The 113,787-nt window shown below is 50.5% G+C and overlaps 3 protein-coding genes across 3 annotated transcripts; 2 read left to right on the top strand and 1 right to left on the bottom strand.

Annotated features, from left to right (window-relative positions):
- The first annotated feature begins 20,971 nt into the window (after positions 1-20,971).
- On the top strand, positions 20,972-92,243 carry LTBP2 (latent transforming growth factor beta binding protein 2). The gene is made up of 35 exons (XM_036384801.1): positions 20,972-21,631; positions 29,579-29,649; positions 35,298-35,544; positions 53,427-53,608; positions 54,933-55,103; positions 56,670-56,870; positions 57,206-57,474; positions 59,013-59,115; positions 67,667-67,741; positions 70,683-70,805; positions 71,266-71,430; positions 72,230-72,460; positions 73,018-73,040; positions 74,717-74,756; positions 75,173-75,259; positions 76,285-76,410; positions 76,593-76,721; positions 77,656-77,775; positions 78,726-78,845; positions 79,051-79,173; positions 79,373-79,498; positions 81,859-81,981; positions 82,285-82,410; positions 82,507-82,629; positions 82,772-82,903; positions 83,864-83,989; positions 84,711-84,854; positions 85,124-85,315; positions 85,438-85,518; positions 86,120-86,248; positions 86,483-86,623; positions 86,868-87,035; positions 87,523-87,786; positions 88,024-88,173; positions 91,370-92,243. Exons 1-35 carry the CDS (start codon positions 21,177-21,179, stop codon positions 91,534-91,536), a joined length of 5,253 nt encoding a protein of 1,750 aa, XP_036240694.1. The 5' UTR covers positions 20,972-21,176; the 3' UTR covers positions 91,537-92,243.
- A 616-nt stretch (positions 92,244-92,859) lies between these two features.
- NPC2 (NPC intracellular cholesterol transporter 2) lies at positions 92,860-94,947 on the bottom strand. The gene is made up of 4 exons (XM_036385135.2): positions 94,822-94,947; positions 94,634-94,741; positions 94,282-94,454; positions 92,860-93,650 (listed from the first exon to the last, which is right to left on the bottom strand). The coding sequence occupies exons 1-4, from the start codon at positions 94,904-94,906 to the stop codon at positions 93,564-93,566; spliced, it is 453 nt and encodes a 150-aa protein (XP_036241028.1). The 5' UTR covers positions 94,907-94,947; the 3' UTR covers positions 92,860-93,563.
- Positions 94,948-99,155: 4,208 nt separating this feature from the next.
- On the top strand, positions 99,156-100,662 carry ISCA2 (iron-sulfur cluster assembly 2). Its single transcript, XM_036384878.2, has 4 exons — positions 99,156-99,345; positions 99,507-99,675; positions 99,816-99,931; positions 100,120-100,662. The coding sequence occupies exons 1-4, from the start codon at positions 99,260-99,262 to the stop codon at positions 100,292-100,294; spliced, it is 546 nt and encodes a 181-aa protein (XP_036240771.1). The 5' UTR covers positions 99,156-99,259; the 3' UTR covers positions 100,295-100,662.
- Positions 100,663-113,787: the final 13,125 nt, after the last annotated feature.

The raw sequence follows: 113,787 nt of genomic DNA, 5'->3' as shown, positions 1-113,787 counted from the left end.
TATGTAAATTAATAGTGCAGTTGGTGCAATCAGTTTTTTTTCTTATTGTATATTACCTGGCTCTTTGAGCTTCAGGTACTTGAAGAGCTTGTGCTTCACAGTACTGGTCAAGATTAGGTGAAGCCAGCAGAAGAGGGGCTTTGAGTCCTTTACACCTTAAGGATTAAAATCATAACTTTACAACTTGAGATGATTCTGCAAGATGATTCTGTGTCTATTAGGATTTCTGCCTGTGAAATGATGAAACACTATTTCCTGGGCTGTACACAATTTAGCCTGTCCTCAGCCAGCAGAGCAGTGGCTGGCTGTGTGTGTTCCACCACGTAATTAGGTGGATGTTCTCACATGTGAAACCAGCATCTAGTGCTGATTCTGGCTTTCAGGCCACAAGCACTGGCTAAAGAAGAGAGAGTGGTGCATGCAATTCTTAGGGATTGCCTCTAACACTGTGTTGGGTCATGGTATTACTTAAAAGCTCCTGTGGCAACAGAATTGTCTAATGCTGCACTCAGATGAGGGAGGTTTCATAAAACAGTGCTGACATTACAAATACAGAAACCGAAGTTCCAGTGTGCCCTGAAAATTGCAGAGGTTTTGAGTAGAGCTGCTGGAGTTGGGGCCAGGGTATTAAGAGGTGGGTGACTTTGCCAGCAAACTGATGTACAGCGAGCCATGTGGACATGCCTTTACATGCCATGACCAGTGCAATTCATAAGAAGGCGGCCAAGTTGAGCCTGGAGTTTTCAGGAACTGTCTGTTTGGGTGTGAGGGAGAGAGCTCAGCATGCTGGATTACTTCAGCATGAAGTAAGTTCTAAAGTTTCAGCTTCTCTTTACAGGATGCATGATATCATCTGGCTGCTCACATTGTTCATCCTGATCTCCAGTTTCTTGTGATTTCTTGGACTGGTGACAGTGCCCTGTTGCTGACTCCACAGCCTCCATTTATCCTGGCACTTGGCACGGAGTTGGGGCTCTGAGAGAAATCATGCCCATGCACTTTGTGCTGGAATCCTACATGCCCCAGCTTGTATATTCAGCAATAGCAAAGAGTTGATGTCTTTGGATCCTTGATTCCATACAAATCCACTTGCCCTGAGGTGTATCATGATGTGCTGCTTGGAAAAATGCATTTTTGTACATTCAGTTCCTCTGATCAACTTTCTTTGCTTTAGTTGTGGAACTACAAAAAATGAATTTCTGCAGATACCTAAATAAGAAATGGGGGAAATGATGCTTGATTTGGGTAAGACCTGTTCTTACTTTCATAGTGTAATGGCTGAGTTGGTCAGTTGAACCAAGCGGTAATTCCTGGTTCCCATAGTGAATTACTACATTTTGTATGGTTTGAGCTGTTCTGCTACCATCTTGTGTCTGACTGACCTGGCACGTGAGCACAGAAAGAGTTTGAATGTTTGATTAGAGGACCTCTAAAAGGGAAACACTTATGGAAAACAGCTAAGCTGATCAGAACCTCAGCTTGTCTTGGCATCAGCTGTACTGTGCAGAATCTAAGATTTAGAATCTTCCTCTTAAACTCTTTGGTTTTCTCATTTAATGTGTGAGAGACACTAATCTCTGCTTTCCAGAGCATGAAACTTGATTGTAGGAGAGGAGGTGTTACTGCATGAACGTGTTCATTTTTAGACATATTTTGCTGTAACAACTTTGAAGTAAAACAAAACAGCTGGAGCTGAAGTTCACCCAAAATTCCCGATGAGCTGTTTCCAGCTACCCTTCTGCAGGAATGGAGTGCTACAAAGTGTGTTGAGGTGTGGGCAGTTGCACACAGGGTTGGAAGTGGGGAGTGAGGCTGAGAGCCAAGCCTCTCCACCTTGGTACAAAGCTGCAATGAATACAGGCAAAGGAAGTGGAGCTCTTGCAATGTATGAAGAAACTGGAATTGGCCTAAGATTGTTCCAGGGTTTTCTCTGAGGCACATGAAGGCCAGAGTGAGTTTAGGTGGTTTTGCGAGGAGTGACTCTGCATGGCCAAAACCAAATTCTTCTCACCCTCTTGAGGCAATTTTCTGCTAAGCTGTGAGTATGTTGGCCCATACCAGCCCCTTATTTTGGAGATTTGTGATAACATGATACTGAAGGCCTGTAAACCCATGCAATTTTCTGAGTAATTTTAGAAATCTCATCTCTTACCAGAAGGAGCAGCTGTTTGGGGCTTTCTTGTGCTCTAGTAGCTGAAGTGTGAGGCTGCCTTGAGATAAGATAGCGCTGCTTTCACAGCAGTGGGTGAAGAAATGCAAGGATATAAAATTCCCTGCAGTCCTCTTGGAGGAGGATGAAAGTAGCTGTGGGGGTTTCAGGTTTGTCTGAAGAAGTGGCTTGCTGCATAGAAGCTAGCTCAGAGTTGCAGAGGACTTTCTTGGTGGAGTGGAAAAGACTCAGACCACCACTTAAGGAAAATTGGCAGCCTCTTCTTGTCTGTGACTAGAGGAGTCAGCAGGGATATTCAGCCTTCTCCTAGGCCCTTTTATATGGGGAACAACATTCAATACACTGGTAGCAATTGTCTACGTTGTCGAAACTGAAAATTACAGGCAAAAAATGTTGCCCTGGTATCTTCTAGTAAGACATTGAATAGTTGCCTTTGTGCTCACCCATTGAGAGCATATCTCTGACTGCTGTTGACCACTGCTGTCCTATTTCCTTCTGCTCACTCATTTCTTGTCAAGTTCTGTTCTTTCTCTCCATCTTATTCCCCATCCTCAAGAGCCTATGGACTCTCTGTGTCCAGATGTTGCATAGCTCCATGCACAATGGGGCCCTGTTTCAAGATGGGAGCTCCTGGTGCTACACAGTATTGCTATTAAAAACCGAGGGCTTAGTTACAGACAGGGCTGTCAGGGTGGAGGGACTGGGCAGCTCCTGGCTGTTCTTCCAGTGAATCTTTTCGGGTTATAAAAACTCCCATGACACGCTGGTGTGCCGCGCTCCCTGCCTCAGCTCCGTGCTCTGGAGCCTTGCTGCCCGCAGCTTTCGTGGCCGAGCCAAGCTGCCCCGGCCCTGGGATGCTCGGGTGCCCCCCTCGGTGCGGGGACAGTCGCCCTGCGGCAGCTCTGGTGTCCCGGCAGAGCCCGACTGCGGCTGATGGCCACCAGAGGGGGACCGGCAGCTCCTTTAACAGTGGCCAACTTCAGCTCTCTTGAAACCGTGCAGTTTGACTCGCAGTTGTCTGGGTTTGTTGTTTTGGTTTGTTTATCTTTTTTTGTTGTTGTTGTTTGTTTGTTCAGCAGACCTCTTAATCTAGCAAACAAGTTGGCTGGTAGAGTCTCTTGCTGTGCTTCTACTCCCCAAACTGGGGTGTGTGAGAAGTGAGCATCTAGAAAGCATCTGCACATGTCCGTGTTGCACCATCCCCCTTGGCCTTTTGTTTTCCAACAGGCAACACATTAAAAATGCATGAAAGGAAGCTGGATTTACATATGTATTATTAAGCTGCAGCATTCTCTCAGGAGACTCAGTACAAATAGCTTAGTAAGAGTAATGTGCTTAATATGAATAAACAACAGCAGTAACACTAACCAGATTAGATGTGCTCCCTAAGGCTTTGAGACAGGTTAGTCATCAGTATGTGAGGAGAGAGGGAGTTTTAATGTGTGGACCAGGAAAGCAGAATTGAGCTGGTGCACAGAAAGAGTGGATATTCTCTTTTTAGGACTCATTATAGCATAATGGACTTTTTAAAATTAACTGCAGGCACCTCTAGCCTTTCCAGAGAACCTGGGACAGTGGAAGCTGACGTGAGTTTGGATGAGTTGCAGCAAGTGACTGGAACAGTGCAGTAGCTCCAGGGACAGGAGGGAAAAAGGACCCTGCTACCACCCTCGGGGGGCAACTGCCCTGAAGTGGCTCCTGCACAGGCCAATGCCTTCCTTGAATACTCTTTGCATCAGGTTGTTTTTGAGTAGAGGTGTCTTGGGCCAGCTAACCTTACACTCAGCAGTCAGTGGTGTCAGTAGCCTGTTGGCAATGCCTTTGGAAAGTGCTCTAAGAATGCCTTTCTAAGAGGTGGCTCTGCTGTGCTCATCCCCTGTGGTTCCTCCTCCTGGGCAGGTGTGAGCTTCATTTCAGGTTTGAAGGGGCAGAGTGTCAGAGGAGCTGTGTAACAAAGACATTACTGAGGTGTAATGCACTTGATGCTGTGGAGCCAATTCAGGTCTGAAGCTCTGCCTTGGACAGGGCTGCTCCCCAGCAGTGCAAGGAGAAGAGGAAAAGGCACCAGGTCAACAACAGCAGAGGGCTGGAAGGTGGTAAAGAGTCATGGGACTGGTGATGCTGGACTCAAGAGGCATCTTTGGATTCTAGTGCAGAAATGCTTCTGGGCCAGAAGGTACCTGGACCTTCTAACTGCATTTCTCAGCAGGATCCCTGATTCTTAGGTGCTCAATTTAGTGCTGGAGGTTTAGGATTGCATGAGCAGGTAGCCCATGGAGATGGAGAGAGGAACAGAGTTTGATATGAGGTTGTGGTGTTGAAGTTTATAAGAGACTAAAGGAAACACACCACTTCTCATGCCTTTGTCTTGTTGAACAAGGTCAAAGTGACGGCCAGCAGGGATTGAAAGGCAAAAGCATGTGGCTAATCAAAACTGTCTGCTCCACATATGGACTGAGGAAAGCATGAGTTTTCCTGCCTATCTCCTAAGGGCAGATAAAAGAGTGTGACATGCATGTGGATAATGAAAACATTCATGTCTAAATAAGATTTAAAGCAAATAAACATTCCTGCTTCAGGGCCAAAGCCTGTCTCTGACAGACAGAAGTCAGAAAGGAGGGTTATTTCTGCTTTTCTTAAAGCTGTCCACTGTCCTGTGCTGGATGCTGATCAGGAGGAGTGTTTGGTAGCTGGTGGCCCTAGGCAGGAAGAAGAAGGTAGAATCTGCTTTAATCCTGTCATATATATTGTGCTAATTAGGCTTGAGTCAATTTAATACAGGAGTAAGGAGCAGGCATATCCTTCACAAAACTGGGTGTTAATGTCTTTCCAGAAAACCCCCTCCCATCTAGGGGAGAGCTACCCTCAGCATCCTGCTGTGTCTCTAAGAGGGACTACATGGAGAACTGGCTCTTCCTCCTGCCCTGTGGCCCCAGTGCAGCACTACCATGCTCCTAGTGGGTGTATCACCAAATATGGTGAGAAGTCTTTGACATGTTTCAGAGTGTCTAGGAGTCTGCTGTTAGTCAAATTTTAGTATTGTTTCTCTGTTTGCTGGATAGCTTATTTCCTTTTCACTCTCTGAATTGTTGTATGGGTGTGGGGTGATGACAGAGCCTGAGCCTGGAAGAGAGCTGTGTTGTGGCACTGCATCAGGGAGCCCCACACCTGTGCTCTTACATGTCCTGGAGCTGGCAGATTCATGGCAAGGCGTGTGCACTGCTCCATGAGGCCAGCACCTGCCCCGTGCCCTTCTTGAGCTGTGAAGCCTGCTTGCAGATAAAAGAGTACCTTTGGTCCTCTGTGCCCTCAGCCTAGCACAGGTTGGAGGAGAAGGAGGGTTGTCTCCTGAAGCTCATCCTTGGTGAGCCCCATGGAGATGTGGATGCAGCTGTAGTTCTTCTCTGCCTCCTCACTTTCATGCCTCTCCCTGCATCTCATCCTCTGCCTTTTTCTCTTCCACTATTGCTCCTTCCACTCTGTTTGCCAATATGGCAGTGGAGAAGACAAAGTACCCTGATGAACTCTGGCTTGGCCTTCTCCTGTCTGCCCAGGGAGAGCATTCTCCCCAGTCTTCTCTGCCTTTTGCCTTTCTAATCAGTCATGGTCATTTACCCTGGCACTGTTTGGCAGGGGCTGTACCTTGGCATCATGAGCAGCCAGGGTCAGCTGTCAGCCTCTGAGCCATGAGTCTAATGCAACAGAACAGATGTAGGTATTTTTTCCAAGTTTTCCTGGGCAGCAAGATTAAAGTCTCTGTTCTCAGCTGGGGTCCCCGGTGTAGTCACTTCCCTCTGTGTTACACAACACCCTATTAAGAAGAACAGCACAAACATGTTCATTGGGATCCCTTCCCCCAACCCTACAGGGCCAAGGAACAAAGGCAAGGGAGGTTTCCAAAGGCTGAGGAGCTGTCTGGTCCAGGAGCCCTGGGATAATCTTGCCCAGCTATCCACCTGTGAAAGGGCCCTCCCTCTCTCTGCTGTTCTCCATCCTTGTGATGCCAGGGGTAAGAGGGAACATGGAGGGTGGTGGTGGTGGTAAAAGAGCAGTGGGTCATGTTCTTACATGCATCTGGCTGTAGGCAAACTTGAGTGAGTACCAATGCAGGGAGAAACTATTGTGGCAGCAGCGTCCCTGCCAGGCCTGGTGTCTGCCCATTCCACTGAACTGGAGGCTTCTGAGAGTGTGTGTGTGCATGAGCACCAAGCAAACAACAGCACATGATGAGAAACTCCAAGGGGCTTCTTGGTGCTAGCAAGGCAGAAGGGGAAGGTGCAGTCCATGGTCTAGACTTGCTTGAGTTCAAAGGTGTCATGTCCTGAGACAATCTGTGTCTTCTGATTGTAAAGGCACTGAGAGAACTTGCTGGAAATGGAGGCAGCGTGCTCTCCATAGATGATCCAGAAGTGTCTGGCCACAGAGAGGGGCTGCAGGCACCCTTGGTGAGCAGGAGAGGGCTTCCCCAGCAGACCAAAGGGAGCAGTCAAGTCCATGTGAGCACACGAGGATCTGCCTCTTGTGTGCACCAATTACTTGCTTTAGTGACAAAAGACCATAAATGAACAAGAGAGTTAATTAGGTCTGCAGCAGGCGAGGTCTGGAAGCCTGCAGAGCTGAGAAATTTGGAAAGGGTTCAAAGGCTCAGGGGGAGGAGAAGGCCCTGGAGCTCTGGGTAGCAAAGGTTCTGCTGGTTTTTCCCCTCAGAGAGCACCAAGAAAAAACATCTCTGACCTGAAGGATGGTCCCCAGGAGGGGGAGAGACCAGCTCCTGGCAGCATCTGTTTCTTCAGGCCTCCACTGAAGGCCTTAAACAGCTTGTTAATTCACTGCTTTGTACAGCTGCAGACCCTTCATCATTGCAAGCAAGCCTCCAGGCCGCGTGTGCAGTTGTGAGCCAGCTCCTTCACTGTGGTACTCTGTGCACTGGGGGATCCAGTGAGCTGTCAGCAGGGCTGGGGGGCACACTGCAGCTGTCTGGCCCATGTCTAGTAAAATACTCACAGCAGATCCTTTCCATCTGCTTTGGCCCAAGAGTGACCCTTGCAAACCTCCTCTCCCTTGCAGCCGCCTCAGCAGATGGTGGGAAGGCAGATGGAAAGAGAAATCTCTGAAGCTTTAGCAATAGAAAAGCCTGACCTTGTGATACCTCTCACCCCACCACCCACAGGTGCTGGGTTCTTGCAGTGCCACCTTAACCCCCTGAGCCATGGTCTCTGTGTCCCTTCTCCCACCCCCTTGGAGCACCTCCTGCTCCCTTCTCTGGACCTCAGTGGAGGCTCTGGATGGCATCCAGTTGGAAGAAAGCCTGCCCTAGCTCTGCAAGCAGAGTGGGAAGGGGCAGCCATGTTATGAGGGAAGCTCACAGCATGAGGAGATCTGATGTGCTCTAGGTGATGTCTTCTTGGGGTCTCAGGGTTTATAACTTGGGGCTGAGGGTGTTCAGCTATGGTGAATCACTGCAAACCACGTTGAGCAGCTGGTCTTGACTACCCATTCTTGTACCCTGAAAGCATAAAATCTCCTTTGGGAGTGGGGCAGAGGGTCCTTTCTCTATCTGCAATTGTGGGGACTGCAGGAGTTCAAGGAGGTGAAATGGGATACTTGGCCTGTGGGAACAGTAGAGGAAGTTCCAGCTCAGCAAGGGTGTTGGGGACAGCTGAGTCAAGTATTGCCTGCCAGACTGCACCAGCTGCTCTGGAGCCAGGACTCAAACCTAAGCTTGGTCACTGTTCCAGACTTTTCCTTCACCTCATTTGTTAGTGCTTCAGATGCAAATTCAGTGGCCAGGTATGTGGAGGCTTGGTTGGTTTGCAGGGCTCCTGTCCAGCTGCCCTCATTCAATCTGCCTCCCTGGTGGGCCTGGCTGGATGTGAGCACTGCAAAGGTCTTGGAGGGAATGTGTGGGGCATCCAGGCTATAGCACTGTCACCCTTCTCTCTGTGTGATGGCAGTGGCTGGCTTGGACAGAGGACAGGCCCTTCCCAAAACACCAGCAGTGTCAATCCAAGTACAACACAGAGGTGGAAGGTTTGCTCTGCAGAGGCTCTTCACCCCACCTCACATCAGTACACACAGACAGCTCATGAGAGATGACCCTTCTTCCTGTAAAATAGCTTGTGCAGGCAGTGTGGACAAGGAGCAAGAAACAGACTAAAAAGAAATAGCAGGATAATGGAGAAAAGCTTGGAAAGGTCTCCAGGCCTGCAAGTACAAAGATGTCCAGGGGCCGTGTAGAGGGGCTCCACTGTAGGGTTTGGTACCATGCCCAGCCTGAAGCTCTAGCACCATTTAGCAGGCTGGACCAGCCTTGGCCTCAGTCTTGTTTGGCTGGATGAAGCAGTTGTCATCATGTCCCAAGTACAGTATCATCATTGCTTTTTAATTCCTCCAATGAGGTGTTGCAAACAGATATACATGTGCTGTAGCTGTAGTTTGGAATTAGACTTGTCTCTGGGGGCAGGCAGTGATAAGAGCTGTTTGGTTCCCAAACTCTCGTGTTTCTGAACTGGTTTCTAACAAGAGCAGAAGGCACAAAGCTGGGAAGAGGCTGTGCTCCCCACCAGCACAGCCCTATGGTCTGGGAAGGGATGCTAAGCTGGTGATGCCCCCCCAGCAGCTGGGGTTAATAACCACTCTAAGGTATTGGAAGTGTTACCTGACAGCTGCTAATTGGGTTTGCCCTTGTTCAGTGCCTGCCCCTGGGGTTTCCTTGGCAGCTGCATGAGCAGGTCTGGGTCTGTGGACATGGGACCCCTGTGGGAGGAGGCTGCTGTGATAAATGACCATTGGTGAATAAGAGGACAAAGGGTAGGAGGAGAAAGTTGCCAAAGCTGTAACTCCAGTGATGCAGAGGTTCAGCCTGGTTCAGACCTGCTGGCAGGCAGGGAAGGGTCCTTGGCCAGCCAGGGTGTTAACAAGCCGGAGGTGAGCTTGGGTGAACAGGACATCAGGACATGTTGCATAAGTCAGACTTAAAGTTCCAGAGAAAGCCTCCAGGGAGATAAATTGTCTTAAGTGTCATCAGCTCTGCAGAGATAATGAGAACCAGAAAACAGCAGGAGGTGAAATGGCACAGACCTGTGAAACCAGGCTTGTGGGCCTGGGATCATCATGGGTCTGTGCTGGCTGCAAGGGCTGGAAGGGAGAGTGGCCGTGGGGTAGTCTGGTACTTATGGAGGGGCTGAAGAGTTAATTCTCCTAAATCTTAGAGGCAATCAACTCTGAAAGAGGAAAGTCTTCTTCCCAAGTGATGTCCCCTGCTCCTCACCCCTGCTTCTTCAGTTGTCTTGAACAGAAAGCAAGAAACCAGGGAAACAGCAAGGGCTGGATCTGCTGTCACTGTGTTTGCATGGTCAGGGAGAATGAGGCTCCAGGCTCAGCCTCTTGGCCAGCCTGAGGGTTGAGGGAGCCCCTTGGGACTGGAGCCAGCAAGTGCAGCTAAAAGCATGTGTGGGTCCACAGTGTCACACCCCCAAGAGGGGCACCTCCACCTCCTGTGATGGTGACCAAACCCATTACAGCAAAGTTGGTGGATGAGTACCTGTGTTAGAGGTCAGAAAAGAGTTAAAAATGCTGGAGCAAGTTGCCCAGGGGGGCTGTGGAGCCTCCATCCTTAGAGGGGTTCAAAAACTCAATTGAATGTGACTCCAGCATCCTGGCCTGAGCAGGGGACTGGGCCCTTCTCTAGAGGTCACATCCCACCTCAGCCAGTCTGTGAGTGTGTGGGAGAGCACCAGGGAATGATCTCCACTGCCAGGGCAACCTGCTTGCTTGGCTGTGGCTGAGACGTTCACAGCTGGCTGAGGCAAGGACAGTAGGAACTTTTCTTCTCCTTACCTCCACTGTGAAACCAGAGTGATGGAGTCCTTCACCACTCCCTTACCTGTGCCAGTCCTTGCAGGGCTGTGGTGAGACCTGCAGGGCAGGAGCACTCCAGGGCACAGCAGAGTGCTTTTGGAAGCCATCTCAGCTGGGCCCCACAGTGTAAAACTGACTTGGTTCCACACCCCCCAGTGGGAGGCAGGGCTGTAAAGCAGCTGTGGAAGTTAGGCACCACCTGGCTGTCTTTGGCATTAGGCCTGAGCGGGTGAGGGCAGGCTTATTTCACAGAATAGTGATGAAGTATCTGCAGGGGGTTTGTTTTCCTAGCTGCCTCCCTCCTGGTGCCCTGAAGGCCTGTGGCAAAGGACAGATGTTTGCACTTACACGTGTACATCAAGTGTGTGTCTTCCTCTGCCCACAAAGTGTTCCCAGGCTTGAGAGAAGCTCTGTGTTGGCTGTGAGATCTCAGGGCTGGATTAAGTGGCAAAGGCAGATCCTCAGCTTTGGGAAGAGCACACTTGACCTTTGCCTCTACAGGGTTGTGCTCTCCCTTGGGAGGAAGCGTTGGCTCAGCTGCTAAACAAAGTGCTGGCTGTCATGAGCAGGACCTGCTGCCTCAGGGAGGGAGGGCCTGGGCTGGGGGTCAGATTTATAGTCCAGGGGGGAGGAGGAGACAACACACCCATTGACCTATAAGCTTAGAGGTGACCAGCTCAATTTAATGAGAAATGAGAAGTTTTGCTGCCTCCTCTCTCAGTAAAAATACACCATCTGGAATGGTCTGGGCAGATGGGCCCACTGGCACATGCAGAAGCAAAAGGGAATTTTGCTTGGTGAGATCCAAATGATATTTTGAATCCCATTCCCTTATTTTCCAACCTGTTCTCCTCTGTTATGTCTTGCAGTGCCTCTTAACCTGAATTCCTTCTAGCACTTTGTAGGTTCTCAAGTCCCATGGAAGAAGAATCCAGCAGTAGAACTGGGCCCTGGCATGGACTGCAGACAATGTTATATGTGCTCAGTGGAAGGAGCAGCTAAACATGGTGCTTCCCCCTAAGCAGTGACCTATGTACAGCTCTCACATTCATTCAGGTGTTTTCTCCTGCCCTTTCTATGCAATGTGGCTCACTCTAGCACCAGAGGGCCTAGCAAGATATATGGGCAAACACAGAGTGGGTGTGTGGGGTGGTCTCTTTTCCCTTTTCCCTCAAGTTTTAAAACAAACAAATAAAGACATAGAAACTGACTGAGTGCAAAGCACCATAGAAATGTATTTGTATCTTCATCACTAGAGGTACACTGTTTGAAGGTTTGGGGTTACTCCTGACCTTCACACCTTTTCCTATCCCCAGGCTCCTCCATTAAATCCTCTTGAATTTGGAACCACTTTGAATTAGTGAGTCTAAAGAGGTAGTTCAATATTACTGAGAGCATGTGAGTTTGGGAGGGAAGATATTCCCTGGGGTGGAGCTGATGGAAGAATCTATGTTTGCCCCAGTCTCGAAATGGCTGAATGGTCTCCAACAGTGCTCAGCCACTAATGTTGGCAGAGTGGTTTCTCTGTCAGGGTGATGGGAGCATAGAGTGGTAGTCAGCACTGCAGGACAGGAATGTTACCTTCACCTGCAGGTGGACTGTCAAATTGGAAGGAGATGAGAGGATTGTTAATCAGTCACTGATTAACATTGGCCCAGACCATCTGAAGATCTTGTGGGAAACAACCATCACGTTGCCAAAGCTCTCCTGCATGCTGGGGCTAGAGCTACCTCCTGCCCTCTCAGCTTTACAGGTTGTGTGTGTCTCTTGCCTCTAATATTGGGGTGTCACTCACACACCCCAAAGTATCAGCTGTGTTTCTGTTGGTGTGGGATGACTGGAAAGAGACCAAAATCTGTAGAGTGTGTTACTGAACACTTATGTGGGAGGTCTGTTGTTAGCACCAGTGTGAGTGCTGCACATCTGAGAAACAAATACGATGAGAGAGGCTGTGCACGTGAAACACTCAGGGCAGTGGGGCCTGTTCCTCCTTTAGATCTGCTTGGTGCTGACAAACCCATTAGTGGCAGCTTGGTGTTGCTGCTGAGCAGGACTTTGTTGAGAGAAAAAGCCCTGGAGCCTGTTGGCAGCTGAGCTTTGCACAGGACCAGGCTGGTGGAGTCAGTTACCCCCTCCCAACCCATATGGTGCAGATTCACAATCAATTTTCTGAGCACATGGAGTTTCTGGGAGACATTTGGCTGAAGTCTAGGCTTTGTGCAGCTGCGTCAGCGGGTTCTGGGGTGGGAAGGGCACTGGATTTCACTTCCCTGTTTCCTTCCTAGAGCCTTGCTGACACAGCTTCCTGGACCACTAGCGTCAGGAAGGGGCAGTTCAGTTTCTAGAGGAAGGTGGGAGAGAGAGAGGCTCAGCCCAACCTGCACGAGGCGTGAGAAGGGCACCAAACCATCCTTGTAGCCCAGCTGCTTCCTTCACTAAAGCAACCAGACGGAGTTTCTGCCATACTCAGACTGTTTGGAAACATGTTGATAAACTTCCAAATGTCTATTTTACAATCCAGATGTGCTAGTCTTGGCTGTAAACCCTCATCTGAAGAACAGGTGTGCTATAATGTTTCTAGCAGTGGCTCTAAAGCCAGCTGGAGGCTTGAACTGAGCAGGGGCCAAGGGGCTGATGCCATATAGGATATGGATACTAGGGCAGGGACAGGTGAGGCAGAGAGCTGTAGGTCAGCTGTAGTTCACATCAACTCAGTCAGACTGTGAGGGAAGAAAGGGACAAGCCAGAATATCCCTCAGCCCCCAGGCTCTGCTGAGCAGCACTGGAGCTGTCACTGAAGAGGCTGCCCTGCTTGTATGGGTAACACAGATGCATCCCTGGGGTGCATTGGTCTTGCTTGGATCTGTCCTGGTGAGGAGGCACAGGGCTAGAGCTGGCCAGCAGCCTGTGTGATTTCTTTTGACATCCCCAGGAGCTCTATGGTCTGGGAGGCACTGCAGGTCAGAGCCCCTCCCTGCTGGCATTGCCATGGGAACTGAAATAAGTGGGGCAGCTGCTTCCTTGGGCCAAACTTCGCATGCACTTTTGTCCTGAAAAGCAGGTGTTCCTTCTGGGCTGGGAAAGGTGTCTTGCTGGGCCTGGATCTGGTTTCTGAAAGCTGGGCTGAGGAGAAGCACAGTGCCAGTGGAAGGACTGGTGGCAGCAGTGGGCTGCCAAAGAGAGGCACCAGTTCTCTGGTGTGGGAAGGACAGCCAGCCCTAGGTGCAGGCTGACAGCAGGGCACAAGGTGCTGATACCAAATCACTCAGTTACACAAGGTGCCTGTGAATTCAGACACGAGGTCTGTGCTCACAGCCTATTGTTCTTCTCCCCAGGTCCCCAAACTTGTTCTCACATGGGATTTTAGCTCCCCTGTTACCTTTTGGAGATTTGTGTAGCCTAAAGCTTTTGTCAGTGATGTTCATACCCTGCATAGCTTCCACAGATCCAGCCAAACCTGCAGGGAAGCAGAGCCTGACTGACAGCAACCTGCCATAGGAGCAGCTGCCTTTGCTGAAAGTGGGCAGCAAGGCTGGGATGTCTCAAGCCAGGGGCCGTATGAGTCCCATCTCCTCGTGGAACAAGAAACCAAAGTGGCATTGAGAGGGATCTCCAGAGACAGCACTTCTCTTGCCACCCGGGGTGGCCCTGGCCATGCTCTGTGCCCAGCCAGGAGCATTCAGGATCCCAATGTCCCTTACAGTGGGCATAAGGCTGGCTAGTGCTGTTGTTTCATTTTCATCTGCTCCCAGATTGCACTCCTGGCTGGGGAAGAACTTTCCTGCCCTATAGCCCTGCCTTCCTTCCTTCCTCCTGATCCTCTGCAGCAGGAGCTGCCCACAGAGCAGCCCAGCCTTGCACTGCCTCAAAACAGGCAGTTCTGACCTGATGCTGTTGATGCAGGGATGTTCCCCAGAAATATCAGGAGCTCTTCAGCTCCTTCAGTCCTGCCACCCTCCAGGAGCTTCCCTTGGCTCAGGGGAGCAGAGGGCCTGGCTCTGGGAGGGAGGAAGGAGAGGGTCTCTCCCTCGTCAATGGTGCCAGCTGCCTTCCACAGCTGCCACCTCTGCTGTCAGGGCTTGCCAGCCTTGAGAGAAAGCAGGTGGCCCTTGGGCTCTTGGCACTGCCTAGGGCTTGAGCTGTGCAGGTCATCCTTGCCTGCTCAGATGGGCTGAAATGAGGAAAGTGAGAGGGTGGGAAGGCAGAGGCATAGCCTGAAATTGCAGGCCAGAGCTGAGCACAGAGGTAATCATCATCATCAGAGAACATTCTCCCTGCTTTTGTCTTTAGCTCCAAACTCCTCTGGGGGAGGTAGGAGAATCATGAATGCCATCCCTTTAATCATGTTATGGACTTCTGTGCCTGGCATGGCCCCTGTCTGGGTGGGAAGTGGATTCTTCCCCATCTTAAGCTCCTTGCATTTCTCAGAAGATTATGACCTGATGTGGTAAGAAAGGAGGCTTTGCTCATCTTCTCTGCAGATGATCTGCATTTATCTCTTTGTTAGTCTCCCAGTCATAATTATTCTCATTTCCTGTAAGAGTGTGGGTCCTTTCTTAAGGCTCTGTGCCACACCTACATGTAGTCACCACCTGACAGTAGTCAGCATGGCAACTAGTGAGGGAGACTCTGGAGCTGTGATGTCACCAGAGAGCTGGATTCCCAGCCAATGAAGTCATAGCTGGGAAATTGGGTTCTCGGCCTAATCCCAATAATTACCCAATGGGACTGTAAAGTGTCAATGCATTAGTCTCCTGCATGATGACTATTTAAGCTCTAACACATGCCACCTAATAATTGCCACTTTTTTCAGTTCCCTAAGATTCGCTTATTAATAAGCTATTAAACATCCCCTTGAAATCATTGCGTTGTAATGAGCTGAGATCACAGCTCACACAGTGATTGCAGTGCCCAAACTGGTCGGAAAGCACCTAAAAACCTGTGATGGGTGTGAGCCCACAATCTCAGGATGGCAGAGAAATCAAACTAATATGCAGATATAACATCACCCCCACCAATCATTCTTATTTCAGAATCTACCATCATCAGTTCTACTCTGTAATGCAAAGCTGAAGAACTTGAAGTCCAAGGTCCTCATGCCCTTGGTAGCCACAATGAGGTTCTTAAGGAAGGAACAGCAACCTGAAAGAAACTAATTGCTTTTTAGGAAGATTGCTTTGGAATCAGAAGTAGGAATGAAACCACTTTAATCACAAACACGCTGTAGAATTCGAAGTTTGATTCAGGTTTGTTTTTTTCTGATCTCTTTGTTGTTAAGAAGTTCAGCATGGGAGGAATTTCTCAGGAAGAGCTTCTTCATCATAGTCTGGGCATTGCCTGGTTTCTTCTGTTCTCACTGCTGGATCGGCTGGTTTGCATCTCTTATATTTTCTATAGGTTGTGGTTTTGTTCAGAAGTGCTGCCTGTGAAGTTGTAGCAGACACCAGGAAGGGGGACTTTTCCCTTAGGAGAGCACCTCAGGTTCCCTGCATACCCTCAAGCTGCAGTTCCTGCTTCCCTGTTCCCGTCCAGTCTGTGACAGGCTGATGTTCAATAGCTGCCACAGGAATAGCCTCCTGGCATTGAGACCCCAGTGAAAAGGGGAAAAGAAGGTTATGGTAATTCACTATCAGGCCACTTTCCACTGTTTTCAGCAGTGCCCTGACCTCCCAAGAAGAGGGTCACAGCCCATAAAAATGGCAAGATGTTCTGCTCCCTTCTTCCCTTTCCCTTTCCCTTTCCTTCCTTAGTGAGGACAGCTGACAAATGAGTGGAGCAGCTGAAGTCCCCCATCTGGCTGATGTCCTGAGCAGGCTTGTTCCACAGGGAACATGTGATGGGATGGATTTCCTGGTCAGGGCAGCCTCTGTGCTCTTAGGGCATGATCAGGCTTTCCTGATTTTCAGGCCCTGTTCACTGCCATGTGCAGTTCCAGCCACAGGTATTGAAGAAGCAGAGAGGCCAGACCAGCCTCTTGGGAAGAGGGAAGATTGCAGTCAGATCATTTCAAACAGGACTTCATTAATTATAAATGAACAGACTCCCTTGAGCTGCTGTAGCTCTGCATGAGTCACATTTGAACTGAGCATTCTTTTTTTTCTCCTGAGGAGTTGCCAAACGGGCTCTAAACAGTGTGATGGATAAATAAGGAACCAGCTGTGCTCTGCAGCCAGCCCACCCAGGGCATTTCTACAGCAGTAGCCCACAGTAATCTCCTCTCTGCCTCACTCTGCACTCCCATCCCTTGGGTTTTGCCACCTGATCATTCTCTCCAGGTTTCTTTTTCCTGGTGGCATGCCTTTGTGTTCTCTTGTAACCTCTTTCTCAGCATGTGGTCTCAGCCCTTGGCAATGCATGGACACATGCTTAGACAGCAGCATGAGCGAGATCCAGGTGTAGGACACCAGCTGCCTGGTCTGTGCCTCCATCTCAGAGATTGCCCTGGTTAAATGAAAGCAGAAGGAACAATAAAACCAGCAAGTCTTGGCTTTAGACTAGGAACTGGACAATTTCTCTTCTGTTTTCTGACAACAAACCGCTGCTTACACAGCTCTCAGCTGCCTGCTGGCGGCCTCCTCCCAGGGAGAAGCCAAGATGTCCCCAAGGCTCTGAGGGATCCACTATGAGTGCACGGAGGTGGCTGAAGGGCCAGGCCGTGTGTCTGGCTGTGGTGCCTTGTCTGTTGGGTGGGAATGTCTACTTCCCTGGGTGCCCAGAAATATGGGTGTGCTGAGCTGTGTGTATCTCATGGCAAAGGCAATGGGTGCAAATGCTATCCATGGAGGGTTTGCTGGCTGTATTTGCAAATTCAGAGGCTGCTTTTTCTGCCTCTCTGATGCCCATGGTTACAGGATCCTCTCCAGAGATCTCTCTGTATTACTGCCTTGAAACTGTTTCTCTCTCCAGCTCCCCACAGCTGCCATGTTCTCCCTCCTGGTGTGAGACTGCTCTTTTCAGAGAAGCTGTGTGTTCTACCTCTACACGGCTGGCTCCACACCCCGATTTTTAAGCCGGTGAGGCTGGCCAACCTTTCCCTGCCCTTGAGCCCAGAGCAATGGGAGCACTCCTCTTCCTCTGCGGGAGCTGCAGGCAGCTTCTGAATCCATGGAATGTGTCCCATCTGCAGTGTGTTACGGGTGTGCTCTCAGCAGAGGAAGAGGCACATGTGGGCTGTGAACCCTTCTGAAGAGGAAGAAAAGGGGCTAATTAATCGAAGGGATACAGTGCCAGGAGCCACATCTGGGGGCCAACTGTCCCTGGAAGCATGGCTCCCAGGTGTTAGCACCCCAAGGGAATTGTGCAGAGCTGGTGTGGACCCAATGGGTGGGGTAATGAAGGTGTGAGGGGGCCTAGCACAGAGGGGCCCCCATCAGCACAGTCTGGAAGAGTCCCTTCTCCCTGTCCTTTGAGAGGGCTCGAGATGATGTGACTTATGTTCGTCCCTCCAGGTCACAGCCTGCTGTGACCCCTCTGCCTCTGGCCCTGTGGCTTTGATCCTCAGCTGCCCAAGCACCCCACCAGGCCTGCCACAGACAGAGCAGGTGAGAAGTGTCATCAATGTCATCAAAGCAGGCCACACTCGCTCCTCTTCTCTGCAGGGTCTGATGAACCCCTTGCTTTCTGAACTGGCTGCCTCATTCAGCTCAGGGCCCTGGCCCTAGAAAGCATGGGCTTGTAGGGGTGCTGCAACTGTGTCTGCCCTCATACTCTCCCCTGGTGCCATTTCTGTCACCTGGAAGGTCACATGGTGAATTAAGGGAAGTGGAGGCAGCAAAAAGCACTTTGAACTGCCTGCCTGAAGGTCATGTCCCCAGAGGTGCCCTGTGCTCCCTGCTGCTGGGGGCTGGGCTGTCACACCCTGCTTGCCAGCTTATTGCCCCATCCTCACTCTGCTGCTGCTGATTTCTCTTCCCAAGTGCGGGCTTGAGCTCAGAACCAAGCAGCCCAACCATCCACACTCTGCCTGGGTGCGTTCCTGAGCAATGAGGTATTTCATGTTTGACTGCTGAGCCCCCACTGTGCTGCATGCTGAAGCTCAACCTGCACTGCACCCCCTGTCCTTCCCCTTTTCTAATGGGTTATGTTTTGGGAATGGCCAAATATCTGCACCCCCTGTCCTTCCCCTTTTCTAATGGGTTATGTTTTGGGAATGGCCAAATATCAGCCATCTGCAAATAACTCCTGTGCCCTCAGCTCCTTATGCCAGACAGCCTCAGGTGGGGGGATTGGGGGCCACTGCCCTCAGCTGGCCCCTGTTCTGCTGCAGCATTCCCGTGGGATCAAATGGCAGCAGCACATCCCTGAAAAGCTGAGGAGTGTTTGCCTGTGAGAGGCAGCAAGGAGCTCAGTGTCCAGCTCCAGGGAGTTACTGTAAACACGGAGCTAAGCTGATTTGAGGAGGGATGCCAGCTCCCTGGGCCAGGCTCCACCACAGCCAGGGGCAGCTGCAAGAGGTGCCAGGGGGCTGTTGATGGTTCTCTTTGCACATCTCATTGCTCAGCCCCATCAGGGGGCACAAGCCCCTGGAGCCCACTACCATCGGTGCCCCAAGTGCAGGCTCCTGTGCACATGTTGTCCCCTGGGGATGCTGAAGTCATCTTCTTCTCTGGGGTGATCCAACACCTCTGGGAAGGAGGAATCCACTTGTGCCCCCTGTTCTGGGGTCTCCTGTTCTGGCTTTGAGCCTACCCTGGCTCTTGGCTGCTTTGTTTATGGCTTTGTTTATGGCATTGATAATTTTCTCATGTCAGGTTTAGGCACAAGCATTCTTTCCACTGCTGCATAAGAAAGTAATTAGGTGAGGATGGAAAGGACATTCTTCTTCCTCAGAACAAAGAAACAAGCCACGGCTGTTAGTGGGCATTGCTTATGACATCCACTGCCATGCAAACCCCTGCCCAAGTGACTGTCCCTGCCCTGACAGGACAGGGAGGTAAACTGATTGCATCCCAGAGAGTGCCAAAGCACCCTCTGAAATTTCTGCCTACCCTTCAGCTGCCAGCACCAAGGTAAAGCCTGAACCCACTCTGCCCATTATTCTGGTCACACTTGCTCACCTGTGGTTGCCTCCCATCTCCCTCACTTGCCATGCCCAGCCAGAAGAAATGTGCTGAGGTCCTGCTCCACTCCAGACCCAGCATGCTTTCAGGGGGATTCACTCCCTGTGCTTTTGCTCCTTTCCCAGCTCCTCTGCATGCTGGGGGGTAGGCAGCAGTGCTCCTATCCCAAGAAGGAGATGGCTGTGGTCTGAGAGAGTGTAAAAGGCGAGGGGCAATGAGAAGAAGGGAGATGGAACCACTGGTTTCAAATAGGAGAGGCTTTAGGAGCACAACTGCTGGAGGCTGGAGAGACAGAACTAAGTGAGCTGGACAGACCCCTCTGCCACAAAGCTGTTGGAAAGCAGACAGCTTGGTGAGGACCAGGGAGGGCAGCACCTGTAGTAGGAGGCTGAAGGGAGAGGAGCATCAGTGGGATGGGGCTGTAATGGGCTGGAGGAACAGTGGGCACAGAAGAGGAGCCAGTAGTCCTATGTTGCAGTCACCCCACAGATCAAAAGGAACAAAAGAAATCAGATAAAACCATGGACTGATATGACAATTTGCCTTTTAAACCCAGTGGCTGAGCTGCAGCAGCTGGCTGAAGGAGCCCCCTACCCTGCAAGCTGCTGGAAGATGTAAAGGTGCCCCCAAAGGATCACTCTGCACACACAGAGTTCCTTGTGTTCTCCTGCAGACATCCAGCTGCTGCACTCAGGGCCACCACAAGACCCACTGCAGGCACATAATCCAGTGTATCTCCTTCCTGTGAGCATTTCCAGGGCCCTAAAATGTCTCTTTGCATGTAGAGATGCAGCAAGAGGCCTTTAGTCACCCACTAAGGTAACCAGTGCTTCTGTGGGTTGGAATGAGCCCACCCCAAATAAAGGACAGTGTCTGCACTCCAGTGGGAGGATTTGCTCCTTACCCAAGATGGCCAAGAGCAGCAGAATCTGTAGAGATGTGGCAGAGCATGAGGTTAAACTGATGTGTGTGGCTGAAAGGGGATTTGTGCCCCTGTTCTCCCTCCTCCTACTCTTCTCTCAGTCTTCCTCAGCACATATAAAGCAAAGCAGTCATTTTAAGTCCTCCCTCGACCTCTTGGTACTCAAGCAGAGGCAGACGGGGCGGGGGGAAGGACGGGCATCTACTCTAAGCTCCTGGAATATGTCTCCAGAAAGGTCTCTCAGGTTGAAGGACCTGGAGCTTCTGGGTGGGTCTTTTTCTAGCCTGAACTTATGCAAGGAAGATTATAAAACCCTGAATGGGGTTGAGAGGATCCAAGAGCTCTGGAGCCAGCGTGGGATAGCCAACAAGGCTCTTCCCATTGCCGTGCCTTTCTCCTGGTAGATGCAATCCAGAACAGCGAGAGGGCTAGCGGTGCTGATGCAGCTCCAGAAGTGCCCAGATGCTGAGGGGCACCGGTGTATTCTTCTGGCATCCGTGTCTTTTGCTCCGTGCTCTCAAAGCCGGGGTCGCTCCACCTTTCCTGAGCGCTCCCAGCTGCGGCGGGCCCGGCGGGTCGCGGCGGGCCGGGCGGCGGGGCGGGCTGCGGGGGCTGCACGCCGACTGCCGGGCCGGCGGCGGCCGGGTCTCCCTGGCCAGGCAGGGGTTAAGGCTTCTCTGTTGTAGTTTGTTTCCCTTTGCCAAAGTGGGTGTTGCTGGAATGTCTCCTCTCCTAAGAAGGGGGGCCGAGCCGTGTCCTCTGGAGAGGGGGGATGTCAGCATCAAAAAGACACAAAGGGGGAGGTTTCCAAAAATAAAACCCTCCATCCCCTCCAGGCGCTGCCAGTGCCAGAGGCAGGCGCGAAGGTGCTTGGAGCTGCCTGCGGAGCGCGGGATCTCGCTGGCAGCCCGGAGAGCGGGGCCGGCCGCCCTTCTCCTCTCCCTCCTCCTGCGGGGGCCGCCCGACAGCCCTCTCCCCGGCTCAGCACTGCTCTCTGCGCCCCCGGCCCCGGTGGGCGGCAGGTCCCGTCGGAGTCCCGGAACGGGATGGGGCGGTGAGCGGGGGCGGAGAGCCGGCGGTCCCCGCTGCCCCGCGCCCGCCGGGGATGCCAGCCGGGCTCTGAGCGCTCCGCACCGCCCGTCTCCCCTCGCCACCGGCTGACACCATGCGGGGCGCTGCCGCCAGCCTCCTCCCGCTCACCTTCGCCGTCCTCCTGGGCTTCGCCCGCTGCCGGCCGGACTCGGCGGCCAGGCTGGAGCCGGGGGCCGGGGGAGCGGCGCGGCTGCGGAGCCGCGGGGCTGTGCTGGGGGCGGCGGGCAGCGCGAACGGCCTGTCCCCAGCGTCCCGGTCCCCTCCACCGTCACGGCCCCTCCCCGCAGCCCTCCACGTGGATCGCGGCTCCGCGGCCGCCGCGGGGAGCCCGAGCGGTGCCGACGGCCGGAGGCAGCGTCCCGACCGCGGGCTGCCCGCGCCCCGGGGCCAAGCGGGAGATGCCGGGCTCGGTCCCGGCGCGGGGCAGAGAAGCAGGCAGGACTCCTCCCGCCAGCGGCAGGGCAGCGGGCTGAAGGCGCGAGTGGTGCCCCGGGCGAAGGAGCCAAGCGGCAGAGGGAGGATGGCGGGGTAAGTGCTGCGGCCGGGGGGATCCTGCCGGGGGTGCGCAGCGTGAACCCCGGTGGTCCCGGCGCTGGGGAGCCCCGGACGGAGGGGCAGGGTCCCGTCCCGAGCCCAGTGTGCATCCCCATTTCCATCCCACGGGCGCTCCCGGCGCTGCCACGTCCCCCGCGGGATGGCGGGCAGAGTTCCCCGGGACCGGGTCCGGAGCGGCGCAGTGGGACCCCGCTGGATGCTCGCTGTCCTGCGGCGCGTCTGTCCCGCACCGGCGGCCGCGCCGCTCGCAGCCACTCGTGGGTGCGTGTGTGTGTCGGTGTGCACGCAGGCGGGGTGTGCTTCCCGAGTGGGCGTGGGTCGCCGGGCCGCCGTCTGCCAGGCGTGGGGCTGCGTCCTTCAGGCGTGTTGGGATGCAGTGCCCCTGTGGCAGGTCGGGGCCCCGGCCGGCAGACAGCTGCGCGGCAGCGGGCAGTGTCCCCGCTGCCCTCCGGAGCTGCCCTGGGAGGCTGCAGGGTGGGGGACTCCCGAGGGGGATCCAGCATGATTGAGGTGTGAAGGAGCTGGAGGGGCTTGCTTGGCTCTGCGGGACGGAGTGTGTCTGCTGCCGCTCTTGCTGCAGGTACCTGGCCCTCTTGGCTCCTTCCTCCCATAATGGGCCCCTTGTAAGCACTCCACGCCGCAGCTTCCCATGGCTTGAGTTGGCTCAGCCGAAGGAGGCTTCCTATGACTTGCCTGGCAGGGCTGCTTCCAGCTCCAGCCTCTGGCTGCAGCCCTGAGGAGGTGGAGGGGATATCGTATGGCGGGGCCAGCTGCTCGATCGTGAGGGGAGCCTGCCGTCTGTGCAGGGCTGATGGACTCCTCAGCCCAGCGCCCCTTCCTCGGCAGTTCCCTCGCTGTTCCCCCGTGGCTGACGCCCCTCGAGATCAGCTCCTTTGCCCCTTGGACAGGGCTGCCAAAACCATCGCGCAGGAGTTTGACCAGCCCGTGTGGCACTTGTGTGTGTGTCTGCTCTCATGTGAGCCTTGCTAGGGGGATTGCAGGGGCAGGCTCTGGGTTTACAGCCCTCTGACATGGGCAGAAATGTCTTCTTCCAACATCTGGTGGGGAGCTTCACTGGAACACAAAAGGTCTGTCTCTGGGTTTTCTCTCTCCCATACTCATCTCCTTGTAAAGTTTGGAGACAGAAATATTTTCTGTGCCACTCTGTGTACTTTCCTTCAACACATCCACAGAAATACCAAGTTCACTCTACTTATGTTTGATACATAAAGTATCACTAGCAGCTAGGCATATGGGTTCTGACCTTACCCAGCTCATTGTCTTGGCTTGTCAGCCACCCAGAGAGGGAGTCTTGGGAAGATTCAGTCCTGCCCAGTCAGATTTGGACGTTTTTGGGCTCAGAAAGATTCTACCCTTTCTACAGTTGGAATGTTGTCAGTGTTGCTTTGGGATCATGTAGCAGTTTGGTTGAATTGGAGTCATCTGATACCCAGCATGTTTGTTTTCAGACTGCAGCTGCCTCTGGTGACAACAGCTGGCCTGTGCTGCTGTCAGGAGCGTGAGGGCAGCCCCAAGGTTCACACTGTGCTCGGAAGAGCCCTGAACCTTTTTGCAAGTAGCTTTCATCCCTTAATCCAGGATGTAAACAGGGATGGTTGGTCTAGCACTCACAGTTTACCTGTTATTATCTATATCTGAGAGTGCCACTGCCTCCAAGCTCAAAGTAAGGAAGAGCTGTGTCCTAGTGCTGTGCTTCTCATGCAGGCTCTGCTGCACTTTCTGCCTCTACTCTGCACTGGAAGATCAAGGCTGGGGATACAAAGCTTTCTGCAGTCCCCAAGAGCCTCAGTTCTGCAAAGTGTCTGTAATGGCTTTCTGTCTGTTCTGGACTCCAAAGCATCACTTTGAAGTTTCTCTATAACTTACTGTCTTCAGAGCTTAAGAGAAAGCCTAGCTGCAACAACTGCCCACGAGTAACCACATGGTGCTGCTCCTCATGGAAAGCTAGCTGCTGCTGCCTCCAGCCACTCTGGGAGCCTCTGTCCTTCCACCTCATCCATCTTCTTACACCCCTTGCTGCACCAGACACATTTTCGTCCAGGAAACTCAGGGCCCCTAAAAAACTTCAGTTTGTGATGTTTCATTTTTTTGCCAGGTGAGATATTTTCTGTTCTGCTATTTACACCGAACTCCTGCAAGTCTCTGGTATGACAACCTTCATTTTCCCTTACTCAGGTAACTTTTCAGGCACACTAAACCCCGGTACTATTTATTTATACAATTATTTTGGCTCAAAATCACAACTCCTGCATGTGTTGCCTTTCCAGATTCCCCAATGAGAGCTCTCTGCTAGTACCTTCAGGGGCCCTGCAGAGTTCTGTGGTTGAAAAATCACCTTTTATTTGCACTCGTTTTTTCTAGATAATTATTTTCTCACCTTGTCTGATAGCTGCATACCCAAGATTGAGTTTCTTTCCTGGGGACTCTTTGGATGCCATCCTGCTCAGTCTCTCTCTGACCTTTTTGCAGGTGTGACTTGTACGAACAATTTCATTAATGCATCCAACTTCAAGACTTGCAAGAGCTGGGTTTTAGTATTTTCCCCAGAAGACTCACTGTGAGGTGACTTTTGATATCCCCACAAACATCACAGAAAATTACTGACTTCTGACTCTGAGTGAACAAAACAATCCAGCCCTGAAAACATCACTGCTTTGCTCTGTTCAGCTTAACATCCCTGTTTCTCCATCTCCCCTGACTAGAAGGATTTTCCTCTTGAGTGTTGTGGGGTAGGGTAGCTGTGACTGTACTTGTCTGCTGGATGCATCCCGAATTTGGGGTGGCCAGTCCTGCTGCAAGGACACTGTGGGCATCTCCCTCTACATCCCAGTGTCCCTTGGGATGTGTCCCCCCTTGTTCTTCTGCCCCATGGCTGGGAAGGTGGGTCACAGTGATGAGGAAGGTGGGTGATGGGACAGTAATCTGGGGAAGCCTCTACTTCTGGCACCTGGCTGGACACTTTCAAGGAGCATGTGAGACATCCCAGGGAGCAGGCAGAGAGTCCCAGACTCATTCTTTCTCCCTCCATTTTCTTTTGGGGCATTCTACACCCCAGTCCACGTTTTATTGCTGTTGTAGACACCATCTGTGGCTGTGTAATCCTGCTTTACCCAGGCTTTGTGGCATATAGGTTCTTGCTGCAATGTGTTTATAGGATTGCTCAGGAGTGGAGGCAGTTAAATGATGGTGTGGACTTGGCAGAGGGTTTTCAGTGACTCATCGATGCCAACAGCCTTTTGCCAATGTTCTTCACTGGGTCTGACAGCAAATATTTCATATGCATTTGGATGAAGTTCACTTTCCTGCAGTAGAAAGGCAGACCTGATGATCTAATGGTCCCTCTGGCCTCTTGTGAGGATGCTGTACATGGTCTGAATGGAGTCAGCATATCTGGCAGCACAGAGTTCTGTGTGAAGCTGAAAGATGATGCATAGATTGCTGTTAAAATAAGTGGTGGAAAAAGGGTTCTACTGAATGCTTCAGAAACAGCATGTGATCATTGCTGTAAAAGCCATGATCTTACTACTGTTTTCTTGTTTTCCTTCCCCCTGGTGCCTGCTTTGGTTGCTTGGTCTTGTTTAAGATAACACTGCAAGATCTTGCAGGCTGTTCTCATCCTGGGTACCTCTGCATGCCTGAGTCTGATGCTGTTGGCGGCCTCTGGCTGCAGCAGCAAAGGAGGAGATGAGGGAGTGGCTTGCAGCAGCTCCTTTGCTCAAGTCCAAGGTTGTGCCAGTGCATCCAGTCAGGGCTATGAATGGTTCTTCAGGGTGCAGGGAGGCTTCATGGCACTGGCTTCAGCTCTGTGGGGAGTTTCAAGGAGCTGTCTATCCCAGAAAAGGAGCAGGTCAGTGAATAGTGCCTGGGAGCTCCTGTACACCAAGCTCAACATGCCAGGGATTATACCTGGACATGGATGGTGCACGCTAGCCACAGAATGAAGAAAAAGCTTGGTTTGCAGTTGCTGGCTGCTGCCTGTGCTCTTTGGAGACCTCAGGGTGTACCTGGTACTTGAGGCAGAGGCTGAGATGTGGATCCAGTGCCCCACTCTGCATTTTCCCAGAAAAGTACTGAGTTATGCCTTAGGGTTTTCTCTGGTACTGTGGCTATTTAGCTGTCTGAGCTATTCAGTGCTCTTTCTCTTCAAAAAGGGGGAACTGGCTACTGGAAATGGTCTCTGTCTGCTTTGGTCTGAGCTGGACTGGGAACTATTTTGGAAGGTGCTAAGTAGCCCATGAGCCCTGAAGCAGCACAGTGTTACAAGCAATCAAGTTCAGTGCCTTTGAATGTTCTCAGCAATGTTTCATTTCACAGGATATGTGCTAGTTGACCTGACCCTTGGGAAGGCAAATACATTATTAAAATCTTCCACTGGTAAGGAGACAGAGATAGGAAATACTGATCGTTTGCTGAAGGCTTGTTTTGGCATCAGTGTTAGGGCTGGGATTAGGGCATCCCATGGAATGTGGCCAATACAAGGTTCAGTGGAACTTCAGTTTGCAAGATCCACATGAGGACATGTCCTCCCTTCTGCTTTGACTGTTGAGTTTCTTTCCAGCTGGGAGAGCTGCTGACCCCTCCACATGCCCATTCATCCTCTGGTCCCCCTGCAGCCCAAGCTGCCCTGGATGAGGGTGTGAGTCATGCTCCCATTTCCTTTCTGCTCTGCTTCCTGTTCCAAGGAGTGGGTAAGCAGGAGAAAACCTGCTCAGGCAGCTGCTGAATGCTTCAAAGTTCTGATCATGGCTCTGGCTTGTGCCATTGTTAGGTCTCCAGGGGCTCGGTGTGTCACAGCACCCAGCAGCTCCTCTTGCTGGGCAGTTCTGCCCAATGCCTTGGAAGTCCTTGTTCCCTGTGCCATGAGGGGTGACCAGAGGCTGCTCAGAGTCTGCAGGTAGCTCCTCAGGAGACACCCCCATTGTGGTGACACCAGACCTGGGGGGACCCTGCCACTTGTTTGTTCTCCAGAAGCAGCCCTGGATGGAGAGGCCAAGGGCGGGACTTGCCCCACAGAAGCCTTGTGCTTGAGCCACATCTTTGCCTAAAGTGTTTGTGGTGTCATGTGCAGCAGGACAAATGGATGTGGAAGCCACCACTCTCTCTCAAGCACCATCCCACAATATTGTAAACATGCCATGTTCCTTAAATTTAATGGGATTATTCTGAATTCTTTGCAAGGCAGTACAAACCCCATGGTGTTCAAACCAGGCAAATGACAACAAAATACTTGAAGTAGAACCAGAAATGATCAGGAATGGGTCGGATGCAGCAAAGCTCCCATAGCTATTTTCTTGCAGCTGATACTCTTGCTTACCTGTACCTCATGCTCTGTGAGGTCCTGCTCACTGGACTTTCATCAGGAAATAGTTGTGGTTCTTCTCTACCCTCCAGCACTACCTACATGTTGTTCCTTCCAACTGCTCATTTCCAGTCTAGGAGGTCCTCCCTGCCTCCATCTGTTCCCATTCTCTTATCCAGGACCTTATGGTAGGAAGGAACATTTCTATCCAGGTATTCCTTCTGCCCCTGCCTCTGAGGGCACCCCTTCCTCCAGGAGCATCACCCTGGTTGGTGCTGGCATCAACACCAACCCCTTCCCCTGGGGCTGGCAGCTCATGTCTGGCAGTGACACAGAGTGGTTCTATTAAGAAGGGATTTGTGCTGAACCCAACGGGATTTCATGACTCCAGGAGTGGCCTTGTCTGCTCAGGCTTGGGCCCCTGTCCATTTGAGCCTCGGATCTTTTTTCCTATGACTGCTGGCTTGGTGTTGGCATTGAGAGCAGCTAGCAACCTGCTCACTCCAGCATGCCTGAGAGATGTAGATAAAATTTAAACATTAATTCCACAAAGAACTAATAGTACAGTTCAAGGCCAAAACAGCTTCTCTGGAGAAGGTAGCTACTTTGCCCACAAGAAACATGATTTTCTGGATAAGTTGAGGTGGGAAAGGGCAAGGCCTTTGCTCACTGAAGGGACTGAATATGACTTATGAGATGTGTTTCACCTGTGCCAAAGGAAGAACGGGAGCTGTGACAGTCTAAGCAAAGCTGCTTATGTTGCTGCTTGGAGTAGAGTCCCTCTCAGGACCTTAATTATCCAAAGACCTGCTCCAGCTCAGTAGTTTTCTTTTTACTGATCAGGACACCTTGAAAGTGTTTAAGGCCTTGTGAGCTCTTATGCAGCAAATAAAGGAAGGTTTGGTTTTTTTTTTAATGGATGTTTTCTGAGGATGTCTTAAGGAAGAGACTCATACATCTCTTTGAGCTGACAGACAAAATGCTGGAAATTGGTGCTCTTACCCAGCCAGACCAGATATGAGTGTGTGCTAGAATTACTTTGGCTTGTTCTGCTTGCAGGAAGTTGCACCAAGGGAACTTAAATGCTTTCTCCCTATGAAAATTTACCTAGATTAGTACAACATTGATCCTGAAGGACTAGGTAACACTTTTAAATGATGTGTCTTCTCAGACCACTTCCCTTTCCCACATGTAGCAATTGTACCTCTGCAGGCAGCTTCATTTGTGAACACCAGAACAATCCTTGGCATACCTGCCACCCACTGTCCTTGGCTCTCCTAAAATGTGAGCCCCACAGCTTGAGCCCTGGCACTTCTGGAGTCTCATCTCAGGCCATGTGGATGCAGGAGTCAGGAGGATGCCAGTTTAGAGCAGGACCTTCCTCTGACCCTGCTGTGTTCATGTTAAAGTCAACCCAGAAGACAAATGTGCATGTTTCTGTGGTTCCTCTAAATTCTGTCAGCAGCTCTGACTGCCTTGTCCAGCATTAGAAATAAACCATACTTTCCACTTCTTTTCCAGAGGATTTCCAGAGCTTTCTGGCTATTTCTAAGTTTCTATCTTTTGACAACTGTTCTTTCTCATCTACCTTGACATGCAAAGGTTACCTATTTCTAAAATCTTCCCTCCATGATGATTAATACTCTTGGAGAGCACCCTGGGACTTGTTATTCCTTCTCATTATAGACACTTAGATATGATGTGACCAGAGGAAGCAGCATTAGCTGCCTGCTTGGGCATTGCAGAGCACCCCTTAGATGCCCAGAACTGTCTGTGATAGTTGTATGTAGACAGTAATCCCTACCTGAAAACAGACAAGAAAGGAGAGGTGGGGAGGATGTCATTTATGTAAGGGCAGTCAAAAAGTAACTGCAGCTAAATCCTGGTTTCAACACTCATGGAAATGATTTCAGCATCTTGGAATTAGTGTAGCTCTGTGCACATCAGGTAGACACAAATTTCATAGCACCAGAGAGTCCTCAGTGCCCTGGGTCACTGCACTAGAGACAGATCACAAAGGCAGGACTGGGGTGCTTGCAAAGGGAGAGCAAGCTGGGGAGCATCCCAGAGTGTGGCTTCTGACGTGCCATCCCTGCCAGGGCAGGGCTGGGCATTGAACAGCAGCAGGCAGCAGCAGTTAGGTGGAGAATGAAGTGTTCTCCTCGGCTGGAGCAGCTCAGGACATTGGCAGGGGCAAGATACTATGACCAAAGTTGAAATCGGGCCAAATTTACACCCTAATACCATGAAGAACCATGAGATCTTTAATGATCTCTGGCTGCTGGCCTCCAATTGCTCTCAGGAGGAAAATGGTTCCTCTGAGTGCTGTGCCAGGAATCCAGCATAATGCCAGTTCAAAAGGGAGCTCCTCTCTCAGGGATTGCTCACACTGCAGCATTCACAATCCTTGGGGGTTTCTTTTCCAAACACTTAAACAACTCAGCCCTTGTCCCATTGGTTTTGATCTCAGCTGCTGGTCCATCTGGAAGGAAATATCAGATGCTGCAGGAAATAATTTTGTGGGTGACTCAGAGGTGATGGCTGCAGCAAGACCTCAGCTTCCCCCTCTCCTAACCACACTGCTTTGTCTCTCTGCTTAGGCCAAATGTCTGTGGCAGACAGTGTTGCCCAGGATGGACCACAGCTCCAGGCACAAACCGCTGCATCAAACGTGAGTATGAGAGTCTCAGCCAGTGCAAGTCTGAGGATGCACCTCTAAAAAGTGCTTGAATAGTTCTGTGACCCCACACACTACCCATGCAGGGTGCCAGGGCAGGAGATAAATCCTGGGGTCTGTGGAGGCAGTGCCAAAGCCTTGCTGTGGGACTGCCAGGCTATAGGTCAGCTCTTCCTGTCTGCCAGCAAAGTTTTAGTAGAGTAATTATGGTTTTATTTCATTATTGTTATTAGTGTCCATCCATGGCAGGATCTTGTTGGGGCAGGGCATTGCAGTGGCCAATTTGTGTGTGAGTTTTGAGCCTTGGGCTCTCACTTGTCCTGCTTGGAGCAAAGATGGGTCTGTGAGAGTCCCAGCAGCTGGGAACCAGCACACTGGGGCTGTGCTCATGTGAGTAAGCACTGCTGATGCTGAGTGGGGAATCAGGGCTGCAAATTAGATCTGGGTGCTATTAACAAAAGCAATTAATGGATTTGGCACAAGGGCTCGGATGGGTGGGGCTGGAGCGGGGTGCCTAAGATGGCAGTGAGGCGCAGGGTACTCCTGCAGTGCAAAACTGCAGTGCAGTGCCTGGCCAGGACCCTCCTGCCTACCCACAGAGGAAGCATGAAGTGTTCTGCTCACCCAGGCAGCCCTGGTACAGCCCTGTGGGCTGTGGTCATTGTGGGCTCCCTGACACAGCACTGGAAGAGAAGATGTTTGGGTAAGCACCAGTGCAATGCACACCAGAGGCAAGTGAACTGCCTCCATCCTCAATAGCTCCTCAGCTCTGGGCAACCCCTGTGTGACCCCTGTCCCTGACCAGCAGGGCTGCACCAGCAGCTCATCCGTGGCCTTTGCCGGGCCCTGCTGGCCCCATGCACCTGCCTGGTCCCAGGGAGGTGCGGGGCTGCCTGTGGCTCTCTGTTAGCTGGGGGGCAGGAGCACGGGCCGGGGGAATGCCCAGCCCAGAACAGCGACAGCATCTGCCTTTGCTGGGGCGGCAGCAGCAGCTGCCCAGATGTGAAGCAGGGAAGGAGGCCCAGCTTTGTTTGCCGCGGGATCTCACGGCGCTTTGGCCGTGCTGGGGTGATTGCATTAGCGATCCTGTTTGGGAGCAGGGGGCCAAGGGCTGACTCACCTCCCTTCTCCCTCTCCCCCATCCGGCAGAAGCCAAACGGTAGAGAGCATGCTGTGCTGCCAGACAGTGTCTGTAAACACAGCGCGGGCCAGCCATGGCAGCATCTTTCTCTCATTAGGGATTTTGGTAGGAGCAGTGGATCTGGGCTTGCAGCCACGAAGGCTGCCTGGTGATTGCTCAGGTGCTGAGCCCTTGTTCCCAAGGATTCATTAAAAAGACAGTGTCAACATGATCAGGCCTGACAGTGTCCCCCTGACCGGGGACGGTAAAGCTCAGCCAGGACTTTGGTGGAGACTGGTGATGTGTAAACATAATTTAATTCCCAGCTACCTCCTTCCCTGAGATTTTCTGCTGGAACTCAAGCTCCTGGAGACATACAGCTGTTTTTAAAGCTGCCAAGGCAAGCTGGAAGCCCATCCCCATTAAATTTCTGCACTGTAATGCTGTTTTATGTCTGTTCCCATGGTCTTTGATATGTGGCATATCAAGGAAGTCAGTGGGGTAGAAATGCAGCCAGAGAGAACCTCTTAAGAGTGATGAAAGATGTAAGAATCAGTATTCAGGTGTTGGACAGATACTTGGTTTTCAAGGATTTGAGCCTTGATGCAGCCTGGGTGCAGGAGAGAGGATATGTCAAATTGTTGCCATAATCTACTTCCTCTCACCTACCAAGGGTGGTGGTTTCTTCATTCACCCATGCTTTTGTAGGCACTTTATTCTTTCAATATCCCTGCATATGACTTAACTCCAGCCTTAGGGAAGTGTCTCTCTGTATGTTTCAGATTTGAGGACCAAAGTTGCAGTGAGGACTTGTGGAATTTTCAGACAGTCTGTGACAGGGAAGATAAAAAGAGAAAATAACTTTCCCTGGAGCAACAACATCTCCTGGGAAGGTGGAAATGAGCTAAGGGAGTTTAGGAGGAAGACCTTGCCTATTTGCAGAGATCCCTGTGACCTCTGCCCCCACGCTGCCAGGTGATCCCATTGAGCTGCATATAGGGACTGTACGCCATGAGGCTCCAGAGGTCTTCTCACAGAAGGGGCCTTTAGGGATAGTGAGGTGCATCTGAATGTAGGCCTGAAGGGTTCAACCTCCTGCCTGTTTAACTTTGTTCTGGAGTGAGACTCTGGCCATTATGTTCTTAGTTTGGTGGAGAAGAAACCTGTATACACAAGTAGCCAGATGCCCCCTTGCACTGCCCACATTTTCGGGGCTGCAGTGGCTGCAGCGTACACTTGTCAGTAATTTAGCTGCTGCTTATTAGCTCATCATGCTCAGCCTCCCCATGTTAGTTTATCAGCCTCCACTTTCATCAGCATTATTCATGATAGTTCTTTGCTGCTTCCAGAGATAGTAACCTGGGCTGGGAATGCAGCATGAGCTTTTTTCCTGACATGAATATTTTAAAGTTTAAAAGAAACATTTTTAATCAGTGTGTCAGGAAGGACTAAATAAACTAATGCACTTTCCAATCTTATACAGATGGTCTTGCAGTTAAGATGGTGAATAAAGGTGCAGGGATTCCAGGCTGAGTCTCTGGCTCTGCTGTGGCCTCACAGCGTGACTTCAGACAGTCCCATTAGCATCCCTGGGGCTTTTCCACATCTGCAAAATGACATTCACATGCCTCTTCATTTGTCTTTCTTCTGAACGGTGACTATAGGGTTTTTTGAACCCTGGCTGTTCTTGACTGAAATTCTGTTTCCTCTCTGCTGTTCCTGCATTGCTGTTGATCCACCTCCCTGTCACTCTGCACAGATCTCACTTATGGTAAACTATCCATCCCTTCTGGGTGTGCTCCCACAGTCAGAGCTATAAGTTAGAACTGAGTTTACATACATAACTTTTCCATGAGAAAGTGGACTGAATAGCCCCAGTGGTACAAGTCCTTCAGCAGCTCTGTTTTCCTATGGAGGCCCTAGTTGATGGACAGGTTCCCCTGCATTTTAAATGGAACTGCACAGGAGCTGCTTACAGTGAAGATCTACATCACTCTCCTAGATGAAGAGCATGAGCAGAGCTTCAGGGACTCAGTAATTGAATGTTACCTTGCATGTCATTGCTCAACCCTGGGCCAGGTGTGCCTGCCAAGCAAAGCAGGGCTGAACTTGGTGGCATCCCCCTCTGACAGGCCTGGCTGGGTGGTCAGAGTCATGCCACAGTCATCCCTGCTGTGTGACCTTGCTGGGAGGACTTACCTCATGCACTAAAGACTAGAATTGATCTGTGAGGGCACTGTTAGATGTTCTTGAACAAACTACATTGTCTGTTAGTGATACTTCAGCAGTGTTCCAAGTCTTATTCTTTTATTAAGAGTTTTGGGATGACTATTTTTGTTTCCCCTAATCCCCAGCTCCTGGAAGAGGTGATTACATGAGACTCCAGTGAGAAGAAATGAGTGCCTGTCATCTTAACAGAAACTGTTTATAGTACCCCGAGCTGGGGAGCAACACCTCAAAGTAACCCCTGAGGTCAGAAAACAGAAAGCAAAGAGAAAGATTTCAGATATATGTGTGTATTTTAACCATCTTGTTTCTTCAGCTAATGTTATGGTTTGGGGGGCCTGACTGGTGATTTCACACACTTGTCACTGGCAGTGCTGCCACTGACTGATCTGCTCTCCTTGTATTGCATAGCTGAACTGAGTGAAAACCAGCAAATTTTAAAGCTCTTTCAAGTTATCCCCGAGTCTGTAAAGGCAACTAAGAAGGGGCTTAATCCTAGAGCTGAAATATTTCAGCTAGGGCAGCTCCCCATTGATCCTGCTTGAAGAGATCAGAAGACTAATCCCATTCCCTTCCTCCTCTTCTCTATATAAACTGCCTTAGGGGCTTTTTAGAGTGCCTGGTCACTTATCAGCACTTTCCTGCTGAAGGGTACAGTCGAAGGTGACTCTGTTGGTGGGAGAGGTTGTGAGAACTGCTGTGGTTCCAGGTCCCAGCATCGTGGCTCTGCAGTATTTCAGCATGTGAAGTGGTTGTTTTCAATGGCAGGCTTCCTGGGCTGGTGGCCTTTGTTAAAAAACAGGCATTTATTGGGAGATAACAGTAGGGACTGGCAGCCTATTTAAATCACAGCTGAGTTTTGTATTATAAATTACATCAACTTCTGGAGTGCCAGACTTCCCAGAGACGCTTAATTCCTGCCTGACTAGGACCTTGTCCCTGTTCCAGGCACTGCAGTGTTGGCTGATTTATTTTACTGGGAGATTTCATCAAAACCTCTGGCTTTAACCTATACAGACTTACGTGACTTGGGGTCTCCTTTTCCTTGAGATCTCCCTCTCTTCCTGAGTGTTAACATGGTAATAAATGTCACATGAAGCATTCCAGCGAGCATATCCTTGATCTAGTTAGGAAAAGCTGATGGCAGGCTAGTTTTGGGATGAGGGAAGGGTTGTGGGGGCTATGCTGCTGTGAAAGGAATTCAAGTGTCTGCATAAGGACTTCTCTCATTTGATGACAGCAGGATGATGTGTGGATGGCACACAAGGAACGAGCTGTCTGTATGTTTGTTGTCCAGAAGCAGTGTTTCTCACAGGCATGCTTGTATCTCATAGTAGTAGAGAGCACAGCCAGAAGGGGAGGGACATGCTCTTGAAAGCCCTGCAGCTGTGTGTAAAGGTGGTGAGGTGCCCCTGCAGTCTCCCTGGGGCAGTCCTGGGAGAAGGGGTATCAGCAGAAGCAGTGGCTTCATGGGTTAAAACCCATTCACAAGGTCTCCATGTGGCTGGAGTTTAGTGTCCACCTTGTGTTGTCCAACAAGGCTTTATTACCCTTTGACCAGCTGGCACCTTCTGTCTTTGAAGGACAACACTGTTTTCAGTGCCTTTTCAATTACCCTTGCTCAGAACAATAAGTCCAGTCCTACTGGAGCAATCTGTGGATTCCTGGCTGCCACTGCCTGGGTCATAAACCCAATTTGGCATCTGTTGACTTGGGAAGTGTTAGGGTCCTGTGTATAATTAATAGCACTTTCCTCCCCAGGCACAAACTGAAGCTGATGTGCTGTAATTAGGAACACACAGGCTCAGAGGTTGATTTAGGCATAAGGTTAATGAACTGTAAGTCCCTGTAGCAGTGGAGGAATTTGAGTGACTCCAAAATCAGCCGTGGAAGGAAAGCTGGAAAGCACTGAAGGGGACGGGCCAGGGGCACTGTGCAAATCAGATCCCAAAACAGACTAAAGGTAACATGCAATCCCTTGCTTTGTGAATTAGGACCTATTCCTGTCCAGAGCACTCTGGGCAATGCTGGCAGCCATGTGCTCTCTGCAGGCCATGCTGCTCATTTCTGAACTTTCTGGAATAAGTATTGCTGGAGAAAAGCTCTGCAGAGACCTGTGTGGAGAATAGAGGTGACCTTGTGTTAGGGGCCCACAGCAGTTGTAACACCAAGACCGTAAAGGTCACCTGCCTGTAGAGATGAGATGGGACTGTCCCGGTTGTGCTGCCCCAGCTGGGTGTCACCACCATGGGGCTCAAGTCCTGTGTCCACTAACTGCCTTTCTGTGTCTCCTCAGCTGTCTGCGACCCGCCATGCCAGAACAAGGGCTCCTGCAGCCGCCCCCAGGTCTGTACCTGTCGCTCAGGCTTCCAGGGCTCCCGCTGTGAAGAAGTTGTTCCTGAGCAGGAGTACCACCCGCCTGGTGCCGCTGCTGCTGCCTTCCAGCCCCGCACAGGCTCCCTCCGGAGGAGGACCAGCACAATAGGGCGGGATGCCTCCCCGCACGGGGCTCAGGCGCCCATCCCACGGCACGTCCCAGCTGTGTAAGTCATACCTGAGTCCTGGCATCATGCTGTGCCCATCCCTCAGGCAGATAACACCTTGGTCAGCTGGGCCACGGCCTCTGCTTCATGAGACCAGGCAACCTGGCTCTTGATGAGCACTCCTCCATAGGCTGTGGTAGCTGATATAAGGGGGTCAGGTCCTGCTGTCCCTCCAAGGGACTCAGTTTGTTTCCAGCACTTTGTCACAGTCCCCTGGCTACACAGGAATGTGATGGGCTAATGATGATCCCATGAGGAAGGAGAACTGTGAAGGTCATCAGTTTGCCCTTGTCCTGCTGCTGAATAGCCTTCATGGTAGCAGCAGGGTGGACAGAGGAGTGGTGGGTAAATCTCTTTCCCAAGAGGATATGTTTAGAGCAATATATCCAGGTAGTACCCACAGAAGAGAACATCTAAGGTATGCTTGTAAAAGCTGGTATTAGCAAAACAATGACACTCACAGATGTCTCCTGGCAGAGTCTAGCAATTATTGAGCCGTTTGTTCTGTATTTCTGAGTAATTTTGCTTTGGTTTGGGTCATTTTGGTACTCAGGCAGATGCCTGCATATTGGGTACAGAAACAAAGGTGGAGCTGCTGGAGCTCAGAGGTCCATGCAGCGGGGAGTGTGAGGAGTGTGTTAAGCTCAGAATGACAACTGTGGCATCGTCTGGTCTTTTCAGAGAGGAAGGACCTAGTGCTTCAGTGCACCTGCCTCAGATCAGTGCTGAGATGCTCCTGTACCTGGGCTACCACTGCTTCACAAAACTTTGTGTTTTGTGACATCCTGCTGGAGCTGTAGCTGTTTTTACTGAATGAGGCAGTAAAGATGGGAGAGGTGTCTTTCCCTAATAAGCACTACTACTGTGCCAGCAGCTTTTTGGGGATGGAGTATTGAGAGTAGTGCCTGCTACAATAACCCACACATATTACTTGTTTGGGTTTTTTTAGACCACCTCCACTTCTCTATAAGAGTCCATGAATGTGGGAGCAAATTGTTAGACTGCATCACCCCTAAAGGCCCCTGTGTTTCTTGGAGCTGTTCAGTCAATTGCTGGGCCAGAAAGACTGGTTTTGTTGGTAGCCACTAAAGCAGAGAATTTTCTCATGGCTTCCAGGAGGAGCTCCTCTGTCACAATCAGGAAGACATTACAGCAAATTACAGGTGTTTAACCGGGATGTAACTTCAGTTTTTCCTTTATCTTTTCTGAACTTTTGGCTTTCTCTGTCAACATCACTTTGTGCTGCCTGAGGAGAGGGCAATTTGGCCTTTGCTTTTCTATTTTCCTGCAGGTTGTTTCCAACATGCCCATTGCCCCTACAGTAGCTACTGCCTTTCTGTCTCTTTTGAAACAGAGGCAATGCATGGGCTGGAGACAATTCTAGACCCTTGGCTGTGAACAGTATTGGAGAGGCTCAAATGACTGGCAAAGATTTTACTGGCACCAAGTAGTTTGCTGAAGATGACATATCTTGGTGCCCAAATGGAAGACTATCTAATAGAAACCAAATTGAGGAAAGGCAGAGGTGATGCTGGCAGGGAGAGGTGACCAAGCCCCTGCCATTGCTGCTCTAAGAGAGGCTTGCTGCCCAAGTGAGCACACAGCCCTCTCATGTGCCTGTAATCCTGGGCATTGCTGATGAGTTTCCCTGTGGTGATGACCTCCTCCTACCCCTCTGTGCTACCACTCTGTGAGGAGGGACTGGAGGGGAGGGACAGCAGTGTCCTTGGAGATACAGCACCTGTTGAAGGCTTTCCCTGTAAGGAACATGACCTCAGGCTCCGCACAGAGGACGGAGGGCTGTGCAGGCACTGGCAGAGCATTCTTGCCCAGTCAGTCAGACATAGCAGCTAGTGATCACTGAGCTGGGATTGCTGAATGCCCAGCTGCCCAACGTACCTTAAATCCTCTGGCACTATCCCAAGGAAACAGGACTCCATTAAGGAGTGTGCTCTGCTGTTCCTCCTTCTCTGTCCACGAAGGCCATAGGATGTCACCTTCATCCCATGCTTCAGCAAGAGACTTTGACTATTGTCCTTTGCAATGGCCACAGGTAGGACACCAGGACATGTCCACCACTGACTGCCTTCTGGAGAATCCTGAAGGATTCGCTGAGGCTGCTGTGTGTCTCTCCAAGAGGCAGTTCTCACCACCCCTCTGAGTGCTGTGCTGCCCAGGCAATGTTTACCAGCCCTGCTTTGCAGGCAGGTGGAGGGCTGCCTGCACCCTGCCACTGGTGTGCATTGAAATGCCTCTCTTCAGCCCCTGGGTGTTCTTCTATACAACTCAGTCACTTGGATTTTTTCTGTGGTCTGTGGAACTTATAACATGGTGTGGTACTGCATAACTTAAAAGCCTTGTTGCTGTTAGAAGAGTAGTTCCCCAAAAGTTTTTGAGTGTCCCTTTCAGCATGTCAACTTCTGGGCTAGCTGCAGAGCCTGTAAGAGTGAGCATCTGCAGCCAAAGGCATGGTCTTGGCCATGCCCTCCCATTGCTTCACTTGTTGGTCCCCACCTGGTCTCTGGGTGAGTTGGCTCAGTTCAGTAAACCAGCAAAAAAATGAACACAGCAAAATCAAAGATAATTTTCTACCACTTCAGTGGACTAAATTGGCTTATTGGAAGATCATGAGACCAAAAGAATTGGAGAGAACTGCATGTCTAGCAGTGAAGGGGAGGAAAGGAGGGGTGGGGAAGTCACTTCTCTAGGTTGGTTATTTGTATCATGAAACCACACTCTTAGACTCGTCTGAACTTGCAGTGACAACATCATCTCTTTCCACTGAAGTGCTTTCTGTGCTTTTGCATGAAGCTCTCTTCATACAGTTTTGTAGCAGCAAAAGCAAGAAGTTTGTCTTAAAAGAGCTAGGTAGTGGTTGTTCATGTTTGCAGTTATGAGGATTGGGTTTTAGGCACTGCAAACTCAGAGCTGCATTCACTTGAGTTCAGTTCACTGTCAAGTGTGAGAGGAACAGCTTGGGTTGTCAGGTCCATGGTCTGCTCCAGGATAGGGTGGGTTGTGCTGGTGGATGCTGACTTTTTCTATTCAGCCTGGCATGATTTCACAGGAGCTGGCTACTTGTCTGATTTGTCAATAAGGAAGAGGTAGAAGAAGTTCTTGAATGGTTCTGTGGATGGAGGACACCGGTGATTCTAGGTCAGTGTTGTGAGAAGACTCTGAGTTCCAGGACAAATACCCAGTCCCCAACCTCCCTGTACATTTGCATTGCTTACAAGCAGGAGTTGCACAAGAGTAGGAGCTTATAGACATCTAAGCCTTGTCTTGCTATTTCAAGACAGGAAATCAATCTTCACATGAGTGAATTTGCATTCTCTTTTTGTTTATTTGCATCTATATTTGCTTTATTTGTGTTTGCTTGTACAGAGCTAACTATCAGAAGCTCTGAAGCTATACACTAGAACAGTACTATATTAGATTCGCTTTAAACATGCAACAAAACCCATTAATTCACCACAGAGACCTGGTCTCTAAGAAGTAATTGGGTTGCTATTGGTTTCAATGTGTTTTGAAGTGAGTCTTCAGAGAGAGAGTGTAAGAGAGCAGCCAGCTGAATTAGTTAGGAACTGCCTGGACTAAAATATTACCCAATTACGTGAGTGATGAGACTGCTTTAAAATTATTTCTTGTCCTCATGTAGTTGGACTTGCTGCTTACCATGACTGCACCTTCATTGTGGGGACTAACTTGGTCTGGAGGTAGGAAATTTTTGGGAGTCTGTAGGAGCCCATAAAGTGTTGGTGAAGAGCATGACCAGACAGCTGCCTGTTTTCATGATTCTGCTTCTGGTATGCACATGCTTCTGGTTCTGCTTCAGAACCACAGTAGTCTTCTGTGGCTTCCCTGCCAGGAGAGCCCAGGAAGCACAGCTGGGACAGCAGAGATGTTACTGTCAGTCCTCTACTCTCAGGTACCTCCTCACCCTTGGTGAGAAGTGGCAGCTCCTTGAGCAACAGGGCTGTACCAGTCATATGCAACTGGTTGTACTGCTTGGTTGGAATTTTCACCTGCCAGATGTGAGGGCTAGTGAATGGGCCTGTGGGCATTCCCACTGTAGCTGTCATAGATCCTTTTCTGGGTGTGCTGGCAGTCTTGGAAAGATGTGGATTGAAGGTCAGCTTGAATGTTGTGCTGAGCACAGGCAACAGTGCTGCAGAGTTACTTGTAGCCCTCAGTGTTTCTGTCTGGAGAGGTACTGGGTAAGAACCACTCCATCCTGGGCTGGCCTCTATGGTGTGCATTCTCTCTTCCTCCTGGGACTAAAGAAGAAGAAGATGTATTCAGTCTTACTTGAGCTCAACCCTTGCCCAGGGAAGGACAAGGCTAGGAGAAAGGCAGCTCTGGGTCTACTTTGCTGACACCAGAGCTGGTGATGCTCCAGCTGTCATCCTGGAAATACAGGCTAAGCAATGAGTACCACTTCCCAAGTTCCTTCAGCAGTCTGTGGTTCAGTGCAGATTTGGAGTCAGGTGTCCAAGAGAGCCTGTGGAGACTTGTTAGCTGCTGCAGAAGCTGAGAGGGCCCCATTCTGTGCTGGGTGGAACAGCAAGTGCTCTGGAGAGCAAAATCCTGGGGGTGTTAGAGGCCCTCCCAGCACGGACTAACTGCAAACCCTCCCTCTTCTTGATCTCAGCCTGAATCTCTGCCTGGAGAAGCAAAGCCCTGATGGATGATTGTGCGGGTGGAGTTGCACCTCAGCCCAGAAGCTGAGCTAAATGGAAACAGCTTTGTTTTCCTAAGGCTGGATTATCAGCAGAATTCATGTTTATTTAGCAGGGAGTGGAAAGGGTTTGTTCCCTTGCCCCTTACCCTCAGGATGGCTGACCAGATGCCTTTGACTCTGGCAGTGTGTGTGGAGGGTCCTGTTGCTGCCACCTGAGAAGGTCCCTTCTGCCAGGGATATATAAATCTGTAGCCAGCCTCTGTGCAAGGGAGCTGTGCTGCCTGGATGGGAGGTGTGTGCTGGGTGATGGCTGCTTGCAAAGCAAGGCATCCTTCTCTGGGAAGAGAAGCAGAGGTGTCTGGGACCTGCAAAGCATTCCCCCAGCGATGCAGGCAAGGGAAAAGGACATAGCTGTAGTGTAAGGTGCTGAGACACTGTGCAGACAGCTTAATGCAGCTAAGCTCTTGAGGGCAGGGAGCTTCCTGCTCTGAGAGGGTTCTGTTTAGGCAAGGCAGTTGTTGGGAGTTGCCTCGTGTTTTCAGGATGGAAAAGGAAGAAGGCTGAGTTGCAACACGCCTGGCCCACTGATTTCTGATCCCAGACACTCTGCAGCACCCTGGAGGAGACATCTCCTCCCTTCCTGATGAGAAGAAGTGCTGTATGCAGCCCTTGAGGAGCTGTGGCAAGCGCTCCTGGCCTGGGAACACTGGGAACCTCATGCCAGCAGGCAGGCTCTGCCAAAATCTCTGTTCTCTCTCCTGGAAGCAAAGGATTAGAACAGCAGGGAGCAAACAGATGGGAGGATCTTGGGTGGGTGGCAGAGGTTGCTGGATGGAGAAAGTGTGTTTTCCCCCATTTGAAAATTGTTCTCTTCCATTTGAAAATCCTGTCCTGGTGCTAGTCAAATGTCAAGCATGATCCTTTGCAAAGGGGAGTGGAGCCCATGGATGGATACAAAGCTGTCTGCCCTGGGGTCACCACTTAAACCACGACATTGAGAACTGTGGCTTGGCAAAATCAGCTTGATGAGCTTGTTGTCATTGAGGACTAGCAGATAGAACAAAAAGTTCACTGCAAGGTCACTTGCTTTTTAAAGATGCTGCTCCAAACAGAGGCAGATTTGTCTTAATTGTTAAAGCAGGATCTGGAGCCTCCTGTCTTGCCAGTTTTGAACTTTCCACATTCATGAGAAAAAGGAAAACTTGCTTACTGCCTTACTTGGGCTGCTGACGAGTGTCCAGGACTGTTTATCCACCATATGTCTAGCACTAGCAGGAGGTCTGTACTAGCTACATACTTACTGAATGCATCTTTGCTCTTCTGCTCACTTATGATTGTCACTCAGTCCACATTTATGAGTGTTACAATTTATTAATATCCAAATATCAGAGAAAAAAAAAAGCCAGACCTTGATGAGAAGCATCCCCCTGTTTAAGTGCATTCCTGTGGCATAGGCTGTGGCAGCTTTCCCACTTCATTTGGTATGGGACCAGCCCAGGCGATCCATAGTACACGATGTTGAATTCCCGGGGTAGAACACCGGTGCCAGCCTTGTGCCACTACAGTGTCTATGCTTGTAACTTGAATGGCATATTTTCTCAGTGCAGATAAGCCCTAACTGCAGCTTTCTAAGGTGCTTCCCTTTGGCAGTATGGTTTTTACAAGGTGGCCAAACATTTACATTCCTTGTTCCAAAGCCAACTTTGAGTAGATATCTGAGACATTGTTAAAAAATTGAAACTAAAAAGCCAGTGCCACTCCGGGTGAGAATATGTGAAAAGGAAAATATGTCACTCAGGACAATGAGATCTCCATAAGCTCCAGATCTAGGCCCCTTTCCTGCTTTGACATAGTCAAAAGTCCTTGGCAAGCTGGATGAGAAGCCTAAAGGAAAAACTCAAGCTACTCAAGAGGAGTGTAAATGCCATTTTTCTTATATTAAAAAACCCCTCCTATTTTTAAATTACATGATATACCTTCTCTAGTCTGGCACCAGATTCAGTTTCTTTATTTTCTAGTGTTTTAAAGTTGTCAGCACCCTTCTGGTTTATATGTTTTATGTATTTACTTTCTGGGGGGTTGCATACCCTTCAGAGCAGCAGGAGAATAGCTGGCTTTCAGGCCCCTTTTCAAAACTCCAAATATGGTCTTTACATTAAACCTGGGTTTTCTGCACCTCCTTGGGAGCCATTCCTATAGCTGAATGCAGCCTTTAGGCAGTTCAAATGCACTTTTCCTTCTAACTGAGAGTGCTGCTACTGTCAGCTCAATCTGAGACTCCATGCAAGAGAGCAGGGTGCGGGGCAAATACATTGTACATGTGGTAGGTAAGGTAGTACAGAAAATCCAGTTTATAGCCTATTTTATATACTATACATATATCATTTGTGACATTTATGACAATACAATTTATGTAGCAGTTGTATAAAAAAGAAAGTTGTTAGAAGAGCACTAAGGCCACATGATCAAATGCTGGGAAGAGTTTTCCTAATGCCTGAATTTGGATTGCCATCTATCTTGCCTTCAGCTCCCTTGTGCCTGTGGATTGCTGCAGTTTCTCATACCTGACTGTGTGTTGCCTTTTTTGGTTTAAACTGGTACTTCACTAAAATCAAAGCTGCTCTCTTTAGTTGTGAATGTTTCACATAAATCACCAGTGCTAGCAGGAAACAAGGGATTAATTGAAGTTGATTTGATACAAGAAGTGGTTGAAATGAAGATCTAAAAGTCTCCATATAAAATCTACTTGTTCTCTTTTCCTTTCTTCAGAAGCATCCTGAGAAATGCTGCCCTGAGTTCTTGGTGCTTGGTGGGATTGGTACCTTGCTCTCCACACCACCTCATTTTTTTTCCACCTGTGTGAAAGCTCTCATTTAGGCAGAAACTAAACATCTAGACAGGAATTAAGAAGACATTCAGGCTGGAAAAATCTTATCTATCTATTGCTGCTGATGGAAAAATATCCTCTATGCAAGGAAGAAATCTGGAAGGAAAGGCTAAGATTTTTCAGGGTAGAAGTGAAAAGCAAATTAGTCAATGGAGGGTAATTCATGTGGTGCATACCAGAGACTGATGGTGCTTAGGACCCAAGTCAGATGAGTTTTTTTCCCTGTACACCCTGGGCTCCTGCTCTGAGTCAAGGTATTCTTTATTGCCAGAAAAATTGACAAATTGGAAAGAATTCTGAGGGAGGGAGGGAGCTGAGTGGAATGGTTAACAGACCCACATCTGCAAAACTGAGCCAAGTGTTGGCCTTGGAGGATGAGGAACATACTTGGAGGCTGAGGCTATCAGGATGGGGCAGAGTGTATTAGGTTGCCTGTAGCCTTGGCAGGGTGGCCATGGTAATATTTCAATGGTATGGCTTTCTAAAAAGCAATGTGCCAAACTATTCCAGGGATGTAATGACAGGTTGATAATGACACTGGAGCTTTGCCTTCTCCATGACTTTGGAGCTCAGTTGTTGCAGAACTGGAATCCAGGCGCTGCCAAAGCAGGTGCAGGGCTCCACATCCCTTCTCAATGAGGAGTCTGGGAAACCTGTTCCTCCCTTGTAGTCCTTGGTGTGGGTGCTGAGGGCTATGTGAGAGAGGTCTAGAGCAGACTGATGGTCATGGTACTCCTGAAGTCACTGGCTTTGCCATCAGGCATCATGCTGACATGGCCAGGAGTGTTCCTGATTCCCAGACACCCACTAGGCATTTTGCTAGTGAGCACATGGAGGGATGGAGCCGGTGCAGAACAGTACAGACTAAAAATCACCAGGATGCTCATTCCCTGATCCTCAGCTGGGATGAGGCTTCAAGAATGGATAGCTAAGGTTACATCCCAGCTCAGCTCTCATGGATTGAGTGCTGCAGGTGCAGGAATCCTGTGTGTGGCTGGGGATGGAGCAATGTGAGAAGACCTAACAACACTGAGGTAATAGATCCAAAAGCCAGGACATCCTGCTGGGTGTTTAACCATGATTTTAGCTTAAAATATGTCTTAGATCTACAGTGTTCCCAGGATGAGTGGGAGACCACCTGCTGTAGATGAAAAGCCTTCACTTCTTCAGATGAGAGCACTGCACACATCTCTTCACGTTGTTGCTCTCACGCTGTGTTGTGTGTGTTCAGCCACAAACTCCCCACCCCACTCACATGCCTGGGGTGAGAGAGGCATTTCCAGCCCTCTCTGTGTCCTGTGTAGAGCAGTGGGCAGGCAGCTGGCTCCCCCCACTCCCAGGGGTGCATGTGGGTGCAAGGATGAATAGGCTAAAGTGTTTTCTCAGGGCTTTGAAGCTGGCAGCCTCGTGAAGGGGGTGGGTGTTGCTAGTCAACAAGATGAAAATGAAACTCAAATGTGCTTGTTTTTTCACTGTGTTATGGGGGAGATGAGTGACCTCCCTGCAGCCAATGTTGAGCTTTTCTCTGGCTGATGCCTCTGCAGCAGGTTTCATTAGATGGCAGCCAGGCCCTCAGCTTGCAGCTGTTGTGTCTTGTGGAAACAGAGGGACCTTTGAGATGGAGATCCGTGCTCTGTGTGTACAAGCACAGGTTGATGTGTTGTCCTCTCCTCTTGTATGCCACTGCCCTAAGCACAGATCCTTCCCTGCCAGGTAGGACCCTGTACTGGGGAGTGTGGGGAGCAGGAGAGGGGCAGAGGAGGCGTTGCTGGGGTTGGTGGGGGGTTGAACCTCCCCACCTCGGTGGGGTGGTCACAGTGTGTGGCTGACAGCCCATTGTGTGACTGACAGACCATGGTGTGACTGACAGCCCAGCTCTGGCTGTGCCAGCAGCTTGTGCCAGGGTTTGTGGTGGAGCACAGGCTGCGGCCATGGCGTGATGGCTGCAGTGAGATGGTGGCACTGATGGAGACCTGCATGTGATGGCAGCTGTTAGGATGCTTCTGCATGAGTCTCTAATCACTAAGGTGTGAGACTGCCTGTGTGACTGCATTTGGCAGCAGTGCTGTGCCTGTTGATTGTGCTGCTCAGCACCAGCCCCCTCCATGCAGCAGGGGAGCCAACTGAGGCAGTTTTGTCACTGTTCCAGCCCAAAGGAGTGTGCAGCTGAGCACCACAGGCCATCCTGGGCAGTTCTGACAGAGAGGTGGTTCCTTGCCTGGTCTCCCTCACCACTGAAATCCCAGTTTTAGTCTATGGAGTGTTCAAGATATGGCCCAAATGTGGCATTTGTAATCAAGTAACCTGGCATGGTTCCTCTGTTGGCTCCACTTGAAGCTCAGAGCAGTTGCAGGCTGCATTTTTATTTTTGGCTTTGGCCTGCACTTCAGCTCTGGAGACAAGCAGATTGCAGACAGGTCTTTATCACATTTGGCATTTGGAAATCATTATTCTGGCCTTTTAATGGGTCAGCACTAAGGTCTGATGGATGCATGGTCTGCAGCTCCTGGTGACCACCTGATGCCATGTCCTTGAGCAGGGCATTTTTCTGCAGCCTCACTGGGCCAGGCAGGTGCTCTTCCCATGCTTGGAGAGTTGGACTTCTTCCAGGGAGTCAGTTGCTCACTGCCTAATACATGAGAGCAAAGAAGAGCATTCAACAGAGTGGCAGGTGGCATGTGTGGCACATGTGGCAAGGGAAGGGCATTTAATGTCAGCAGAGAGCTGTGTGGAGGCATGTGAGCAGCCACTTTGGCTAAGGAGAAAATTGGATCCCAAGAGACTGGTTAAAAAGGACTTGTTAGCTGTCTATGAGCTTAGAGGGGTTCAGTTACATATGTGGTGTCTGGCAACTCCTGAACAGATAAAATTAGAGTTCACAGCCCTCTGTCTCTCTGTTCTCACACAGTACATGGCAGGCTGGGAGCCAGCTAGGATGGCTCTGCAGCACTGGCACTGCTTTGGGGGCCAGAAGAAGGAGGATGCCAAGGTGGTGGTGGTGGTGAAGTCTGAGCTTGGTGGCATGAAGCAGACAGCTGGTGACTCTGCTGCCCCATGGACTTGCACATCTGCTGCTACAGTTTGTAGTGAGAGATTCAGAGAAATCTTGGCCGGCCACTGGCACATATGTCAAGTGGAGCAGGCAGCTGGAGTTACCCCTGCAACATGGCACAGGTGAGAGCCCAAAATAAGAGCCATGTGGGCTCTATGAGAGCTTCTTCGTCACTGTGGTCAAGGATAGGGCTGGCACCTGGGTGCTGGACTGACATGACTCTTGGCATGTGCCAGTGACAGAGTGTAATGTGCATCAGGGAGCCTGACACATGTTCCTGGCCCTGCAGCCCCACTTTGTGAGTACTGTTTGTGCCCTCCCACACAAAGGCAAAAGGTATCATCAGTGACACTCTGCCAACAGCAGCTCTAGAGGTCTTGGAAGGGAAGAAAGATTTGGATGACTTGCACCTTGATGTCCCTGTGATGGTCCAGGTGCCAGTGTCTCATGTCCCATCTTGCATGGCATCTGGCTGTAGGTGTCTGTGGATCTGGAACAAAGGCACTGAGCAGTCATTCTTGTGGCCTTCATGGTACATAGATTCTGCTTGGCTCTCCCAGGAAGGTCTTATTCCTGTGGAGGCTGGCTGATGCTTCTCCAGTGCAGGAGAACTTCCCTTGCTTTCCATCAAATGCTGGGGAGCATGGGCTTCAGACTTCAGGGACTCCCTCATTTCAATGGTAGGTACCAGGGCTGAAGACACCAGCAGGAGGGACAGCAGGCAGGTTTCAGTGGTATTTCTGCTGCCCCTGGAGATAATAAACTGAGCCAGGATTTATGGACCTAATGTGGGTGAAGTCAGTACCTTGTATGGTGTGGTTTTCCCCCTCCTCCCAGAGTCTTAACAGAGCTGTCTTCCTTGTCATGTTTCTGAGCTAATTGATAATAAACTGGAGTGCTCTCTAAGCAATGCCCCTCCTGTGCCTGAGCCCTGAATCCTTTCTGCCTGCTGAGGAACCTATTTGGAATCCAAGAAAGGGGAAGTTTCTGGTTTGCAGTCAATTTACTGCTTTCCAAAGCTGGCTGCTTCTCTTTCCCCCATAGACACAGATGCTGGTGTTAAGGCTGCCCATTCTTCTGTTACTCTTTAGTGGAAAATCAGCAACTGCTGAGCATTACAAAGGGGGAAGTGAATCACTGATTTTGGTCCCTGTGGCCCCAAGCAGGGAGGGCATCTTGCCAGAGGGACAGGCAGATGGACAAGACAGACACCAAGTATATTGTTCAGCATTTAAAATCCAGGGGAGAACCTGCCTGTTGCCCTGGCAGGTTATCAGGGGTTGAGCATGACTCAGTCCCTGTCCTGGCTGAGCCCACTCATGTGGAGATGCACATGCAGGCTGCAGTCTGGAGTAGCTGGGGTGCACTTACCAGTGGCTGCCCTCCATGGGACTCTGCTCCCAGCCCATGGGCAGCACGTGTCCTTTCTGGGTACCTGGAGGCAGCAACTGCATCCCAAGCAGCAAGCTGGTTATATTTGGAGAGATGGAGCTTGTTGGGCTCTGAGATGGGGTTTTCTGGACCCTGGGAAGATATTTTCTTCTCTGAGAGCTGCTTATCTTCAGATTTGTTTTGGCCAGTGCTATTGTTGCCCTTCTGAGAATTGCTCCTTAGGTCTCAATAGTCTCTGTCATCTTTCCTTGATCTTCAGCATGAACATCAGAAGATTTGTTTCCAGCTGGAAGAGTAAATTTCCAATCCTCATCTTTTCTGTCCTTTCCTTGTCTGGGGTTAGTGCCCCTCCCTGCTGACCACACTGCCCAGGACTCACTCTCTCCACAGTGCCTCAAGCCATCCACCCTGCTGTGGTCTGTCAGGCTTTGGCTGGGGAGAGGGTGAGGCAGGCTGGATGAAAAACCAGTAATACTCTTGTGGTACTTGGCTCTGCATTTCTTTTACACAAATAGAAAAAAGCCCCACCGTTTCCCAGCTCACTAGCACTCTGGCCAAAGTCAACAGCTGCATGAAGAGCAGCCGATAGAAGCTAAATCCAGGAAAGACTGAGGTGTTGCTGCTGGGGAGAGGGAAGTGCTTTGAAGAGTTTGCCACCTTTGCCTCCAGCTCCAAGGAGGATGCCTGGTGTTAGGTCACTAAGAGAACAGTTTGCCCACCTGTACTCCCTCTGGCTTTTGCTTACCCAGAGAACCGTGATCACCAGAAGTGATCTGAGATTTGCAAATAGTTTCTATATACAGTGGGTTAGGAAAATAATATTGTTTTCCAGATACCTCAGTCTCAGTGATTTAGACTTGGTTATTGTGACTCTGCATATCTAATCTTGAAATTGCAGGCTTTAAAAAAAACTCTGTGGTTGATTCAGAAAACAGAAGTCCTCCTATCCATCTGTGCAGTTTCTGGGAGTCTGCCAGCTCAGCCCTCAGTGGAGTGACAGGAAATCATTCACCTGCTCTGTTCAGAGAACAGGCACCTTGTAGGTTCATCTGGGACTGGCAGTAGAGCCATGATATCCAGAGCATACAATATTTTTGTACCTTCTCTACTCTGCTAAGACTAAAGTAAATATAGAGCAGGGTGCAAGTGGTACCAAAATTCATTGAAAATAAAATGTTTACACACAAAAATGCTGTGGTGATGTGTGGGATCTCTTGCTGAATGAAATACAAGTGTTATTTGGGTCCTGCAGGGATATGTAGCACAAGAATGTAGGGGACCAGACCTCCCTTAGTTCTCTTGACTTCTAGCATGTGTCCTCAGGCTTAGAGAGAATCCAGGTCATTGACCTGCACCTCAGAATAGAGCAGCTAAAAGCACTTGTTGGATAGTTTTGAACTGTTGCAGATGTGGGTCAATCTGCACAGCTCCCTCCCATCCCAAATCTCTTAATTTTGATAAGCACCCAATACCTATAGGTGTTTCCATGTGAAGGTGACTGAGGTCTCTCAGCTGGACCTTTCAGCTGGTAGAAATCAGTAGGAATGCTCACACCCATGCTCCTGGAAGGAGAACTCTGCTCCCTCTGCCTTCCCTCCTTGCCCCATGTTCTGTCCTGGATCATTGCCACCGTGAGCTCCAGAGGTGGGTGCTACAGGACAGGAGACTGCATGTTGATTTTGCCCTACAGGCTGTGCCTGACACAGAGAAAGTTGTCAGCAGCTCTGATGGATGAAGAGCAGGCAGTTGTCTGTAAAAGAAGAGACCACTGCCTCTTTGCAGAGATGTGTGCTGGCCACATGCCTGGCTGAAGGAGTGGAAGTGAGTGATACCATGTTGGGGGAGGCTGTAAGACTGAATGAATATGAGGCCCTTGGACTTTAAGTGACTGGAACATAGTGCTTGAAGTGTCAAACTCCTCTGCCTCTTCATTGCCTCTTCTCAAGCAGGTGAAGGCATGGAGCATGGTAACACAAGCTCCACACTCTGCTGATTTGGAGCTACCCCATCTGTTTCCCATCCTCACTCTTCCCCCTAGGACAGCCACATCACTGAGAGAACCTGTGGCAGTGCAGATCCCTGGGAACTGGCCAAGCTCTGGCCCTATGTTTATTAGGATCCATGAAGTGGATAGGGATTGCTAATGGCTTCTGATCAGATCTGTACTGCTGTGGTGAGCTCAGGTGTATTTCCTGAGACACTTCAAGTGAGCCAGTCCCTGTCTGCCCAGCATGGACTGACTCTGAAGGTTTGGAGGGAAAAACTCTGTTTTGTTTTCCCTGACCATGAGCCAGCTGCTCAGCATGACAAATTGAGATGGAAGGATGCCTTTTGCCATTGACTTCTGTAGCCCAGGCTTGAATGGTATTACTCAACTCAGTCCACAAATCCCAGTGCTCATCCGCCTAGAATAGAACCAAATAAACAAATTAATTCAAAGCAAATCTCACCCCCCCCACACACCTCCTCCCTGCTTCAACTCACACTGGAATGCTTTGCCAATGAGATCTCACTAGGATGACTTTTCCTCAAGTGTTGCAAACCATAATGTTCCTACTCTGTTTTTCCTTTGTGAAGTTGGCACTGCCCCTTGTAGTAAGGTCATATAATCCCTCTTTCTTTGGAACTGAAATGCTAATGATTATTTTATTTAATGCCCTTCACATGTTGTTGTTATGGGGTTTTGTGGGTTTTGTTACAAAATTTGGTAATCCTAGGAATGACAAGAGATGTTCCTAAAGACAAAGGGTGAAGTTCCTTCAGGCAGGCAGTGCATAGAGCCCAGCCAAGCTGTGCTACTTGCACACAGCATGCTCCCTTTTCTCAAGAGTAGACGTGATGTGAGGGTTTTCAAGCAGAAGAGCTGATATTTCCCTCTGTTATGCTACCTGTCACCTTCACCCAGTGACTCTTCAGATCCCAGGGCCGGCACTAGGACAGTCACTGTGTTTGGGGGAATGCACTTCTTTTCCTCAGGGTGTCTCCATCTCTGCAGTAAAAGACCTTGGAATCCCAGCCATGTTCACCCATAGGACTGTGCTTGGGATCTCTTACTGGAAGTCAGAGAACAAATGTGCCTGAGCTTCCAAGGTCTGGTAGCTCCTCCCTAGCCTCCCTAGAGTTCCATGTGGCTTTTCCTTTGTCACTAACAAAACTAGCAGTAGCACACCAGGTGACAAAGCAGTACATAACAGGCATCAGAAATTCCTTTTCTGGCTGCAGGGCTGAATTAGGAGCTCAGAAATGTGCGGGCAGGCCATGCCTGGCTGCCCTGGCCATCTGGGGTAGGTGGCACTCTGCAGGATCTCAGGGGAGCTTCTGAAAGGGACTGAGGCAGAACTGAAATAAGGTTCACTTCTCTTTAATTATTCTGGCTAGCCTTGCTGATTATTGAAAAACAAGCATTATTTGCTGTCCTCATCTCAGTCTAGATCTTGATTTTAGCAAGACAAGAAATATTTTTGTCAGCACACTCTCTTCTGCTGAAGGGATGTATTGGGAGTTTGGGAATCCACCACTGAGGTTTTTGCAGAAGGAAGAGATCTATACTGCTGTATGTAGGCCTGCTTTCTAGTAAGGAATCATTTGGCTTCAGTTTGCAGATGTTGTCAGCTCTTTACACCTGGTATTTTGTTCCTGTGGAGAAACCTGTGCCCTCTAATCAGAGCACCTCTTCTTTATCCTAAATTGAAGAGATTGAATATTTTATGTTTCTTACAGAAAGGCATTTTCACTAGTCCCCCAGTTATTTCCACCATGTTTTTTCCTGTATTCTCTCCATATTTTTGACACCCCTTAGAAGATGTGACATATTTTACATCACAGCTAGGGTGATATTATAGCATGTATACACCCTCCTGTGATGAGGACGTGTAGGGAGGCAAAAATACCTCCCTGTTCCTGCAGTGTTTCAATGTCCTAATGTCAGGGCATTGAACTGACAGTTCATATTTAATTGCTTGTCATTAGCCCTGAAATCTTTTCTGAATTGCTGTTTTCCAGGATCATCTCCAACTATCTGCAGCTGCTGCCTGCATTCCTTCTTCCTAGAAGTGTAATCCTGCATTTGGCTCTATTAAAATCCCATGTTGCTTGGATATATTTACCCTCCACAGAGATCCAAACTGCTCTGTGTGATTGCTCTGTTCTCATCACAATACACCACATTGCAAATTTTTGTGTCAGCAGCACACATTATCAATGTCGATTGTATGTTTATTTAGAAATAAAAATATTTATTTCCAGATGAAATTCTTGAATCATGCCAGGCCTCATACTGATCACCCTGGAACCCATCTAATTCCCTCCCCAGTGGCAACTACTTCTTGTGTTCTGTTTCACAGCCAGTTTGTTATTAATTTTGCATGTGCCTGATTGGCATCGTACTGCCTGTTTATTTTTTATGGAAATAGCATAGGCTCTCAGATGGTTGGTGTGCATGTGTCTAATTCTATCAAATTATGAAAATGGACTCCTTTGACAAGAGTGGTTCTTCACAGACCTCCTTGACTTGACATCAGTTTGTATTCCTTTTGTTTAGTTCCCAGATAATTGACCTGTGTGTCATCTTTTCCATTGTTCAGGGCTGATTTTGGGCTTGCTGGCTGACAGTTACCTTGTGTGTTGTTCTTGACCTGCTTGAATACCAGCACAGCATGAGCTCCCTTTCCATCTCCCCAGATCTTATTGTTATTCCAAGCTATCCAAGGAATGTCTGCAAGGCAGAGCTGCTGTCAGCCAATTCTCATTGAATCACCCAGTCCTGTTTGGTTTAGAAATTTGCCTTTCCTGTAGACACTGTAACACATCTCCTGTGCTGACTGTGACAGGGAAGATGGTAAAAACCACAGAATGGGACAGGCCTCTCTGGGCACTTCAGTGGGAAGTGCCACTTTTTGCCTCAGCCACTTCATCAGAGATGGAGGTGTCGGACAGGGTATGCAGAAGAGTTGTCAGTACTGAAGTTCAGTTACAGAGGCATCCAAGGCTGGGACTTTCAAAGAAACCCAAGGAGCATGTGGGCAGCCAACTTGTTTTGGCCATTGGCTGTACCAAGCCTTTTTCCTTGCAGGTAGTGCAGGTGAGAGTGAGATGCTTTTGTTGGAAAGCAGAGTACCCTCTTGGAGGCTTAGTGCTGCAGTCAGTAAAAGGAAATGGGAGCAAATGCAGTAGATCAAGGTCTTTAACACAAAGAGCTCTGCCTTGTGGCCTACATGGCTTTATAAAAGAGTGTGTATGAGATGTGACCTTGAGAGCTGGATGGCTTCTCTGTGCTTAGTCGCCTGAGAGTACCAAAAGCCATCAATGCATTTAGTGCAGAAAGTTGTAACTGCTCTTACAGACTTGAGTTCTTGGTGATTCTCTCTTGTTTGTGACTCTCAGGGGCCAAGTTTTGTGTATTTGCTTGGTCTGGCCTCTTCTCTGACTGTCTTACTGTTTTTAGTGCTTGTCTGGGGCTGGATAGGCAGGTCCTAAGAAAACTTCCACCATAAGAACACGTGTATTTGGAGCTGCTTACATTTGCTATGGTCAAGGAACAGACCTTGAGTGTGATGGGCAGTTCTTCAAGGCAGCCAAAGCATCCCTGTGGAAAGACAGCCTGATGTGATGGTACAGAGGGGGTGTCTTGGTGAATACCGTGTCCTGCCAGGCTCAGGTCATGGGGCATGGTTCCTAGAGGGGAACAGTGTGCCATGGTGATGACTGAAAGTAGGGGAGGAGTGGGATCCTGCACAGGTGGATGAATCTCTGTGTCCAGGTGGCAGCTCAGGCAGTTTGGCAGTGAAGCTTGCTGCTACATTGGTTGACAGGGACTGTGGGTTAGTGCAGTCACTCGTGAGGCATATTGGTCCATTTTTTCTCTTCCACAGGATTCAGAGCAGAATTGGCTCTCCTGTCTCCCCTCAGCACACAGGGTCCTCAAGGACTGTGCGGCGCTACCCAGCCAGCAATGGCCAGCTCACCTCTAATGCACTCCCCAACGGGAATGGACATGAGCAGAGCAGACCTGGCCCACACGCTGTTTCCCAGGAGCACACCTTGTCTGCAAAAGGTAAGGTCTGTAGGGCTGTCACTCTTTTGGGTCTTCTTGGTGGGGTCATGGGAAAGGGCAACACTTTAACTGGGGATTCCCAAGAAACCATGGATTCCCAGGACTGGTGCTGCTCAGTGGGATGAAAAGGGAAGGTCAGCATGGGCATTGCTGGTCTTGGCAAAGAAAGGGGCTCTACTGAAAGAGGACACATCAGGGAAGCAAAATGCTGATGGCTTGAGACGGGAGCCAGGGGATATGACAATTGCATCTCAGAGATGTTGAACAACACCCCAGCCCTGAAGGGGAATTGCCTCAGTCTGTAGGAATGGTGTCTCCCAGCTTACTCCTCAGTCTGAGCAGCTCTCAAGGTCAGATTGTGCAACCAGCATCTATTTCTTCCCTTTGGCTGCTGCCTTGATGCCTTCTGACATGAGCAGGGATTAGGCCAGGCTGCTGGGACATGCAGATGCTAAGCCAAATGCTTTCCCAGCTAGGACAGATGCCAGTTGTCTTCTGCAGCTTGGTTCCCTCCTGAAGCCATGATTCCCCAAGGAGGCACCTCAGCCCCTATGAGTAGGGCCATGAACCTGGCTGAAGCTGTAATCTGAAAGTGGGGATTGAAACAGGGAGTGGGGTGAGCACAGCAAGGACAGCACATGACTGTCCCATTGGGGTGGGATGGAAGGCTCTGGTGTCAAGCCAGCTGGTTACACAACAGTTCTGTCTGTTGACCATATTCCACATGTCCCAAAGAGCTCTGAGCGTGATTTCCCATCATATGGGAGGATGGTGAGGGACCAGAAAAGGACCATAGATAGCTGCAGGAGGTGAAGGGACACTTGTAGGGTGACAATGGTTTTCTTAAGATCTGATGTTCTCTCTTCTAAATGACAGTGTGTTTATGTGAGGAGACTTCCAGTGGTTTAAGAGCAGCCAGTCTTCTGACTACTGATGTGGTTGGAGAAAGAATATTGCTTAAAGTGCCATTGTTCATGTGTTGACCAACTCTTACAGCTGCTGGAGCAGAAAACGGGGTGGAGTGAGCAGGGGCAAGGAGAGGCAGAATCACAGAATTGCAGTCAGCTAGGTTGGAAAAGATCTTTAAGTCAAATCAATGATGTAACACCACCTTGTCAGCTATGCCATGGCACTAGTGCCACATCCAGTCTTTTCTTAAACACCTCCAGGGATGGTGACTCCATCACCTTGGGGAGGGACATAAATCCCTCTTTGCACTGGGAATGCTTTGGAGCTTGAGCTGCGAATGACAGCTTGAGCTGCAAATAACAGCTCCCCTGGCCTAGAGATGCTGTTTCCACTTAACACTCTTTTTCTTTCTTAGGGGCCAACCTGACAGAGAAGATTAGGAAGATAAAAATTGTCTTCACACCCACCATCTGCAAACAGACGTGCCAGAGTGGGCGCTGCTACAACAGCTGTGAGAAAGGAGACACCACCACTCTCTACAGCCAAGGGGGGCAGGACCACGATCCCAAATCTGGCTTCCGCATCTGTAAGCACCCCCATGTCCTCCACCTACTTTCTTGCCTGTCTCCCCACTCTATCTTCCTGCCTTTCCTGACTCTACAGACTAAGGGCTTGGGCTGCTGTAGGGAGAGGAAGCAATGGCTATTCTCAGTGCCTTCGAAGGTGTTTTCTGGGGTGTTTGGGGCTTACTCTCTCTCTGGGGGAGGCAGAGAGACTTTGCCTCATTGCTCTCTTTCCTGGGCAAGCAGATCCTGTTTCCATCTCACCCTGGGTAGAGAGGATGTATGTGCTTGAGTCAGGCCTGCAGCCAAGCCTCACCACCTCCTTCTTCTCAGAGCCAGCTCACTGCTTTAGTTGGCATCCAGTCTTGGGGCTGACTTTCATCACCTAATTTCCCCCTGTTCTCTCCTTTCACTCACATGGCAGCCAGGAGAGCTGGCTGCAGGTTGCAAACTGTTCTTATAAACAGGGCTTGCTGAAACCACTGCTCACCCTTCAGAGCCACTGGGATTGCTCATCAAGTCACTGGGATATCCAGCTGTGGGTTGGTCACATTGTCTTGGAGCAAGCTGGTGGGAGAAACATGCTGGACTTGTTGGGACTTGTCCTTTGAGTGCCTCTGTATCACTCAAATTCTTCTACTGAGAGAATGAAAAGTCTTGCTGTTGTGGACACTGATGGAAGATTGTGTTCACAGAAATTTATGCCTAGGTCCCAGTAAAAACATGTGTCTCCTCCCCTTAAACTGGGTGCTGGGCTTGAGCATATGAGCTTAAAACAGGATGGGTGTTCATCTCCTGGGATGAACCTGACAAGCCATCCAGGAATGTGGAGCAGCAGTGTCTCATCTCATATGAAATGAGTCAGGATAATCTGTCAAGGAATCCCATGTGTTGGTGGAGTTTAGCTCACATTGAGAACTGTTCTGGGTTGCTCCAAGCATGATGAGGTCAGAAAGGACATGACTTTGGTTTCATCTGTGAATGCTTTTTCTGAGCCTGTGCAGATGAATTGCTCCTGCTTATTTTGTCCCACTCCACACTTCTCCCACATGAACTGCTGGCAGGGCCAGGGCTGGATGTGAGACAGGCTGTGAGGATGTAGCTCTCTGCCTGTTCTGTCTGCCTCTCCCATCCTGCTGAGTTCCCTTCTGGGCTAAGAGTAAAAACCCTGCCAAGTGGGGAGGGGGCAATGCAGAAGGGAAGAAATTGGGCAAACTTGGCTACATATGGCTGCCATGGCTCCTGACCCACTCCAAGAGATCCTGCTGTGTCAGCAACAACACCTTGGCAGCTCCCCAGGACATGGGTGCCCCAGCCTGGCTGTGGCCCCAGAGCCCAAGGAAGGGTTCATCTTCTTCAAGCCATGCCTCCAGTTGTGAACAGAGCTTGGGGAAGACGGTGTTGTCCAGCAGGGACCTGAGCCTGCCTCCAGGCTGTAAGTGCTGACCCCAGCCCAGTGCTGGGCCTGGTCCTTGGGACATCATGGGGTTAGTGCTGTCCAGGTGCAGCTGCCTGGTGTCCCCCAGCTGCCCTTGGCTAGAGCCAGTGTGTCAGTTTCTCCTCTAAGCAGATCTCTCTTTGCCTTGCAGACTTCTGTCAGATCCCCTGCCTGAATGGAGGGCGCTGCGTGGGCCGCGATGAATGCTGGTGCCCCTCCAACTCCACGGGGAAGTTTTGCCACCTGCCAGCTCCCTCTTTGGAAAAGAAGCAAGGAGGAAGAGGCCCAAAGATCCCAGCTGACAGCTCCATGAGGCACTCCACATATACCCTGCCCTTGTCCAACCAGCTTGGTGAGCATGGCCAATGGCTCCAGACTCCACATTTTACTCCTACTTGTGTGCTCCTCAGATCTTCTAACAGGCCTCAGGAAGCCACTACCTCCTTATGCCTGTGGTTTCAGGCCAGGTTGTTAGACAGGAGGTTTCCCTAGTTTCTTGTGGAGATTTTGGTAGGTTTGTCCTCTTTTTAGGCCAGAGAATTATTTTCTCTTAGATGAAGTCTTCCTCTAGATTTCCTGGCGGGCTCAGTCTACCTCTCCTCCCATTTGACTTTGTTCATGATGACACTCTTTGGGTGCCAAATTGTTGCCAGATTGTCACAAATGTGGTGTAAACTCATCTTCCAGCTTCCCTAAACCCTTCTCTGGTGAACGTCCACATCAACCACCCTCCAGAAGCCATTGTGCAAATTCACCAGGTGGCCAGGGTGCGGGGTGATGCAGAGGCGTCGGAGGAGAACAGTGTGGAGGCAGTCCTGGTGCCTCAGCTGGCTGCTGTGCCCTGGTACACCTATTCCCATGGGAATGGGAACAGTATTGCCACTGAGAGCAGACAGCAACAGCAGAGAGCCCCAGGGCTGCTGGGGAGGTGCTTTCGGGAGGCTCTCCATGGGCAGGTAAGAGGACATCTTCAAGTGTTGGTGTATTCCTTGTTGTGGGGTAGGGGAGCGTTGGCTTTTGGCGTATAGAGGGTGGCTTTATTCTGTGAAGCTGTTCAGCATCAGCATGGGCATCGTGCAGGTGCCATGGGCACAGGCAGCAATGTGTTACTACTTGGGAAGAAAAAATTTCCTTGCTTTGATCCAACAGAGAGACCTCACTGCCTTGCCCTGACCAGGCTGTGCCCTGGGGCAGCACAGCCCAGACTTGATGGCTTTCACACACAGTCTGGTTTTAAAAGGGTGCCCTATTTATAGCAACATTTACAGCCACGCTCTGCGATTATTATAGGAAACGTATAAAACATAGGAAAATTCCTTTCCCTCTCAGACGATAAATGGAAGTCTGATTTCCATGGAACCATGCCTTCCTGGAGAGCTCAACTGGGGCTTGGGAAGCAAATGCACGTGAGGGACTTTCTCACCCCTGTCCCACAGTCATTGTAATTTCTTATTTTGTCTTTCCCCATATGTTTCTCTTGCGTCACTGGAAAAGCATTGGAGGTTTTTGGCACCCACAGGAACACCTGTGAGCTCCCCCAGAGCAGTTCGTGCTCAGAGAGACCCCCAGCCTGCCAGTCTGGGACTCAGCCCCCTCCCCACTGCTCCCCAGCCTTTTTGGGGAGGCTGCTCCCAGTTCCCATCCCACCCTTCAGTCACTCCTATCCAAGTCGTTTCTAGCAGAAAATATTCTTAGCCATTCTCTAGTGCAAAAAGAGAGGAGATCAGAACCTGGGGCTGGAAAAGCCCTGCTTCTCTGTGGGGGGATGGCAGTGCTGCGACCTTAGGAGCAAAGGGTGATGATGCACAGAGATGCTTACGGATGCCTGGAGAGGCAGTAAGAGATGCTCTAGGGGCGGCCGGGGGTACCCTCGCTGTGCTCACAGCTCACCCAGCTGGGGTGATGCCGTGCCTGGGAGGGGGTGAGGAGCTGGGCGGGGAGTGCCTGCCTCTCCCGCCTGCCTGCCGCAGCCGAGCGCTCGGTATGCAGCGCTGGGCAGGCGGCCACGCGTGCCTGGACGGGCGCCAGCCCCAGCCTGCGGCCCAGCGGCTCCGCTCCGATGGGGGAGCCTGTAATCCAGAGGGCCTTGCCGACACTGGGGGGAAAGAGAGACTCATTCAGCAGAGGAAAGTGCCTGACAACAAGCTCCCTGCCGGGCTGGAGTGGTGCACCCATTTCACAGGCTAATCAGCCAGGCAAGGGGCTGATTCTGGGGCTTTGCCAGGTGATATCATCTCTGGTTCATCTCTGCTCTGTTTGATGGCCCCTTCCCCTCTGAAGGGTGCAATCAAGGGAGGTTCTGTCTGCACAACTTTTTACTATCTTAATCCATATCCCTGGTCCCGCTGTGTCCCAGTGGGGAGCTGTGCCAAGAGGGCCGTGCCAGCCTCTGACCCCAGACAGCTGTTCCCTCTGCTGGCTCTGCTGCTGTCCTACCAGCTGGGCACGTTTCCTCTGCTTCCCACAGAAGCCTGATCTGCTCCTCTCTCCACAGTGCACCAACCCCCTGCCAGGGCTTACCAAGCTGGAGGATTGCTGTGGCAGTGTGGGCCTCTTCTGGGGCATGGACCAGTGCCTGGCCTGTCCCCCCCGGCCAGGTGAGTACTGCTGCTGGCCAGGAGCTGGCACAGCATGAGTGACGGCCTGCACCCTCGCTAAGAAAAAGGGCTGCCTCGTGTAGCTGAGGCAAGGAGCAGAGCTGTGGGTCTTGATACACGGCTCTCCTTGGCCCTTGGGGATGGGCAGCATGTCCCAGGTGAGTGCAGGGCCATGCCAGCTGCTGCCCCAGCCCACCAGGGAACAGTGCTCTTGGTTGGGTGCTGGGCCCAGGCTCATGTGGCCAATGGTTCCCACCATGCTAGCCCCATTCAGAGGGAGAAACAGGAAAAAAGCAGCCGTGGGTTTAGGAGGTGCAGTTCTAGGTTGGAGAAGGAGGCTGCAGACTTGGCCCTATAGAGTTACGGGCTTGCTCTGGGCCCAACACGGGTTTGGCAGGGGCTCTGGAAATAACACTACATCAAACAATTGGCAGGAGCACACCCAGGGGTCTGTTCCAGGGGCATGGGCGTCCAGCTCTGTTTCTGCTGCACTTGGGAGCTGGACAGACTGATCCAGCAGGAGATGGGGATTCCTCATCTGCTCCGCTCGGGGAGCTTCATGATGAGCATGGCCCCTTTACCACAGTCACATCCTGTGTTGTGGTGGAGAAGCCATACAGGAGGACTCCTGGCCAGAGAGGAGGCAGTCCCCTGGGCACAATGGCTCCAGCATCCAGTGCTGACTGGCTGTGGTGCAGGGCAAGGTGCACTCACCTGGTGGAATGTGGGCAGGGAGCTGCTCACCTCTTCCCTGCCTGTCTGCCTGCCTGCCCCCTCCCTTTCATTGCTGCCTGCCTGCTCAGTCACATCCCTTCACTGGATCAAAGAACTAAACAAAACAGACCCCATGGTTCAGGAGACTTTGGACTCCTGAATTACAGTGTAGGTGTCCAAGGTAGCAGGTTTTGCAAGCAAGTGTGGTGCTGGTGACTTCTAGCTCTGCTCAGAGTTTCTCCTGCTCGCTTACACACACATTCCCAAGAGCTGAATTTGTGTCTCATTATCCTCCCTCAATTCGATTCCTACTCAGCCAGGGGTAGGGCTGACTGGAGCCAAATTCCTTGCAATCACAGACGAGGTTGTCAGCATCCTGGAACCCAGTCCAGATCTTAGGAGCTCTGATTGCTGTCATCTTCCCAAGCTGCATGGCTGTGCTGTGGCCCATGTGCCAGCCCCAAAAAAGTCTTGGGCATTTGTGGTGTGGGGGTGACCCTGGGGTCTGCAGGTTCTATACAAACAAGGAAATGCCCTACACAGGCCTTAGCCCCTCTTCTTTGTCCCTGACCTTCTTAACCCCTGTCATGGCTTTCTCTTCCCCATCCCACAGCAGTCTCCCTGTTTCTCACCCATCTTTCTGTGACCCCTCCATTAGAAAGCAGGGGGCTGCTTAATACTTCAGTTGGGCTGCAGACTGCTGCAAAAACTCTGCACCTCCTTTCTTCTTCTCCATGCCAGGATGCAAGGTGCTTGCAGAGAATGCAGCCAAAGCTGCAGCAGTGATTTGCTCTGCTGGACTTAGCGCTTCAAAATGTGTCTAATTACAGGCTTCTAAGATGTGAAAACAGACACAAAATACTCCCATGTGCTCCTTGCAGTCAGCCAACCAAATGCACTTAAGACATGACTCCTAGCTGCCAGCAGGCTCCACAGCTCACAGCTCAATGCATGCTCTGTGTCCCAGGAGCAGTTGCAACTCAAGGCAAGTTGTCACTGCTGGTTTTCACTGAGTGAACAGATGTCTGTCTGGCATTATTTTCAGTTTAATTCCAGGGTGCTGTGAAAAATGTATGTGGGTCTTTTGTATTCCTGTGCCACAAGAAATTCCCTCTGGCTTTGGATGATAAAATTCCTCCTTGGAGACTTAATGGCTCTTGTGATTTTGGCAGGAATTCAGGCTAGTTGAAGGAGCCATTTTCATCCTGTTCTATGGTATACAAGTATCTTGCAGCTTTGGCCATCTCTGGTGTAAGGAGCTGTAAGGCAGACACATGATGGAGGCACCTTAAGAGAGCCCAGGATTGTGGAGTGAGAGGCCCAGGTAGATGGCATGCCTTTCTCTGGCATGTTGTCTTCATACACAAGATAGCTGACACCAGAATGGAGTCAGCAAAACAGATCTTTCTCAGTGACATTACTTCTTTAACAGCGCCACCAAACACTGTGACCTGTCATTGCCTTGAGCCTTGTCTGCCAGGGTTTCTAGTTCCATGCCAGTGTGAAGGCATTGTTTTCATCTACTTCCTGCCTGTAGACCATATCCCACACTCACATTCCTTCTGCCTTATGGTGTTGCTGGCCTGTATTGTGCTCACTCAAAGTCACTGGGCTGTAGTTCAGTGATCTGGTGTCTCGTGCACAGAGATAACATGTCCAGTGTATGTTTCCAGCTTTCTTCTTAGCATTGTGATCTTCAGAGACAACTCCTTGCTCTCATGAGTGCCAGGGAAGCACGGAGCAGAGCAGACTTGACAGCATTGGGAATTTAATTCCAGCAACTAGAGACAGAAATGGCAGAAGCTAGTTCAGTGTAAACACTTACAAACGTACAGAAGTGCAGCCAGGCAAGAGCTAGACAAATGGGGAACTTGTTTGGATTGACTGTCTGCCCGAGACACTGATTGTTAGTAGAGTCTGGATACGTCCGGATGTCTCCATCGTCTGCAGCTTTCATGTTTGGTACATGTTTGTGTGTGGAAAGACATCAGAGAAGATGAATAGGAGGCAGGCATCTGTCCGAGCAAACTTACCATGACCAATCCTCGCTATTTTTTATGTTTTATGCTCAGTATCAGAAAAGCCAAGGCACTCAAATGCTTTGTCTGCGTCCTAATGAGACCATGTTAAAAGTTGAGTTCAAAATTAAGGGTTGACCTAGCCAGGAGTCTCTGTAGTGAGTGCTACTTTAGTCTTAGCTATTTCCTTAGGCCATGCTCAGGCTGTGTGGTTTGCTGCTGGGGGGCTGTATGTTGTTAAGTGTCTTCAGAGAAGTGGGCACAGAGGTGGGTGTTCCAGCAGGCTATAGTAGAAGTTCCTGGAGCTCATGCAAGTGAGAACTAAAGATAGGACCCCCATGACATGTCAGAGTCAGCCCAGGGAGAAGGGGGAGAGCCAAGGGCTTGCTCCATGAGCTGTTGGAGCAAAGGCTGGTTGTCGCTGGTCCATGAGAGAAAGAGATGAGCCAGAGACAGGGCCCTGGAGGGTGGCAGGACATCTGCATGCTGCCATGCAGCTGGAGTCCTTCAGCTCTGGCCAGAATTTGGTGTATGAAATGTGTTGTGTTGCAAGATAGGATAAATCAGGTGGAGACATTCAGTGACCCTCCTGGATCTTTTGTATAGGATAAATCTGGTGGAGACATTCAGTGACCCTCCTGGATCTTTTGTACTTGGAGAAAGCAATGGAGCACACACTGAAAGGCTAGAACAGAAGGGTAGGGGCAAACAGGAGCTGGAAGGTAAAACCTGGAGAAGACTGATAGAAGGAAAAGAGAATTAGAGGCTGATGAAGCAGCTGAAGTAGACACACTAGGATGTGACTGAAAGGGAACTCAGGAACAAACACAGTAGTTGAGCAGGGCTGGTGAGGAGCCTGCACTGAAGCAATGTCCTGTCCTGTGGCAAGCTCAGGAGGTGGGGCTAGTAGCAGGTACACTGCTGGGCAGAGCTACTCCTGCTTACCTGCCAGACCATGTGTTATTTTGGGGGATACAGTGGTCTGTGGAAAGAACATGTTGGAACAATATTAAGAGATGGTCTGTAGAAATTAAACCAAATGAGACTGGAGCTACAGGTCGACACATACCCCATGGCAGTTGTGGATTTGGATACTGGTTTTCCTAAAGCCTTGGCCCTTCTCAGGCACATGGGGATAAAGGAAACTGGTAGCAGAGAATTCTGTCCAGAGGGTATCACAGCCCTGCTCTTCTACCTCCTCCCTGTCCATGAGACCACACACCTCTGGAACCAGCAGCATTCCAGGAAAACACCCATATCAGTGGACACCATCTGCAGTACTGCCAGAAGCTACAAGTCTCACCCTTCTGTGCAAATGACAGACTTTCTGGGTGCAGGAGTAAACCTGCATTTTCTAGGTCCTGATTTTTCAGTGCCCCCTGTCCCTTATTTCCAGCTGCAGTCAGCCTGAGCATGTACTGGGTTGTGCACCCACTCATTGTGCTCACTGCAGATCTTCCTGGGCTGCTTTCTCTCCTCCTATGGGTTTTAACTGCATTAAGAAACAAGTCTTTGAAGGCTATTGTTTTGTTTTTATTCCCACTCCACGTGTTTTTTCAAGTTTTTTGTCCTAGAGAAAAGTCTGAATTTCACTGGAAAGTTGGATCTTGTAATGTCTGGCTTGGCACCCGCAGCACTCCCCTAACAGACCTCCCACTGTGAGAGGGGTGGCAGCTCACCCATGGAGCCATCATGTCAGGAACGCCAAGTGGCTCTGCAAGCCTCCCCTGCACTCTGCCTGCAGGCATTGAAACAGCCACAGGCAGCCCCTTGGAAATCAGCCTCCTGCTCTGCTCCTGGGAACAGATAGGGTAGGATACAGGAAAAAAATCCCTGGATATATGGGAAGGAGGCTACAGAGGCCACTGTTACCATGTGCCACAGGGAGTCGGTGCAGAACAGTAAAGAAAGGCTGGAGGTGGGGAAAGAAGCTGAAACCTCTGCAAGGTCGTTCCAGTACTACAGAAAGCAATACTTAACCTGGGAAAGCACAGCATTTTCAGGAGTGCTTTGTTCTGCACAGTGCTCGTTTTGCTCATCATTCATGTACAGCATTGTTGTAGCAGCACGCAGCAGCACAGTGTTACAAAACTAGGGTTTTTTAGGTACAAAGAATCTTCTTGGAGTTGGAAGCCATCTTGAGAGCAGAATAAGGATCTTTCTGTTGAAACAGTAAATGGCAAAAAGGAAATATCAGAGTCTTTTTCCTTCGAGCATCTTTTGCACCTTCAAGATTTTTACTGATCATGAGTAGAGCCAGAGGACTGCGTTTTGTATCACAGATGTAGCACTGGTGCATGCCCTCCCCACCACTACTATCATAACCCTTGTTGGGGCATTGGAGAAAGTCTTGCTGGAGCCTCCTTACAACAGACCATCCAGAGAGCAGTCATGACAGACCTGGACAGAAGGATTTGTCTCTTTCCCTCTGTCCATTCTGTGTTAGAACTCAGCTGATCCCCACAGCCATAGCCTAACTTCTTGCCATGGCACCTCTAATACATCTCCGGAGGCTGCTGTGGGGCCCAAACTGCTCTGATCTTCTGCCAGTGAGCTCAGCAGCTCATGTCCTCTGTGCAGTGGAGGCTGATCTTCTCTGCTTCACACTAAACCAGGCTGTGGCTTAACTGAGCCCACCACCCCCATTTCTCTAGGTGTCATGAGACCATTCCCCCGGCTCCTTTGACCTCCCAGGACTAGCAGAGGCACCACAGCCACCCTCAAGGTTTCTCAGTGAGTTGATATCTTTAGTATGGTAGATGGAAGGACTCAAAATAAATGGGCTAGCTTTCAGGAAATGGGCATTTCCTCACTTCTCACCTGACCACAGGCTTGCTTCTTCCCCTTTTAACAGAGTGGTATTGTATGGACTAATGTAATGTCTCATCCAACAAACATTGTCTCACTTTACACCCTTGTGCCTACCACCTCTAGAAGTTTTCCACTTCACCATCACCCTGAGCTTCTCCAGACAATGTTTGGGCAGCCAGAGCTGAGGGTAAAATCTCTTCTCCTAGGAAGTGATGAAAAATTAGCCTAATTGCTTAAAGACTACCCTGCTAGGTGACAAAATCCCTCTGCCCAATTTCCGTTCATTTCCTTTCATATTATGATCTACTTGAGTATTTTTCTAGCTGGGGACAAAGATGCTGGTGGGAGTCCTGGGCTGTGTCTGCTTCACACTCACCTCCTTTCTGAGCCTGTGAGCCTATTGTATGCATGCTCCTTTGTATGAGCCCAGCCCTGACAGGGATGCCTGGTGCTTGCAGAGCTTGCAGAGAGATAGTGGAAGCAATGAGAGCCAAGAGGGACTCCTAATGTGCAGCTTCCTGGTGGCCACATTGGTTTGGCACAGTGTCCTCAGGGCTGAAGTGCCCAGGAGGCAAGGTTCTGAAATCACAGCCTTGAATGAGGAACCAGGGCTCCCTGCCCTCAGCAAGCCTGAAATCTGTCTGCCTGACAGATGCAACTCAGTTGCTCCATCCCTAGCCTCAGGCTCTGGGAGAACCCTTCTTGGAGAGAGTGTAGACAGACACAGGAGACTGGGGCCCCTTCAGCTCTGGATGTGACAGATTTCTGCCCTCTCTGATCATCAGATTAGCTTTTTCCTTTTGGTGGGTTCCAGAGGAATAGCCTCCCAACAGCTGCATGAGAGAAGGTTGGATGCTGATCACCTTTGCAGAAAACCTAGGTGTCCTAGGCTGTTTTTTTTTCAGGAGGTTTTGACCATCTCTGTTGTTGTTTGGCTACATCTGAGTGTGTGGAAGGAAATAGTCCTCTACTCAAGAAACCAAGCACAAAGCTGAGTTAATAGCTTATATCCTCTTGCAGCCACACACTGTCTTCCCTTGTGGATAGATCCAGGCAGCCTCCAACCAATACTTCAAAACTCTCTTGGTTCCCTCTTGGTACAGAGAGATCTGCTCACATTACATTACAATTGTTCTTTCCAGGGAACATGGGTTTCTTTGCAGAGTTAAGACGTTTGTCCATAGCTTCACAAGTGATTTGCTGAAGTAGAGAGGTTTCTCCAAACTGGAGTTTGGTAAGTGCTAAGGTGGCACAGACCTGCAACTCATCTGCCCACCACTGGCATTTTCTGCCTTGCCCTCTCCCCAGCAGCATCTGTTGGAGGGATGCTGCACAATCTGTTTCTCTGCAAACTTTTCAGAGGGGGAGCATGGCTCTGACACATCATCACTGTTTGATCTCCAGCACGCTTGGCTTCTGCTCAGAGGGCTTGCACATAACAATGGTGCTTCATTTGAGTGTCTGTTATCACATTGTGCTGAGGTTGACAGATGCTTCCAAGCACAGTTAATGCCTGTCGGCAGCCCCAAGCTCACAAGCTATGGTGTGGGAGGACCTGAAATCCCACGGGGGTACTGAACCTGGAGCCCATAAGCCAGAGGGTTTTTTACCTTCCCAGAAGGTTGGAAAGGTACCCTGGGATTCCCAGTATCACCAGGAGCTCCCTCATCCCTATCATCCAGATATTTGTTAGCACTTGCTGCCTACAATTGATGACTAAGCTGTAGAAGATAGATTTTTTTTTGTCTTTGTCATTCACTCAGCTGCTGAGGATCAATGTACACGTGGAAAACCTTGTAGCTTCATTTAATATACCTGAGAAAACCAGGTTTTCTGTTCTCCTTCCTGGTACAGGCTGGTAATGATGTGTTCTCCTGTCTTTTATTTCCTAAGCACCTTTATCTTAGGAGGCTAGTCTCTAACTTTTGCCTTAGAAGAACTGTCCTAGAATGGCTTTAAATTGCTTTATAGAGTTCAAGTGTTCAGGAGAAAGAGTTATGGACATGCCTGCTCTCTGGCCCCAGAATGTGTTCTTAAACTTTGCAGGCTTTCTTTGTGGTCTTAAACTTTGCAGGCTCTTGCCAAGCATCTCCTGCTGTAAGGATGGTCTCAGTTTGTCCCTGGTTCTTGAAGTTGCAATGTGTTAGGAATCCGCCAGACCCTTGATATGACTATTGCCATGGAGGGCTTTCTACGTATGACACCAAGGAGAGAGCTACTGATGCCAGGCAGGAGAAATTAAGAGTGGTTGGAATATGCCTGGGCAGTCTCTTAGCTGTTGGATGCACTCCTTGTTCCCAAGATAAAAGATCCAGAAATTGTAAAAGAAAGCCCACCCTGGGAAAATCCCAACCTTAGGCAAAGTACCCTTCTCCCTACCCCTCCCCACCCCATTCTTACTCACTTCCCAACCCATCCACTCAGATTCCCTTTTCCTTGCTCCAAAATTCAGTGCCTAAATTTGACTTCCTAGGAATTTATGAGCCACATTTTACTTGCCTTTAAAAATTTTGGAGAGGTTTAATTGTGCGTGTTACAGAACATTTTGAAACCCACAAAACTATTTAAAGCAGAAATCTGAATTTTTCTTTGATGAGAGGGATTGGGGCAGGAAATCACATGCAGTATAAAAAGAAATGTAATAAACAGGGCCTGAGTTGTTATTTCATCAGCTTGTCAAGAACCTCAGCCATTCCTTTCACTCTGATCTCCCTTGTCATGTGCCACCTGGCTATCCAAACTGACCTAGAAGGAGACAAAGTGACATAGTGGTAGATATGAGGCACAGGCAGCACCTCTGGGTCACCAGTTTGGCACTTGCCAAGAAGCAGAAGACACTGCATGAATAACGTGGCTGCTCTTACCTTTCCCTCTGGCCTGGGAGTCATCAGAAGCCCACCCAAGGCAGGCCTAGGGACACTTTGCCCTCTGGAAGGAAGGCAGAGAAGGGAGGTCACTGGTGGCTGGCTCTAGTGCCACTGTCTCACACTGTTTGCTTTTTTCCCCAGCACACCCTGTGATTGAGAATGGACAGGTGGAGTGTCCCCAGGGATACAAGAGGCTGAACCGGAGCCACTGCCAAGGTAAGGATGCTGCTTTCATCTGTTTTTCTCCTTCTCACATTCACTGTTAGAGCTGAAATTATCTACACAAAATACATTTATCTAAATCCCTGGTATAGCTCTGCAAAGAATGTGACTTAAAAAAATCTCCATGTTCTCATCAAGAATAAAAGAAAACCAGGTAACACAGGACTGCGTGACTCTGCTGACAGGCACAGTGAGCACATAGTTGGGCCAGTACAAGGAAACTCCCCTGTTAAGTCCTACTGACCCAATAAGGACCTGAGTTTGTGCTCTGTTAAATGTGAGTGTAAAAACACTTCTTCCATGATCTGAAGCCAACAGAAATTCTGTTTCCTAAAAATATTTGTGAAGGTTATCAGCTTGTTCATTTGTTCATTTACAAGTAGGATAGTGCCAATTTGAACATTTACAAGTGGGAGAGTGCCATAAAAGCGATGCCTTCTGTTCTGACTGTGTCAGTTGTTCATGCTGCTAGGCTTCCCTGCCTGCCCCAGGCTGCCAGGATCGATCTGTTTCTCACTTCTGTGGTCCCTCAGTTCCATATGAGGAAGGCACTGATCTCTCCCCTTTTCTCTCTTGTTCATGTTTATTTGGCATTTCTTGGACCCATACTGTGTTTTTCTGTCCTGTGACTAAAGAGGAATTTTATTGTTCCCTTCTCGTGATCCCCGAAAAGCTGAGAGGTGTCATCTCACAGATGCAGCAGGGAGCAAACCCAGGGCTGGCAGTCCAATGACTCATCTCTTTTAGCTGGGACTTTCCACCCTGCTTATTTAATTAATGATTCAACCTGCCCACATTGTCCTGAGGGAGAACTTTTAACAACACAACAACTATTCAGCTTGGTGCTCAGATCTCATCCCTTATGTGGCCACAGACAGTGCTGTGATTATGAGGAGCTACCCAGAGACATAAAATACAAGTTGGGGGAACAAAGCAGCTGGAGAGACTCATGTCAGAAAGCAGAGATCTGCAGTGCCTGCTCTGGATTTCTGTCCCCTGTGGATCAGAGAGGAGCAGAGGGAGATGACAGTGTGGATTTGGCTAGAAAGATGTTTTTGCACAGGAAAAAGCATGAACCAGAGATTTGTGCCTCTGGATACTCCTTTGTAAGCTGGACTGGAGAAGTTCCGTTCTTCAGACACTACTGCTTCAAGGTGCTATTCCCATCTCTACTGTGGCAGCAGGACATGTGTCAGGAAGCCTTAGCACCTCACTTTAGGGCCCAGAATGAGCAATTTGGTGGACAGATGTAGGAGAGGCTACATGGGGTCTTCTTTTGCCAGCCCAGGTAGGAGGGGAGACTACCTGGCTTTGTGGGTTATTGTTAAAAAACTGTGACTGGAGGAGGACCCTGGCAGAAGCCCACTTTGCTCTGTTCAGTATGGACAGAAAGGGTTTTCTCTAGTGCCTTCCAGCAGAGGAAGGCACTAGAGGATTTGGCTGCACTATGTGGTGCAGCAAAATCCCACTCCTCCTTCCTTCTGCAGATTCCTGTGGCATTGGTACCCCTGATTGACTTAACTTCTGGCCTGGTCTTCATGACCCTGTATGTCTTACCTGTGTATGGAGCAGCTGGTGGGATGAATGGAGGAGTTTTAGAGCACAGGAGTGGGGAGGACCTCTAGGTCATTAAGTCTGAACTTCAGCTGTCATTGCTAGCTGTGTGCCTCACAAGACAGCCCCCTCCACCAAGCAGTAGTGCTTTGGCTCTGAGGAATAAGGCAGTGCTGTGAAAGCTGTTCCTGTGTCTTCCACCCCATCCATCTTGAAACAGTTCCTACAGTTCCTAGAGCACCACTGAGTGCTCTGAGGGCACTTGAGGTCTCACCAGGGCCATGTACACTGGCACTGGGACTGCCCTGTGTCTTTGGCCTAGCATCACGTTGGCATTTCTTGGTCTTGGCGGCTCAGAGCTGTCCTGTGAGCAGTGAATGGGCCCTGAACCCTCTCACTGATGGCTTTCACCTCTTAGTTTGCAGTATATGTTCCTCTGGTTTGTCTCAGGGTTGTGCTGAGGTTACTCCCAGTCCTGCTGCTCTGTGTCTCATCCAGCTCTTCCTGCACTGCTTGTGCCTCCTGACACAGCACATTTCATCAGCATTCTGACTGTTTTGGGCCAAGCTCTTTAGTGAAGATAGAAGGCTACATTATTCCATGAGGACACCTTCCTCCTTACTCTCTATCTGAAAACTGCCCTCAGCTCCCCTTAATGCACTTTTTGCCAATGTCTTCTCTGGCTTAGCTCATACATTTGTACATGCTGCTGTAGGAAAGCCTTTACTGCAGGTCAAATGGATGATCCCAATGGTGTTTCCCTAGGATAAACCCAGTTTCTTCCCAAAGACTGTGTCTGATGAGTGCTGAGTCAGGGCTAGAGGCAGAACTTGAGGCAGGGCTTGAATGTGATGACTTCACACTTGCTCACCCTGTTCTTAGAAGAAGGCACAGTGAGCCACAGCTGGCCCACCACCCTTCTGCCTCTGGATGGGATCTGTCAATGCCCTTCCTGCATGCTGGCACCAAGTTTCTCAACAAGGATCCTCTGCAGGTGATAGCTCTATGGAAGCAGTACCAGGAATCAGGAGAAAGGACAGGACTCACCATTCCTGGCTCACAAACAGCCATGGTAATAGTGACCCTGACAGAGTGGCTCACCGTAGGGGCCACATCTGTTTTACACAAGGACCAAAAAGCAGAGCAGTCATCCACAAGCCATCCTGCAGCTGCAGCAAGCAAGCTCTGCAGATGTGGGACTACTGTCACCACAGAGGTCCCCACAGAGGTCCCCACTGTGCTGCTTGGTGTAGAGGCTGCCTTGGACACCAGCCCAGCTGGGACCCCTTTGGTTCACAGCACCTGAATGGGAGGCACTGCGTAGGGAGTTTAGCTCACCCTCAGCTTCTTCACATCTCACAAGGTTCTCTTCTCTCCACAGATATCAATGAGTGCTTGATGCAGGGCCTCTGCAAAGATGCCGAGTGTATGAACACCCGTGGCAGCTTCCGGTGTACCTGCAAGCCTGGAAGCATGCTAGACCCATCCCGCAGCCATTGCGTCTGTAAGTGCTCCAGGGAACCCCTCGGTCTGGGGAGGGCCCTGAGCAGGACCCCATGGCTGAGTGGAAGCCACAGCGTGCTTCACATCTCCTTTGAGTGTACCTGAGCAGGGTTGTTCTGCACTTTTGTGCGCAATGGGTCCCAGTCATGAATTTATCAGTCTCCATGGACATTGCATGGTCCCTGAAGAGCCTGAAGAGAATGTGCATGTGGTGTGGCAGCAGAGAACACAGCCCCCTGGGATGAGAGAACTCCCACATGAGCTGGATTTTTTGGGGATGACACTGTTGGGGTAAAGGCCCAATGGTTGATGGCCAGGGGGTGTCCTGGAGAGAAGACAGGGCAGCCCTTGGGCAGGCTGGGAGGCACAAGCAGAGAAAGAGCCAAGGGAGAGAGCTGAGTGCCCCCATTGTCTCTTGGAGAGCTTGGGCACCCCCGTCCCTGACACGCTGTTTGTTTCAGCGGACAAGGCGGTGTCGATGGAGCAGGGGCTGTGCTACCGCTCGGCAGCCGGAGGCGTGTGCACCCTGCCCCTCCCGCACCGCATCACCCAGCAGATCTGCTGCTGCAGCCGCGTCGGCAAGGGCTGGGGCGACAGCTGCCAGGAGTGCCCCACGCCCGGCTCAGGTGAGATGGGCCTGCTTCGGCTCTGCTCGGGTTACACTGGGGTTGGGGTTTGCCTGGACACAGACAGCTGCAGGGCCCAGAGCTGAGCAGCACAAATGCTGTCCTGGGAGAAGGTACAGAACCCAGGAAGCAGACCTGGATAATACTGAGAAGATGAAGCAGTCCATAATGGGAAACCACTCTGTACCACAGGGAGAACACAGCCATGTGTATGCCTGGTTTTATTCAACAGCCCTTTTCTGTCCTACATCTTTTGGTGGGAAGAAAGACAGGTGAGAATGAGTTTGAGTATCTCAGCATGGGATTGAGTGGAAGGAAAAGCACAAAAATCCTCAGGGACCTGGAAAAATGTTCAGGTGGTTTGTGCAGAGTATCTTGAGTGCTGTGCAGAGTGCTCAGTGCTGAGGTACTCCAGGTTTGCTTTTATCTGCTCCCTTGGTCAGCTTGGACCTTCCTGTGGCATGATCTCTTTCTACCAGTACTGGCCATGGGAAGGGATTTCATTTTTGGGGTCTGGGAATGCCTGTGAGAAACCCACCCTGCTCTGTGAGCACATTCCTTACAGTTGAAGCATCCATCCACTGCAATTGAGATGTGTTTCTTTAAGAATTTAACTCTTAGAAATTACAGAAAATTATAGGATTGGGGAAACTGGCACCTGCACTCACATACATGCCTGCCCATCTTCACTCCTTTATTCCGCTGTCCCACTATCATGTCTGGGTATGGTAAGCCAGGTGATCCTCCACCAGCCTCCAATCTCTGCTTTCTAGAGTTTTGATTTGATTTTCCTTCACAGAGGCCTTCAAGGAAATTTGCCCAGCAGGACATGGCTACACCTACTCCAGCTCTGATATCCGACTGTCAATGAGGAAAGCAGAGACAGAGGAGCTGCCTCTCAGCTTAGAAGAGCAAGGGGAGAACAGCAACTGGACTCTGGACTGGACAGCGAGGAGACAGCAACTGCAGGACAGCCTGCGTGGCAGCACCCAGGAGGCATTCTTCTACCCTGGCACCTCAGCAAGACAGGGTAGTGTGGGGTTCTACTGCTTAAAGCTGCTCCATCTGGGCCCCTAGCAAGGGTGGAAAACTTCTCAGGTCCTGTCATATACCATGGATGCAAAGGGCTGCAAAGGGCTCTGGCTGCAAAGGGCTCCCTACATCTGTATGACTGTAGCGTTCCTGAGGCATGAGGCACTAGGTCTTCAGGTCTTTGGAAAGAAGGTTGAATGTTTGAGGCTTCTGCAACTGCTTCTTTGCAGTTGGTGCTGACTGGCCAGGCTGCCTCCACCAGGACCTCAGGCCTGCGTGGCAAGCCTAGGACTCCAGTCCTTGGGCTTCTGTCCAGCCCAGCTGGAGGGCAGTGTGACCAGCTGCTTGTGCCAGTACTTGCTGGAGCAATTGTTTCTGGGGTCTGCACAGTGCCAGGAGTCTAGGTGTGTTTGCTTTGGGAACAAGCTCTTGCAGACAAATGTGAGGGACTGAATGGCAGTGTCTTAGAGGTGGGGTGAAGTTAGGGCAGTCAGGGTTTGAGGAGGATGCCTATCTGTCTTCTCTCTACTCATCATGCACTGTTTCCTTTTCCAGGTGAAATTTCTCCTGCTGTGCAGGTAAGGTTTGTCTTACTACAGCTTGATGCATCCATGGTAGCTGGATGGGCTGGAAGGGTGATGTCATACAAATTAACTAAAAGAGAGAAGATTTAGATTAGATATTAGGAAGAAGGTCTTTACTGTGAGGGTGGTGAGACACTGGAACAGATTGCCCAGAGAAGTTGTAGATGCCCAAGCCCAGGAAGTTTTCAAGACCAATTTGGATGGGGCTCTGAGCAACCTAGTCCAGTAGAAGGTATCCCTTCCTATGGCAGGGGGCCTGAACTAGATGATCTTTAAGGTCCCTTCCAACCCAAAACATTCTATGATTCTATTCCTGCTTACACTCTTTTACTGTTCAGCCAGGCAGGTATGGGAGTTGTGGCTCCAGCCGTGTCTACACTGCATCTCTCAGGGACTGAAGCTCTAGATGGGAGGGATTATCTGTGATGAACTCAGTCCTAAAGAGCAAAAGGGTGAATTACAGCAAGGATCTATCTCACTATAAAAGGACTTCAAGAAGAATTTTGGTTTGACATTCTGTTCTATGCTGCATATTCAAGTTTGCTCTGCTTTCACTAACTTCAGTTAATATCAGCTGTACTTACACAGCTGAGTTGTGGGCACTCGCTGTCAGACTGGCCTGGCTGTAGGGCTGATGGGCAGCAGGATAAGAGGAACTGCTGTAGTCAGCTTTAGGCATGCTTCTGTCATGGAGCCCAGTGTCCTGCTCAAGCCCAGCTCACCCTGTGTTGAGGTGAGTGCAGCAGAAACACCACTGGAGCAGTCAGGGCAGGAGTCTCCAACACTGGCTGTGTGAATTCACCCTGTCTGATCGAAGCAGCCTGGGGACTGATTTTCTGCTAGGCTCTCCTAGGGCTGTGTGACTTCATTTGAGTCTCAGTTGAAAAATGTGTGCCTCTTGATCCGTGCTGTCAGTAGAGGTTTGGCAATATCCCTCCTGAGCATATCTCTCTGTGCTCTCTTGCTATATCAGCTCATCACTCAGACACATGCAGCATCTCTGAGGGAAGGGACAGTACTGCCATTGTCACTGCTTCATAAACATGAAGTGACTTGGCTCAAGTACATGTGAGAAATCTCAAGACAGGGCAGAAATTTGAACCAAAGCTTCCAAATGTGAAGTCTATGACTTACATTATTCAGTTACCGGTTTTCTTCATCCATTGTGGAAAGCTCCACGGAACAGGGACTTGGGACTCAGGTTGTGCTCCAGCATTTCCTTTGGCAGCCATAGGTTTGCTTGGAGGGGATGCTGAGAAAGAGCTTTTAGCACAAAACACCCTTCTGGTAAGGGAGCACTGTTGAGGCTGGTCAAAGCAGCAGCTGTCCTCAGCCCTCCAGAGCTGCTGGTGACAGTGGCAATATTTACCGTGCCTGGATGACTTTCCTGGCCACCTTGAGGAGATGCCTGCCTGGCAGCAGTGCCCTGGTCTTACATGCACAGTGTGCTGCCACAGCCCCTCTGTGGGTGGCCCTCAGGACATGACCTGAAGCTGTTTTGCCCAGAATGACAACAGAGGAGCCCTGCCAAATGCACCCAGCTGGGACAGCTTCTTCTCCTAGGATGGCAATCTTGGGGAGAAAAAGGAGCCAGGAGGTGGATGGGAAAATGTCACAGGGGTGCTGCATCCCAGTTCCATGCACAAGAATCCTATGTTTCTGTCCCTCAGGGAACTGCTGATGCCACTGCAGAGCCTGCTGTGCACAGAGGTGAGTGCCAGGCTGGTGGGAGGGCAAGGCACGTGTGGGGAAGAGAATGGGGCAGTGAGGAAAGTGGGGAGACTGGGAGCTCATGCTATGCCCCGAGGGCCACCCCTCTCTTCATGGCAGCCCCCATGTGGGGGGCAGGACAGGCTTCTGGCTGGGTTGGCTGTGGGCAGCACGGAGGACCCCATTACACTGGGTGGCTGATGTGGTGCTATTGGAATGAGGGGAGGTGATGAATATCCAGCAAGTGAAGGAGGCTGTGTTTAATAATAAGATGATAGAGTTGCAACCACCCTGCAGCCTCTTCTTATGTTCTTTTTGGTGCTGTGGTTGCCAAGACAGCCAGCACAAGTAAATCTTGGGTTAGCATCTCTGCCTGGGATCAGGTAGCTTGACTTACCTCTTTTCTTCTTCCACAGCAGAGGAAGAGGAGTTCTGGCATGGTCCTCACCAGCCTGGCCCCACTACCACCTGGGATGCTGCTGCTCCAACGCAGGTGCCAGCAGGTGGGTGTGTGTCCACTGGTCATGGGGATTTCCTGCCACAGCCCCTCTGTGCCTGGTACTACAGTGAAATTATGTCCTAAGTTCTGCCCAGGGGCTCTCTCCCTTAACCAGTCTGTTTATCTGCCCACATGCCTCCCTTGACTTCCCAAAGAAAAGTCCCTGACCTGCCACTCTTGTCCCAGCCTGGGCCCAGCTGCTGCCGGCCGCGGGGAGTCACAAGAGCGAAGCTGTATGGGGAGCAAAGCGTTTGTATATCCGAGTCCTTCCCCGCCTGCAGTTGCCCTGCCCGGCACAGCGGTGGCTGCCGAGCAGGACAATCCCACACCCGCTCGGTGGCTCTGGCCCCGTGCCCCGGCCGAGCCGTGCGCTGACTCATCGGGCAGGGGGAGCGCAGTGCAGCCATGTGGCCCCCGGGGCGGCTTGTTTACTGCGCCGGAAACAAGGCCGCTGTTGTTCCAGGCTTGCTCAAGTGTCTGGGAGTGTGGTCCCTGCCCTGCGCCGGGGGCTGGAGCACCTTGGGGAGCGGGCCTGGCGGAGGCACCTTGCTGAGGAATGCGTCTCCTCAATAGCCTTTTGTTTGGGTTGGGCTGCCCCGTCATTCCCCCCGCTGGCTTTGTGCCGAGGGGTGTGTGGTGCCTCGCTGCCCCTTCACTGCTGCCTGTGCTCGGCTTAGCAGGGTGGTGCGAGGCGGGGGGCCCTGCTGTCACCCCACAAGGAACGCCATCACAGGTGTCAGGCTCTGCTGCTGGGTCTAGTTTAAGGCATAGATCTGCAGTGCAGGTGAGTATATACGGCACCGGGGCATGCCAGCTTAGGCCACAGGAGCCCCAGGAGGTGACAGGGTCTGCGATGTCCTCCCTGCTGTCCCGTGGGTGCAGGCTCTCTGAAGGAGAGGAGCAGGCTCAGCATCACTCTCCAAGAAGGGAAAAAGCAGCCTCCTGCTATGGTGCTGGGGACACAAAGCAGACACTAGATTCCATGCACCCTTTTGGTGCTGCTCCCAACCCTGTGCTCTTTCTTTGCAGGGGTCAGTGGCTGTGCCTCCTCACCCCTTTCCTGTGGAGCTGGTGCTTGTGTTCTGACCCCAGAGGGATATAGCTGCTTGTGCCACCCTGGTTACACCTTGGACCCCAGCCACCTCCACTGCATTGGTAGGTTGGCAATTGATGGTCTGACTGCTCTGCCTTCTGGGCCTCAGCAGCCCATTCAGTCCTTCTGGGGAAGGTCTTCTGGCAGCTGTGCTGAGGCCCTGCCCACTGCTGCACTGTGGGGCTGGCAGGGGCTGCAAGCAGAAGGTGGTGACTGCTGGTCTTCCTTCCCTGCCTGGTGGTAGATGAAGATGAGTGTCTGAAAGACCCTTGTGCTGGAAAAGGTCGCTGCATCAATAGTGTGGGCTCCTATTTCTGCCTCTGCTACTCTGGGTACACTCTGGCTGTTTCGGCAGGCAAGCAAAGCTGTGAGGGTAAGTAGTGTTCACCTGGCACAGAGCTGCCATCTCTCCAGGGCCTCTTTGTTCTCTCAGCCTCACACTCTCTCATGAATGTGCACACACATGTGCACACCTGCACATCCTCCCTTCCCACAGGCCTGCCATAGACAGCTTGATCATGGCAATCACTCTCTCCTGCTTGCCCGGGGATAGGACCTTGCCCATGATGATCCAGGCAGGAGTCTGTGATGCCAGCCCTGATCCCTGCTTCATGGCTAGGAAGATGCTGGGGCAGGTTAATAAAGCCTCTTATTTGGCCTTATCATAATGCAGAGCACTAGGGCTCAGGAGCTCAGTCCCTGGGTAGGGACCGGGTGCCCGAAGCTCGCTCGCTCATGCCAAGACCGCAGGGCTACCATCTAGCAAGCATGGTGATTATCAGCTCTATAGTGATTGCAAGCTCTCAGGATTTCAGCTCTGCTTGCTAGGTAGTGGTGCCCTGGGCTTGAGGCTGCAGCAGACGGAGAGAGAGGAGAAGGAGAAGGCGCAGGCTGTTCCACGAAGATGGCTTTATTTGGGGAGGTCTGTGAAGGGTCTCTGCTCTTCTTCTTTCTCAACTAATGGGGTACAGTATGCTTCTTTTATAGGGTTGGAAAGGATCTAAGCTTGACCAATGGGTAAGGGGTTAACATGACATTGCCTTATAGGGTTACAGAGGTAGGTTAAGGGGTGGAGGACAAGAAAACAGGAATTTTCTTTTGCTGTTTCAGCATTCCTATTGTTCATATCCTCCATGGTGCTTTTCCTAAATCTATGGGGTTTACTACAGCAGGTGGGGGATAGAGAAGAGCCCCAGCACAGATCCCTTGGGTAGAGCCAGCTGCAGGGGGAGCAGGTCCTCTCCTGCAGCCAGCCTTCCTGACACTGCTGGGGGAAGAGTCAGGGCTGTCTCCCTGTGTGTTGCCAGACCGAGATGAATGTGAGCAGCCTTCTATCTGCCGAGGACAGCAGTGCATCAACACACCTGGCTCCTACCACTGCCAGTGCAAGGAGGGCTTTGCCATGAGCCCCAGAGGACAGTGTGAAGGTAAAGCTTGCTGCTTCCAGCAACCCCTGCCCCTCCTACCTATTCTATACATGGCTGAACACTTCCTTTTCTCATCACTCTGTGTCTCCTCCTCTAAGGGAGGTAGGACCCTCCCACATTTGTCTGCCCTGTGCCCTCCCCAAGGACTGCCTGTCCTCTCCTTTGACTGCAGGAGGAACAGTCTTTCCTGGGCAGAGGGAATGGAGTTCTCCCAAGATTCTCTCCCATCTCTCCATGGAGTTCCCCAATGACCAGCCCATTCCAGCTTCCCATTATGGAAGGACATGCCTATATATTTTCATGCCACCTTGGCTTTGTCACAAAATTGTCATGCTGGCAGGTGGACTGCAGGGAGAGCAGGCTGCAAAGACTCAGGCCACCCATCCCCATTGCATCCCATTCACAATGGCAAGACCTGGGCCCTTCAAAGCTTTCACTCTTGTCAATGTATGTTGTGCTTGATCAAAGACTCCCCTTTCTCAATAGCTCATCTCCATCACAGAGTGGAGGCTATTTTAGGAGGCAGTACAGGAAACAGGGCATGCACAGAATGCTGCTTCCCCCCACACAGCCTCCGGAAAGCACTTGCCTTAAGGACAACTGAGCTGGAGGTTGCATCCTATTCATAGTTATGAAAGGCCCTGATGAGAAGGCCCTGCACAGATGTTCTCTGATCCCTTTCGCTGCCCATACACATTCCTGGCCTTGGCAACACCCTGCAGCAGTGAGTTTAGCTGCTGACTTATGTCAGCCCTCAGATGTGGGTGTAGGATCCTGAGGGATAGGTGGGGCCAAAAGAGATTTTGTCTAAGCCCCAGAAAACTCATCTCAACTCCTATTGGGTATCACTGTGCCCTGGAGGGAAACTCTGAGGATCCAGCTGGAGAGGACATTGGAGACTGCTGCACTGTTTATCTTTGGGAGCCTGAAAGAACTGTGTTTCTTGGCAGATGTCAACGAGTGCGTGGATCCCAGCTCTTGCCCCAGTGGGAGATGTGTCAATACACTAGGATCCTACCAGTGTGTCAGCTGTGGGGCTGGCTACCGGCCCAAGAACGGAAGATGTATTGGTGAGAAATTTGGGCTGCCTCTGGGCAGCACCCCTGCCCCCCATGGCAGCGCTCCCTGTAAGCCTCAAAAGGAGCAGGGGCACAGGCAGCATCTTGCTGCAGTCAGCCAGCCTGTTTGGCCAGAGCATATTGCAGTCATAGCTTGTGTGGAGGGACTGCTCTGAGCACCCTCCCATGCCATGTTGCCTTCTGCTGTGTGACACAGATGTGGATGAGTGTCTCGTGGAGGGGACTTGTGCTCATGGACAGTGTGTCAACCTGGATGGCTCCTTCCGCTGCTCCTGCTACCGTGGCTACGAGCTGGCACCTGATGGGAAGAGCTGCCAAGGTACTAAGGAGCCATGTGTCCAGACACTCTGAACTGTCACACACTCAGTCCAGAGGGTTCCCTAGACTCTCCCTAAGCACTTGGCTCTGGCTGAGTCCTGGCCATCATGCTGGCTAGTTCCCCCAGCACATGTGCCCCTTAGTCATGGTTGCTCTGCATTTTTTCCTCTTATCCCTTTCTCCCTCATGTGTTTATGCAGACATTGATGAATGCACAGCTCGGGCTCCCTGTCCCTCTGGACTCTGCCTCAATACTGAGGGCTCCTATTCCTGCATGTCTTGTGACACCGGCTATGCTGTCTCCAGAGATGGCAGCATGTGTGAAGGTATCCCTTCCCCAGGAACAGAGGAGGGAGTGCTGGAGGAAATGAGGGAAGAGACATTGCCATAGCTGGGTTACTGGTGGGGCAGGAGGTCTTCTTTAGCCTCAGGATCCTTTTCCAGCTCTTTAGCTTCCTGTTCAGCAGAGAGCATGGAAGGTTGCGAGCATATGTCACTTGGAGCAGAAGGAAGGTGATTTTGCTCACACAGGAAGGGATGGGGGGAAGGATTCATGGACCAATGATGATCTAGAAGATGCTGACAAGGCCAGAGGAGTATATGAGGCCTGGAAACATTGGCAGAGTTGTGTGTCTTTTAGTTCAGAACTGTGTGCATATACGTCAAATGTAGGTCTTCAACAGAAGGAGAAACCTTGGGTCCACGGCCCATGGAGAGACTGTGAGCACCCAGGTTTCATAATTTTTCTCCAGTCCCTAATATAACTTGGACATGTTTAAAAGGAAAAGCTTAGAACAAGGTCTCTGCTGTGCCAGGTATGCTGGCGGAGACTTAACAGCAGCACTGATTTGTGTTGGTTGCAGTGCTGAGACATGAGAGTGCTCAGTCCCAGCTTTACAGCTCAACTGCCCCAGCACAAGCAGGAAAACTCCATCTCTGATGGCTGACTGGGGGGGGATATCCTGGACTTGAGATGGCTGGATGCAAATTCCCTGTTTGGAGCAAGAGAAGGGAAAGGGCAGAGCTGGCAAAGGTATTTGTTTAAAGAATGGCCACGTGCTGAGAATTTATCTCTGGAGCACTGCAGAGCCCTGCAGCTTGCACGTAGCTGGCAAATGTAAGATCTTGCCTTTGATGTGACTCTCAGAAGGATCCCCCTGTAAGGGGGCCTCCAGGAGGGGAGTAGAGGGAAGTTTTCCTCCCTTAATTCTCTCTGTTTTGATGTCTGAGAAAGCCAGTGTGAAATGAACTAATTTTGCATTTGATTTTTGGGTGTGATGGAAGATCCATGGTTTGATGCCTTACATATGCCCTCCCCTTTTCCCAAGACTCCACATGAGCTGCCCCAGCTCAGCCACCTTGCCCCAGCCATTTCATGAGGGCATCTTATCAGGGTTTGATATTGTTTGGGTCACACTGACCTGATGGCAGGATGGTATGTTCCTCCCTGCCTTGGCTGGTGGCCTTGTCTGTGGATTTAGGTTTCATATTTGAAACATGATAAGGGTTTTGTGATAGTTTTTTTGTAAATAAACTAGATTTTGGTTCCTGTCCAGAAGGATTCAATAATACTGCTTCTTGCAACCCTTTGAGAGTGAAAAACTGGGAATCCTGCCTGAGGTGGTAGGGATTGATGCTCTTTGTGCCTGTGGCATGCTCAGTGCTCTGCAAAGGGGAAAGTGCTCCTCCCTACCTTCAGGAGCTGCCAGTCTCAGGGCTTTACCTCCTGTCAGTGCTGTGTTCTCCCATGCTTGCCCCTACCTCAAGGGCTGCAGGCAGTCTGCTGACATCTTGCAGCCCTCTGTGTGAGGGAAGGTATCCCTCTCTCCTCTGCTGTGAGCAAAATCCTCAGAGTGACAGCAGATTCCAGCCAAGGCCTGGGAGAGTTGGGTGAGAGAGGGTTTGTGGAGAGCTCTGCAGTTGGGTAAGAGTTGTTGTAGGCCCCTGGACAGCTCTTCCACAAGAAGGACATTGTAGACAAGTCTGGCAAGTGAGAAAGCAGAGCCTTGGAAGGCAGGGCTGGTGCTGCGTTGCTCTGCTGATGTTTGCTCTTGTGCAGTTGGCTGAAGGGAGGATTTGTCAACAACTGTGACTCTGCACTGGCCTCTTGGTGGTTGTTGTATGCAGAGCAGAGTTCTGCTGGTGACAGACACTGGGGTTAGCAGTACCCCTGTGCTCACAGAATCACGGAATGTCTAAGGCTGGAGGGGACCTCTGGAGTTCATCTCATCAACACACTGCTCAAGCAGAGCCACCAACAGTTGCCTGCCCAGGACTACATCCAGATAGTTTTTCAGTTTCTCCAAAAAGGGAGACTCCACAATGTCTTTGGGCAACCTAGGCCAGTGCTCTGCCACTGTCACAGAAAGAGTGTTCAGGAAGGACCTCATGTATTTCAGTTTGTGCCCCTTGCCTTTCGTCCTGTCACTGGGCACCACTGACTTAGTGCTGGGATAGTGTTTTGCTGGTCCCTATGATGGAAGGGAGTGAAGACTCTGGGCTGAATCTGCACACCCCAGTAACAGGGAGTCTCTACTCTCTTCTCACTGTGAAGGGATGGTCTGGGAGGACAGCTCAAACCCACTTTGCAGGCCAACAGCTGGGTGATGCTTCTATGGATGGGAATCTTCTCCAGTGGTGGCAAGAGCTGGGGCCTCACTCTGTGCTGTGCCCTTCCTCTTGGCAGATCGGGATGAGTGTGAGGACCCTGCTGTCCAGTGCCTGGGGGGAGAGTGCAGAAACACACCGGGCTCCTATGAGTGCCACTGCCGGACTGGCTTTGAGCTCATCAATGGCACCATATGCAAAGGTATGAACCCCATCCATGCAGCCCTCTGGGTCCAGGACATACTGGATCCCCCTTCTTTCTCAGCAGGGAGGCTGCTGGTGCCAAGGCAAGTGATGCCACCGTGCATGGCACATCCATAAGGCTGTAGTCAAATTTGGGGTCACCATGGAAAGGGAAGCTCTCTGTTTCCATGATGAGAAAATAAGGGGCCAGGAGCCCTTTGAGGGCTGCCTGTAAGAGACTGGGAACAGAGAATCCATGTGGCTTTGGTGAAGGATGTACCCCAGGGCTGGGTGCACCGTCCTGATTCTGCTTCCTCTGCAGATGTGAATGAGTGCCTGAACAGTGAGATCTGTAGTCCCAATGGCGAATGTCTCAACAGTCAAGGATCCTACTTCTGCATTTGTGCTCCTGGCTTCTCAAATGTGGCTGGTGGAGTCAGCTGCCAAGGTGAGTTGTAGGGTGGCAGGAACAAACCTTAGGTCCTGCCCTCTGCTTCCTGCCCTGCTTTGAGATCCAGGCTGATGTTTTTGTTTGATTTCACAGATGTGGATGAATGTGCAGACAAGTCCCTGTGCTCACAAGGCCAGTGTCTGAACACAGAAGGCTCCTACAGATGCCTGTGTGAAAATGGATTCAAACACTCCCCGGAGACTGACGATTGCGTGGGTGAGAGCTCATTGCTGGTGACTTGTAAGGAGGACTAGCACTGGTTCAAGATCTATGGCCAGCCGAAGCAGACCCAGGTGCTGCACTGAACAAACAGGGTCCCCATCTGACCATCTTCATCGCCTTGCTCTCCTTCCTGCAGATGTGGATGAGTGTAAAGAATATGGGGATGCCATCTGCGGCACGTGGCGGTGCCAGAACAGCCTGGGCTCCTACCGTTGTATCATGGGCTGCCAGCCTGGCTTCCACTGGACCCCCTTGGGTGACTGCATTGGTGAGTACAGCCCTGGCTCTCCCTGCCCCTCACCCTGGCAGGAACAGGGTGCTTGTGGAACATCTCTGCCAGAGGCGCAGGGGAGAAGGAGGAGGAGGAGGAGGAAATGTGTGGCTGGTGGAGAGGCAGATAATGCTGAGAATTTGTTTTCTTGGCTGTGCTGCCTGCTTGCGTCTAGACTTCTCTCTTCCTGGCATCTGGAACAGACACTGCATTGTGCTGCTTTCCGCTTGGGGAGAGTCCTGGGCAGGTTACAGCCATTCCAGGCTGGGGGCTGGACCGCAGCTCCCTGTAAGCTGTGCTTGCTGGGGCCACTGCCAGTCACCTGCCTGGCAGGCCTGGGTGAGTGGAAAGGCTGCTGGTACCAGAGCATGCTAGACTAGTCAGTCTGGGTTTCAAGCCTAGGCTCCAGCAAAGAGGAAAGAGCAAAGGGATTTTTGCATTTTTTGACGCTCCCCCCGGCTCAGGGAAGGTTGCAGCAGGGAGGAGCTGCTGCCAGCCACTGGGCTCTGGGCTGCACTAAGACTCAGCCTTACCACGTGGAGCTGCTCCTGGCCTTGGGAACCTTGGGTTGTGGACACACAGCTGTTCTGACTGCTCCAAGAAAGTTTCCATGCAGTAGCTGGAGCTTGTAGGCTCTGTGTCCCTTTACACCTCTGCAGGAAACTGCTACCCTCAGCCACTCCTGCCAGTCACCTCCCATACTTCCCATCAATTTCCCATTCCCACCCTGCCCCTATTGCTCTTTTCATATGGCTTCTTTGTGGTTCTCCGTGTTGCAAGAAGCTTCTCTTAACATGCACACTCATAGGTAATTGCAGCAGCCAGACCCAGTCCCTCACATCAAGGAAATGCCTGTCCCAGTCCCAGATCTTGGGGTCAGAGCCAAAAGACCTGAGTAGGGGTGTCCATTGGGAGAAGTGGGGACTAGGACAATTCTTGGTTTTGGCTTTGCTGCAGACATTGATGAATGTGCCAATGAGACGCTGTGCGGGAGCCACGGCTTCTGTGAGAACTCGGATGGCTCCTTCCGCTGCCTCTGTGACCGTGGCTATGAGAGCTCACCTTCCGGGCACTACTGCACTGGTGAGTCTGCAGTAAAGGAGAGCCATCCCTGCTGTGTGATGGCTCCCAGACCACAGACAGGGACTGCTGTCACGCATTGAGAATCACACACATGGACAGGGCAGCTCATGGAGTCAAAAGCCCTTCCCTTATCACAACAGATCTTTGGGATTGCAAAGGACCAGGCTCTGAAAAAGTGTGTTTAACAGTGAACATGGAGCCCTATTCTGTCCAGGTAGAAAGGAGGTCCTTGAGGGATGGAGACACTGAAGGTGCTACAAAGGTCCTTTAATGGGTGCCTGTAGAGAACAGGCACGGTGTATTACAAGGAAGAAAGTTTTCATTGTGAAGACGGGCAGGTAGTGGAACTGTTGCCTGTAACGTTTGTTCAGTTGCCATCCTTGGAGATTTTAAAGACCAAAGAAGAAAAAGCTCTGAGCAGCCTGGTGGGATCTTGTAACTGAGTAGGGGGTTGGACTGGAGTCTTCCAAACCTAGACCATTCTGTGATCCAGCAACCCACTGGATTTCAGCAAGCTGGAGTTCAGGCTCTGGATCCACTAAGAGCAGGGCATGAGGCTCCTGCCAGACTTGTGTCGAGCCACAATGTGAATGTAGTTCTCAGCTCGTCCCTAGCAGCTTTCATCTCCCTACTGCAGGGTAGCTTCATGCTGCAGACCATGGACAGGCTGCCCATGTAGAGGCAGGGCTCCTGCTGCCCACTGCTGCTCTTTGCTTTGCAGATGTGAATGAGTGTGAGCTGATGGTGGCCGTGTGCGGAACTGCGCTTTGTGAGAATGTGGAGGGATCCTTCCTGTGCCTCTGCCCCAGTGACCACGAGGAGTACGACACAGAGGCAGGGCAGTGCAAGCCCCGAGCTGCCGTGGGTGAGTAGGCAACTGTGACACAGCATGGGTGGCAGCTAGAGCAGGAGCGTGGTAGCCCTGGCTGGGGAGAGATAAAGATGAGGGGCTGACAGGGCTGTACAAGCCTGCACAGATAATGGGCAAGTGTTAGTCTGGGGAGAGCTCAGGAGCCTGAAAGTGAGGACTTGGGAAGGCCACACTGCTGGTGAGGGGTGTGCTCTGGGACCTCCTAGGTGTGGGATGCTGCGTTGGGGTGCCAAGGACCCCATCTCATCTCTGCTGTCTTCTAGAGGGCTCTGACACACGTGCAGCCCACGTCTCTGACAGCGCAGAGCGCAAGCAGTGCTACTACCACATCAGTGACGTCCGCCTGTGTGACAGCGTCCTGGCCAAGAACATCACCAAGGAGGAGTGCTGCTGTACGGTGGGGGCAGCCTGGGGTGACAACTGTGAGACTTACCCCTGCCCCATCCCAGGCACAGGTAGGACTGTGACCCCACCACACCAGGCAGGGCCAGTGCTCTGCCTGCCAGTTCCACCTTGATTGCACTAACGAGCTGCTTCTTTTCTTTCTATCTCCTCTTGGCATCTGTATCTTGGTCAGTGGAGTACCAAGAGATCTGCCCTCTTGGGAAGGGCTATATTCCCCAGGAAGATCTGCTCTCAGGAAAAGTTTCTTTCACAGGTACTAGCACCATTTTCTTTCATTTCTTCCCCAGGGGAAGAGGGAGAGCAGTATGTAAAACCCTGCATGAAAATGCATTGACAAAACTATCTCCCCAGGCCTATCGTGGGGGATGCTAACATCCTGCTGCTGCCTTCCCCATTCCAGAGAAATCCCAGACTGCCAGTATTGTTGAGCTGGAAGTGCCCCTGCCTCCAGTCCTGCCTTGTTGCTGGCAGTCATTCTTTCTTGGTGCAAGTCTCCCATGATGAACCAGGGATGGGGACCATTAAGACACAGCTCTTCCAGTTACTGATTAATCTCCCAGTAGCCAGCTCGCTCAGTCTTTAGCACTTTGCCTCCATGGAGGTTGTGTGCTTAAGATACACATGAATTTGTGAGTGTCCTGCTCACACCATCCCTCCTCCTGCTCTGCCTGGGGGTGCTTCTCCCTCTGCTCCCAAGCATGGGGCCTGTGAGAGAGGTGGGGGGCTCACTCAGGGACCTGTCAGCAATCCAGGCAAGGTGCTGTGACAGCTTTCTGCAGGTATAGCACCCAACACACCTTGCTTCCATGGCTCTGCTTCCTGAGACACTTGCCCTCCCTCCATCCCTCTTTCAGACATGGATGAGTGTGAGATATTTGGCTCTGAGTTCTGCCGCAATGGACAGTGTTTGAACACGGTGCCCGGCTACAAGTGCTTCTGCCGTACAGGATACTTCTATGACTCCAGCAGGCTTGAGTGTGTTGGTAAGATGGCCTCTAAGAGCAGTGGGCACCCCACTGCACACGGGGGGACAGCTGTGCTGCTACACCCAGACTTGTCCCTGCTGGGCCAGGTCTAGGTAACAGGCTTCCTGGCACCCTCCTGGGGAACAAGAGAGGAGGGCCTGAGGGCCATGAGGTCCCCATTTGGGCAGGGAAAGGGTCACATTGCTCATGTCTGCCAGCCTGAAACATTGCCCTGTCCTTGTGTGTGGGCAGATCAGGATGAGTGTCAGAATGAAGTGTACTGCATCAATGGCGAGTGTCTGAACACAGAAGGCTCCTACCACTGTTTCTGCAGCCTCCCTCTTGTGCTGGATGCCACTGGCAATCGGTGTGTGAATTTCTCCAGCAGGGCAGGTGAGCCTGATCCCCCACTGCAGCACACCTTTGCCCCACACATCCTGCCCCATGGCTGGGTCCTCCAAGAGGAGCAGGGGGTGGGGACTTGGTGCCTGGCTGAGGTGTGTCAGCACCAGTACAGGGTGCGGCCAGGGCAGGGAGGGGGCAGAAGCTGGTGCACATGGTCATCTATCTTGGGACAAGATGGACAGGCACTCTTCTGGATGATTTCCATGGCATCCTTTGCTTGTGTCACTCACAGATACCTTGGAGGAGTATGAAATCCACCTGGACGTCTGCTGGCAGACTGTTGCTGACTACATCTGCCAAGACCTGCTGCATGGCCAGCAGACCACGTACACTGAGTGCTGCTGCCGGCTCGGTGAAGCGTGGGGCCAGAACTGTGCACTTTGTCCCCACAGGTCCTCTGGTAAGTTGGGTGGCATGGGCAAGCATCTCCCAGCAGAGGTGGGAATGGGCTGGGCTGCCACATGTCATGTCATGCGTAAGATCTCTGCATTGTTGGAGCCAGCCCAAGGAGTAGGTAACCCCACACACACTTCTATAGGGCTGAGCTGCACCAGTGGGTAGAATGTGCCTGAAACTGGTTTGCAGCAAGTCCAGTGTATTTGAGGGGAGAGTTGCCCTGTGCATCCCACTGCTTCTGCACACGTTAGGAGGCAGTGGTAGCTGGGGATGGGAGCACCCTAGGAATTGGGGTTCTTGCTGTTCAAGAACCTGCTGGCCCCAGATGGAAGCTAGTCTTCTTGACAATAAACAAACTACAGAGCTGCAGCTGTGGAGGGCACTGAAGGCAGGTCTGGCTCAGCTGACCCAGTGTGGATGCACACCCTCTGGCCATATAGTGGACCTTGAGCCAGGCTGCACTGACCCTTCCTTTTCCTCACTACCTGCAGCTGATTTTGCTTTCCTGTGTAATGGGGCCAGTGAAGACAGTGAACGAGGGGGTGAGCTCCGAGAAAGACCTAGGTATGAGTACGGACCGGGCTTGGAAGACCCCCACTATGGCCTTCCCAGTCCCTACTACAACTACCTGGAGTCTGAGTACGGAAGCCCCGAGGCCGGTTTCCCTCGGAGGGTACCCAGCAGTGAGTTTCGTGGCAGCCCTCTCCACCATGGCCCAGCGCGGTCTCCACCCCGCTACCTCCCCGGCCAAACTGGTGAGTACTGGAGACACAGCAGTGCCTCCCCACCCAGACTGTGTCCATGGGGACTGACTGCCTCCTGGTTCCCACCCTGGCCGGGCTGCTCCAGGGCTGGAGCAAGCTCTGTTCCTGGCTGTTCTGAGTCAGTCCTGAGTCAGTCCTGGTCAGTCACTGTCTTGCTGCATGCCCGATATTCCCTGTGTGACTGGGCTGAGGCTCACCCTGCTCTGACTCCGCCTTGCCGCCCTCCAGGTCTCTACGAGGGCTTCGAGGGGCTGCAGGCGGAGGAGTGCGGGATCCTCAACGGCTGCGAGAACGGGCGCTGCGTGCGCGTCCCGGAGGGATACACCTGCGACTGCTTCGACGGCTTCCAGCTGGACATGACCCGCATGGCCTGCGTGGGTGAGTGAGGCCCCGCGTCCCTTGGCCGCGGCTGCTCCCTGCCGGTGCCGGCCGGGACGGCAGCAGGAGCTCTCCCGCTCTTCCGATTCCTTCCCATACGGCTGGGAGGGCCCTCGTGGAAGTTCCGCCGGCCACTTTCTGCTGGCAGCTAGGTAAGAGCAGCTTGGGGCATCAGCGAGAGCGGCTGATGTCTCTTGTCTTCTCATACCACTCTTGTACATCACAAGCCATTGTTACTGTGATTAATGTCCTCTGCATTTGCCACTGCCCTGGTGAAATTCCTCACTTTCCACCTTGCCCTATGAGACATGGTTTCTAAATTTTCTCTCTGCATTTCCTCTAAATCCCTATGCCATGTCTCCATCCTTTTCATTATATGTCTCCAAGCCAGTTGAGACCTCAGGCACTCATCAGAGCAGATTAAGACACTCTCTTTTTCCTTAGGCACAGCACTTACTCCAACTCAGGGCATCCTTACTGTACAAAACAATGGTGCAGCTTCTTCATACAGAAACCATGGTCTATACCAGCCCAAATGCAGCTGTGCAAAACAGCAGCCTGAGATGTTACTCCCTCTTCTGCATTTGTGGATTGTTTTCCTTTCATTGGCCAAAATGTTTTGCATTTGCCTTCAATGAATTTTGTCTGGTTGATTTTGTACTGCTACTATATCAGAGTAAGTCTGAACCCTGCAAAGTGCTTGCAGCCTGGTGTCACACACATATTTGTTATAAGCATGGAGATTCTTCCTTTGTCTACCTTAATGACAACATTTGCTTGGAGTAGGGGTAAGGACAGACCACTGCAGCCTGAACTTTAAAGGGTTTTTGTTGTAACAGCCAGGTATTTCTAATTGTCTTTGGAGTGCAGCTGTGTGGTCCATTGTGCAATTGCCACAGTTTAATCTAGAGGGTATTTTCTCAATCTGTTTGAATGTGTCATGTGAGAGTGTGTTGAAATCCTCACCATGGCCAAGGCACATCATATCCACCACTTCTCCCTTATCTGACAGGCCAGTTATCAGGTCAGGGGAGAGAACCAGATTGGCTTAACGTAATCAGGCCTTAACTGATCTCTACCAGCTATTTAATGATCTTGTTATTCTTTAGAGGGTTATTACCTAATCACTCACAAACCTGAACTGCTTAGGGGTGAGCAGACTATAATTCTGGAGTTTCCCTTCTCTTTTTTTGAAGATGGTTATGAGATTTATCTTTTGTTGCTTTTCTGAGGCCTCCTTTATGCTCCCACCTCAGAAAGAACTGTCAACTTCTAAGGGACTGCAGGCAGCATTAGCACATGAATTTGTGTTGCCACAAACCTTTATGGATGTAACTGCTTTATATCTGATTGTTGAACCTCTCCATCACAGTGTGACCTTTCTCTCCCTGTGCTCCTGCACCCTTGTTTAAACACTTCAAACATGGTCTGTGCCCTGTCTGATCACCACTAGTGTTTTTATGATGGCTGGAACAAAACCCTCGTTAGCTGCTCCAGCCAGCTCAGCTGGCTTTTGTTTTCTCTGTTGATAAGAAATAGACTGACATTCCCCATTGTTTCCCGCTAACATATTTATGGAGCCTTTGCTTGTTGCCTTTTCTATCCTGAACTAACTAGCCCTCATTTTATACTGCAGCCTGTTTTTTTTCCTTGCAGTTCTCTTGCTTGATTCTTAGTCATCACCATGTTTTTACCTCGCTAACTTCAGGCCTTTAGAATATTCCTGCAGCTGCTGCAGCACTTCCCTACGGCAACAGCTGACGCATGCTCTGAAAGTGGGCTGTGTGTCCCCACCCCTGCCCATGTGGGCAAACTCCAGGACTTGGTGCAGACTGCTAGCCACACTATGCTGTTGCTTCTGGCCTTTGGGTCTCTCTGGGCTAAAGTGTCTTTGTTTCATTTCTCCTCTCGATTTGGTGGCCAGACTGCAGCCTGTCTGCTCTTTCAGCTTTTACTTTCCCTTGCTTCTGAGGCTGCAAAGCACATCTCCCTCCCTTGATGTGCCTGACTTCTCCTTGGGCTTCCCAGCAAGCCATCCTGTTCATGGCAATGTCTGATCCTGAGGTTTAGTGTGAGTCCACAGTGTCAGTTCAGCAATTGGTTTGGCTGTGTGTGAAGTCTACCTTGTTCCTCAAGCTCTCTCTTCTCATGTTTCCCCTCTCCATCTTCCTCCTGTGACTGCTGTGCTTTCTCTTATCTCCCTTAAAATTTTGCTTCCAGCATCTCTCGCTGGGGTTGCACTTCTCTTTCTTCATCAGATGGCCCCCTCCACCTATGCTAGAGATAATCCAAGGTCCCTGGGGTGGCAGAGCACTTTGGTCCTCCCAGGGTCCATTGGCTACCGCTGGGGCCTTCTTTCTCCCTCGGGTGGCCAGCTGAACCCATCAGCTGCTCCCCACTCCCTCTGATCAGTGGGGGTTGAGTCTGGAGTTTGTGGTCAGAAGGGTTGGGCCTGCCTTGGTAGGTGAGGATTTGGGCTCTGTTTGCACCTGTGGGTGTAAACAATGGTTCTGGGCTTGTACATGGGTGCTCTGTCCTGCTCATGGCCCCACCACAAGTGGGTGTATCTCAGGCAGTGTCTGGGTAAGTACATGTAGAAGAGCAGACCTGTCACAGTAGGGCAGCTGCTGTAGGGCTCACGTGCACACTCCAGCCTGACAAACTGGCCAATTGAGCCCTTTGGCACAGTTTTCAGGTTAATAAAATAATCTGTTGTTTGTGCAGCACGAAGTCCCTCTGTGTTTTGGTCCTGGAGGTGATAACTGGCCTCTCAGGGCCACCATCATTTTCCTGGTTGACCTTGTTGGATCAGAAAAGGACATTTTCCAAGGCTAGAAGTGGCCTTTCCCCCAGATCTTAGGCTACAATAACTTGTTAGCCAAAAGCTGCTACCCAGGGGTGTCACCAGCTGCAGAGCATGGAGGGGCTCTTGTCTGGTGTACATGGGGCAGGGTTCAGTACTGTGCTGAAGGACACTGGGGATGCCACCCTTGGATACTACAGATGCTCTGCAGAAATGCTGAGTGCATGGGAGGCTGGTGGGGTCACTGTGGACATCCTGAAGGTAGTGGTTGGGAGACAGGGCAGGCAGAACCTGTGTGGGAGGGCTAGCGGGGACAGCAGGGGCACAAGGAGATGGCCATGGGCTGGGACTACTCACTGTGCCACCAGCTCAGCCCAATCTTTCTCCTTGCAGATATCAACGAGTGTGAGGAAGTGGGCAACCCTGAGCCCCTGTGCCGAGGTGGCACCTGCGAGAACACAGAGGGCTCCTACCGCTGCCAATGCTTGCCGGGCTACGTGGCCCTGGCCCGGTCACACCACTGCGTGCCCCAGACAGCCCAGAACCCAGCAGCTGCGTAGCTCTAGGAGAGCAGGGGTGAGGCTGCTCCCCTGCACATGGCTCTGGGACCTGGGAGCACAGAGAAAGGCCTCCCACAGCTGTGGGTGCTTCGAGGCTCTTTGTTCCTTCGCCTTCGAAGTGCACAGCTTCCCCACCATCTCTCTCTATAGGTCAGGGCTGAGCTCCCTGCCTCTGCACCCCTCTTGGCCCTGCCAGCCCCTGCTCTTCCTGCAGCAGAGCCCACCCCAGCCCTCAGCACCTGTCACATTGCTCTGTGTCATGGAGGCTCACAGGACACTTTCCCTTGCCACACAGCCCCTGCCTGTCCCCCTCACCCTGCAAGAAAGGGGGTTCATCTCCCTGCCACTGCTGCACTGACCTAGTGACAAGCCTTACCCACACCGCAGGTGCTGGCCCCACTCCTTGTGAAGCGTCCAGCCCCCAGGCCAGAGCTTAAGATGGGGGTTCCACCCCAGCTTTCTAGAGCTGCTGCCTAACCTTGGGGCATGGGAAAGAGGCCTGAGGGGCCCCAGGGCCAGCTCTCCCTGTGGCCTTTAGCCCTATACTTTGTGCCCCATGCTAGCTGGGCAGGGGGAGGGGAAGCAGGTCCAGCTTCCTTTCTGTAAAGTTGTTGGTGGTTATTTTTTTTAACTGAGTCTGCTGGAAACTTCTCTCATGTTGTTAAATAAAACATTTATTTTGGGCCCCTGTGGCTCAAGACACTGGGGCTTGTCAGAACTATGCTTGTCTTGCCTCTGCCAAGGGCACAGCCATCCCACTTGTAAGCCAGTTCTTGGCCCTCTCAGCTGGCACATGGCCTCCTCCTGCTCCCAAACCGGAGTAGGGAGCTTTGCCAGGCCAAATCCCCAGCCCAGCACCAGTGGCAGGAGCCTACTCCAGTGCCTGCAGACAGCACGGAAGTTGTAGCCTTGTTCTCACACAAGGGAGCTGCAGCTCCCACGTGAGAAAGTATAGCTTACTGCAGTTGGTAAGGGCTCTCTGGCAGGTCTGGCAGTTGTTTTTCCAGCCCTGGAGCCCTCAGTATGAAGGGCTTTACCTATGCTGCAGCAAGCAAGGCTATGTTCTATGCCACCACCTCTTCAGGGAGCCTTTGCACAATTTCAAGCCTGCATAGGACTAGCAAAGCAAGAGCACAGCCAGACATTGCCAGCTGGATACCGGCAACAGAGATGCTTGGCTGCTTCGAGGTTACCCACACTTAGGCCAGCATACCACATCTATTCATGCCTTCAGCTAAGAAGACCAGCTGAATCCCAACTAGAAGATGCCCAGACATTCTGCTTTTCCTCCTGATCCTCTTCGCTCACAGAATACAACACAAGCAGATTTTGTCCAGCCTTTATTAAAAGGAAAGTTATAAAAAGAGATTCAGGAGCTCACAGCAGCTCCAAGTTAGAAGTAGTGCAAAACACTGGTTAGAGAAAGAATCATCCCTGCAGAGACATTGAACACCATTTGGCTTTGCATCCACAAAACGCAAGTTTTCCCAGCTGGAGTCCTGCTGGCTTGAGCAGAAGCCCAGGACATAGTAGGCTGTCAGCTCAGGGAAAGACTCCTCTCCTTCCCTCTGCTTCACTGCATGGATAGCAAATGCAGGTCCTGGGGGCATCCTGATCACAACAGAGCAGGAGAAACACAGGAGGGTGGATGCAGCCGGCATTCTAAAATAGGCACTGAAGGGTTATCAGGTAGCTCAGACAATAGCCAGGTTCATCACTGAGAAATTCCTTTGTGAGGACAGACAGCTCCATGTCTAACAGATAAAGCGCCTGCCTCCGCAGAGTGGCTGGAGGATGATGCTCAGTCACTGCTGCCCTTTGAGCTGCTAGGAAAACACCCCAGGGGTGTCATCTAAACACAGTACGAGTACTCTGCCAGGGGCTGATCTTGCAAGGAACACAGTGCTGGCTGCTCAGAGGCCGCAGAGCTCTGAAGGAAGCAGTAAGAAATGTTTATTATATAAAAGAATTTGGCCTGTGTTGTTTCCAGTTTTCCCCTCCCCAAACCCTACTAATGGCAGAGCTCCTCAGCTGGTAATCTGCACCGGTATCTTCCAGCAGAACAACATCTGGTCCTGGTCATCTACCAGCTCCCACTTCACAATCAATTTAATCTGAAAGAGAGAGAAGTAGAGGGAAATAACATTCAGGAAATCTTAAGGCAAGGGCATCAGGAGAAAAGTTATCACTTGTATGGAACAAAGAGGTCCTGGGAGCTCTGCACAAAGAGGACAGAGCTGGGGCCTTGTCCTTGTGTGCAGTAGGTGGGCCACGCTCATACACTGATTCCTGGAGCACCATCTGTGGTTGGAGAGCACCCAGTTACATGACACAGGAGGCCTCCACACACTGCACTTGAATTCTCACTCCCTGCAAAAGTAGAGTGCAAGCACCCTGCAGCATCCCTAGCTGAACTGCACGCCAGAGTCAAGCACACCCAGTCTGGGAACATTCAGCTGCAGGCAGCAGGCTCTGGTGGGAAGCACGGTGCAGGAAGCACAGCACAGGAAGATACTGGAGCAGCTGAAGCCACTTCTCAGCTGGAGCTAGGCTGCTTCTTTTGCTGAGCCTGTACCAAAGTGGGAACTTGAAACTAGGGTCATGCAGCAAAAAGAACACCAGACTGTGTATGGAGTCTAGTCTGTCACACCAGAACAGAACAGGTGTCTTCCCTTAAAGGCAGGTGGTGAGACTACTCCAGTATAGGCGGTAGCTGAGAAGCTGACCAGCTGCCTGCATACTTACACTGGGGTACTCGCTCTTCACAGGCAGTTTATTCAGGTAGCTGTAGGAATGGCCCTTCTGAATGGGGCAGTGGATCCCAGACTTGCATCCATCAGGCTCAGGAATAGGGAAGGGTATGTCCACATGCAGCATCTCCCCATACACCCTTGCTTTACTGCCCTGGCTCTCGATCTCTGCAAAACACGGAGAACACACGTATACCACACGTGCCCTTCACACACCCCAGAGGCTGCAAGAACACAACTAAGGGACACTCTCCCTCCAACCAGATCCTTCTCCAGCCGCCCTTCTCCCCTCCCAGCAGAGGGGATCCCCTGCCCCTGCCCACTCCCGCTGGGGATGTGCTCCTTACTGCTGGCGAAGGTGACGTTGATGCTGTAAGATGTCCCCTTGTGGAGCAGGCAGGGCTGAGTGGGGCAGGGGCTCACGTTCACCTCCTGGATGCTGCCGTCTATGGAACCTGCAAGGAAGAATCGGGATTACCGGGCCGCCTCCGCCTGCTGCTCTCCTCCCGCTGCCCCGCGGGCCGGAGCCACTCACCGCAGTCAACGAAGCGGAGGGGCTCGGCCAGGGCGGTGGCGGCGGCGCCCAGCGCCAGGAGCAGGGCGAGCGGGGAGGGCACCATGGCGGCGGCAGCGGGCACGGCAGGCAGCGGCGGCGGCGGCTCCGCGGTGTCACATGAGCGCGGCGGCCCCGCCCGCCGGTCAGCTGGGGCGGGCCCCGCCCGCGGGGCCGGGCCGGAGTCACCGAGCGCTCCCGGCGGGGGGGGACGGGGGAAAGAACCGCCCCCGTGGCCGAGGGCAAGGCTGCCGCCGGGAAAAGGGCGGTGGGAGCCCCTCACGACAGCTCCTGTCGTGACAGGGGACTACGGGACAGCCCGGGAGTGGTGCTGGTGGTGTGCTGGAACTACAGCCCTCGGACAGACGGACTGACACCGTCTCCAAAAGCGCTGTCACTGGCCATGCCCACTCCCGGGGTGTCCTGGGACAGTCAATGTCAAAGGCAGCAGCCAGAGAACAGGCTCAGATACAGGCACTGCCATGGACCGGGAAGGTCTTTTGCTACCCCTGCTGAAAGGGGATAAAACATAACGCCCACAAAGCTGCTGTGGTAGACTCGTCCGTGGCCCTGTTCGTACATATCCCATACCTCCTGTTCTGCATGTCGAAAGCTGTTTGTGTAGCACAAGTGCCAAGAGTTACATCTGCTGAGTACCTGGCGTGTCTGCCACCTCTCACAGAGCACACACACGCCAGTTCTGGTTCTCAAACTCGTGAATTGCTAGAGACTCCCTGCTTTGTGCCGTGGATGCCAAGGCAAACCAGATGACGCTTCAGAAAGCATTTGACCCAAGCTGAAGTTTACAACTTTCCACCAATTTCACATGGTAGCAAATTTAAGCCTTTCTGGAATCATGTCAGAATACAGCAGAGAGGCACGTGAATACTGATTTGGTAGGAACGTGGCAGAGCTGGCACAGCGTCCCCGCTTCAGACCTCTGTCCCAGTGAGGTGTCTGCCTGCTCAGCTGCAGCTGCACAGCCCAGTGACTCAGAGGTGGCACCTCACACTTTGCTCAGGCCCTCTGCAAAGGGTGTCACATCAGAAAGGGGTGTGGGGCTTTTTAATTTATTTTTTTTTTAGATTTCAACTAAGCATTCAGTTTCAAGACGCATGCAGGATACTTACCAAAGCTCTATTAAAAAAAAAAAAACCAACAAAAAACCAAACCAAACAAACAACCCCCCCCCCAAAAAAAACAAAAACAAAAAAAAAAACACCCTCAAAAAAAACCCTGCTGAGACTAAGCCATGTATTTAACACTACCTAGCACACTTTATAACTGACCCAGATAAAGGCTTTTCCTTGCACATGGAAAGCATGCCCTTCAAAAGGCTTCCCTTATCCACATCCTTCAAGTCTTACAGATGGTAAACAAAGTTGCCTATCTGACTGCTGGTAACAGAACTGCTGTCAAGCCAGAGCAACACCATAAAGTGCTGTCACACATTCACAGGATAAGCAGTGCTTGGAATTTGCTTGGGAGCAAATTCCACAGGCCATTAAATCAGGATGCCTCCTGTGAAACAATTCACCAGGTATCTTTGCTTCACAGATGCTTTTACACAATGGCAGTGACTATGTACATACAAGTCAACACATATTTCAAAGGCTTTGAACTAAAAATCATCACATCTAGGATCCAAATTAACATTTTCACAGAAAACGTTTCCCTCCCTGCACCCCAAAGCAGAGTAGTAAAAAGCCTAATAAGTGTATGTCTGTAAATCTACAGCCAAGGCCTTTACAGAGGAAAGAAGCAGAAACCTTCTGTCCAAGGTTTTTAGCTCATATCATACATTACTATGGTGTCAGTTTTGCAATAACATTACTAAAGCTTAAATTCCCCAGGACAGCATAAGCATCTTGGGCCAAACAGACCTTGCTTTTAGGCACATGCCCCCTGTGACATCTGATAATAGGCATAAGGCTCCAGGTTTCCTTGGAGCCAAAAATTGCTTAAGAAAGATTCAAATCAACTTCAGGCTGATCTCATTATTTTGCAGATGGAGGTGCTTTCAGATTACCAGCATCACAGGGAGCTTATGCTGCACTGCAGAAATACCAGTGGAAAAGGCTAAGAAAGCTAGCAGACAAATTCTCTCCAGCAAGACTGATACTGGACTCGTTAATTTTTGTAGTTCAACCAACTCTATTACACAAGGATAAAGCCTGAAGTTCCACTTCATCAGCCATCTACACCTGATTAATCCAAATCCCTCCAACAGCACAGCACTTGCAGCTCAGTAAACAAATGTGCTTGCAGGCACTACAGTGGCAATGATATAAGCAGGCAGGTTCTCAAGAAAATCCACATACAGAGACTAATCAATTGAACTGTTCTTTCAGCCAGAACATGTTCCTTTGCTAGATCGTCAGAACTCACATTTAAATTCATCACATCCACTCTTGCATTCAACACCACGCCAGAGGTTTTATTATCACCAGTTTCTAAAGCACTGAAACAAGTTTCATTTCCCTTCAAAATAGATAAAAGATGATTTTAGCATCATATTGCAGAGGAGAAATGAGCAAAAAAGCTAGAAAATTCAACTCTCAGATAAATCTCTTCAATACAGTGTGCTTAAAGAGAGCTAAAGGAATTCCCCAAACCAAGACACCACAAACCAGAATAAGCACAGAAAATCAAAACACAAACTTAAAGACAAATTATGTCTACCTATCAGAAACAAGATCACCAAAAAATTATGAGAATCCAAGAAGGAAGAAAAACTAGATTGTAACTCCATTATAAAAAAGCAACTAACCATCCCTGTACCACATAGCTGACTGAAGGAAAAAATGGCCAGTGATGAGATGCAAGGGAATAGCTGTTCTCCTTAGTTCATACCCCCCACCTCCTTTTGTCACACAAAAAAGTTGTCCCTAGACCATGAGTCTCTCCTCAGCACAGCAGATTATTAATTAACTGTGAGTGATGTTAGTTGGCCTTTTCCTCATTCTTTCAGTCTGCAGTAATCATTTTAGCAATGTCCCAAAGACCCTTGAAGCTGCTTGCCACACTTCTGTCACTTAACACCTTTCTGTCACTTTAACACAGCAAAAATGAAGGCACCTCCAAATAAGTATCTGTTTTTTGGGGCTACATCCATTCTCCAAAAGGTGTTCGCAGTGAATACAGCCACAACATGGAGAAATGCAGCAAGATCAATCTAATACACCCTACAGGAGCGAGAAAGAAAGCTAATGCAATATGGACAGAAATCAGGCATGATCCCTCTGTGTCTTTGCTCCGAGGAGGTTTTCCTTCCCTCCTCCAAAGTTGTCAGCGTTTGGGATGCCACATTGATAATAATCGAGAAACACCCCGATATGTTTTTATTTAAACATTCAGTGTTCCAATATTCCTGATGAGGATTCATCAACTATTGCAGGTGCCTGCATTAGTACCAGTCCTGCTGGGACCTTGCCTGTGATACTTTCCTGGCTTTATCTAGCATCATTAGAGTAGGCAAAATTAAACAGCTCAAACCAGTCTTTATTTACATGCTCAGGGTGGAACAAAAAGCAAAAGCCCGTGGTTACAGAAGAATCACTTTGCTTGGAGCAGGATGGTGAGAAAGCTAACTGCGACAAGGTCCTGAAATCCTCTGACGGTAAATCACCCCCTCCTGCTGGGATGACAGGTTTTCTTCCACCAGTCTTTCACACAGTCAGCGTATGACTCTCCACAGGCCTGGCTAGGGCTGAGGAACAGGATTCCTCCCCCAGAAGCACATGAGGAACAAAGAGATAAAACACTCTTTTAACCATGAGCGCTCCGTGATCGACCGGCTAGGTCACTGTCACACGGCAAACGAGCAGGAGGAGCTGAAACCACCGTGGGAGGGCAACGAGCCTCGGGTGGCCGTAGGGGCCTGCCCGGAGTCGGGGGACCCTCGGGGGCCGGGGCCTCCCCCCGCCCTCGCTGCGGTGGGAGGCGAGGGACGGACGGTGTGGGTGTGAGAGCGCCGGGCAAGCGCTCCAACTGGGGACGACTGGCCTCCAGCTGATAAAGGAGAGCAAAGCAGAAAAGCCGGAATAAGGGAGAAACCCTAAAACCCCCGTGTTTGCTCTTCAGCCTACCCAACTCCCCTGCGGTGGCACCTTGATCCTTCTCTGGGTTCTGCTCAGGATAACTTTACGGCTAATCCCGGGACAAGCATGCGCGGACGGGCAGCGCTCGGCGCTTATTTCATTACTCTTCACTGCTTCATGGCTGCAAACACCCCCAAAGGCGAACAGCAGCTTCGTGCCTTTGAGCGCCTGTGACGCGCTCCCCGAAGCTGACGCCAAGCACTGCCCGCGAAGGGGCACGGGCACGGGCACGGGCATGGGCACCGCCACCGCCACGGCCGCCCCGGTGCCGCCCCGCCGTGGGCGCGGCCGCTCCCGCCCGCTGCAGCCGCACTTCCGCCATGGCGGCGGGGCGGGGCTGGGCCGGCATGGCGGCGCCGGCGGCGCTGCGGCGGTGGTGGATGTTGGCGCTGGGCGGCCGGACGAGGTACCGTTCCCTTGGACACTCGGCCCCTTGCACCCTCCCTCGGGAGCACAGAACGTCCCCGCTGCGCCGCAGGGGGTGGTGGCTGCAGGGGCCGGGCCCGCCGCCCGCTCCGGCGGCGCGGACCCCTCTGAGGCGCCCCCTCTCCCTTCTTCCCGAGGCAGCCGCTGCTCCGCTCCACCGTGCCCAGGCCGAGCCCTGCCGAGGCCCCCGGGCGGCCCTGCCCGCCCCGCTGGCTCCCTGCTGCGCTGGGCGTCGTCCTTCTCCCAGCCGGGCCCGACCGAGAGCGGCCCCAGCGAAGGACAGATCTTCCTCAGCGAGAGCTGCGTGAAGGTGGGGACTCGGGGAGCAGTCTGGTGTCTCTGGAAGGGTTTCCACCCTGCCTGCCCTGCCGTCGCACAGAGGAGACGTTTGAGTGTTCACTGGTTTGTTCAGCAGGACTTTTAATCCTCTTCCCTTTTATTTATTTGCAGAGGCTGCTGGAGATTGCAGAAGGATCAGAGTTTCTCAGGCTGCAGGTTGAAGGAGGTGGCTGCTCTGGCTTCCAGTACAAATTTTCCTTGGACACAGTTATCAATCCCGATGACAGGCAAGGACAGAGGGACATTTTGGTGGTCAGATGTTTCTGTTCTTGGCAAAAACGGCAGGAGGGGCATGTGTGAGATATTAGTGTCTTGAAGGGAAGATGCCTGTGAGATAAGGAGCATGCTGAGGTTGTGCTTTTCTGTAAGGTCTTTGGCACAGTTAGTGGTTAAATTTGCTGCTTTTTTTTTGCAGGGTGTTTGAACAAGGTGGTGCCCGTGTGGTTGTGGATGTGGACAGCCTGGCCTTTGTGAAAGGATCCATGGTGGATTTCAGCCAAGAGCTGATCCGAAGCTCCTTCCAGGTGGTGAGCAACCCCCAGGCAGAGAAGGGTTGCTCATGTGGAACTTCCTTCTCTATCAAAATCTGACTGGACTTACCATGGATAGACACTGTTTGCAGACACTTTTGGCAGAGGGTTTATGTTTGTTCTTTTCTCTGCTGCTCCCTCTCCCTTACCCTGTGACACAGCTGTTACAGAATAATGCAGCTGTGTGTGTGTTTGCACTGAGCCTGTCTCCAAGACTTACTGGCCTTCCCTTCAGAAACGATGAAGTAACCATGAGCACGCACACAGGAGCATCTTCAGCACCTTGTGAACCACTGGCCAGGTGGTGCTGACTGGCCTGCCCTGTCCTGATTGTGGAACTACTTAACTGTCTCTGCAAGAGAAGGCTGTATATGTATCTGTGTGTGTGTTTATTGAAAGGTCTTACTAAAAAAAGTCTGTGAGGTTGATTGGTATTGCTTGTGCATTTATATGCGGGTAGAACCTGGGTTCTTTCAGGCTAGTGTTGCTTATTCCTTTTCTTCCAAGCAAATGGGACTTGGAGTCTTTCTCACTTGTACTGCTGACTCTCCACTGCCCAGCTTACAGTGGGCTTTTCCAGATGCTTTTCTTTTTTCTTGCTGAACAGGATTCTCGTGGTCCCAGGAACCTGTGGTGGCTTTGCTGTAAGTTCCTGGGATGATGGTTTTTACTTGTTCAGAGTAAGTGAAACCAAAAAATTGAGGTTGGAAGAATGAATATCTTGTGTCTTTTATATATAAAAATAAGAAAAACCTTTATATATATATATATATATATATAAAGTACACAGCTCTCTATGCTTCAGTGCTGTTTAAGCCTGACTTGGAATTTTAGGTCATACAGGCGCTCAGGTTTCACAGTGTGGTTGCTGCCTGCTCTTGCCAGCAGGAAGGGAGGTTAAGGTGATAGAGGAGAGTAGGTGTACTGTCTAAGGCTTCACAAGTCCTTTTGACTTACAGTTGTCTGGAAAGCTTTTCCATAACTTGGTTTATCATTTAGTCTCTGTCTAACATTCATCGTTTAATGAAAGACTGGAACTCCACTCCTTTCTAAGACTCCATGGAATGGGAAGTCTGGAAGTTTCCAGAATAACATCCTTTCGATTAGTCATTTTCTATAGTTTTTTATCTGCCACTAGATGTCTTTTAAGTCAGTGATTCACCTGCTTCTGGATGAAAGGAGAGATGGGGAAGCTATTTTTGTTCCCTCTTTTATGTTTTATCTGATCATAACCAAATTGTTTAAGACTTGAGTCTTTCACGTGAGTGTGGGAGCCCTGCATGACTTTGGTCTCAAAGGAACCACCTGTGGCAAACGATGAGCTTTTCTAGACCATGCCACAGGCATTTTTTGTTAAGGTTCCTAAAAGCCTTTTTAAGCTATTTAGTAGTGCCTATGTTCAGCACTGTTTTGCCTATTTATTTCTAGTGCTCAGAGCTGATAGCCAGCTAGTTTCAGTTTTGTCTGCAGATGTTACAGGAGCTCACATATGATCTGCTCTGACTTTGTCACATGGGGATGCACATGGATAGGATGTGGAGCAGTGGCTCTTTCAGTTTAGCCCTTTCCATTTCCTGTAGCAAACAACATCTGCCTAGTTATGTTGGTGTTAGAGACAGCTGTCACATTTTGTAAAAGGGACTAAAAGAATGTGGTTACAAGATTTGTCTAAACCCCTTCCAAGGTATTTTAACCCTATCTTTATGCTCCCAGATCTTGAAGGTGGTATCAGCCGGAACTGCCTTTGAAAAGTGTAAGACCTTAAAGCTTGTGTAGGAAGAATACATTAGATAAACTCAATTTCTTTCATCTGGGATAGCTATAAGTAGGGCAGAGGAGTTGCTTTCTGAACCAGGAAGATCCATTCTTGATCCATTTCACACAGACTGACCTAGGTCAAGTCTTTGAGATCTTTTATGGGAAATAAAAGTGCAGCAGTAGTGCTGGAGAGGTAGCAAGCCAGCAGCTACCAAGGCTTTTCTTCCCTGGCCAAAAGCCAGCCTTCAGCCCCTGTAAACACGCAGGCTTCATCTTGGATTGCTGTTCTTGCTGAATGTAAATGTGCCGTGTCTGTTCAGCCTAGCAGGTTCCACTTGCCTACACTTGCTCTGTGCTGATGCAGTAGATGGAGCAGGTGTTGTCCATGTGGATGCTGCCCCTTGCAGAGGGTGTGCTTCTCACTCCAGGGACTGTGCAGAGCACCAGGCTTCGGTGCCCACCAGTGTCAGCTGCAGCGTTGCTGTGCAGCTGGCATGAGTGCCGTGTTCTGCCCGCGGTTCTGGCAGTACTGCTCTGACTGCACTAGGTGGACCCCTTTCTCCTTGGGACTCACTGCACTGGACATACACAGGCATTCTGCCCTGAGGCTGGATCTGCTCCACGCAGGACCTGAGCAAGAGCAAAAGTTTCTTTGCAGCTGTCTGTTTTGAAGGCAGGCTGGTATTGCTGCAGTGTGGTCTTCAGATCAGAGAAACTGCTAGGAGCCAGAGAGATTCCAGCCCATACACCATGTTGCCCTTGGCTTCTAGACCTGCTTCTTGGGAGAAGGTGTAACCTATTGGCAAAAGCTACTGGGTTTCCAGTTCCCATTAGGGAATGGATGCAAAGGGCTGTCTGTCACCTCCAGAGTTGTCCTGCCTCTTTAGAAGTGTGTCAGTACATCAGAACTTCTGTCAATGTTGGGAAGTCAGCAAAGGGGCTCTTGTTGACACAGGGGTACAAAGGTGATCTTGGTGCATTTTGGCTGTGTAGGCAGAAAGGCTAGGTCTTGGATCCTGCTGAAAAAGCCTAACCTGTCAAGTTTTGTGCACTGAATAGGTGACAAAGATGGCACCACACTGTAGCCTGTAGGGCAAGACTTGTGCCAAGAGAAGGACACAGAAGATTAGACAGGGAATTTGATGCTGCCTGGACCATGAGGGGCTGCCAAGGCATGTCTGCAGGAGGTCTGCAGTGTGGGAATAGTTGGGAGCCCTTGTACTGAACCACTGAGAAGAAGCTGAAGGAGTTGGAGGTGCTGCCTTCATGCCAAATGAGAAACTGCAGTGGAAAATCTTTCTCTGCTCCCACATAAAGAAGGAGGATTCTCTCAGTTCACCCACCTGACAAGGAGTGAATGATCAAGAAAGATATTTATGGAAACCTTAAGATTTAATTTCAAGGGAAAAGGGCACAATCCTCAGTGTCACTGACAAGAAGGTAGAAGAAGATGGAATAGAAATTCTCCCTTTGGTGAGAGCTTCTGAGAGCTCTGTAGAGACTTGTTGGTAGATGACCAGCATATCCTCAGCCTGTGACTGGCTCTGTTCTTCAGTATCTATCTATCTATCTATCTATCTATCTATCTATCTATCTATCTATCTATCTATCTATCTATCTATCTATTATCTATCTATCTATCTATCTGTCTGTCTATCTATCTGTCTGTCTGTCTGTCTGTCTGTCTGTCTTACTGAAGGTCCCACTTCAAGGCCTCAAGCCAGGCAGTGGTAGGGAAAGAGGAGATCTTCGTTATCCCCTTTTTTTGTGGTTTAGGGATATGCATGAGTGCTGTGCTTGTGTTGGTGGGGCCCTGTGTGGTATCATTTACTACAAAGAACATTTTGAGGTGAGGAGCTACAATAGGAGCAATGGCCAACCTAAGGTGAATGTTTGGGTAATAGGAGTCCATCTCACCCACAAACTTTCATCTGTAAAATTTCACTAATGTCAGACCGTTCTCTTGTGTCATTATACATCTGTATAGAGCTGTCAGGAAGACAGCTGAGGTTGTGGAACCAGTACCCTATGGATGACACCCACTGGGACTTCTGCTTCTCCCACACAGTAGTGTCATTTCTTGCCACTTTAAGGGCTTGTCTGAATCCAGCACGTGGGGGAGGAATCATTGAACAGTGGAGGAGGCAGTAATGGGAAGGCAGAAATGCATGAAAGAAGGCTTCTCTTGTCTGTTTCCCACGCTGGGAAGGCACATGCTTTGTACTAAGATTGCCTTCAACCTTACAAACATTTCAAACATCTGGTGGCAGCTGCAAGTAAAAATCAGAGTTTTTAAAAGTGAGTTTTTACTGTGAACAGTTCCACTGTTCACACTGTAAGCTGGGACTGGTCAGTGGAGTTTAATTGTATTATAGGATGTCCTGAGTTGGAAGGGATCCCCAAGGATCATTGAGTCCTACTCCTGGCCCCACACAGGTTAGCCCCAAGAGTCACATGTACCTGAGAGCATTGTCCAAATGCTTCTTGGACTCTGGCAGGCTTAGTCCTGTAATCATTTCCCCATGGAGCCTAATCCAGTCTCAGTTGCCCTCTGGATGAAGAATCTCTTCCTAATATCTAACCTAAACCTCCCCTGACACAACTTCATGCCATTTCCTTGAGTCCTATCACTGATCACAAAGGAGATCAGTGTCTACCACTGCTCCTCACAAGGAAGTTGTTACTGCAGTGAGGTCTCCCCTCAGTCTGCTCCAGGCTGAACAATGACCAAGTGACCTCAGCCACTCCTCATACAGCTTCCTCTCAAGGCCCTCACCATCTTCATTGCCCTTCTTTGGACACTCTAAGAGCTTTGTGTCCTTCTTATATTGTGACACCCAGAACTGCCCCCAGCACTGGAGGTGAGGCTGCCCCAGTGCAGAGCAGAGCAGGACAATCCCCTCCCTTGCCTGGCTGGTGATGCTGTGCCTGATGCACCCCAGGGCAGGGCTGCCCCTCCTGGCTGCCAGGGCACTGCTGGCTCAGGTTCAACTTGCCATCAACCAGGGACCCCTGGTCCCTTTCCATGGGACTGCTCTTGGGAGTTCAAACACAAATTCAGAGCAAGTGTGCTGTATTTCCTCATGAGCTGCTACAACACATGCTTAAGGACTGAACCAAACATTGCCTCCACAAGCAAACACCACCATCAAACTCATTAGCAGAGAGCAGGACAGCATGTGCAGTGTTTTGATACTCCCTTTTCTTTGCTTGTTTTCATGCACACCAGCCAAAGCTCTGACCATGCTTCTCTGGAATGGGCCATATCTGCCAGAGAGACTGGCAGTAGAGGAAGGGATAGCCTTGTGTAATGGTGTGTTTGATACAACTGTCAGCCAGCCTGGATAAAGAACCACCATTCAAGGACACAGAGCATTGGCAAGAATAAACTGCAGCCACCTGTATTGTATCAGACTTCTATTTGGAAAGCTCTTTATTGGCTTCTTTTTTGTGGTTTTTTTTTTCTTTTCTTTTTCTTTTTTTTTTCTTTTATCTATTTTTTTTCTCTTTTTCTTTTTTTCCTTTTAATTTTTTTTTTCTATTTTCAAATTTTCTTCTTCTTTTTGTTTCTTTTGGTTCGTTTTTTTTTTTTTAGAGGATGGATCCTCGAACCTAAATGCCATTAGGGGCTAGGTAGAGGCTTAATGGTGCAGTTCAGATCCTGCTGGGTTCTAAGGAATATGTTTGCTCTGCATTGTTTCCAGGATTAGGCTGCAACTGGCTTTGATCTGTGCAGATACCTGTCCAGGAAGCAGCTGAGTAGATCATGAACTTTGGGTTGGTTTAGTATCCAGCTGTGGACAGAAATACTGTGTGAGTCAGCTGAAGCTGTTCATGACAGTGAGATGGGCCATTACACCAAGGCTGTGATTCTGCAGCCCGTGGGGAGCAGTTTGTGTGCAGTGCTTCCTGCCACTGGCCTTCCCAGAATTTGTATGGCTCTTAATATCTCCTGCTTGAGCAATAAGATTTTATGGTCCTAGTCTTTGTTGTTGATTAGAACCCAAGTTTGTGCCCCTGTTTTAATCAGTGCTCATTTACCTTTGGCATCCTTCAGAGGAACAGAATGGTATGTCTTTCAGTTGCCATGGAAACAGTGAGACTAAATGCACATTTCCATGGCAACCTGCCATTATCTTCAGCTCTATCTGTGGGTCTCATTTTCTGACCATGGGGGTGGGGTGGTGAAAATGGAACTTCATCTCTTTAAAAAATTTAAAAAATAAAGAAAGATGCTACCAACACCATCATCACCACCCCCTTTCCTCCTCTGACTCAGGCTTGGGGCTGAGAGAGGCCCATAACTGCTGCCACCATGCCATGCACAAAGGCTCCAAGGTATTCTCTTCAGCTCCTTCTCTTCTTCACCCTCTAAAAATAGATACATTCAGAACAATTTGATGACAATGTTCCAGCACTTCTCTGAATTCTTCGTTTCCTCAACTAATGTTCCTAGCAAAGGCCCTTGAAGTTAATTGAACTTTCCAACAGGTTCCAAAGGTCAAAGTGTCCCAGCTTCTTTTGCTCCAAAGGGCCAAGGGTTAATTACAGGGTCTAAGACTCCAAGGAGAAGAAGCTTTTGTCTGCTGTAACTGGAGGCACCAGGGCACATCATATTAACCTCAGGAGTGAGGGATGTTCTTGCAAGGGGGGCAGCTTTGACTGTGCAGGAGGCAGCACCCATCAGAGAGTAAGGGATGAAAGGAAATGCTTATCTGTTTTGTGTGTGACTCAGGAGATACAGGGCAGAGAAAACAGGGATATGCTTATGATGCATCTAACAGTCCACCACCCAGAAGTGCTTTTGGCCACTGCTAAAATTTCTGCCTCCCCCAGACACTGAGTCAGGAAAAGGACAAAATCTGCTGTACTTTGAGCAATTGCACACAGCTGTTCCTTAAGCCCGCTTTCATTATTCTTGTTCTAGCTGGCTTGACCTTTAGCTAATTCCTTTTATTCATGGTCTAATCTTGGTTACTGAGGGAAAAAGCTTGTGTCTTGCACAGTTCTAGCCTGATGCAATAGTTATCTGGGGAGAGGATGTGGTAGAGCTCTCCTACATCTGCCCCACTAGTCTTTACCACATGCTGAAGCAGAGGATGATAAAGCTCTGTGCATTCAGAAGTCAGCATGGAGACAGAGGTGATCTTCACAACAGGTCTGCCAGTTAATGCAGGTGCTGCTCAAGCACAGTTTTCCTTTCTGTAACAGATCATACATGACAAAGAGCCGTCACAGTCAGCCTGGGTTTGTGCTGTTTGATCAAGGGAAGAACAAAGACCAGCGAGTCTTCTACATTGCTGACCTTGCAGGATTTCAGCAAGATTACTGCCCATTCACATTGCCAGCGTTTGGCTGGGAGCTATTTCTTGAAAGCACTGAGAATGTTCTCTAAGCTGTGGGGACCTCCTTAGGTGCTGAGCACTGGACAAACTCTGTGTGGTTTGCATGGACAGCAGCTTGCTGGAGGATGTGCTGCTGGTGCTGGGCCAGGCTGGCTTGGCCCCGTGAGGTGTCAAGGTAGAGGGTACAGAGAAGGTTTTGCTGCACATGCTCTGTCTGCTGTGGGGAGCTAACCTGCTGTGCAACAGCCTGAGAGCAGATACAGCCTCCTCCTGCTGAGGGCTGCTGAGGGCTGGTGAGTCTGTGCTGTGGGCTAGGACCCACAGGAGTTTTCTGTGCTGGTTCAGTCCTAGCCCTGCAGCTGTGGCTCAGAGCCACACAGCCAGGGTTGCTTGAGGTGCTTCCTCTCCTCTCAAGCAGGCACTGAGTGAGGGAGTGGCAGGGGCCCCTGTTCAGCTTCTCCTTGGCATCCTGTGCTGTGTCCAGGTGAGCAGGTTGGGCAGGCTGCGTAGCAGGCTTCCCTTCACCTCCCTGCCTGTCCATGCATGATTGCCACAAACTTCAGACATGGAAGATTTACATTAGTATAGAAACTTTAGAGGGAAGAGCTAAAGCATTTGGGGAAAAAAAAATCAGTAGCTGCCTTTGGTGACAAAGGCAGAAGTAATGGGGCAATGCTATTGTTAGCAGAACTTTATCTACCAATGTCTGCAAAAGCTTAGTGGGGAACAGGAAAGCAGTAGGACCGTGTGGCAGATACCTTGGCCTCTTAATAAAATGCTTCCCCCTGCTGCCACTGTCCTATGTTCCCTGATAACAGGCACAGGCAGAAATAGGACTGCCATGGTGAAAGAATTTACTTAATCCTCTTCAAGCTAAGCAAAAATGTATCAGTGAAGAGCTGATTCACAGGGCACAGCTGAATTGCATGAAAGAAAATTGTGCAAATCAAATAGAGCTCAAAGAATTATGAGAGAGCAAAGGCAAAACAGGATGGTTTGTGAGAAGGAGGAATAGCCCAGAGAGATGCTTAGGGGTGGAAGGCAACAGGAGGTATATGCTGAGCCTCCCCCAGCTCTGCTATGGAAACACAGTTTGGTGGGTGGATGAACCTCTCAGAAAGTGGGAGGGCACTTAGAGCTGTCCAGGTATTGTAAGAGGCAAAAGAACCTGGTAAGACCTGTGAGACTCTGAGAAGACAAGAACTGGTGAAGGGTTGGTGTACAGTTCAAGTAGACAAAAATGAAGGGGATGGAGGAACAAAGAGTAGGCAGGTGGACCAAGGGAACGAAAGGCCTGAGGAGAGCATGTGCCTGTGCCTGCTGGGCACCTGTCACCCCAAGATACAGCTGTTGGGGGTGCCAGATCCATGAAGTCACTTACCTGCTCTTCTCTGCGTTGGCTGAACTTTGAATGGCAGCAGTTTGTGCACAAGGACCATCAGCAAACAGAAACTGCCAAAGTGTCAGAGTGAAAACCTGCCAAAGGACTGGAACATTGCCTGATTTTCAAGAACTGGGCCCCACTGGCCTGGAGAAAAGGCGGCAGATCTGAAAAGCAAGGGTGCACAGAGCCTTGGTGATTGTTTTGTATGCTTAGGAGCAAGGGCTAGTTCTCAAAAGCAGTCAAGACTCTTATTGTAAGGATTTGAGGAACAGACTTCTGCTGCTTGAGAATGCCTCCTTCTGCAGTATCCTGGGCTTTGTGGGTTGATGTCCTTTGGATCTGTGCTGGATGAGACAATTTTACAGGGCAGATGAGACTACTCAGTTTGGGAGACTTCATGAAGACTAAGTCCTGGGGATGGACAAGGAGGTCCTAGCTCCCCTGGAGGTGCTCCAAACACCAAGTACTTCAGCAGAACAGCTTATTGAAAGAGTTGTTTATCCTAAGACAAAAGGAGGGCACACTTTGCACAGCATGTTCGATGCTGGGCACAGAGAGGTCTCAATTACTGCCTGAGCTCCTCACTTACTGATCAGATGTGAAGGGCTTGCTACACACGAGCCTGCAAGCTACCTCTTGCCCAGAGGGACCTGATTGCATCCTCCCAGGGAAGCTGATTTATGTAACTTCTTTTGGAGTCTGTGGTCCTTTTGTCCCCTCTCTTCTTGTTCATGTTTTTCAGATACATTTGATTTATACATGCTCGTTCCCTTCCTCACAGGAATGAATTTTGGTGTGTGTCAGTTGCGTGAGAGAAAAATTTATAGAGCAAGCTGCAGAGGAAAGCAGCTGGGATCTTTCTTAGGAGAGCCGCAGTCGTTAATTATAGGAGTCTAACTAAACCTCAGCTCAGGCAAGAAGCATTTTCCAGATCTCCCTGCTTTCTTTTGTACCTTCCTGCACAAGTTGTCACATCAAAGTCAGGATTCAGGAACGCCTGAAAACAACACCCACCTTTTTACATAAAAAAGCGATGCTGGGTGCCAGGGAGCAGCTCTGTTTCTGGCTCCCTCTTCTCACAAACTGGTGTGAGGGGCACTGCACCATTCCTCAACAAGGGCTGCAGACAGTATTTGTCTATCCCTTGGGCTTGGTCACACTTCTTCACTGCTTCAGGCAGCATGGTGATTCAGCTGCTACCTTACTAAAGTCTCTCAGGTCTGATCTAAACACCTGTTTTCTCTCTCCAGCTCAATTCTGTGCAGGCAGACCTGCTCCTTGGGACAGCAGGTTTTCCAAGAGTACATTTTATTAGCAGAGTCACTGTAGAGCTGGGGAGCTGGGTCCCAGACATCTTCACGGGTGCATTTGCTGGCAGAGCCAGCAGCACTGCAAAGGATTTTCTCTGTATGAATTTACCCCAGGGGAAGAGAGGGAGGAGACATAACCTAGACATCCTTAAAAACCTAATAATTCCTATGTGTGTGCCTCTCTGATACAGTTTTGGCTGATGATCCCAGTACAGGCCATGCTATTCAGAGACTGCCTACACAGATAGCTTGTCTTAACTTTGCCAACATGACCTTTGCTCATGTCACCTCATGAACTGTAATGCTGAGATAAGAGTATCAGCAGGAGTCTGCTTTAACAGCTAAGAGATACTAAAAGGAAAGAACTGAGAACATGCCTAGGGTGGATAAAGCTGGTTTGGGGTCTTTCACAAAGAAAGTTGTTACATGTTTTCCTCAGAGTTTCACAGGGCTGCCAGGACACATGGGTGTCCAGCCAAGGGCACTGTCATCAGAAGCTGATTTTGGTGCTCCAGATGGGTGTTCATGGCCTTTTGCTGGGGCTTGGACAGGGAGAGAAAGAAAGGGAGGCACTGGCTCACTAATTAAGAGGTATTCTCTCTCTGCTGTCTTTCTGCTGCTCAAAGGGAAAGGCAGAACCTGTTCCTGATGAGAGCCTCTCGCCCGTGCTGAGACCCCTCTTAAAAGCTGCTTAACATTAAAAAAATGAGAAAGAAAAAAATTCTGTGAGCGCTTTGATAGTCCTCACAAGAAAGTCAAACAGAAGAGCCTTTGAGCTGCACATAAGAAAACCTCTGTATATTGGTAGGGGAAGAAAGCTGGTGAAGCTGAAATCTGGCAACAGTTCCCAGCTGGTGAGGGAGGTTCTTTTCTGCTGCAAGCTCCTGTCATGACTGATGCAGAGACACAGAGAGGAAAAGCACAGAATCCTCTACAGGCAATAACTAGCACCTCAATCCCCCCCGCCCCAGGGTGTCAGTGGGATGGGGAGGCTGAGCCAGTGCTCATCTTCTCCTTTCTTGCAGGGGCTTGGCCCTGGGCTCACCCCACAGAAGCACCCAGCCTTCCCATATCCAGCCTCCTCCTGTGGGACCCCTTCCCACTGCGGGAGCCTCCCAGCCAGGCAGCTTTCCCCTGCTTCTCATCCTCCCGGGTTTCCATAGCAATTGGTGGTGGCAGCTGTGTGGGGAAGTCAATGGAGGGAAATGAGGCTTCATCCTGTCCTGGGCCAGCTGAAGGCTGGGAGAACAGGACCATCCTGATGGTTCTGATGCAGGTAGCAACACCCAGGCTGCCCCAGTTCACCCCCAGCCAGGCCAGGGACAAGAACAGGATGGGAATGCACAGGTGCCAGGGCTCTGCAGGGCAGCTTTTGGAGGACTGCATGCACCCCAGAGCCATCCCCACACACACCCTGCCCTGCTAGAAAGCTACTGATGGTGGAACTGATGCCACCCCTCATTTTTTGTCTTCTTCCATAGCCTCCATGTCTTTCACTCCTCAGCCTGCACCATTTTTTCACCCTTGGCACATTGTCAATCAGTGAGGTCAGAAATTAATCTTCAGCTTTAATGGAAAACACTTTGGAGGGAGACACGGAGAGTGGAGAGGCACAGGCAGCCTTGACAGCAGCATTTTTATTTCCAGGATGGCGCAACAGGGCAGTAGAGTAAAACCTCAGGGAGGGAGAACAGGGTGGGGAATACAGGTATTCAAGACAGTGCTCCAGCACAAAGAGAAAGAGCGTCCTGGGTAAGCTCCCTGTACTCTTGGCTCCATGGGGAGACTAAATTTCATCATCTGCTAACCCATCCCTATTCCTCCATAGACAGATAGGAGGAAGGGGAAGACCTGTCCATTCAAACCAAATGGAAAACTTGAGGGGTTACTTGCAAAAAATAAAACTAAAATGTCAATTTGAACGCCAAATATTTCATATTATTTAGCTTTAAAAAATGATTAAAAGGTAGGTTAGTTTTGAAATACAACTGTCATGTTGAAAGCAAGCCAAGCTACTTCATTTGTTAAATGTCCAAACATAATGTTTTGACATTTTCAGGAAAAAAAATATTCCATATATTTTCAGATAAATCTTGCCACAAATGTGTCTGAAAATTTGGGCATCCTGAAAACTGCATTTTGAGGCAAGCTTCGTATGTGCCAAGCATGTTTCACATGTTCCTGGGCACAACCCAGGCATCTGAAGCATAGCAGTGCTAGGCAAACCCCAGAGAGCTGCACAGGGAGCAGAGCTGCTTGACACAATTTGGGCAGGTTCCATTTGTCCCCAGGGCAGCTCCATGTGGCTGCCTAATGGTTTCCCCCTGATCCAACTCCCACCAGCACTTCTCTGCCTGTAAGCATGGCACAGGTACTCACAGGGTGATGTGCCTGCTCCTGCCTTTGGCCCAAGCCTCACCTCTGCTGTTGGGGTGAAACTGAGGGCCTGATTATTTTTAGCATATGATAGTGGGGACAGGAACTATAAATAAGCTAGAACCATCCTTCAATTGTTCATGCAGCATGGGGAAGGAAACACAGAGGTTTCTGGCATAATCATGTTCATAATCAAGGGGACCCTTGGAGAGCTTGAATGCAAGATTTATAGATTGGAGAGAGGGGAGCAGGCATAGGCACTGAATGCTGTGTCCTGTGCAGCCTATTGAGAGATTTATGTGCTTTTCAGCAGCAAGATTAGATGTCAGGAGGAGATTACCATTTACAACACAGTGTACCAGTACACACTGAGACCTCTGCTCTCACACAGCACCTCTGGGCCAGGCACCGGCTGTGGTACAGCTTTGACCACCTACACACCTCTCACCAATTCCCACCCCAGGCCTCAGCAGGTTAGAGAGGCTAAGGGCACAGGTCTGGCAGGGGACTTCACAATTGCCCATGCCAGACAGGGCTGGGCTGTCTGGGGCTTATTTTGAGCTCAATAACACAGACCTTTACAAGATTTTTCCTTGAGCTGGGAGGGTGACAAAAGCTGGTGCCAGGCAGAACCCTCTGCCTCATTTCATGGCTTACATAGCTTAAAGCTTGCCTGTCACCATAACCTGTTCTGGCACACTGTGAGACCTGAGAGTCTCTGACCTATTTCCATGAATTCAGCATTTTCCTGTCTTCACTGCTCCTTCTCCTGCAGCCTGGAGGAGGGAAAGAAGGGCTTGCTGGAGGAAGTGTGAGGAAAATACATCTGCAAAGGTAAGAGAGAAAAAAGCAGGCAGCAGTTGTGACTTGAGCTGCCTGCAAATCCCTAGAGGGACCAGAGGACTGCTGAAAGCATCTCTACTGAAGCAGCTCACTCCTGAGAATGCCTTGTGTCACTGCAACAGGCTTGACACTAGCACTCCCAGATCAGAGCCCTGAGGACCTCTCAGCCCTGACAGCTGCCAGAGACATTTACCTTAAGCCAAAGCAGGTTTCAGGGTTAACATCCTTCCCCTCTGGAGGGCTGAAAACATTCCCTGGAGCCTGATTCCTTCAAATTAGGCCATACATAGCAGCAATAGATGGTGATAAAGTTTTGTCTCGGGGCACAGGTCTTCTCTGTATATATTCCTGCTTTAATACAAAATAGCTCAAGAAATAAAGCTGTTTCCTGCCTGCAGCCAAGGCCAAGGCTCCTTGCAGCAGCCAAGGACCACGGATAGGTACAAGATGGCCCCTGTGGCAGCTGTGTAGTCTAGAGCAGACAGATGGAACTGCACTCCCTGCCTGCCTGGCTCCCAGCACCACTGCCTGCAAGCT

Source organism: Molothrus ater, chromosome 6 (assembly GCF_012460135.2).
Source record: "Molothrus ater isolate BHLD 08-10-18 breed brown headed cowbird chromosome 6, BPBGC_Mater_1.1, whole genome shotgun sequence".
NCBI lineage: Eukaryota > Metazoa > Chordata > Aves > Passeriformes > Icteridae > Molothrus > Molothrus ater.
This window is presented reverse-complemented; position numbering and strand designations above follow the sequence as displayed.

What these genes read in the sequence shown, in the direction of transcription:
- LTBP2 (XM_036384801.1), top strand. Translation starts at nt 21,177, where the DNA reads ATGCGGGGCGCTGCCGCCAGCCTCCTCCCGCTCACCTTCGCCGTCCTC. An exon ending in GGAGACTGACGATTGCGTGG is followed by an intron (nt 82,630 to 82,771) that starts GTGAGAGCTCAT and finishes TCCTTCCTGCAG; the next exon opens with ATGTGGATGAGTGTAAAGAA. An exon ending in CTACCTCCCCGGCCAAACTG is followed by an intron (nt 87,787 to 88,023) that starts GTGAGTACTGGA and finishes GCCGCCCTCCAG; the next exon opens with GTCTCTACGAGGGCTTCGAG.
- NPC2 (XM_036385135.2), bottom strand. Translation starts at nt 94,906, where the DNA reads ATGGTGCCCTCCCCGCTCGCCCTGCTCCTGGCGCTGGGCGCCGCCGCC. An exon ending in CCTCCGCTTCGTTGACTGCG is followed by an intron (nt 94,742 to 94,821) that starts GTGAGTGGCTCC and finishes TCTTCCTTGCAG; the next exon opens with GTTCCATAGACGGCAGCATC. An exon ending in TGAAGAGCGAGTACCCCAGT is followed by an intron (nt 93,651 to 94,281) that starts GTAAGTATGCAG and finishes TCTCTCTTTCAG; the next exon opens with ATTAAATTGATTGTGAAGTG.
- ISCA2 (XM_036384878.2), top strand. Translation starts at nt 99,260, where the DNA reads ATGGCGGCGGGGCGGGGCTGGGCCGGCATGGCGGCGCCGGCGGCGCTG. An exon ending in GCGCTGGGCGGCCGGACGAG is followed by an intron (nt 99,346 to 99,506) that starts GTACCGTTCCCT and finishes TTCCCGAGGCAG; the next exon opens with CCGCTGCTCCGCTCCACCGT. An exon ending in GTTATCAATCCCGATGACAG is followed by an intron (nt 99,932 to 100,119) that starts GCAAGGACAGAG and finishes TTTTTTTTGCAG; the next exon opens with GGTGTTTGAACAAGGTGGTG.